The sequence below is a fragment of the Nelumbo nucifera genome, chromosome 2 (genome assembly GCF_055504915.1).
Source record: "Nelumbo nucifera cultivar China Antique chromosome 2, China Antique-T2T, whole genome shotgun sequence".
Taxonomy (NCBI): Eukaryota; Viridiplantae; Streptophyta; class Magnoliopsida; order Proteales; family Nelumbonaceae; genus Nelumbo; species Nelumbo nucifera.
This window is the reverse complement of record NC_142650.1, coordinates 50,858,799-51,002,977: the sequence shown is the minus strand read 5'-3', so window position 1 is coordinate 51,002,977 and position 144,179 is coordinate 50,858,799. Positions and strand designations below refer to the sequence as shown.

General features: G+C 38.4%; 4 protein-coding genes and 1 pseudogene across 10 annotated transcripts; 1 reads left to right on the top strand and 4 right to left on the bottom strand.

Moving 5' to 3' along the window:
* Positions 1–2: 2 nt before the first annotated feature.
* On the bottom strand, positions 3–3,468 carry LOC104601119 (mannose-1-phosphate guanylyltransferase 1-like). Of its 4 annotated transcripts, XM_088898064.1 has the most exons (6): positions 3,285–3,441; positions 3,121–3,178; positions 1,948–2,079; positions 1,427–1,489; positions 1,079–1,318; positions 3–949 (listed from the first exon to the last, which is right to left on the bottom strand). In XM_088898064.1, exons 3-6 carry the CDS (start codon positions 2,056–2,058, stop codon positions 278–280), a joined length of 1,086 nt encoding a protein of 361 aa, XP_088754190.1. In that variant the 5' UTR covers positions 2,059–2,079; positions 3,121–3,178; positions 3,285–3,441; the 3' UTR covers positions 3–277. The 4 variants fall into 4 exon arrangements, with proteins under 4 accessions (XP_088754190.1, XP_010262630.1, XP_088754191.1 ...); XM_010264328.3 differs by lacking the exon at positions 3,121–3,178 and having other exon boundaries at positions 3,285–3,468; XM_088898065.1 differs by lacking the exon at positions 3,121–3,178 and having other exon boundaries at positions 1,948–2,070.
* A 17,733-nt stretch (positions 3,469–21,201) lies between these two features.
* On the bottom strand, positions 21,202–23,857 carry LOC104601117 (wall-associated receptor kinase-like 20). The gene is made up of 3 exons (XM_010264326.3): positions 22,937–23,857; positions 22,786–22,845; positions 21,202–22,660 (listed from the first exon to the last, which is right to left on the bottom strand). Exons 1-3 carry the CDS (start codon positions 23,718–23,720, stop codon positions 21,588–21,590), a joined length of 1,917 nt encoding a protein of 638 aa, XP_010262628.1. The 5' UTR covers positions 23,721–23,857; the 3' UTR covers positions 21,202–21,587.
* Positions 23,858–31,537: 7,680 nt separating this feature from the next.
* Positions 31,538–32,742, bottom strand: LOC104601118 (wall-associated receptor kinase-like 20 pseudogene; annotated as a pseudogene).
* A 40,675-nt stretch (positions 32,743–73,417) lies between these two features.
* On the top strand, positions 73,418–82,792 carry LOC104601114 (transcription factor EMB1444-like). Of its 4 annotated transcripts, none has more exons than XM_010264321.3 (11): positions 73,418–73,767; positions 73,880–74,109; positions 75,298–75,504; positions 76,251–76,338; positions 76,437–76,478; positions 76,872–76,928; positions 77,827–79,080; positions 79,222–79,323; positions 80,207–80,344; positions 82,386–82,511; positions 82,596–82,792. In XM_010264321.3, the coding sequence occupies exons 2-11, from the start codon at positions 74,087–74,089 to the stop codon at positions 82,683–82,685; spliced, it is 2,127 nt and encodes a 708-aa protein (XP_010262623.1). In that variant the 5' UTR covers positions 73,418–73,767; positions 73,880–74,086; the 3' UTR covers positions 82,686–82,792. The 4 variants fall into 4 exon arrangements, with proteins under 4 accessions (XP_010262623.1, XP_010262621.1, XP_088753868.1 ...); XM_010264319.2 differs by having other exon boundaries at positions 73,880–74,721; XM_088897742.1 differs by lacking the exon at positions 76,872–76,928 and having other exon boundaries at positions 73,880–74,721.
* Positions 82,793–82,818: 26 nt separating this feature from the next.
* LOC104601115 (ultraviolet-B receptor UVR8) lies at positions 82,819–116,572 on the bottom strand. Its single transcript, XM_010264323.3, is given in 11 exon segments — positions 82,819–83,122; positions 83,219–83,262; positions 84,338–84,428; positions 101,826–102,008; positions 113,623–113,666; positions 113,964–114,203; positions 114,384–114,620; positions 114,713–114,844; positions 115,031–115,115; positions 115,218–115,291; positions 115,984–116,572. Coding segments are annotated over 11 exon segments (1,464 nt in total). The 5' UTR covers positions 116,195–116,572; the 3' UTR covers positions 82,819–82,999.
* Between the last annotated feature and the right edge of the window lie 27,607 nt (positions 116,573–144,179).

Below are 144,179 nucleotides of genomic sequence, written 5' to 3'. Positions count from 1 at the left end.
GATAATAGAGAACTCCAGAGAAGCCATTGGCATTGATAATTTATATCTACAGATCTACAAACGCAAGCTTACAATTCACACCAATATACATATGTATCCTAGGAAAAAGGAAAACAGAACCATCCACCAATTTTGCTCAAACTAAAACTTAATTTTACATTTATGAAAGAAAGAAAGAAAGAAAGGAGAAAAAACAAAAGCTTTTCGCACACAACCTTAAAATCTAGACACATTCTAATTTAATTAAAGGCTTCAGTTTGTTCTCTGGTTCTCACTCTCACATAACAATTTCAGGCTTCAAAATGCTGCTCTTGATCTCTTTGTGGGGTAGGACAATACCCCCATTGCTGTATATTTCATCGCTTACATGAACATCTTCCCCAAGGATGGTCATGTTCTCAATACGAGCCCACTGCCCGACGGTGGAATGCCACCCAATGATGCTGCTCGAGATGCATGTATGCTTCTTAATGTGAGTTCCTTGCATTACAGTACAACGCGAAAGTCTAACCCCTGACTCAACTACACATCCTGGACCTATGGCAACATCTGGCCCAATCAGACAGCCATCTCCAATCACAGCAGTCTCATGAACCAGAACATTTCCAACAATGTGAGAACCACGTGCCAATTGGGATGAAGATTTCTTTCTCAAGGAGTCCAGATAGAGTCTGAGACCTGTGATATAATCCTTTGGCTGTCCAATGTCCATCCAAAATCCTGGTAGGGCCATAGCAAAAAGCTTTCCCTCTGCTGCAATCTTTGGGAACACCTCTTTCTCAATTGATGTTGGCCTTAATTCAATCCGATCAAGAACAGATGGGTTCAACAGGTAAATCCCAGCATTGATCTTGTTACCAACAAATATTTTTGGTTTCTCTACAAACTTCTCAACTTTCCCTGTTGCCTCTTCCATAACCACAACACCATACTTGGATGGCTCATCCACCTGTCAAACAAACAAGATGGTTCTCAGTCTTTCCATTTTAGTTTTGACTGAGAAAATAAAACTATGCCTCCTAGAAAGAAATATCAGACACCTTGGTAACAGAAACAAAGAAGATGAACTCAGAACTACCTTAGTAACCATTATGGAAGCCTCTCCTCCATGGGCTTTATGGAAATCTATCATTTCCTTCAATGGGTACTCACTGATAACATCACTATTGAGAACAAAAAATGGTTCACCAGAGTCATCAATCAGCTTGTCCCTTGCCAGAGCCAGAGGACCAGCAGTTCCAAGTGGCTCAGTTTCTCGTGAGCAGGTGATCTTGATTCCAAGCTTTGACTCAAAATCCTTCAAGAAACTAAGCATGACCTGAAAAAAACCCAAGCACACGCCACAAGCAATTAAGAAACAATGAAAGAGCACTCAGAGCATCTAAAGCGGTTCTATGGAATAAGGCAAATTGTCTAATACTTTTACCTCTGGTTGGTAATTGATTGCCAATACTACTTCAGTGACACCAATAGCCTTGAGAGCTTCTATCTGGTACAGATTTAGCAATGATAGTTAACAAAAAGGCTATGCTGAAGGTGATCCAAATAGTATAGATATGTCAAGTAGATTTAAATTATTTACTTTTTCTTCTAGGGAATACTGGGTTATTTCTTCATTGAACACAGTTATTGATTATTAAGGTCACCAACCCATACTAGAGGAAGGAGCTCTGGGCCTATGGAGAATTTCAACCCACTTAAGCACCAAGCAGTCAAAAGCACATTCACAGACACTTAAAAAACAGAGAACCATTAAAAACATTGATAACAAGAACTGAAACACAGAGGCAAAACATTATGAAACAACAATAAAAAATCAATCGAATCCATACATATTACAATTTGATGATTAATCTCTTCCACAAAATGTCAAGAAACCCACTTGCATATTAGAATAGGAAGAAAAGAGTTGAAAAAAAGAAAGATGCGAAATTTAGGAAGTAAAACCTGATGCAGAATCATGGGTTTATTAGCAAAGTCGACCAATGGCTTTGGGACACTGAGTGTCAATGGCCTCAACCGTGTTCCAAACCCTCCAACAAGAATAAGTGCCTTCATTTTGAAAATCCCCTGTATTTACTGCCAATAAATAAGTAGCTTTTACTCAGTAGACTGTCACAAACTAAATAGAAAGATAAGGTATGATCATTTACAGAATTCTTCATTGACATTTTTTGATCTTAAATTGTGATCAATGAGCTCATTCTCAGGGAAGAATTTTAGTCTAAAAAAGAATTAAGAAATAAAATGTGTGGAAAATTGAATCTAAACATACTGGGAAACTACCAAAAGATTCAAAGCATGTCTGAATAGATGAGTACTAATAATAAAACAGCGAGGAGGAATCTACATGTATCTTTTATACCGGAGAAACATACAAGTTCCAGATAAGCTACAGGCTGGGTTTGGCAAATGGAATCGGCAATTGCAGGTTAGCTAGGATTTGAAGTTAGAACTAGATAAGAACTCATTTACAATACCAATATACCAATTACAACAACGTCTGTAGTGAGAAAACAGAAGATAATCGATCTCTCATTGGGTCAGGAAACCAGAATATAAGCTATAGTAAAAGTTAAGTATATCAAAAAGCATCATATGAAGCAAAGATGGAAAGCTTGCAGCAATTTGTGCGCACCAAAAATTGAAAAAGACGGAGAAAATACAAATATAAGAACTTGTATAAACCGACAGGCAGATAAAGCCTAGACAACTAGCAGATCTGATGAAACAATCAAAATTCAAGGTATCTTTTTCTTTCTTTTTTTCTTCTACTGACAAGGAGCATAAAGATTGAAAAAAGAACCTTCGATAAACCCGACCCAGGCAACGAAATCAAAGCAAGTATTAAATTAAAGCACGACAGAAAAGACATAGAACAAAAGAATCATAAATAAGACTTGTTTGATTTGATAGAATGTTAGAAAGAAACGGCAAATTGAGGGAAAGTTCTTAAGGCATTTTGTTTGTGACCAGTAAGGCTATGTTTGCCAAATCTATTAAGAACTTCCCCTTAACTTTCTATTTCTCCCTAATTTACAATCAAACCAAACCACAGCCTAAGTGATCCCGCATCTCAATAAGGAAGATCAAATCCTATCTACATTGCCAAGTTCTTACCGAGATCTGGAACCAATCATTAAGAAAGAGATCAAGCGGTTTCAAATCCTCCAAATATCTTCAAGAAATAAGGATCAAACCATATATAGAGCGGAATTCAGAAACAAGACAAACACAAAATAGGCGTTGACAAAGAAAATTGCAGTGATTTCGCCGGTTCTTACCAGAAAGCAGTCGTATGCTAGCAACTGGGCAGAACTCCGGAAACTAATACTGGCGGGAATGCGAGAATTGTGGATTTGGCCCGTTGGTTTTCCCTCGCTTTTTCCCCCAACGGTTCGTTAGGGGGGGTGCTGTTCAAAGCGTTCGCTGTTCGGGAGCGAATCCTTGCAGGCATACCGCAGAGCTTTATATATACCGAAGGGAAGGGCTTTTAACTTTGTTTGGAACTTTGGACTCTGACTGCTTGTTCCTGTTTCCACGTTGGTAGCTTCAGGGATGCAATTTGGAATTATCTTTTCTGTCTGAAAAAAGTAATTAGAAAAAGAAAAAAAAAAAAACTCAGCAACGTGATCGTACAGCGAATTAATCTTAAATCAAAATTTGACCTTTTCTTTGAATTTTATTATTATATTAATTAGCCTCCTTCATTAATTGCATTACTTGTTGCATAATTATCTTAAACCACTATTTTAATATTGTTAAATTATTTATTGATTTATAATTTTATATTCGACACAAATTAATATTATTTGTTTATTTTGTTTCCAAACTGGCTTCATCCTTAATCCTCTATGTGGGGTGCCCTTGTGGGGCGCAGATGTGAACCCATTACACTATACTCGTTTCTACTTCTACACCATTGGAGGGCTATCAATGGGTTCGAGTTGATTATGCCGGTTTTAGTTTCAGTAGGTAGAATCGATGGGTCAGTTTTGGGTTTTGATATAGTGTTCTAATTATTATTGGTGTGTCCTGATTATTATTGATTTGGAATTGGTTCCATCTAATCCTAAACTGATTTAGACTCGACATGATTTATATACATAATATATATATATATATATAATATTAAATAAATTATATATATATATATATATATAATTGAGTCAGTAAAAATCTGACCCCATTGTCCTAAAAACCAATTGATTCGATTCTGGGTCTAAAAATTACAGATCCCATTGGATCCGATTTAGTTTCAAGTCTATAATATGTCATGTTGGGTCAGTTATGGTTCTAGCCGGTTCGGCCCAGACCCCATCCGCTAACAACCTATTTAAATGCTCATTTATAAAGGAAAATGAATCAGTGACAATGAAATGAACTTGCTTTCTAGAAATTGGGGTGTTCAGCAAAAAACGAAGAATCGTAAAACTAAATCGGACAGAGGAAATCAATAGAAGTAGAACTAGGTAGGCTTGGGTTGGGAAATTATGGGCCTGGGTTGATACAATGTAAACTCTTCAAAGTGCCCGACTTGCACTCCTAGTAACTAAACTAAAAGAATCCAATTAATACAACCGATCAGTTCAATTTTGATTATATTAAAAGAAAAGTTGATGGTTAATTCAACTGACCGGTTAACATATAATATATTATATATTATTTATTTATAACATATAATATATTTATAATAAATAATATACTTTTATATATTTATAGTATTTATATTTTATATTCATATATTTATTTATAATATATATCATAAAATATAAAAATAAAAAAATAGAACCAATCAATTAATTAACCAGTTGATTTTGGACCGATAGTTCTAGTTTGATCTCAAAAAAGAGCCAACAATTAAATTAATTGAACCGTGAGCACTCCTATCCAGAAAAAAAGCAAAAACACTCCTAATATAATTGAGTGGGTTAGGTTGGAACCCGTTTTTTGACATGTTATGAAACTGATCCGACCCATTTCCACCAAGCCTACAGGCCTTTTCTTAGTGTACATGCACATTCATAATTAAAGATCAAGCTATTCAATGAATCTTTAATTGGGAAAGTCAGAACTTAATCTCACAAACAAAAAACATCTGATACAAGTCTCCTTTTTCTTTTAATTTAATTTTAACTGTTTATCAAAGTTTCTTTTCTCAAAGCTCACCTCCCCCATATATAACCTTTCTGCAACCATGCTCTTGGGCAGGCAACGAAACGTTAGGGTTTCTAACTTTAAGCTTGATCTGTTATTCATGCAAAGTAACCTGACAACAATGTATGTTGACCTGATGACCTCAATACCTCGTTTGAACAAACCCTAAGCCCTAGTCAGGTTCAGTTTATGCTCATTTTATAAGATATGCAGGCAGGCTAAAAGTGGCAACCTTGGTGGTACATACCAGATCAAGGAGAAAGAGAGAGAGATTTAACAACTTGATCTAATACTGCTCACCATGAGATAGGAACCTACTGGTATCAGATTATGTTGGTAGGCTATTAGAATATATTTTGTTGGTAGATGATCTGGACACGGAGAGAGAGAGAGAGGAAAGGGCTACAAAGAAATCAAAGGCATTGATGAGAACAGAAATGAGGAGGGTTGAGAAGAAAAGTATATAAATATAGTATCACATGGTGATGAGATGAGGCTTGTCGGTGAAACTAGGACCTTGGAGTTGGGTGGGTAAATACTAAATAGGGTCAACGCGTCTAGTTATCTTCATTTAGGCTTTGTCAAATAAAACAATGGGTTGACGCCTGAATCTTGGTTCTGCAATCCATGGTTTTTCTTTTCTTCTTCTTTTTGAACCCTCTAATCTTATTTGGCCAATCTTATCCAATATTAAATTATGAATGCTTAAAACCTTCAAGCAGGAAAATAAGTGTTGGATATTAAACTTTAATGAATATCTAACATTTATTTTCATGCTTAAATTCTTATTATCAACACAAATAAACCAGTTTGGAATCAGGCCCTAGTTTTTTTTTTTTTTTTTTTAACCAGTCAAGCCCTAACTACTTATTTAGCATGTTTTTGGTCCGATTGTCTGCTTAATAGAAAATGTAACGTAGGATGTACTTAAGTACCTTTCCTATTTTCCACACAAAGATCAATAATATGTGCAAAGTGTTATAGAAATCTTACTTTTTAAATAAGATGTATTTTTGCACAGGATTCATTGCCATGTAACTGAAAGTCCAAGTTAGTGTTAATAAATGCCTTCACTTTTGTACCAGTAAGAGATCTGACTAATATAGAGTATAGACGTTGTTGTGAACTCAAAGGTTAGGCCAAACGTTGTCATTTGTACCATCCACGTTCATCAAAGTTTGCCCTCCAGTCCAGGCCTCCCCACTGGGCCAAGCCAAACTCAGGTTATTTCCTCTTTTGGGGAAAAAAGAAAAAAGCAGAGTTCATCGCTTCAGAAATCCTAAATTGACCTCACATTAGAATCTCATCTTTTGATTGAAAATGACTTTGATTTAGAAAGCAATACTTTATGTCATGAAATCCTACCAACCAAGGAATGTGAATTCATATATCACCCATCTCCTCAACCACATATCAGTATTAATCCATTTAGGTTACATTTGAAAGGTTCATTACATATCTAGAGGCAGACATTTGCTTCATGCAGATTGCCTCTCAAAGGGCATAAATAGATTGAAAGCAACCTTACAACTAAAATTGCAATTGGGCTGGACTATGCGGCACTGGGTTGAGCACTTTCGGTCTGGGCTGGATCTAGATCCAGTCATCCAAACCTTAAGGTAAATTGATAATCTAAAAGTATAATGCTTAAGATCCTAAAGGCAATAGAATTCCAAGTTCCAAGGTTCATCTGACTATCTGAGTGGTGGCTCGGTTGGTGCTTAGTTTCGGTAGTTCCATAAATGATGCTGTTTTGAGACCCGCTATTGGATCCCACCACCTTACCTTTGAGAAGAGTTGTCAGAATGTTGTTTAAAAAAAGTGATGTTCTATGCCAAGTAAAAATGAAATACAGCCCTATGGGGGCAAAAGGCAATGTACTGAAGGACCGGAGGTCTAGTTAGCATTTTTTTTTACAAAATGAAGCTAATTTGGATGAGCAATTTGGTGCAAAATTACCCTCCCCAAACCTTCTTGAATAATGTTTGTAAATACATTCATGAAACAGAATTTTGAGGTGCCATGCACTTCTATTTGTCCTTCAAGCATTTCTATGGTGGTTTGGGAGTGGTTCTTTACATTGGGAGGTCAATCTATAATACCCCCCCCCCCCCCCCCCCCCCCAAAAAAAAAAAAAGAAAAAAAAAAAAACCCACTAAGGTTAATAATGGGAGAGTGGGTGTTGTAGGAGGGGCTGTTCGGAATTTATTTGTAAGGGAGGACTTTTTAGCAAAAAGGAAAAATGCATTTAAAAAAGAAATCTAATTTCTTTAGCTAATGCAAGAACTCTTTCCTCCTTTTTTTTCAGAGCTAAGAGAAGGAGAAGACAATATATCATTAGCGAATCAGTGAGTTTTTGCATCAAATCACTCTTTAGGTAAGTCTTTTTCTCCCTTAGATTTTTGTTTTTTGTTTTCTTCTATATTAAATTTAAAATTAGAATTTTTGCCAGATGATCATTTTCTAAACAATCTCCAACAATAAAAATAGTTCTAATAGATACTTATTGACATTAGGAATCCAACGAATTCAACCTTGTGTCTTTTGGATTTATAGATGGAAAGCTAGGTTAAATTTTGGATTGAAACACAAGGGATCAGCTGACTTTAGGCCGCAGAAAATTGGCATTCTGGTGACATTTTTTACTAGATTTTGGTTCTAAATTGCATTTCTCGATGAGATCTTTAAAATGGTGCTTAGATTTCATTGTTTGGATTTTTGTACTAAAAGTTATGAATTTTTAAAGTTGGTATCTTAAATCTGCCCAAATCTAGGAACCCGAGAAAATTCTAATGACCAGACGATTTTAGGCTACCAAAAAGGGTCCATCTGGTGATCTCTTTAGACGAAAGTAATGTTTAAATTGTAACGGGCTATGAGACTTTCATGATGATATATCATACTTGTGAAATGAACTTTTGAATCAGAAGTTATGAGTCTTAAGATTTGGATCCTTGAACATAGCAAATATGGTGATCTAGGAGTCTCAGAACCTAAGCTAGTAAACTACCAAAGATTTAGGTAGACTGATACAATAAGTTTACAGCTTTCACACCACAAATTTATCAATATAACTTTTGAAGTTAGTGGTGATAACTATTCATTGATTTATAGGCTTTTGGATATACCATGACTCACTTGTATTGGTACTTTGGACTCAGCGTGTGACTTGTATAGGTAAGTGACTTTTTATTTTCTAGTTATATATGTTTTTTCCCTCTTTTCTTCTTTCATCAACTACCATGTGCATATTATGAATTCAGAATCTAGATCATGATTTTTTGTTATTGTGAATCATCTATATTTGACACAATGTTATTCCTTAAAAGAAATAGCGACTTTTTTTCTTTTTTGAAGTTGTTATTCTTTATTTAGCTATGTAGATATTCCTATAACAAATTCTTTTGTGAGACTTATGTGTAGATTGATGTATCTGTTACATTCTAATAATATAGGATTACGCTTTGGACCCTACCATTGGGGATGAATACGATGACATCTTGGACTAGTCCATTTTGAATTTGGTCCTCGCCACGGGGCATATATGTGGTCCCTTATTACTAGGGTTAAAGTGGTTGTAGTTTAATATATGACTACACTCTGGACCCTGCCATTGGGAATGAATATGGTGGCATCTTGAACTAAATCATTTTGAATTTAGGCCCTCACCACAAGGCATATATGTGGTCTTTTATCACTAGGGTGAAAGCGGTCGTAGTCTACCCTTGTGAAATTACTATGTGACTCTAAATTTAAATTTGAATTTGAATTTGAATATATTTACATAAGTCCACGACATATGTTTTATTCAACTTGTTCTTATGATTTTGTGAACTATTAGAAAGTTTGATACTTTTTTTGAGTATGTGAATTTCTCTTCTCCAAGACAGATTAAGTGGTTTGAAACTTATCTTGTGAATAATATGGGGATTTTATGAATTATTTATTGTTATTAGTATTATTAACTTCTTCTACATGCTTGATCCAACTAGGGGGATGAAATGTTATTTATTGAGAGTCATACTCATCATTCTTACTTCTCTTCATTTTCAGATGTTGAAACAAAATAGCTACTGTTTGGAATTGCTTGGAAGAGAGAGCTAGTACAAATTTTCTTTACATTAGAACTTGTAGTAGACTTTATTTTTTAGATTTATTTAATATTTTTTTTTTTTGTAGACAAAAGTTTTCACTAAAATCTTAAACATCTAATGGAATTCAAGTTGTTAGAGATTATGTGATCTTACATTTAGTTTATAATTTGTTTTGATTTAAAGTTATTGTCAGAATTTTGATTTTGATTGTAAACAAGTAAAGCCTTACATGCTAGTAAGCATGTGGCGTTGTCTCATGCCTAACCTTGATTAGGGGCGTCACACAATCCCCTTGAAATTTTAATAACTAAAATACTGTTCAAACAGCCTAGAGTTTTTCCATTGTATTGGGAGGGCTTCCTGGGTATTTTGCAAAGCAAGTAGTGAATCCTCCTGCTGTTCTGGTTTGCTGATGACTCCTGTGCCTGTATGAGTTGAATTTCAAATGAAGAAACCTTAAGCATTCAATTCATTCCACTGGTTTGGTTAAATTAAGCAATGAGTTAAAACATCCTGCATGGGCCTACAACAATTGCTAGTATCAACAGGTTCTATGTTCTTCTGCTCAAATCAGCACTTTGTGAATAAGCATTTCTATTATTTGTTGTTCTCATATTCTAATATATATTTGGTTTTGGTGATTCGCTATCTCCATTTAATATGTGAGCTTAACGCTTTACAACATTGTTAGCATTTTCAGTTAAAGTTTGAAAAGAAGTCCATTTGAAAGTCCACCTCAGGATTGCTATTAAACTGCTTTAGCAAGAATTTGTACTTGCAAGATTAGTTAGAGTAGTGGAATACTATATGTTATGTACAAAGACATTTGTCAATGAGAGCCATCCTAAGTGGTATTTCTAATACATAAAGAAACCAAATTGAAGATCAAACCTTTGGCCATAAAGCTTCCATTTATTTTCTATTATTGTGCTTATTGTTCCATTTATGGTCAGAAACTTGTATGGACCGGTTTTCAATTGGATTCTGTGTAGACCAAAATCAATTGGACGCATTTGGTGGATTAACAAGATATATTGAATTAGATTAGTCCAGACTTAATAGTCCAAAGCATTTATTGGATTGGATTGGATCTGACTCATATATAATGAATTTATATTGGATTAGGTTGAATTGAGCCAATATCTGATCCATTGATAGAAAATAAAATATAGGTTTGGGTTAGAATTAATTTAAATTAAAACAAATTTGAATAAATTGGGCAATGAAGACATTGAATAGGACCAGTCCAAAATGGTTCAAAATATTCATTGGACCGGATTGGACCTGATCCATTTGTAATGAACTCACATTAGACTGGATTGGATTGGACCAAATCCAGTCCAATTATCACCCCTATCCATATGCTAATTCTACAGTATGTTCTTTCAAAGAGCAATAAGGCTGGATTTACTTCTCTAAATAATTTTTTCTGATTTCTCATACTGGGATAACTTCTATATTCTGGTATTTTCAGCTTGTATTCAATGATATAATCTCCTATCCCTTGATTCCCTCATTCCCTGCTTGATCATTTCCTTAACACATAGGTTGTGACCATCCTCACACGAACAGCGATAACATAAAGGTCCTTTCAAAACCTTAGTTCCTTTTCCACATGCCACTATAAATACAAATAGGCATCCCTTCTTCTCCATTTGCCTTTCCCACACCATAATGAATTTCCTTTCTTTTCTCAGATTTTTTCCTTTATGATTTTTCTATCTACAGAAGTTCCGCATTCTTTAATTCTAGTAAACAAGTTAATGCAACTCTTCTATGCTCTGCCGTATAGACATGGTGGGATTCATGAAAAGATATACTATAAAACCAACGCAGATGTCTTCATGGAGACAGCATTAGCTGAATGCAACCATTCAACCTCTCAGTGTAGGTCCCATATATTTTATCCCTGGTATGGGGTATTATCATTGGTCCCACAACCTACTACATAGTTAAAGCGTTCAACTAGTCCCGATGCTCTGCCCTTGTCCATAGGGCAAAGAAAATTAGGAGTTGCATAAACTCTACACGGTGTTTCTCTTCTTTTTATAGTACATATCTTCTAAACATTTTAACAAGAATCAATGGGGATAGATTTTCCATGTCACCATGCTTAGGGTTTAGGAAGGCTTCATATTTTTGGACCTACCATCATTCATACTGATTACTATTTACATTTAAATAGTTGCAGATACAAGAAGTCATTAGAATATTGTAGAAGTGAAGTATTGGACATCATCCACTTATTCACATGTTCACTAGGTCAATATGAACAGTTTGCACATTAATTTCTAAATTATATCAGACAAGTTTTTAGCCCACCAATATAAGAATATGGAGCAGGGATCTACTACCAACCCTGTCCCAACATCCACGGCAACGTCACATTGGGAACATGTCCTTTGTCATTTATGGAGAGATGTTCCATGTACGGCTGCAATGGCCGGTTGGGACATTATTGACACTGTATTGGTAGATGATAAGATTTCAAGAATATGAAGACCATTCTGTGACGTCTTACGGACAGCAATTATAACCCAAAAGAGATCTGCTTTAGTCGATGCAAAGCCAGTTCGAATACCGTTCAAACAGCGAGAACATCTCTGTACTTCTATACTTTATTTTATGGGGAGATATTTGCAATGCAAGGCTATATTAACTATTGGAATGAATTCTGTACTGACTGAATCTGATTTCAACCCAAAGGGCCAAAACTGATATAGCTTAAGATTAAAGGGGGATCTATCATGATTAATATTTATTATCAAGTTTGAACCGGAGAAAAATGAATTCCTCTATATAATGAAAAATAATTAACATCATCACATAATTTATAGCCTCGAAAAGAAAATGGTAATTTAAGTGATATTCTTCAAACATATTTGATAGCTCCAAAGTTAATAGAACATAATTCTTTAAAACCTTAGAAGCCTACTCAATTAATTTTGTCTCGTGCTAAGTAATGGTCCTGGCGGAGTTGAGAAGATCAACAGGCGAAGTGAAGTATCTGGCAGAGTTTCATATAAACTTTAATTAAAGTAGAGGCATAAGATTAGTTAAAAAAATGAAACTATACAACATATAGAATATAAAGAGATAACATAATAACACCTTTTTCCAGCTTTCCATAAATGGGACAGAGAAGAAGTTGAAGTCCTAATTTTGACAAAATAACCCTCTCTATCGACACTTTGATTTGAGCTCATTCTTCTTGTACATGACTTAGGAAGATCAAAATACTCTAAAGATACTAAATGAAAAGAAACCATAAACTAGTGGCATTAAATCATTGTACCCACATGGTCTCTAGAAACCAAGAATCTTAGATTTGGGGCTTAAAACTAGTGGCTAAGGGTGTTCATATGTCAGATTGGGCCGGTTGTAGGTTTTTTTTTCTCAACCGAATTGACTTAGTCGGTTTGATAAACAAGTAACCCAAAACAGATCTATTATGAGAGAAAACAGACCCGAATATGAAGGATCGGTCTGAGTCGGTTCAATTTTGGAATGGTCAATTGGTCATCTTAAGTGATTTATTGATTTGCAATCTTTTTTTTCCTATTTTGTATATGATTCTTAATGGCTGATTTGGCTCATTGCGTGTTTGAGTCAAACATCTTTTTTTAAGTCATATAGGATGCTGAGCGTGTTGCATCTATACTACCCCAATCTTCTCCAACTTTAAGACTAATGTAAAAAAAGTAATAGCTAGTGGAGTCCAACTGTCTATATTTGTAAAAAGAAAAATATTATGTAAAGTCTTAAAAGTGGAGGAAGTCCCATTATTTCTATACCAAAATCCGTTTTACTATCTATGGTCATTTTGGTTCAGATTAGTTTCGATTTTCAGATTGAAAAACCACTCCCAAATAAATTTGAGACCGACGGAGTCCAGACCTAACGACAGTTTGGACTCAAAAAAAAAAAAAAAAAAAATTAAATTTTGCTAACCCGCCCTTACCCCTCTGGCCCTCTACCTCTTTTGTTTCTCCTTTTCCCACCCGCTCTCATTCCAATTTCCTCTTCCCTTTCTCTTTTCTGCAACCTGCCCCTCCATTTCTTCCCTCTCACCCGCAATCATTATCGTTGTAACCGGAGACTGTCTCCCCCTCCTTTCTCTCCCCTACCATAGCAACCGCAGACAACTCTGCTCCACTGGCGTTCTCACAGTACCAGCAACAATATCTGGGTTTCCCTGCTAGTGATTTGGTCTATTTGGGTCAATCAATCTCTCCCTTAATATATTATACATGTTCAGAGGGTGGACCTAGAAGAACGTGCCATTGGTGATCTTATTAGATGATGTGTTTTTTTCTTATGTTCCTAATAATCCAGAAGAATGCAGTAAATAAAACTCAGATGGTTTGGATCAAAAGTACACAAGTCAAACTTCGCCTTATAGATTTATGCTGCTTGCCTGATAAGTCCTTATAAAGGCTTAATCTCCATATTGACTAATCAACCTTGAGAGTGATTTAGGGCTAGAATTTTGTGGATATGAATTTAGGAATATATTCTATTTTTCTCTCTAAACAAAGCAAAGGTCTGAGTGAGTATGAGAGAAAAACGGTTTCAGTGTGGGTAATGAATGACGAGGGTATTATTTGCCTTTGTTTTCATTGAATCTTTGTTAGTATTTATTTGGATATTTGGCTGGGTGTGAATGAATGGCGATATGCTATTGTTTGTAGTCTTTTCCAAGGACATGTTTGAGGCTCCACCTACTAGAGCCATTACTGTTGTGTTGTGTTTTGGATTCGTTGGCACAGTCATGCTCAAAACTCCACCGAGCATAGTCATACTCGGTACTATATCTAGCGGAGACTTTACACTGGTCGTGTTCAAAGCTCCATCTGAGAATCCCATTTTCTTAAATGCCACTCTGTTTTAAATTAACAGTGGAACTGAACACGTGATAGCATGTTTGATTGGATGAGAGAGGGGAAAGGGGAGATGGTGGAGGAGAGAAATGAAAATGAATGAGGGGAAGGGGCTGGGCCGCATCTAATAAAAACAAAAAGAAGTTTGGAGTCTAAACATGTAGATTTCATTACCAAATAAAAAAAGGAAATTGTCTAAAACTCACCATGAATTTTCACCATTTCTCTTAAACTCACCACAACTTTTCAAAACGTCCAAGGAACCCCATGTCAGTGAATTTTATTTTTCAAATCTCACCTTCCATTAGTGCACCATTAATGTTTCTTAACAGAAATGGCCATGTCAGCATAAATAACAATTTTCATGACCAAATTACTCTTGAATGGCGACTTCGGGGAAAAGGGTCATTTAGGTTAGGGTTAAACCGAAATTCTCTCCCTCTCTCTGCTCTATTCTGCTTTAATTTGCCTCTCTTGCTCAGATCTGGCCGTTGCACCACCTTCTATCACTCAGATCTTGAAGGTAGTCACTGCATCATCCTCTCTCTTGCTCAAATCTTGTTGCCACCGTAGCACCTTCTCTCTTGTTCTTGAAGGTAGCCACACCACCCTCTCTCTATCTCAGATCTTGTCGCCACACCACCCTCTTTAGATATTGTCGTCGCACCACCTTCTCTCTCGCTTAGATCTTGAAGGTAGCCACCGCACCACCCTCTCTCTTGCTCAAATCTTGTCACCATTGCACCACCCTCTTCGGATCTTGTCCCCACCGTAACACCTCTCTCGCTCAGATCTTGAAGATAGCCACTACACCACTCTCTCTCTCTCTTTCTCTCTTGAAGGTTGTTGCTGCACAGATCTATTGGTTTGAAGATTTGAAAGAAGACGATCAGAAATTTCAAAAATTTTTTATGCTTTGAAACATTTGCAATGTATTCTTTTGAATTTGGAATGTAAATCCCCATCGAGAGTTCTACAAATTTATGCAAAAAAAAAATTGTAAATTTTTATCTGATTGTATGAAAATTTTTTTGAAATTTTGTTGCAATAATCTTTGGATTCAATGTCTAATTTTTGTTTATTTTTTAAAAACTTTATCATTTTATTAGTTTTTTTGTAATTTTTGATTTTTTTTAAAATATATAATTTAAAAATATCATTTTTTTATTTTTTCTTTTTGAGTTGAGAGTTTTAAATGTTTATCATTTTATGTACTTTTGTGCAGGTTTTTATTATCTTTTTGAAAACTTTATCACTTTCTTGTATTTTTCACAATTTTTTTACTTTTTTCTATAATATATAATTTGTGAAATTTTATCATTTTATGTATACTTGCAATTTCTGTTTTTATCCAATATGTATAATTTTTTAGTATTTTTTGTCTTTTTCAGATTTTAGTTTTCTTTTTTTCTTTGCATTTTTAGTATTTTGTCATAATTTCCAATTTTTTAGAATGTCTATTTTTTTACATTTTTCTATTTTCTATAATCTATAATTTTTTACTATATATTTTGTTATTTATTTGCAATTTTTGTGTTTTTCTATAATTATAGGTGCTTTTTCTACAATTTTTCTTTTCTGATTTTGTTTTTCAATTTCTATGTTTTTTATTTTTTATTTTTGTAATTTTTGTGTTTTTATGTATTTTATATTTGAAAATATTTTTTGAACATTTTCATTTTGTTCATGTTTTTGTAGTTAAAATATTAAAATATATAGGTATATATTTTATATTTTTCTATGAAGGGTAAAATCATAATATATTAACTCCCATTAGTCTGTTTAAAGTCAAGTTAGTGACATGGTGAGTTTTAGACATTTTAAAAAGTTATGGTTTATTTAAGAGAAATGCTGAAAACTCATGGTGAAATTTTAGACAATTTCCCAAATAAAAGACATTTAGACTCCAGACTCTATCAATTTGAAATGGTAAGTGGGATGAGTAATGTGTTCGATTTCCATTAGAGGGGACAAAATATTTTCAGTCCCTAGGGCTCAGTTTGGAAGGAGTACAAATACAAATTTGTAGAGTGCAAAGCCTTATATTTTGTATTATTTTCCATGTATTTGCATAGTACATATTTGTATTTGTACTCCTTTCAAAGAATACAAATACAAATATGTACAGTGCAAATGCATACAAAACAATATAAAATACTAGGTTTTGTATGCTACATATTTGTATTTGTACTCCTTCCAATTTGAGCCTAGGGCTTAGCTTGGGAAGAGTACAAATACAAATATGTACAATGCAAATACATACAAAATAATATAAAATACTAGGTTTTGTACTTTACATATTTGTATTTGTACTCCTTCCAAACTGGGCCTAGGGGACAGTTGATATGAGCTCAAAATTTGTATTCTTTTCATTTGCACTCCCATGCATTTATACTAGTGTGAATAAATTGCAACCAAATGCAGCTTTAAGATTTTAAAAGCATTTTGAATTTTAATACCTTGTGTATATAGTTGATTATTTTGGTGTTTAATCGACCAATTTTTAAGAAATCAACAAATTGATCAAAAAATGACTATTAAAATCAGCATTAAATATAACTTTTTAGTTAAATTCTTATTATTTATCAAAAAATTATGGAACCGTTCTGGCCACCGATTTTTGGGTCAATAGTTCGATCGTCCGGTTTGAACGGACGATCCATTCTAAATACAAACCTTATAAGCAAAAAATTGAGTGTGTGAGGTCCATTAAGTAGTATCATACGTGTTATGTCATTCGAGCGTGTGACATACGACCCAAAAACGGAACCATTATGGCCACCGGTTTTCAGGTCGATGGTCCGACCGTCCGATTTGAATGGACGGCCCATTTTGACAACAAAAATAAAAAAAAAAACAGCCAAAAACCATTGAATGGGTTAACAGGTCAACAGTTCGACTACTCGTGTCAATGGGCCGTTGACTTATTCAACGATTTTGGCTAGGGACTAGGATTGGGGTAAAACGGAACCGGTTTCCTGGACAGATCCCATTAAAAAAATAAAAAACAGCATTTCGATCGTCCAGAACGAACGGGTGATCCGTTCTGACAACAAAAATTACTAGCAAAAAATTGAGTGTGTGAGATCCATTAAGTAGTATCATACATGTTATGTCATTCGAGCATGTGACTTATACAACCCAAAAACGAAACCATTCTGTCCACCGTTTTTGGATTGATGGCTCAACCGTCTAGTTCGAACAGACAGCCCGTTCTGACAACAAAAATTTTAAATATAAAAAAATGGCCAAAAACCATTGAACGAGTCAACGGGTCAACCGCGCAGGTCAATGGGTCATTGGTCGATTCAACATTTTTTTGCCAGGGACTAGGATTTGGATAAAATGAAACAAGTTGCCTGGATGGTTCCCAATAAAAAAAAGGCCAAAAACCATTGAACAAGTCAATGGATCAACCACCTGGGTCAATGGGTCATTGACCAATTCAACGGTTTTGGGCCAGGGATAGGGATTAGGGTAAAACGGAACCGGTTGCCTAGATAGTACCTAGGCCGAAATGTTTGTCCGTCCGGGTCAACAACTATTCGAAAACCATGGTTTTTTATGCTTTTGGATTTTCACCATTCAAATGTTTCTTCTACTGTGGGCTTTATTTGAGCATGTGCATATATTTCTTTTTTTTTATTTTTTGCTTTTGTTTTTTTTTTGTGTTTGGTCTTCTTCAAGATCCTCCAAAACGGTTTAGGGTTTACCACCATTTTATTTCTTCCCTTTTTGTTTTTTCTTTGGGTTTTCTTGTGCAATGTTTTTTTTTTCTTACAAAACGATCTGTTTTGTCTCTTTCTTTGATTGCATGTATGTTTAGCTCCATTTCAAAGCGGAACTTTGGACTCAAATTTTTCATTTTTTTTCTTGGTTTTTCTAGTTTGGTGAATTTACCACCAATTTTTTGTTCTGTGTTTAATGTCACTTTGAATTTATCTTTCAAGGTTTTGGAATCCCTTGCAATGTCCATCATTCCCATGACTATGATTACAAAGTTATTTCGTCTAATTATTGACATCTAGAAAAAACGACCCGGAAACGGAACCATTCTGGCCATCGATTTCCAAGTTGATGGTTTGACCATTTGGTTCGAATGGATTACCCGTTTTGACAACATAAATTAAAAAATTAAAAAATAATTAAAAGTAAAAATGACCAAAACCATTGAACGGGTCGACGATTTGACCACTCGGGTCAACAGGTCATTGACTGATTCAACAATTTTTTGCCAAGGACCGAGTTTGGGGTAAAATAGAACTGGTTGCCTGGACGGTTCTCAGGCCGAACAGTCCTACCATCCAGGTCAATTGGGAGTTCTCGATATAAAACAAAAGACAATTATGAAGTAGAATTCAGAACTATCACTATATGATCGTGTTCTTTTATATGAGATGCTTTGCTGAAACAATATTTAAAAAATGAGCACATGATGATCTCTTTTAAGTCTTTATATGAGTTTCAAGACTTGAATACTTATAATTGCAAGTTTCTTATTAAGAAACCAGTGTTAATGTAGCAAATAGTAATGTTACAATTCCAATCCAGCCCTTACTTGGTAGAGTTCCTCCGAAACAAAAGATAATTATGAAGTAAAACTCAAAACTATCACTATAAGATCACGTTCTTTTATATGAGATGCTTTGTTAAAACAATATTTAAAAAACGAACATATAATGATCCCTTTTAGATCTTTATATGAGTTTCAAGACTTGAATATTTATAATTATAAATTTCTTATTAAAAAATCATTATCTTAATATAAAAAATAATAATATTATAATTTCAATCCAGTCCCTACTAAACATAGCCCGTCCACCAGAATTATACCAATTTAAGAATCAGATGAATCTAATAATAACCAACATAGAAAAATGTCTCTGGACAAAATTAGTTGCATAAGACATTTGCTTAGTCTTGGAATTTAGGGGGCCTATAGACAAAAGATGGGCAAATTTCAGATGGCAATGAGAATCCATTGTAGACAGTTCTGATTCCCCCTCTTAACCAAATAGATGGGGAATAGATCATTCTAATTCTGATTCTGAATGATTTTAATTCCGATTCCATTCCGATTGCAAATCAAACGGACCTTAGTATTCAGTTCCCTGCTACCTTTTGGTGAACCATCCGTTACCCAAATTCAAACGTACTACATAAAAATGTGTATTTTGATTTTCCCATGAGACTAGCTATATTCCAAATATCTGGTATATGTGTGTGGTCTGTCTCGCTACATCTCTCTATTTTTTTTCTTCTTCACTTATTTGCTTTGCTTTCAATTTCATTCTTCTCGTTTAAGTATTAGGTCCCAAATCCATGGTTGCCTTTATTTTTTACTTCGCTTTCGACTTTTTCTATCGTCTGATTTGTCTATTTTTATTCTCTCAAAATTGATTTAGAATGTACATGGGATACCGTTGGGCTCTCTCCAGGTATGGTGGAGAATCAGCATGCAAAATGAGCTAGAGCTTAGAAAACTGGTAACGAGAGTACGAGACGAGTTAGAGAACACAGCGTCTGTAGCACTTATACTGTTGACTCCGATCAGCACTTATACTGAAAAACACCTACACTAGTCTCGAATTCCCAAGTTCCTAATATTTAATCATATTTTAGTAGAGGATTAAGTTGAATGGGTAAAAACGAGTCATTAGATGATTTGTTAAAACACTATCAATTTGTATCACATTTCAGATGCCGAGGTAAGATAGTGCTCACTACAGTTTAAGGAAGTTGAGCATAAGACTCTTAATCAGTTAAGAATAGTGTATGCGCATGCTAATAACTGACCTAAGCCAGTGATAAAGCGTGGCCACTTCTAAGAGAAATATAGGATTAACTCTCTAAAACACTCATGATTCCAAGAGGGAAATAAGGCCGAGATGTTCCAAAACAAAAGAGCCACTAAAGAACTAGTGAGTTGAGTTGGTTGGCTGGTTAACTAGTTACAACAAAGAGGAAAAGTTGAAGGACTCTGACTCCACCCACACTATATAACCTGTCATACCTAAGTGTTTATTGAACTCCAAAAGACATCACCATGAATACTTTTCTCAGATGCTCAGATTGTCCGATATTCTTGTAATTTTGAATCTTGTGGGGGGTTGTTGGAGGAAGATTCAAATTTTCAAGAATCTCTCTCCTCCCTCTCTCGTGTTTGACTTTTTCTCTTCTTAGTCTTGAGTGCATGGGAAGACTCCTTGTCTCACATTGCTTAGGCAGGGAGTGGAAGTAGAGTATATTTGTAGTTTTGCTCTTTATGGGTAAAGACCTTGGGGAGGAGAGTACTATAGATATTCTATGCATGTGAGGGGGGGTTGGGGGTGCTTTTCACACGCGTACGCCGCGCCAAACCGGGCCAAGGCATGGGTGTAGGCGCGCACGTGTCTTATATCGAATCGTTTTTTGCTTTTAACCAAATTTGATGAATTAAACGGTTTTGTGTCCATTCGAACAAGTGTCTGTTCGAATTTCAAATTTAATGTTTTAAAGCATTTTCTCTTTCCTTGTTTGTGTCTCTTCCTTTCTATGCCTTTTCGAACAGGTGCACTGTTTTGAAGAGGTTCTTGTTTGAAAGGACACATTTGTTTCCATTTAGATTTGAGAACACTCTATAAAAGGAGTGTTGGACGACTCAATTTTCAATCAATCACATTTTTTACTCCCTGTCTTCTCTGCATATCTGAGCATCAGTCTCCTGTGGTTCGCAGAGGTCTGTTAAGCGAGTACATGCCTACTAATGGCCTGTGGGCTGTTTTATCTTAGCAACCGATATAGTATCACCCGGCTGCACCGTAGGGGACAAATACGGTTTTAAGGAAAATGACCAAGTGGCACAACTCAGCCCTCCTCCATGCAATTCCCAGTTTTGAGATTATGCAACATTACATCATTGCAACTTCGGATTGCAAAGCGATTACTGATAAGTTATTTTACAACAATCAGTGAAACAGAGAAGCCAAAAGCTTCAGTTTCAAGCCTAATTGATGATAGTTCAGCCCGTCGCCGGGCACGTGCATTGCTGGAAAAGGAATAGGAGCTGCATTTTGCCCTCATCTTCTCAAGGCCTTAAGCCAAATTTGCATCTCCTTTTCTCATTACATCAACACAGATGAAGGCAACAATCTTCAGTCTCTAGACTCTAGTGGAATATGGAACCACCAAATATACAACAGTCAGAGTCTCTGCTCTCTGGTGTCTATAACAAACAACATAAGATAGGGGACTCTGCTCTCTGGTGTCTATAACCACCAAATATACAACAGTCACAGTCTCTGCTCTCTAGTCTCTATAACAACCTAATTAAAATGTGAAAATCCTCCACTTATATTCCTGCTATCATCATCTTCTGAGTCTCTATCTAATCCGCCAAAGTAAAATACAGAAAATATGCCACATGGGTTTGCCTAGCCCAGTACTCTGAACTGGGCAAGTATGACAGTCCCTTCTACTAATCCTTCTTGGCCTCTGAAACCTCTGCTGCCACAATACTCATAATATATTCTATCTCCTCTGTAACTTCTTTCATTGAAGGCCGATTCTGTCGTCGTTCCTCCAAGCACCCTACTGCTAGAAACCCCAATGCCTTTATGGTGTCCAATTCGAGGTCGCTGGCTCCTTCCTTTAGCATTGGATCGATGGTATCCATCAGCTTCTCTTCATCCACCATCTGCTTCACATAAATTGCCAAGTTCACATTATCGCTCCCTCTATCGAAGTCAATGGCCTTCTGTGCTGTCAATAACTCCAACAAAACAACCCCAAAGCTGTAAACATCGCTCTTGTCCGTTAACTGGTAGTTCCGGTAGTATTCGGGGTCAAGATAGCCAAGAGTCCCTTGGGCACAGGTGGAGATGTGGCTGAGGTCAGTCTCTGCAAGCCTGGAGAGTCCAAAATCCGAGACCTTGGCGTTAAGCTTTTCATCTAGTAAGATGTTGCTGGACTTAACGTCTCGGTGGTAGATGGGCGGCACGGCGGAAGAATGGAGGTAGGCAAGACCCTCAGCTGTCTGGTGAGCAATGCTGAGCCGCCGGCGCCAGGTGAGATTTGACCACCCGCCGGGATGAAGACCATGTAGATGCTCGTAAAGGGTCCCGTTGGGGATGTATTCGTAGACCATGAGGGGCTGTTCTAGCTCAACACAGCATCCAAGCAGTCGAACCAGGCTACGATGGTTCACCTGACAGAGGATTCTGACCTCGTTGAGGACCTGATCTGTACCCTTGGTGTTCCCGAGCTTGGCGCACTTGACGGCAATGATGGTGCCATCCTCGAGGACGCCCTTGTAGACCTCTCCGTAGCCACCGGCGCCAAGCAACCGGTCCTTAGAGAAGTTATTAGTTGCCTTCTTCATTTCTTTGCCGGTGAAGTTCTTGGCAGATTTGCCACCACTGTTGGCGTTTAGTATCTCCTCTCGCTCCTTGGCCAAGCGTTCTTGAGCCTCTTTGATGCGCCGGTGTCGCTTGTACACGAGAGCGCCAACGACAGCCACGAGAAGCGCCGCACCCAGGGCCGACGTCAAACCTGTTCAAGTGCATTCCGTGTCAGATATCGTCATACAAGCAAAATTTACGACCGCCATCTCCGGTTCATCTCCCATCTCCATGCTTCTTGTTCAGTTGGGATGATGTAAACAGACAAGGAATTACCTGCTATCAGTGGGGTCCGATCAATACCATCACAACCTCCGGAATCTTGACACGTCACATCTGCAAAAAGATGTTTACTGCGTTAGATATTTAGAACTCCATGAGGAAGATGAAGAGGAAAAGGATGGAATCAAGGAATGGGAATTCTCACTGTTAGCACAGAATCCGTTGATGGGGTCCCACTGGAGCCCGGCCGTGCAGAAGCACCGGCTGAACCGGGGATCGGCTAGGTCCGACGAACACGTGGAATTCGAGCCCTCGTCACAATCTGCCTGCGACTGGCAAATGGGTTCCTTGGGTAACGCCCACTGCATTTCCAACCCCGGCTGGGGCCAACTACTCACGGGCAAGGAAGCATCTAAATTGACAAAGCTCCGGTAGGCCCTGCAACCTCCATCCCGAACCTTGATCATGTAAGAGTTGGTGGACCCACCGGTCTTGAAAGTGCAGCAGATCGGAGCGTTCTCACAGGGCGCCGCCTCTGCAGTATTGTTCATGTAGGTGTGGCAGAGGCTCGCGGAAGAACAATTCAACGGCGACCGCAACAAAGTGTCGGAGCAGTTGAGGTACATAATGGTGTTGCTGCTGGTGACGTTGAAAGGAAGGCTGCTGTTGAGCTGAAGGCCTTCGCTTGCGATATCGGTAGTCACGCAAGTATTACCAGCGAAGCTGGCCGGGCTGATCACTAACCGTTGGTTCCCCGGGGAGATGGATGTGATGGTGTAGGAAGATCCGTTGAGGGCGTCGAATCGAAGCGTGCTAGATGCACACCGGATCTTGTACGATTGATCGCCGCAGTCGGTTCCGGTGCTGAGTGGGTACGGCACGGGGGTGGCGCCACAGTCTGGGCAGCGCTTCGCGGCCATGGAAAAGGGGAACCCGGCGCATAATAGCATAGCCACTGCGAAGAGCAGAAGAGACGTGTTTTTGTCCATCGGACTATCGGAGGAGAGAAATGAGGTTGAAGAAGAGGAGATCTGAAGGGTCGGTCAGACGGAGAGGAAGAGGGAGGCTGAAAGAGTACTTCTCCGTAGATATTTTGAGATGTTCGAGTTGGACTGGTGACTCGTGACAGGTGAGGTGAGGGAGGTTTCATTGGTACTTTGAAAAGTTGCGGTTGGCCTGGGTTGGGTGAGTGGTTTCTGAGTGTTTTGGTCAACTTTCTCTCTTACATAGGAACTATGAAGAGGGATTCTTTGTTTTGGTAAGTTCCTGAAACAGAGGGATTTATGTAGCGGTCCCCACAAACGACACGAACAGATGCTCTTTATTCTTAAACCACTGGATTGGTGGTGTCAACTGAAGCCCAGGACAATACGAGTGCAGGATGTAGTGATGTACTGTTCATAGATTCCGATCAGACGGAGAAAAAAGTGGTCTCCTCGTTGTAAAGGGTGGCTCAAAGAAGGAAAATGCGTAAACATTTGGTTGACTTTTTGACGTCTGTCCTTTTCACCCTTTATTTTGCTTTGTCGAACCTGGCTTTACCTACCTAATCTACCTTATTACGCGGACAGCAAGTTTCACTGGTTTTTCCGTGGAATCTCGATTCATGAAAGAAATGGAATCACGATCAACCACCCACTTTTTTAATTTTGCTGCCAGATCAGCCACCCAACTGAGCATTGGCAAATTTGCAATTGTATCATACCGGACATTTCATCAATCTACGATCCAATTGTTATTTGGTTGGAAATGCATATAAGAAAGATACGAAACATTTTAGATATGTTAGGAAATGCATACAAAATCATATAAATATATTAATAATATTAAATTTAAAACTGAATTACCCATTAACAAGTTATAAATACGTAATAAATGTATACTTTAATATTTTATATACGGAAAAATATTGTACATGTACAATCATTATAGGGGTCGATTCAGATTGAGTTCAATTAAACTTGTATGTTTACTCAGCTGTAAGTCAAGTTTTCTATAAAAATAAAAAACTATACATATAAAATTTAGTTATATATAATTTCTATTAGGCTCTCGAATCTTACAAGCCAAGTGTTATTGGGCTTTAGCTTTAGCTTCGCTCGATTAGCAAATGACCTATATATTGGGCTCGAAGCTTAGTTTAAATTGAGTCCAAGCGAGATTTTCACATGTCAAGTTTGAATAGTTTGTAAAAAGCTCAATTCGTATTTACCCCTATACATCATGCAATAATTTTTATAATTATAGTTTTTAATTTATATTAATTTTATTGGAAAAAAAATTATTATTTAGTATTTTTGTATAAATGATAACTCTACCTTTTTAAATAATAAATATATTTTCATTTTTAACATATAATATATATATAATAAAACATATAAATCATTTAAGATAAGATAAAAATTAAATCTTAAATTATTTATTTCAGATTTTATAATTATAACTTTTAAGTTTTTATTAAAGTTCAAAGACTATCCAAAATTAGTGAATATATAATTTGTTAAATTAGACACATACATTTTTTGTATGGATGCACACCATATCTATCTATAAATACAGCGTGATACAACCCAAACATACGGCTCATGTAGTATGTAACTAATTGTCTAATATTACCACATCTTTTTTTAAGGCTAAAATCATATTTCATTCATTCAAGAAATTGATACAAGTATATAGAATTGCCAAAAGGCCAATCAGAACCCAAATACAATTTCTCAAGAAGAACAAAATATATAAATGGATGTAGGAGAACAAATGAACTTTTGCAATCCAAAAAAGTGAAAAAATCACCAACATAAGTAGAAAATCACAACTCTAATCCACCACAAATGGCGAGAGAAAAGATATGAGAGTTTTCCAAAAGAGATTGCAAAGAGTCGGTAATAGCATGGTTGGAGTAGATCCACAGAATAGGATAGAGCCCCAAAAATTACAACAGATACCAGATACTGTAACTGCTTTCCAAAACGGCATTCGTTGGAGAATTGCGAATGGAACTGACCATGAATTGCTTCTGCCAGAGAACCACGAAAGACTTAACCATGGACGGCAAAAACATAAAGCAACACCCACCGGTATCGAAAGCCTAATACAGGATCCAAGAGCAAGTAATCCCTTTGTCAAAACACCTACAAAAAGAAGAAGAAGAAAAAAAACGAGAAGAGAAATGAGAGAATAAAGGAAAAAGGGGGACTCCTCATAGAGAATATTACCACATCTTGCATCAATAGCCATGATGAATACTGATATGATCCACTACGCCTCACACTGACCTTGCAGCATGTTTTAGCCGTGAAATATCTCTTCATGAATAAAAATTTACAAACGCGAAGATGTTCTAAAACCACGGCCAAAATGTGTTGTGAGGTCAGTGTGAGCCGGCTCTGTGAAGAATAGATCAGAACTCAAAAATGATACCCATCGTGGTGCGTATTGAAAGTTTTTTCGTTAGGTGGATATCAGAATTCTATTGGATTTGACGTGCAATGTTTTCAAAATCAGACCAGACCAAACGGTTAGACCGAAAAAATTAGGAACCAGTCACTGTTTTATCCCAGAACTGCCTTTTGATAAAAAACTATTGATTTGGTCAGTAAACCGTTGACCTAGGCAGTCAAACCGTCCAATAGGTTTTGACTGCTTTTTATTTTTTTTAATTTCTTTTATTTTTTATCAGAATGAACCATCCATTCGTTCAAACAATTGGATCATTCGACTTGGGAACTGGATCCATGAACAGTTCTTTGTCCGATTCAATTTTAAAAACCTTGTTGACGAGGGTGATGTGAAATTGGCAGTGTGACACAAACCGATTTATTCGCAAGAAAAACTGATTAATTAAATCATTCACACCAACGTTTTGAAACCGCTGTTAATCTGGGCAATCAAATCATTGAACCCAGAACCGATTCCATTTTACTGCGGAAGGCTTGTTTCTACTTTAGCTTTTAAAAAAATGTGATTGATCCACTGTGTCTGTGTGTGTGAAGCTTCCTTGCTGTTTCAACCGTCAAACCACTCAGCTTTTCTTTTACTCTTTGGATAAGAATTATTCAAAGTAGGAAGTGTTTTGAATGTTGTGCATGTTGCTTATGTTTCTGAGGTATAATAAATAAATCTCATGGCTTATAGGTAATGTTTCCTTTCCTCTTATTTTAAGGGATCAAAAATTCAAAATTGGCCGATTTTCTACCCTTCTAGAATGTGGAACCGGATGGAGGAAGGTGTGTTGGACCTGTTGGTCGTCTACATCTTGTTCTATATCAACCTTTTTCCTGTTGATTCTTTCTTTGTCTATATTATTGTTGTGGCTGCTGTTCGAAGGGCTGATAAAGTTTGGCGTTTGTTGATCAGTTTGACTTGCATTACCAAACAGCTACTATTAATCTACATGCATACTCCGCACATGCGAAGATGCCCAACCCGGATCCTTCACGGGGTCGTCGGCCTCCGAGGCAGGGAACATCATCGGTTCTGTCACCTTGCTTTAAATCCTTGACCTACAAATGAATGTGCAAGCTTTTCGCAGATGGGCAGTTCTACTGCTATAAACAAATTTAAATAAAGTTTTATCCATCGGATCCAGATCGACTTTGATTATATTTGGATATTAAATAACATCACATAACTAAATTAAACATGTTTATTTACAAATAAACATAAAGCTCCGTTTAGGAACGATGCAAACAAAGTGTGAATATAAATATGTAGTGTAAAACGGTTCATGTAGGCTTTCAAATATAATATGTAAAGCATAAAACCTTTTATTTTATATTATTTTGTATGTATTTGTACTGTGTATATTTGAATTTGTATTTCATTTAAATTGAGCCGTAAATGTAAAGTTGGGTTAGTTTTCTATTGACAAACTTACCTTATCAAACAGGCTTTTAGCTGTAATGGATGCAAACATGAATCCCAATAAAATATATGCCTTTTTTAACAAAAGCCCATGCAAATTTACTACATTTACATCTCATTTTGAATGTAAATATACATTGGAAAATGTGTTTTCTGTCATTTGTCAATACATAATTGTATTCTTGCCAAGCATCGCCAAAACTCAACCACAATACATATTTACCCTGAACCAGGCTTTGCATTCCATTTGCAACATTTCCAAACAGAGCCTGAAAAAAATGTAGCAAATAGTAGTGATGAAGGGTGATTTGGCGCAACTTAGCAAGAAGGGGACACATGGACACGACCTAACTAAGGGATGATAGCTCAGCTTAGCAAGCTTGGTTCCCAACGTTTGAGCTCGAGTGCTCGGTCACCCCAGCATAGAGACACCTCGGCATTCAATCCACTTCGGAGCTCAAGAACCAAAGTATCAGCTCAGGACTAACAACCAGAACCACCACATAATGACTCCGGATGTTTCTCCAGTAGATTCCGAACCTCACGGGATCACGTCGCGTAACGACTGGCCTTATCTTCTCCCCGCCCGGATCGGGCAGAAACGACAGACTTTATTGACTGATATGTTACTCCCCGACTAAAGCGGAAACGGATCTCATCCCCTCAGGTCGAAGATTCTGGAACCGTTTTGTGAAACCCGCAAGAGCTCAGCTATATAAGAGCAACAACCCCTCCAGGGCCCAGGTATGCGTGATTACTCTACTCTCTAGCTCTCAAGCTCTCAAATTCTCAAAGCATTTATCTCGTAGATACTAACTTAAGCACCGGAGCGACCTCGTTGGATTAGCCACCTCGGGTTCTTTGATCCATCATCTTGCAGATTGATCCAACTCGTTGCTCGATTGGAAACCAGATCACCCTCTAAGTGAGAATAGTCAGATCGTGCAACATCGTGCAACACCAAGTGAGAATAGTCATATAATCCATTGAGATTAAAGTTCAATTATTACTATTGGTTATATTTTTTTTTTTGTTCTTAGGGTGTAATTGAATTGAGCATTAGGACGTGAAACTCTGTCAGTGTAAATTCCGTCATATTCTTGTTTCAAATTTTAGCTTATTTTTACATTACAAATGAAGTAAATTAAGATATTAGACATGGAGCAGAATAAAGTACAACCGAAAATAAAATTAAACAAAAATTTGCATTTTTTTCATTTGCACTCCAACCAAACCAGAAAATATAATTAGGGTAGATTTTTTATTCAATTCTACTTGATTTATTATTTCGATCAAACCAGAAAATAGAATTCGAAACTTCGAATCAACATTATTTAGTTAAATCAAGCCAAACCAAGGCTCAATTAGACTAAAATAGTATTATGTTAAAGTTAGAGTTGAATTCTCGATCAAACTCAAACATAAAATATTTTAGTCAACTCTGAATTTTGTGTAAAGTCACTAGGAATGATTACAGGCATAAGAATTGATAACGGATATTCGAAGACATTAAGGTAGATAGAGATGCTGGGATCTTAACCAAAAGGTTCGGTCTACTAGTATTTTTTTTTTTTTTTTGGTTTTTTGTTTTTGTGCATTTCCTTGGGTCCTGGGCTGCGCTTAATGTATGAATATGAATCAAGTGGTTCAAGTTGGGCTTAATTTAAAAATCAGCTTGGTTAGGGCAGCTGTGCTTTAATGTATTTTATTCTTCCCCTTCTTGATCATGATTAAAATTAATGTTTTAAAAATAGATTTGTAATCGGAACCATTTTGGCCATCGGTTTTTGGATTAGTGGTTAAATTATTTAATTTAAATTATTTTAAATTAAAAATAAATAAATAAAAAGGCCAAATTTTGTTATTGGGGTCAAACGATTCAATGGTTCGATCACTTGGATCAATGGATTATTGATTAAGTCAATAATTTTTTTTCAAATAAATGGTTAAAGATGAAATAGAACCAATTGTTTGAACAGTTGATGGGCCAAATGATCTAACGGTCCGGATCAACAACAATTCAAAAACACTGGTTAAAATCAGTTTTTGCTGAGAGGAAAAGGATATTGGCTAAAACGTGCCTTGCAGAAATATAAGGATCCTTTCCTGTGCACCTCATGCCTCTAAATTGGATCCTTTTCTTTTTCATGATTTCAAGTTGTTAAATTGTTATTTGCCATTTTTTGTATGCTACAGTATTTGGTAACCACATGTTTTAAGGCCTGTTTGTTTTTTGGTAAATTAATTATTTGGGTAAGTGTTTTCTAGGAAAATGTATTTATCTATATTCTTTTATTTGTCAGATAAATAAGATAATAGCAATTTTATCCATAAAAATCCATTATTAAAAGAGGCATTTTTGTCTCATCCAAATATTGGGAACTTTCCCTCAGGTGGGAAAGTTATTTACCCAGGAAAAAAAAATTTCTCTATTCCCCACATAAATCTTAAAAAAAAAAAACATAAATTTTTTGTTCAATAAAAACCAAAATCCCTTTAACCAACTTTTCCCACTCTCAAAATTCAAAAAATAAATGCCCCTTAAAAGTAATGTTGAAATATAATAATTGTATTCCTATTTAAATAATCATCCTAATTTAAAACTAATTAAATCTATACCATATAAACTAAATACTTGCCGTAGATTCCGTGCATGTCATAAAAATTATATATAAATACCATATAACATATGTGATTAATATACTTACTTGCATACATGCCTAATTGCCTAGCACATTCGCTTATACTAATATGGCTTTCACTAATTGCATAGAAAATTACATATAGGTGGTACCTTGTACTTTAAGGGCAGTGGCACTTAAAAGCCTCAACTTTCACCTGCAACAACTAATTGACTAAGTACCATCAACACTTATAGTCCAACACCATTAACCAATATTACAATGAGTGATAAAACTACCAAACTGCACATTTATAAATTGTCATGCCCTACATGACTAATGAAGCTAGACTTTTTTAATATATATATATATATATATATATATATATATATATATATATATATAATTAAGGCTAAGCACTAACAAAAAGAAATAAGATGTTAGGGCCGCCCACTCTCCTCTTATTTATTTATTATCGGCATGATTGGAGTAATAAATAAGAAATGCAAGCACAACGCATTAACCCAAACACAGGTGCTGTAGGACAAGCTTTCGTTCTTCAAGACACCGGCAGAAGTTGTTGGGCCGTAGAAAGTTATGATGCGGAGCTTCGTGCCTTAACTAGTGGTCTAGAAGCAGCCTCAACAGCGAATGTAGTTGATATAACAATATACTCTGATTGCCAAAAACTGGTTAATCTCTTCACAATTCACACCAGACCAAGTTCACGGGTAGAACAGATGCACTGGGCTCACATCCGCAAGCCGCTGCTTAGTTTCCAATCCTTCTCGCTTATTCATGTGGATAGACAGTTAAATCCAATGGCCCATCTTTTTGCTTATTTTGCTTGTAAGGGTAAAGTCACTCTAGCAAAATCCACATCTAAATATTTTGAGACCTGATTTAATTCATGGGCAGACCCAATGAACAAAACCCACATCTAATCACTTTGAGACCTCAGCTAATTCATGGGCAGTTCATTCAAAGACCTACGAACATGGTTAAACTTCACAAAGGAAAACCATTGGGAAATGGATTTCATACCATCAGTCCAAGCAGAGGCATCCCAGGATAGAGAAGGGGAAGCCGTATTCAAAAACTCTATGACAAGTTTAGTATCAGACACTAATCCGCTTCCAGTGCCTTTTTTTAGCCAAAACCAAAGCAGATCGAATAGATTACAATTTGCAAAGAGCTCTGCCATGGCCAGATTTATTTTGTAAATAGATTTTTGCAAGTTCAGTAGTTGATTGTGGCACTTAAAAAAAAGTTAAGGCCGATTAGTGTACGTTACTACCCCCAAAGTGGTAACCTATACGAAATTTAATAAATACTATCTAATTTATTTAATGTTTTAGATAGACAGGTTTACTCTTTTCATGATGCTACATAATCCAATACTCTGATTATGAAAAGGGAAAAGTTGGAATCACGGAATGCTCAAATATTAGCACAGAATCCGTTGATGGGGTCCCACTGGAGCCCGGCCCTGCAGAAGCACCTGCTGAGCCGGGGATCAGCAGGGTCCGACGAACATGTGGAATTCGATCCCTCGTCACAATCTGCCTGCGACCGGCAAATGGGTTCTTTCGGTAACGCCCACTCCATCTCCAACCCCGGTTGCGGCCACCTACTCACGGGCAAGGAAGGATCTAAATTCACAAAGCTCCGGTAGGCCCTGCACCCTGCATCCCGAACCCTGATCATATAAGAGGTGGTGGATCCACCGGTCCTGAAACTACAGCAGATTGGAGCGTTCTCACATGGCGCTGCCTCAGCAGTATTGTTTATGTAGGTGTGGCAGAGGCTAGTGGAAGAACAATCCAACGGTGATCGCAACAAAATATCGGTGCAGTTGAGGTACATAATGGTGTTGCTGCTGGTGATGTTGAAAGGAAGGCTGCTATTGAGGTGCAGGCCTTCGCTTACGATATCGGTAGTCACGCAAGTATTGCCGGCGAAGCTAGCCGGGCTGATCACTAACCGTTGGTTCTCCGGGGAGATGGATGTGATGGTGTAGGAAGATCCGTTGAGGGCGTCGAATAGAAGCGTGCCGGATACACACCGGATCTTGTACGATTGATCGCCGCAGTCGGTTTCGGTGCTGAGTGGGTACGGCACGGGGGTGGTGCCACAGTCTGGGCAACGCTTTGTGGCCATGGAAAAGGGGAACTCCGCGCATAATAGCATAGCCGCTGCGAAGAGCAGAAGAGACGTGTTTTTGTCCATCGGAGACTGAGAGAAGATCTGCGGGGAACAGGCGGAGAGACGGAGAGAGCGAGAGGCTGAAAGAGTAGGGATTTGAGGTGTTGGAGTTGGACTGGTGATGGGTGAGTAGGTGAGGAAGGTTTGAGGTTTCATGCTTTCATTGACGCTCCTTTGAAACAATGCGCTTGGCGCTTGGGTTGGCACTTTGTTACGGTTCAGCACATGCTTAGCCTTGCCTACGCTTGGCAGGCTTACGTTAGGGACATGCCCGTCATTTTCGCCTGTAAGATTTTTGGGAGAACTGATGTCATCTTCAGGCAGACCACCAGAAGCTTAACGTACTCTTTGAGGAGGGGTGGTCGACCTCCTTGGGTGCCTAACCTTGGCACGACTAGACCTTCATCCCCTTGCGGGGCGGCCCTGGTTAACGGCTAGCATGGCTACTAGGGTTCCTCATGGGCGCGCACTTGCTCATGGGGACAGTGTTGGACCGGCACTGCGCTACCGATACTCAAGGGAGGCTTGGCATGCGGGCCTGGCTCAAGCACGTCCCTTCACTTCGCCAGCCCCTTGCCCAAGCTGATTGAGCTATCCCGTTGCCCTTAGCGCACGGGTGTGTTCCGGCCCAAGCGGTTGCCTATCATCATGGCACACAGGTGCCTGTCATCATCGGCATACAGGAGACCCTTCACAACGGTGCCAAGTCACCTCATCGGCGCATGGTCGCCTTCCATGATGGTTGTCCCCCTTTAGCACGTAAGCGGCGCCTCCCATGGACCGGTCTGAGCCAGGAGAGTGCCCCGGCCATTGGACTTGAGGTCATGATCCAGTGCTACTGACGTTGGTGGAGCCATCCCATCGGGCAACTCCTAGCCTCTAAGCACAGAAAGGCTTGTCCTGGCCTGCCTTGGCCAGAACGCCGCACGGGTTTCTTCCGCTGTAGAACTACCCCCGTGACAACTTGGCAGGGGGTGGTTTTTGCCATTTGGTGAGCTTTTCCTACGTAGGAAGAGGGATTCTTTTTGGCAGGTTCCTAAACCAGAGGGATTTGCGCGCTCGAATTTAAGTAACGGATGGTTAAGAAAGGAATTTAAGTGGCTGCTCGTAAACCAATGGATTGGTGTGAAATGGAGACCAGGATATACGAGGGTGGGATGTACCGTCATATAGATTCCGATCAGAAGGAGAATGTTCTCCACGCTCTACAAATTGAATTTCTTTTGTATGGAATTAAAGTTCTTTTTCCCTTTCCAAAAATTCGCAGATATTAATTTCGTGTCGTTTTTTTTGACATATGTCCCTTCTTGTCCGTTTTGTGGGGATACGAGATATCTTACCCAAAACTCTGCATGCAACCTGAAATAAGAATGGCCTCAACAACTCCTCACGAATTTACACACGAAAAATATGCCCAATGTTCGGGTGGATGTCAGTACTTTTTAGGGTACGTGTAGAGTTTCGTGGGAAGAGAATCCGGGCTTGAGTCAGAATCTTTGCATGTCAAAACAAATGAGACAGCAACACCAAACCACAGAAATCAGCAACTCGACTCGGAAGCCAACCAACGAGGCCCCACCCACAAAAAAAAAAATAAATAAAGCCCAACTCTCCGAGGTGCAAAGACCTCTTTGAACAGCAACATGAGCAGACCTATTGGCACTTGCGGGTTATAAAAGGGAAGGAAACATTTAACCCAGTTGCCATCTTCAAAGTTCAAACAGTCCCTAATCAAAAAAACCAATTAAGCAATGCACACCACATTCAGTACATTGAAAACATCTCCCTATGAAAAAATACGTGATGCCTGATCTGAAAGACATGTTGCCGGAAACCGAAAACCCACCTCATTGATTATCACTTTTATGATGCCCACTGATAGGTATTATATATTTTCAGTTCCCGGCATCATAGTTAAACCTCTCTATTTAATGCATGCTAAATTACACTCGGGATCTCCTACCCACAAAATTTTCAGACATCACTACCCTTAAAGTCACAATTCACAACCAACATGTAGGGGTGTCAATTCGACTGGATTTAGTTCAATATAAAGGTATAAATTGGGCCAGCTTGACCCAGCATGATTTTGAACTGGTTTGGTCGGGCCCGACACGACGGTTAACTGGTTGTGCCGTGCTGGGCTGGGGGTTTGAGGCCCATGGGTCAGCACAGCCCGCCAGGCATGTAACAAGTTACGCTCGGCCCGCCCCCCCAAAGGGGCTCAATGGCTAGTTTCAGCTTTTGGGGGGTATTTGTGTGTTTTGCTTATGGGGGGTTGAAAAAATAACATAAATGCCCCCCCCCCCCCCCAATAGCTATATAACAACTAATTTATGGGGTATTTTGGGTAAAGTTATAAGTAACTTTACAATGACCAAAATACCCCTCCCAACAATTAAATAACAGATAGTTTTTTGGAAATTTTAGGCAATTGAATTATGTTCAATTCCTATAAATAGCCCTATCCTCCACCATTCTCATCACACCAATTCAACAATTCTCCTATTAAGTTATTCTCTTAATCTCTTCAATCTTTCCTCTCTTACTCTCTTTCAATCTCTCATACATTCCCTGCCATCTGAGTGAACTCTGATAGTCTCATAGTCCGATTTGCTGATTGCTTAATTCTCCAAGTTGACAATTTGAGAGGCTTGGAGCCTTGGACGTTGTCACGTTGAAAGGCTTTAACCGTTGAAATCAAGTTGGAATCCTGAACCGACAATCCGGGATTTCGAGGTAAGTCCAATTAAATTAATTTTATTTTTTTTGAATTTACAAAAAATGGTCGGCTCTTCCCAAAACCCCAAGTTTAATAGCCTGATTTGGAGAATATTTAAAATAGAGGATGTTGAGGGGAAGGGGAAAAGAGCAGTTTGCCAAAAATGTAGAAAAGGCTTTATCTATTGTAGCAAGGGTGGTACTAGCCATTTGACCAAACATTTTCTCACACATGAGAAGGAAGAAAAATAACCCACAATTTAAATGAATTTTTGAAATAATGGAACATAAATTTTAAAAATATTGGGAGAAGTCGGAGTCTCGGAGAACATTTCTCGCCGCCAATCCCACCATGGCACGTGATCCGTGATCTACTAACCCCTCCGGTGTCTACAATCTATAGTTCCATTGGAGTCTTGTTTAGTTGTTTTAGTGCAGGACCTGCAGGTACCACATTACGACATTACCACTGTACCAGCCTACCAAGGTTGGCTAGATATAGTTATGAATCATGATGCAGAATATAGATTACAACTTTATAATTACAAGACAAAGGAGGGCATGATACTACAGACTACTACAATACTATAGTACTACATACACCGGATATTTAGTTTTTCACCTGAAGGAGATGATGAAAGTGTGTGTGAACGCTTTCATCATAATGCATTATGTAAATTTTGTTTAAATTATAAATTTTAACACAAAATTATTATAAATTTTGTTTTAATTTTATTTAATTTATTTGCTATTAATTTAATTTTATATTTTCAATTTGTAACTATATAGTCTATATAGTCTATAATTCTATATTGTATTTTTTATATTTTATTAATTTATTCCATTTTCATATTTCATTCATCTAACTATCCAAGTATGAAGTTTATGAAGTATCCAACCATTGTATATTTCATGATTTTAATATTTGTATAATTATATGCTTTGTAATTTGTATCATTATTCATTCAAATTTAAATGAAATAAATTTTTTAAATTCCTATTTGAATTGCTTTATACTTTTATTTATTTATTCTTTGGGTTATTGGGTAATCATAAATTTATTATTTGTTTCCAGTCTTGATTCCTGAATCTTGATCCAGTGATCTTGAATCCCTAATATGACATTTGATTTGACAATAATCCTTAATCCATTCAATGAGTCTATCCCAGTTCGGCCTAGGCCCAAGGCCCGCACTGTGGCCCAGCCCGGCATGGCTTGCAGCCCAGCTTGGCCCAGGCCCGCGTGCTGGCACAGCGCGGCACGGGCCCACTTGGGCCTGGGGCGTGGGCCATGCCGATCTAACCCCCAAAATTTCCACCGGGGAGGATGGCATGGCCCACTTTAGACCTCCAGTTCAATCCAATCTAGTCAAATGTGAGTCCATTATAAATGGAATAGGTCCAATCCAGTCCAATGAATATTTTGGACCATTCTGGACCAGTCCAATTTAATGTCTGGACCATCCAATTTGTTTAGATTTGCTTTGGTTTAGATTGGTTTCAACTTAAACCTGGTCCATTGACACCTATATTCTTATCTTATATCAATGGACCAGATATTGGCTTAATCCAACCCAACCCAGTATAAATTTATTACGGATGGACCAAATCCAATCCAATCTAATAAATATTTTGGACTGGATTGGTCCAATCCAATATGTTGTTGGTCCATCCAATTCATCAAAATTGATTTTAGATTGAACGGGACCAATCCAAAACCGGTCCATTGACACCCTTACCAACATGTATACAAATTGGGAAACATCTCCCCATGAATGATAGGGAAAATATTCCGAACGCACGGTTGTAGTGCCTTGTAGGTAGGATTGTGGAAAGGGTTTATGAATAGGGGATATGAGCTTTTTTTGGTAAATAAGCTTGTTTAATTTATAGGAAGATGTTTCCAATATGCAATTTACTGCCCTGTTTTTTAAAACGTGTACAGAGTTTTTACTTGTAGCGGATCCCATCGCCCACTTGGCTTTGGCTTTATCCCATTTCTCACCACAAATAGGTTGTAATCCACTTACCAAAAATTAATGTTTTTAAAATTGGACCGGACCGAAAAAACTAAACCGATCACCTGATTGGTTCCATTTTACCCCAGAATCGCTTTTTGGCCAAAAATTATTGATTTGGTCAGCAAACCATTGACCAGTTTTTATTTTTTTTGTCAGAATGATCCATCTGTTTGATGGACCGGATGATTGGACCGTTTGACCTAAGAACCAGCCCCAGAACAGTTCCCTGAGTTCCCTGTCCAGTCCAATTTTAAAAACCTTGCCAAAAATAAATTTGATGGAAGTCTAGCTGTTGCTATTTGTTATATCTTTTATTCCCTATCAAGTTGAGTTTGTCCAACTTGTTCATGTGATGGGCTTGCTTAACTTTTGCCAAAATCTGAATGAATCCGGTTCGAAGCCCTCGAAACAGTGTAAAATATTCCTGGCCCAAATTTGAAGCCCATCCCGTAACAGGACTTGTGTTGCGCAAAGTTTGGTAAATAGTTTGAATGATTATAGATCTAGGAATTGATGTTTGAGCAAAAGACATATTCGTAGGACCTGTATCTACCTTATTGTTTCCTTGGCCCTGGGCTGCGCTTAAATCTTAATATATAAAATCCAGTGGTTCTGGCTTGGGCTTAATCTAAAAACCCTCTGGGGTAGGGCAGCTGGGCTTTAATGTATTTAATTCTTCCCCTTCAAATAATAACCCTTATTTTTGTTGAGTTTTTCTCGATAAACCAAGACGAAAATCACTTTTTGCTACGTGGAGAAGGGCTATTGGTTAAAACTTACCTTGCAAAATTACAAGGATACTTTTGAGCTTCAGATGGACGTTAAGTTGCAATCTTAGTTGGTAGATCTCCTAATTGTGGGAGAAATTAGGTCCCTCCAAATGAGAATTGGATCAATTAATCAATAGCCGAAGAATGGATGAATTAAGCAGGAGTTGACAAATTTCTTTTGGGCTGCACGTATGAAATAGGCCCACCTTGGACAGCATGCCAGCATCCGTTGGGCCTTCAAGGTTCAAAGCTTCTTCCCAAATATTATGAATATGGTTTGGGTAGATATCTAGATGGTCCATTAATTCTAAGTATTTTCTATGTTTTCAAGTTAACTTGTTATTTCATTGTTTGTATGCTACAACATTTGGTAACCATTTGTTTTAAGGGTAATGTTGACATGTAATAATTGTGTTTCTATTAAAATAAAAACCCTAATTTAGAAACAATTAAGGACCTGTTTGGTTTGTAGGAATAGGGTTTGGATTTTAGAATTAAAATTGAAATGGGTCATTCCAATTTCAACTGTTTGATTGGGAGGAATCAGAACCCCATTCCTATTCCTATTGGAATGGCATTCCCCATTTGAGAGAATGACCATTTCCTCCCCCTTGGGAATGAAATCCCATTCTGTTTTATTTTAATTCTGATTCTGATTTTGAGTCTTTTTTGAACCAGAATAATCATTCCTATTCCCATTCCAAAGAATTTTAATTCTGATTCCAATTACTATTTCAACTGAGAATCAAATAGATCCTAAATATATGCATACAAAAAACACAATAAATAAACATCAGGGCCATTATTTTTTTCATCCCTCAAAACACCAGATCCTAACCCATATATTGTCAGTTAGTCCACATGACACCAAGCCCTAAACTCAATAGACCAGACGGTTGTGCTTCGTTGCCATAGCTCATGAGTGCTATTAGAAAACGAATTAAAATGAATCTCAAGCCATCGTCACACAGAAAACATAAAATCTTGAATTCGACTAGCTAACTCGGGTCTAGCAGATAAATAATAGAATAGATCGGATCGACTAAGAAAATCCAGTTTTCTAGACCCCAGTATTCCCCACCTAGCCGGAGCAGCAGGGCCGGTTCTAGGGTTTGTCCAGGTCGTACAAAGGGAGCTGGAGTGTGGGATCAGGAACCACCCGTTAAGAGGTTACCTGTACCGAACATCGACATAATCATATGATTTTGACCTTATTTATCAAAAAATATAAATAAATTATTTTTGAGTTTCTAATATAATATTTTAACCATTTAAATGAATTACTTAAGAAGCGGAACTCTTATGAGTATTTTATTTTCGTGTTTAAAATGAACTTTTTTGCTTCTTCCCTTGCGCTTTCTCTTCAGGATAAGAGAAAACTCAAAATGTCATTCTTTACGTCAGATTCCGTTTAAATTTGAACTTTGAAATGTATAGAAGATAAATTTCTAAACAAACACTATCCCTAAATACATGAGCTTACTGGAGAAGGAAACCTCATAAACAAGTTGTGTGTGCAGAAAATCACTTCGCCACTCCTTCACCTTGATTTGGATTTATTGTGTCTAATGCTGCACTGATGTTGTGGGGAATCCTTGTACACATGATAGATACCCGGGTGCAACTTAAAAGAGCACAAGGTGCGATACAGTGGAGCTAGCGCACAGGTAGTGCGTTGCGTGCGCACGCGGCAGATAGACTTATATCAGAGTGGAACTAACGTAAATGGCAGCCTTATCCTCCTACCAACTGCCCACTTTCTGGGGGCTTGGCTTTTCATACTGAAAAATGAGTCAGCTTTTGGTTAATGTCTGACTTTCTCTCAATCTGCGCCCGGCCCATCACGGTACCAACAATCTGTAAAGTAGAAATCCTTTTTCTAAGAGAACCTGGGAAAGTATTCTCCCTGTGAAGTCTGTATTCCATTACCAATTCATGGCAGAAATGAGAGAAAATCTCTAAAAAGCAAAAACTTTCTCACAATTTTTTTTGTACAAATTCAGATATTATTATTTCCCAGATTGCATTTACAGGAGAGCCCCTCTGGTATTTGTACATGTAGAGACCAACATCCATATATGCACCGCACCCCTTTACCAGTGGAGAGTTAGGCCCCTTAAGTTGCCAAGTTGCCCTACTCATTTTATTCATCTTATAAAGTACTGGGAAAAGGAAATTAAAAGGAAAATTATCATACACCAGTTCTCTAGATACAATTACCAATCCAAACGGTACCAGTTCTTAACAAGCTTCCCATGTTGATGTTCCCTCCGGCGCTCCTTCCCAGTTGGGAACTCAACCACGACGCGCGACACCATGAAGATGTTATGACCGATCATGCGACGAGTCGGCGAGAAGCCGAACGAGAAAGAGGAGACTGAGCTGTGGTAGAGGCGATTAGCTGAGACGTGGACGGAGCCATGGAAGAGGTGGTGACACGATCTGGCCGTAAGAGTTGGATTTCTGATGCCTGGAACCGTCCCGAGTCGCCTGGAAGTCTCATGTAAGAAGCCGAAGGCGATTCGTCGAACCATGTACCCGCTATGGATGCTTGCCCACCAGTTCTGTATTGCACTATGGCTCTGTAGACGTAGGGTATAAGACCCTCCATTTTAGAATTTAGATATAGCAGAGAGAGAGAGAGAGAGAGAGAAGACTAGTAGAAGAGATGTCTTCAGACCAGACTACAATGAAGAAAAACGGGGTTGGGTCTGCTTAAAAGAGGAGAGAAGAGGGGTGGATGACGTGGAGTGTGGAGTTGGAATCCAGCTCTAGCTCCACGCGACGCCACGCGGAGAGGGCGATGGAGACTCGAGAGGGACTTCAACGTAATCCAGTGATCCAACCAAACCCAGTCTTTGAAAGGTGAGTGAAAGCTCCATTCAAACCGTATCCACTGCCTTCAAACATCTCACCAAATCCCAGTATAAACTACTGTTAATTGTCTTCTTTTTATTAATTAAAATTTATTTTGGTAAATATCTGTCCATAATATCGCTTCTGGACGGTCCTCCCCAGGCTAAACTCATTTGAAATGCAATATTTATTTATATTGTGTAGTTATGTATGCGTAGACAACAGCTAGGATTATAGGAAAAAACGTTGCATGGATTTGATATCTTAACTTTATCACTACAAGAAACGATCACCTTCCTGGCTTACTAATTCCATCCCAAGGATGATAGCCTGAGTGGTACAGGTATAACACAGGATGCAATACCCCAGTAGCTGTTGAGACTTGTTAATTTCATTTCATTGTCTTCCTTTGTCTCCTCTTACTTTCTTATATTTACTCATTGATTATACTGATACATGCCATTGTGTTTGATTTGTGGGTAAGTTGGGTTTCTTAATTGGAAATTGGAAATTGATGAGAAAAGAAAAGTTGTAAGAAAATCCTTGAATAAATTAATCAATTCATTAAATGCCTTAAAAGATTTTCTCACAATCTCATCCCCTTCTATCTGATCAATAATTTCCTGATAAACCAAGCACAGCCTTAAAGTAACAATAAGTGGATAGATTTAACCAGATTATGTTGTCAATATGATAATAAATTATGGTTGTTGTTAGAGTACCATAATCCCATCACTTGTAACTTTCACCTTGAGTCACAAGAAACCGACGAATTAATAAATGAAAAACTACTATCTGCAATCTGCATCAATGGCTAACTACTGAGACTAGCACCATGATTCAAAGAAAAAGAAGTAACAAATTGGATGTGAATTGTGAAATCCATAGGACTCATGCATGGTAGTACACGGTTGGTACGGTGTGATTCAAATTGAGCAACCAATTATATCGGCATTAATATATAAATCCTTTCTGGTAATCAGCCCACTGATTTAAAATGAGTAAGCTAGTGACCCAATCGAGTATTCAAGCGGAAGGGGTGGAATCACAGGCTGAAACCATATTTATGTGACTTAAAATGCAAGTTAAAAGAGAGAATAATTGTTTGGTAAATATATACAAACCAAGATAACGTAGGATACAAAATAATTAACCTTATATTCAACTTTTATTTTTGTTTATTCTTGTTTTGGAAGGTAAGCTTGATTATCTTGAAAAAAGGTGAAGTTTATGCTTTCAACAGTGTTTCTAAAAATTATCTAGAAGGCTAAGAAAGATCAGTGGGCCACTGATCCACACACAAAGAATCAGATAGAGAAAGCTAGAAAGCTGGCGTAGCTTAATAAGCTTCATATATCCTTCACGTTTGAAGGTCAATTCTTAAACTTTAATCCTGATTACTAAGAGTCCCTTCAACACAAATCATCCAACTAGTATTACCACTAACCTCATATATATAATCGGATCATCATGAGGGGAATTTTGAATTTATGCTACATTTTAAATCAAAATTTCAAGTAATTACTGCTGTGTTTGGAAATTATGCAAATAAATGTGAATGCAAATATTTAGAGTGTAAAACGGTTCATATAAATTTCAAAGTTGGGTTAGTTTTGCACTGGCAAATTTACCTTCATACCAAAGACTTTTAGCTGTAATGCATGTAAATACGAATTCTAATAAAACATGTCTTTTTTCATCAAAAACCCACTTGAATGCAAATTTAATTCATTTTTATTGATATATTTTTACATCTTATTATCAATACAAATATGCATTGAAAAATGTGTTTTTTGTTTTTTGTCAATGCATAAATATAATATTGTCAAACACAAGCAAAAGTGAACCAGAATGCAAATTTATCCTAAACCTGGATGATTTACACTCCATTTACATCATTTCCAAATGAAGCCTGCATGATTTATTTATTTTTCATTGATTCATGTTTTATAAGATATATTTATTATTAAAGACTTCAGCAGTTAAATATTCAACTTTGATATATCATTTTATCACTTGTAATCAAGATTTTTTACTTCACAGTGAAGTTCATGCATCATTGGTGTTAAAATCCCCAATTCAAATGTGACCTAAAGCAAGTAGAAAAGCATGCTTTTGGAGATTATAATACTGTATTTACCATTTTATATACAGTACCTCTATTGAAAAATGTCTTTCTAATCTAAGATATAAAATATCCCATGCCAATTAAATGTCAACGGCAACTTGGAGCTTATTTTATATATAAAAGTTCATTCAGATATTATCTATATTAGTCTTCATGAAGATAGTTACAAAATGGGTTAATTAATAACATCTTTTTTGCTAATTTTTTTTGGTAGAAGTTACTTAAAAACTTGAATTGCGTAAACTCCTTGGCTACCGGAATTTTGTTTTCTCCGGCCGTTAGGAGTACTACTATAGGGAGCTCGTTCCTTTGCTTCTTATGTTTCAATCCATCTGCCTTCATTCGGTCTGTCGTCCTGCTTTGTAGATGAAGTCATTATTTGCGTCATCTCATCATCAACGATTGTTATGTGTTTGTCCATTTTTCTAATCCTTTCTGTCTTTGGAGGTCGTCCGTCCCATGTATTTGCCGCCAGCAGGACGAATCAACAAAAGGCCAAAAGCAGAAGAAGAATAGTCATCGGGCGCGGGGTGTTTTGTGGGCGTTGGTTGACAACTGGTGTCACCCGGCCGCATTTTCATTCTGTCTGTAGTCCCATTTCATGGAGTCGGGTTCATCTTAATTTGCTCCTCACATGAGGCATCTCACACCGATCTCACAACACATCACATGGTGTATTAAAACATGTCCCACCAATAAAAACACATATGACAAAAGGAAGATGCTTTTGGACTGTGTTGTGAGTTTGGTGCGAGAAGTGCTATAGCAGATATGGACTCTATTGCATGTACATATTTGTTAGTGGCTTTTTTAAGGTAGTTTAACAAAAAGGTAGGGGTGAATTCGAGTTGAGCCGAGTCAAATATTTGATTATTTGAGCTTGGCTAGATAAAATTGTGTTAGGTTTGAGTTCGGCTCGATTTAAAGCTTACAAGTTTGAGCTCAGCTCGGTTCAAAGCTCGTAAGTTTGAGCTTGGCTCAGCTCAAGCTCAACTGCAAGACAAGTTTTTTTTTTTAAATAAAAAATAAAAATATTATATATAATAAAAATTATTTATTATATATTTATATATGTCTGTATGTATGTATGTATGTATGTATGTATATAATAAAAATTTATTTATTTATTTATTACACTAGGCTCGATTAACAAATGAGTCTATATATTAGACTTGAGCTCAACTCGAAACTCGATTAAGACCGAGCTGAACCGAACTTGAATAACTTGTGAGAAGCTCAACTCGTGGCCACCCCTACCCACATGCCCTTATCTTCATGAAGTTATGGAACCAATTCAGAGGGCTGAGATGAAGATTAAGTTAAACTTGTTCATCTGTTTTGAAGCACTTTGGATAAGCTATTTAAAGTAACTGAAGGAGATAGCCCTTCAAATAACTAAATGATAGTTGATTTGGGCTCTCCTAATTTTAATAAAGCTTATAGGTTGTTTCTGTAGAGCTTGGATATGCTTACCACAAAATGCTGGCCACATCATGTACACAATAACATAGCTGCAAATGGAGAACATCTCCCATGAATGAAAGTCAATGGTATAAGATGCTCCCCATGTGTGACTATGGGATGTTGTGTACAATATTGTGGTTTGGGGTGTCAATTGGACCGGATTTGGTCCAATCCAATTAGGTTCAATATGAGTTCATCACAGAAAGATCAGGTCCAATCTAATCTGATGAATATTCTAGACCATTTTGAACCAATGCAAATCAATGTTTGGATTGTCTAAGATGTTCAAATTGGTTTCAATCCAAACCTAATCTATTGACACATATATTCTTATCTTTTAGAAATAGACCGGATATTTGATTCAATCCAATATAATTCAATATAAATCCATTACAGATGGATCAGGTCCAATCCAACCCAATAAATATTGTGGACCATTAAGTCTGGACTGGTTCAATTCAATGTCTTATTGGTTTGTCCATTCTGTCCAAATTGATTTTGATTTGGATGGTGTTCAACCCAAAATTGGTCCATTGACACCCCTAGTTGTGGTCTGTAAATCCAGACTCATTTGTGTGAGACCCTGCACAAAATGCCATAAGCTGCTGCACTTTTGCCCTCCCAAATGAGCACTTAGTATTTACATGTAATGCAAATCTGTCACAGGCAGAATTAAAGTGTAGGTAGAAGTGCGGGAGATCTGGGCTCCTCACAAACATCCCAACTATCACCCGGCCACGATTCCAGGTCTGTTTGGCTAAAATTCAGTATTTGGTCAAAATGCGTTGATTTGGTCAAAAATGTCCAACCTAGGCGGTTGAACCAATGACCCATTTGATCCAACCACCAGGTCATAGGTTGCACACTCAAGGTATGTGCAAACTTCCGAAGGTCGTAACTTTGCCTTTTTATTTTTGCCAAAAAAAACCTTTTTTTGGATACAAATTATAATTGTTAGCACTTTTTTATAAATAAAAAATTAAAGATTGAATTAAACATATAAAATAATATTAAATAAAGAATATAATTATACATTATTTATTATAAAATATATATTTAATACATACATTAAATATATGATACAGAGACAAAAATGGTCGGGCCTCTAGATTTATTTTTAAAACATTATAACAAACCAAACAAATAGGGGAGATCATTCTTAGCCTGACACGGCTAACCCATAAATTTCCAAGCCCGGGCCCAGGTGTTTGTGTGCAGGCCCGGCCCATGATCACCCCTACAAACAAAGCCAAAAAACCAACAGCGTGTGCATAACGAAATACACAGGGGTGCCCATCATTACTACCAAGTAAATGAAGCACAATAGAAAAAGAGGCTTAAACAAAGTCTTCGCTTTTGCAACTTGTAGCTGCTGCTTATGGATGCTTTAAAATTTAATCATTGTTGAGTAAACTAAATGACCAATTGACATATGTTTATTTATGATTTTACTGTGCTATTCCGAATACCGGATGCATCGGGTTTTTCATTCTCCCTTTTTTCTATAAGAATGTATTAGATTAGATCATTTAATATGCATCGCTTTCATCTATGCAAACAACAACACTTACAACATCCCATAGAATATTCTTGCCGTGTATTATAAATATTTTGTTGATGATAATATCAGGAATGATGATGTCATCATTGAGAAATGTTCTTAATATATGGCAGAGATGTGATGTAAGACGTTATAGGGGGTTGATTCAAGGAAAAAATAGGGAAAAGATTACAAAGTTAAAAAAACCTATACAAGTTTGTAAAAGTTTTCTTATCTTTCTCTTTCTTTTCCTACTTTTTCTTTCAAATCAAACACAGCCTAAAATTAAAAATCAGCATTTAGTTTGATGCGTGTGCGGGTTAAGGAAGCTATTTGATGAAGTCCTCTTTGAACCCCACTCTAACTGGTCATAAATTTATACACAGACCCAATTATAGGTCGGTTACCAGATTTGAAGAATTTCAACTCCATCTGTTTCAGGTTAAGGTTGAATCATCACTCATCAGTTCAGGGAATTGAAGAAGTTCAACTAAATAAGTCTCAGGTTTGGGTTTGGATACCCTAACGGGTCGCGTGTCCAGGTAATTGGGGGATCCACTGCGTGCTTTGTTTGATTTCTTCCTTAAAAAAAAAAAAAAAAAAAAAAAATTAGAACTTTGCAGGCTATACTTGTTAAATGGAGAGGATATTAAATCCATATCTGTGGTTTTCAATTTAGTCACCAAAAATACCCATTTGGCGAGTTCTTATCCCCTTGATTAGACTTTTACTTACTTCGACATTGACTACAAACCTGCCAAAAGCATGCATCATCCACTCAAAAGGCTAAATTCCATTTATCAAATAAAAATTAATTACATCTCAAAAAGGATCAAAGAATCAATGACCTTAGAAAATCAGGCGTATTAGACAAAGTCATTCATTCTATGTTGATTAATATAATTATCTATTATAACATTATTGTTTCTAAAAATTTATATAAAAATGAGTACTGGAACCTAGCTGACTTATAAATACAATCCTTTACCGTGTCTGTGTCTATGCAAGACGAGTTCAAAAAGAATTTCGTCAAACATCTTCAAATTCTCTAGGAAGATTTTTTTTGAGCCTAATCTAGAGCTATATTATAATAAGAAATTTGTCCAGTTCAAGACTTAGAACCCAAAACGTTAAGGCATTCATGAGAGTGCAAGCGAAAAAAAATGTAAATTCTGATTGATTTTAAATTTGGGTTTCACTTATTTTGCTTCCGGTTTTATTTTACTTCATTTGAACAGACAAAATAATTAGTCAAAGCTAAAACAAAAATAAATTGGAATATGCACTCAAAGAATTTTTACTCCCATGCTTTTGCACCAGAGCAAATGAAATTGTACTGCAATTTTTTTTTTTTTTTTGGTTTTACATTTGGGCCTCATTTGAGAACCCATAGGACCTAGATCCATAAGAATTTACATCTCCGAGAGATGTTTTCAATACATATTGAGATGTGCATGTAGGGTGCCCATACGTCCGAATTCCTCTGAAATACCAGGAGAAAACGTTATATTGATATAGCAGGGTTAATTACCACAAAAAAAAAAAAAAAAAAGATACATTAGGGTTTCTTCGATCATATGGCGTAGAACAGAGAGAGGCAAGAACGCAAATGCTCTATGTCGCACTCTCTCCACCAGGAGTGACAAAGGCTGGCTTGACCAATGTGTAATGAATCTTAGTCCACCATAATTGAGGTTTGGCCCTGAAACTTTAATTACTCATGTTTCACAGGAGAAGCTGGATCCAGAAGTTGAAGATCTTCGTTGGGAGCAACTTGGGCGGGCTTGGGTCAGGTTTTTGTCAAAATTTGAATGGGCCCAAGTCTAAAACAGTGTAAAATGCTACAATTGCCTACATTATTCATGTTTTTTTGAAAGATTTTAATAATTAAAAAATGAAAATATACAGGATTGTTTATCTTTCTATCTATATATATATCGTAAGACAGTCCATGTCACCATCCCTCTCCTTTCTCCAAAGCCCCCCTTCCTAATTTCCTGGTCTTTTGAATTTTTTGAATTTTTAATTTTACATAATTATCTATTAAACCAATAAGGAAATAACATAAGCTTAACTATTTCTAACAAGCATAAAGAAAGAGGGATTAGCTTTTTTAATGTTTATCCAAGTCCCATCACTTTCCTCTACTTTCTCCTAAATTGTCCCCAATTCCTATTTATCTCATAAATTATCTCCAACTCCTAAACATCACTTTAATTATCTCTAATTTAGTAGAGAGAATCTCTCATAAACTATCTCTAATTCCTATTTATCCTCTCCCCCACTTTTTATCAACATCTATCTAACAAAAGTTTCAATTAAAAATTTTCAGAATTATTTAAATATTATAACGAAATTATATACTAACATTAAAATATTTATTCAAAACACAAAAATTAATTATAATAGATTTAAAAATATTCATATTTTTATATTTTTATAAAATTCATCAAGAAATTATGTAGTAACAATATAAATTATAAGTTTACGAATAATTCAATTTAAATGTTATTCAAATAATAAAAATTTAACATCAAAAAATAAAATATTATTTAAATATCTTAAATAAAAAAATATTAAAAATAGATAAATAATTATGTAGAAAAATATTTAATATTATGTAATAACATTACAATAAATAAAATTCAAATAATGAAAAAAAGTAGGGTAAAATACAAAAACCTTCCCTATAGTTTTATTTTAGCAAAAATCTCCCCTCTATTTTTAATAAAATTAACAAGCACCTCCCTTCCGTCAATGACCAAGATGGAAAACGTTAAAAAGATTATCATTTTTTCAAAATACCTATTTTACCCTTTCTCGAACACTATCCATCTTCTTCCCCGTTTGAACCCAGAAGTAGAGGCAGCGGTGGCACCCCTCTAAATATTTCTATACCAACATATAGATATGTCAGTTCAACCTTCTAGTTACGTGATTCATTCCACAGTCCTCATCTAAAGCTGATTGCCTTTCCGAAAATCTTTTCTTTGCTCTGTTATATTTTCCTTGGGTTGAGAAGAGGAGAGAGAAGCAAGCAACTCTCAACATGGACTTGATCTTCTCCGGCTTTCCCTTGAGCCCATTGAAGATTCTGGCTTTCGAAAGAATAGTCGTCATCCAAGCTCCCTTTGCTACTCAAATTAGTGCTGCTAACGATGAGGTTCAGTTCTTCTCCGACCCAACAACCCAATCGGATTCTTTAATAGAGACGACCCCTTTGGCCAGGGCAACTATGGAGTTCTAACCGCGACTGATGGTCTTTGCAATGGCCTATCGGAGAACCTGAGTTAGAGACCCCTTTTTGGATCTTGATCTAAACGCATAACCCCCATGAGAGAAGCTCCTCTGAAACTAATCAGACCCTTTATCCAAAGGACCTAAAAACAAGCCACACTCAAGAGGTCCAGACACGAAGCCTCTCTCAATCGGACCAGATAAAAATCCCCTGTCAAGGGGATCAAAACACATAACTCCCCCGAAATTTCCGGATAATGGATCAGAATTCATGAGATAGCAAGGAATAGGTTGCAGGGGAATGGAAGCAAAGGAGGTAGAGCTTTCAAAAGCGAGAGCTCGATCAAGACTATTATAGGAATAGAGATCAACAAAAGTTGTAGACAAAGGGGTAGACGTGTTATCACTTACAGAAGCGCCAAATATGGATTGAAAGGTGGTGGTCTCCTCTGAGTAAACCCTAGAGAGGAGAGATGAGAGGGATCAGGGCAAACGTAGCAGAAGGAATGGCCAAGACCTTCATTGATAGGCTCAGATATAATGACAGCTATGTCATGATGGCACCGAACTCCACCGACGCCAAGGAAGCAGGAGGTGCCAAGCTTCCCACAACCGTTACCCATGGAAGATAACCGAGAGGAAGAGAATTCCATGCATTACAATCCCCAGAATCGATATATCAATGTCGATATTTAGTGTCCGCTTTTTCTTGATGTACCTTTTATCTTTTATCGTTTGAGAAGAGGAGAGAGAAGCAAGCAGCTCTCAACTCAAGTAATAACTAATTAGAGGGATGTCGCAGCTGCCTTGCTTCTGCATTCGAACGGGAAGAAGATAGTGTTCGAGAAAGGGTAAAATAGGTATTTTGAAAAAAATGACCATCTCTTTAACGTTTTCCGTCTTGGTCATTGACGAAAGGGAGGTATTTGTTAATTTTATCAAAAATAGAGGAGAGGTTTTTGCTAAAATGAAACTATAGGGGAGGTTTTTATGATTATTAGAAACTTCAGGGGAGGTTTTGTATTTTACCCAAAAACTAAAAATTTTACATATTATTTAAATATTTAAATAAAGAAATATTTAACATAACTAACTTTTAAATAGTTAAAATAATGAAATTACGTAATAAATTTAAAAAATTTCTTAAAAGTAGACAAATAATTATAATATATTTCATAATATTCATATTAATAATAATTTAATATTTTACAAAATTAATAATGAATTATGTAATAATAGTACTAAATATGATTTTATGGACTACTAAATTCAATAAATAATTAATATTTAAAAAAATTAAATGAAAATATTATTTAAATAACTAAATAATTTTGCCAATAATGATTATAGAAAATAACTTTCAAAAAACTAATATTTATTAGTAATAATTTTACAATAATAGTGTATATTCATTATATATTTTATATATATATACTAAAATTAATATTTATTTTATTTTTGATAAATATGTTTCAAATAATTATTTATAAATCTATTTTTGATTTATTATTTAACAAAAGAATATCAATAATTATTATGGATTAAACAACTTTTATTTAACTTTTGAAATTTATTTTAAAGTATTTTTGTTATAAATTTATTTTTAGTAATTATGTACTGGTTAAAATTTAATAATTTATTGATTAATATTTATTAGAGATTACACTATTTGTTGACTAATTTAATTTATTTTTCAGTATTCATTATATTTTTATTAGATATCTATTGTATTTTCCTTATAAATTTATTTTTAATAATTATTGGAGATTAAATTATTGTTATTCATTAGATATTAGACTATTAATTTAATTGAAATTAGGAATCTTCAATGATTGGTTCAGTTCGGTTGCAAGTTGTTTCGCCAACCAAATCAACCTAGTCAGGTTGGGAGTTTGTCACCCGAAAACCAACTCACCATTAGTGAAAACTTGCCAACTTGGGTGGATCAATTTTTTATTTGGTTTGTTTGTTCAAACGATTTAAACTTATAAATTAAATTTAAATTGAATAAATTATAGTGGTATATTTAAAAAATAAACTAAAAAATTAAATTTATGATATAAAATATGGTTGGGTTAGAAAATTGTTGAACAAAAGTCGATCGAAAATACTAAAAATCAAACCAACTTGGGTCGAGTTTGATCAGATTGATTATTAAAAAGTTAAAACATAGAACAATTATATACTCTTATGTTTAGCTTTCGCTTAAGAAAGCCCGTGCATCGCACGTGTCCCCGCTAGTATATATATATAGCAAGACGGTCCACGTCACCATGCCTCTCCTTGCTCCAAACCCCCATTCCTAATTTTTTGTTTTTTTTTTATTTTTTATTTTTTATTTCCACATAATTACCCATTAAATCAATAAAAAATAATATAGGCTTAACTCTTTCTAACAACCATAAAGAAAGTGGGATTTGCTTTTCTATTTCTAACAACCATAAAGAAAATAATATAGCCAAGTGGCACCACATTCCCTCCACTGTCTCCTAAATTGACTCTATTTCCTATTTATCTCCTAAATTATCTCTAACTCTTATTTATCTTTTAAATTATCTCTAATTTAGTAGAGAGATTCTCTCCTAAACTATCTCTAATTCCTATTTATCATCTCCCCCATTTTTTATCTACACCTATATAAAGAAAGTTTCAATTAAAAAAGTTCAGAATTATTTAAATATTATAACAAAATTATATACTAACTTTAAAATATGCATTCAAAACACAAAAATTAATTGTAATATATTTAATAACATTTATATTATTAATAATTCTTTATTTTTATAAAATTCATCAAGAAATTATGTAGTAACAATATAAATTATAATTTTATAAATTATTCAATTGAAATGTTATTCAAATAATAAAAATTTAACATTAAAAAACAAAACATTATTTAAATATTTCAATAAGTAAATATCTTAAATAACAAACATTAAAATTAGCTCAATAGTTATATCAAAAAATATTTAATATTATTTAATAACGTTAAAATAAACAAAACTCAAATAATGAAAAGTTTTTAATATTTTAAATATTCAACATGACAAATTTTTAAATGTTAAAATAACAAAATTATGTAATAAATTTAAAAATTAAAAGTAGAAAAATAATTATAATACATTTAATAATATTCATAATAATAATAATTTAATATTTTACAAAATTAATAACAAATTATGTAATAATAGTACTAATTATAATTTTATTGATTATTAAATTCGATAAATATTAATATTTTAAAATTTTAAATAACAATATTATTTAAATTACTAAAAAATATTATAAATAAATAATTTCATTTATATCAATTAATAATTATAGAAAATAATTTTCAAAAAAATTAATGTTTACTAGTAATGATTTTACAAGAATAGTGTATATTCATTATATATTTATATATACTAAAATTAATATTTATTTTATTTTCAGTAATTATTTATTGTATTTTTTTGATAAATATGTTTTCAGTAATTATTTATAAATCTACTTTTGTTTTGTTATAATTATTGGAGATTAAACAACTGTTATTTAACTTTTGAAATTTAATTTATTGTATTTATGTTATAAACTTATTTTTAGTAATTATATATTTTTCATAATTTATTGATTAATATTTGTTAGAGATTAAACTATTATTTGAGATTACACTATTTATCGACTAATTTAATATATTTTCGGTATTTATTGTATTTTTGTAATTATTGTATTTTTATTAGATATTTATTTACTGTTATATTTTCATTACAAATTTATTTTTAATAATTGTGTATTTTTTCTATAAATTTTCAATAATTATTGAACATTAAACTATTGTTATTTATTAGAGATTAGACTACTAATTTAGCTGAAATTAGGAGTGTTTATGGATTGATTCAGTTTGGTTGCAAGTTGTTTCGCCAACCAAATTGACATGGTTAGGTAGGGAGTTTGTCACTCAAAACCGACTGACCATTAGTGAAAACCCGCCAACTTGGCTTTTATCAATTTTTGTCTATTTTTGGTTTGGTTTCTTTGTTCAAAAGATTTAAACTTAAAAATTAAATTTAAATTTGGTAAATTACAGTGGTAATATTAAAAAATAAATTTATGATATAAAATATTTTTGACTAATAAATATGAAAATTCTCCCACTTTAACGTATTAATATATATCTATGGTTGGGTTGGAAACTTATTGAACCAAAGCCAATCGAAAATACCAGAAAACTGACTAATTTGGGTCAAGTTCGATCTGATTGATTATTAAAAAGTTAAAATATAAAACAATTATATATTCTTCTGTATTTCAATTTTTTATTTTTTTCTTAACAAAGCCCGTTCATCGCACTAATGTATAAAGGTAAACACTTTTTAATTACAAAGCACTAGCATAATGCTGACCCTTGCTCCAGAAAGTGCTCCCTTCCTACATGCAATTCTGCATTAAACTAGTGGATATTCTTCCCACCACAATTCCTTTATACCTACACCTTCCCAGGTAAGGGAATCTGCTCTAGGACTATGTCTTCTTCTTCTTCTTTTCTGTTTTTTTTACCAACAACTGATTATTACCTCCAAAAACATAAATAATGTTAACTCAGCATCCCCATGATTCTATTAGAGTCTTTTTTCATACAAAGTGTTCAGTTACTGCAAAGGGTGTGCCGCAGAGTTAGTCCCTGAGTCCCTGCTGCTAACTCTCCTCTTTAGGGTAGGGAATCAGCAAGAAAATTGGCAGATCATGGTATCCATGTACATACTGCTTCCATGATAGCACCCAATTATCTTGCTTCCCTAATTTGGTGACTTAAAAACCATGGTCCCTTTCATTTCTCCACCTAGCAATCCTATGATAGTTTGTGAATTCCCTTTTACATTCAGATTTCTGATTCTAAACGTATTAATTTGTGGGTCTAAGTCTTTGAAGCACTGCCTCAAGTTCTGCCCTTATCGAGTTTCGAATTCCTGTTCGACCCAAGAAATCCAAAATAATGTCCCCCCTATAATCTCTAAAGCTGTGTTTGGTTTGAAGGAAAAAGTAGGGAAAGGAAGGGAAAGGTAAGAAAATCTTTACAAAACTTGTATAGGTTTTCCTACTTTTCTCTTTCTTTCCCTACCTTTTCCTTCAAACTAAACATAGCCAATGCTCCACCTATACCTGAATCTCCTGGGTTTCTAACGCTGCGTCCATCAAAATTCATTTTGATTCTGTTCCAAGTGACCATGCAACGCTAACTCTAGATCTATTGGTGGATATTTTTGCCACCAGTGTTAACTCTGGATCTATGACTATGTCTTCTGATAAAGATCTGAGTTATGCAATTTTTCCATACTGCCAATAAGTAGTTCTTTTCTGGCCTTTTGCCTCTTTCAACTTTACCAACTCACTCCTTACTGGTGCATTTTATGATCTTCGTGATATTTTATCCATGTAGAACCAAATAGTTTTAGCCAATTGGTACAGTTCTAATCCTTCTGATAAAGATTTCCCCATTCCTTTAGTCCTTTTCTTAAGCCCTAGCTCATTGTTTTTTTTTTTTTTATATATATTTGAAACCCTGATTGCCTAACCAAGCCCATATAGCCATAAGTGACCCTATATACTTTTCATCTTGAATTGATAATGAACTGCCTCCACATTATTACTTTTGGCATCCAAGAGTTTTATTATGATAATTTATTCTGTTTCTTGCCAATCAAGATTTATTGTTGGCCACAGCACATGCTAAGGGATCTAATGTTGGATAGGTAGGGATGCCTTTAAAATGAGCTGGTGGTGGGTGAAACTTTGGTATTTCTGAGATTGTGGGAGGTAAAGGACAATGAAAGAGAATGTCTGGAAAGCAAATACAAGTCCTCTGGCAGACAAAGAGTGAGTTGAGAGAGCTGGCTCTCAGATTGTAGTAGGGTATCAGTAAGAAAAGATGTTTAACAGGTTAGTGAAAATGGAGAGTTTGATATTAGGGTCTAGAAATGAAAAGGGAATTCAATAGGAATGCTATGGGACAGGTTGAATTAGTTTAGGATTGAAAATTTAGGTAAGGGGGATTCTGTTGAGTTTATAGGTGTGGTCTTTCAGGTCGGAGAATAGCCTATCTTCGAATTAAGAAACTAGGGTTTGGAGGGGAATTTGGACAAGCATCTGAAAATAAATGAAGGGGACAGAAGAAGTGTTTTGAAGGTTGCCAATTGCTGTGAAGGTGTTTATAGGCTGGGAGTTTCTGTTGTACATGTCCCTTAGTGCATAGATGGGCTAGGCACTTAGGCAGGCCAGAAAGGACATGGGCTGAAGAAGTGAGAAATGATTTGGTGGCCCATAGTTTAACAATGGATAAATCAGAGTGGTGGAACTGGATTCATGTAGTTGATCCTATGTGGTTGGGGAAACTTTGTTGGGTTGAGTTGAGCATATAAGTAATTAAATATACATAGGGCCATTTGATTTGTTTGTTCATACAGAAATCGGAATGAGATTTCATTCTTAAATGAGAGAGAGGGAATGGTCATTCGCTCAAATAAGAATGCCATTCTACTAAAAATGAAAATGAGATTTCAATTCTACCCAACCAAACAGTTGGAATCGAAATGATTCCAATTCCAAACCCCTATTCTAGCGAACCCTTCTATTTATCTTGTTTTGTCCAAACTTTAGAGCCCTACAATAGATCCCTTCAATTAAGGAGTCTGTATTATTAATGGGATCAGCACAAAAAAGTCTGTATTATTCCATAGGTTGCATCTCTTACTGGTTTTTTGTTTCCCAGTGAAAATGTGGGTTACTAATTAAGGTCTGAAAAACAAGCATGGTTATATGAGGCTTAGGGAGGAAAATGATAAATCATGGATACGGTCCATGTAGCATGGTCAATAAGGCAGCAAGGGATCGAAGACTAGCTAGGTGACAGGGTACTGTCTTTGTTGCCTAACTTTTTTAGGCTATATGAGCACCGCCTAGCTGTTTGATAGATGGGAGCTTTTGGACAAATTAGACCTATAAATTATTGGCCTGCCACGATCCATGTTATGTGTGTTCTATTTTTTATTTTTTATTATTTTGTATTCAAAATACTAAATATAGCCAATAATATTGAATTTTGCACCTCAATTTTAATCATAATTTCACTATTCCATACGAAATATTTCCATTCAATAGAATAGCAATGGATGAATTATCATAAACAAGAACCCAAGTAAATGAGTATGTATAACAACATATTGACTCCACGCAAATAAGCAAAACAATAGTGATGGAGGGTGATTTGACCCGACCTCCTAAGAAGGCAACACGTGGATGTGATTCAGCATAAGCAACAGCTCAGCATGACAATCTAGTTACAACTGAGTAATGAGCTCGTTAAGGTCCTCGTGGAACAAGCTCGCTACAGCACGAGCTCGAGGACCCTAGTATACTAAAAGGGAATACTCCAAGTCAAGTCTATCCTAGCTCGCGAGCTCGGATAACCAGCTCGCTCCAATACTTAGGCAAGAGGACTGCCCCAAAGGCAACCTCAGGCGGAACCACCTCGGGATACCTCCAGGAGCTCGCTACAAGGCAGCTTGCTATGGGATAGCTCGCTACTAAGCGACATGGCATTTTTAGGAAGCTTCTCATCTGACGAGACCGTACCCGTCAGACTGCACCACGTCTCCTGACTGACGGCGCAGTCCCTGGCAGCCCAGTAGACTGCGCCCACGTCTCTCGACAGGTGGTGGCGTGTTTGTCCTTTCCGGGTCGTGTCTCTCATCCGATTGGGCAGTACTCTGCAACGGTTACCTACGTAGCCCTGGCAAATAACGACTGCGCCAGAGGGCCAGTGGTGGTTACGCCCGATTTGACAAAGACATCTGTATTTAAAGGCCCCAGTGTCGAAGGGGCAAAGGTATCTGGAATGAATCTTGAATTAATCTTGAACTTTAACTGATCTAGCGTTATCTGCACTCTCAGCTCTCTTTGCATTCTTTACAGCTCTCTCAAGTGTTCTAAATTAAGCATTGGAGTATTCCCACCGGGCGAGCTCCCCGAGAATCCTTCACCTTCCTCTTCTCAGGTACCATCTGTCGCCAACTACGAGCCAGACGCCTGCCAGCTAGGAATGCCCGGATTGCGCTGCATCAAATAACACGTTGAATCCAAACAAAAAAGTATTGCAGTAAGGTGGTAAGCATGATTTTCAGAATGGGACCGGATCGGAAAACGGGGAATCGGTCAAGTGATCAGTTTTATTTTTCATCAAAATTGAATTTTTGCCAAAAAATGTTGATTTGGTCAATAAATCGCTGATTCGGGTGGTTGAATTGTTCGAACTGTTCAACGATTTTGACCGATTTTTTATTTTTGTCAGAACGGGCTGACTGTTCGACCCATGAACCAGACCCTAACCGGTTCGTTATCCGGATCAATTTTAAAAACCTTGGTTCTAAGCAAATAAGAATTGCAGGTGTGGTTGTCAAACCTTGCGATTTGCTCATTAATGTAGAAGATGAGAGAAAAGGTCCCTCACGGGCAGAATGACTTGACGATAAACCAAGTTCACTTTGTCTCTCCATATCAATACATGTCGATACGTGGTTACACTTTGAACATTTATTCTGTGTTTGGTTGGGATGCAAATAAATTTACACTAATGTAAAATTATGGCAGTTTAAATTGTTTGAGTATAAATTCTGACCTATTTTTATTTCAAATTTTAGGTTTTTTTTGTTTGATTGCACTATAAATAAGGTAAATTAAGACATGAAGCAGAATAAAGTAAAATCCAAAACAAAATTAATCAAGAATTTACATTTTTTACATTTGCATTCTTAGGCATTTGTATTAGTGCAAACTGCAACCAAACACAGCCTTATTTTTTTTTTTTGAACCTTCACCGGTATGAAAAATTAAACTTTGTGCCAACAGGGTATTCAGTAAAAGGACCAACCATTCTATTTTCATGTTCACAAAAAAGAATAAAAAGAAAAAGAGAAGAAAAGAAAGATCAAAGAACAGAATGACTATAAGATCTGTTGCTGCCGCGTCGGGTGGTGGGAAAATCCTTCATCATCAAAGAAACAAACATTGATATGTCCCACAACCACTCCATTACTCCAATCTGTCAGTTCACGGCATGGCTAGCTGATGATGTAGGCCTTATCATTGGTTAACAGCTAATCTGAATTCATACATAGTTCAAACACAATTAAGATCAAATGCTAAGGTTCCATTTGGGTCGGTAGGAATCAAAATCAAAGTCCTTTGAAATCAGCATGGTTTATTCTTAAAGTTTGTCTAGTTTAGAAAGGAATCAGAGTGGAAATTGGAATTAATTGGAATGGGAATTTATTCTCAATGAGGAAGAGGGAATTATCATTCCCTCAAATGAGGGAAAAGGAATTTATACAGGACCAGGAACTACACTGTTAATACATTTGGTGCACATATTTTTAGACCTCCCATTTATTATCCCTTTCTACTGAAACTTGTTCGCATTGAGGAGCTGGCCGACCCTCTAGCTCTTCCCCTTATCAAAGAAAGCTCTAGCCTTCTTCTTAAAGAGAGCTCCAGCACTCTTACCAAAGAGAGCCTCAAATCTCCTACTAAAGAAGGCTCTAGTCTTCTTGCCAAAGAAAGACCAGCTACTGAAGACCTACCAAAGAAAGACCAGCTACTAAAGAAGACTCTAGTCTTCCTACGTCAGATCTCTTACCAAAGAGAAATCAATCAGAGCAAAAAGGAAATTCTCTTCTTAGCAAGTTTCCTACTGAAGACCTTTCCTTATTTCTCTATTTCTATTCTTGTAATTGTTTATAATTTATTTTTTATTATTTCTATATAAATATTCCGCCATGTACAATTATTCATCATAGTGAAAATCGACCCATTCTTTTAATCTTGTCTTTCAAGCTTTAACTTGGTATTAGAGCCATGGCCTACAACACCCCCCATTGTTTCTGAGATAATGAGCTCGAGCTCAACCTCTTCCCAGAATTCTTCCTACCAATGAACATTAGTTCTATTCCTATTATTTCACATTATCTAACAATCAAATTCAATGGCGAAAATTTTCTTCTCTGGAAAGCTCAATTGCTTCCATTACTTCAAGCCCACAAGTTGATGGGGGTCATTGATGGATCAGCCAAACCTCCCTCAGAAGTGATTCCAGATCCTGTTGATAGCAGTAAGAGAATTCTGAACCTAGAATTTTTCACCTAGGTGCAGTTAGATCAGCTGGTCCTAAGCTAGCTTGTAGCTTCTTTAACTGAAGGAGTCCTAGTACAAGTCGTTGGACTCTCTACAACCGCTGAAGTCTAGAATGCTCTAGAGAAATCTTTCTCTTCTCATTCTCGATCCAAGGTACTTCAACTCAGACGTCAACTTCAAAACCTCAAGAAAGGGAACTTGTCCATCAATGGTTATGTTCAAAAAGCCAAAACAATTGCAAATAATATTTTTGCAGTTTCAAAACCAGTAGAAAAAGCATATATGGTTTTATACATCCTATTTGGCTTGGGCAGTGAGTATGAATCCCTTATTACAGCTATTACAAATCGAGTTGATGCAGATCAACTCAATATTAGTGATGTTCTTGGGTTACTTCTGAGTCATGAAGTCTGGCTTTTGCAACACAATTTTTCTAGTGAAAATCCTAATGCAAATCTTGCAATGAATAATAATAAAAATTCGACTAATAGTTTTTCGCCCAAATAGAGTTCTTACAATCAAGGCAGAGGTGGCAACAATCGTGGCAGAGGCAAGGGGCGTGGTGGTCAGCCCTCAGGCCGTGGAAAATGAAATAGTATTATTTGTCAGTTTTGTAACAAACCAGGCCATGGAGCACTGAAGTGTTACAAAAGATTTGATCTCTCATATCAGGGAGAAAACACTATGCATCTGGCAAATCCTACAGCCTTTCATAGTGACATCTCACATAACGGCTCTGTGTCTGGAACCGGATTTGATCTAATCTGGTATCCAGATAGTGGCGCCACTCATCACATGACACCAAATGCTGATAATCTACAAGTTCGGACTGAATACCAAGGTTCTGATCAAGTCAAGATCGGTAATGGAACAGGTTTGACTATAAATAATACAGGGTTGGCATCTCTAGTTTGCAAACATAATCAGTTTGCCTTGAAGAATACCTTTCATGTCCCTTCTCTTACTAAAAATTTGCTATCTATAAGTAGATTTACCAAGGATAATAATCTGATTTTTAAATTTCATCCGGATTTCTTTGTCTTAAAGGACCATACGGGGAGATTTTTACTCTGAGGACCCAGTAAAGATGGACTTTATCAGTTTCCAGGAGCAGTTTAACACAAGATAAAGAACTTGGCAACTCTTGTAGGCAAGAAAACTTTTGTGGCAGAATGGCATCAACGACTTGGTCATGCATCTCTCTGAATTGTGAAAAATATTATTTCTAAGTTTGGTTTACCTTATTCTGGATCCTTCAGATGTCATTTTGTGTGTGAAGCTTGCCAAATGGGTAAAGCCCATCGTTTAAGTCTACCATCTTCAACTATTACTTTTTCTGCACCTCTTGAACTAGTTTTTTCTAATATATGGGGGACCTACCCCAACTTTGTCCAATAAGGGCTTCAAATACTATGTTCTATTTATGGATGCATATTCTCAATTTTCTTGGATTTTTCCTCTTGAAAGGAAGTCAAATGTGTTTAATGCCTTTATTACCTTTAAGAACCATGTGGAAAATCTTTTCTCTACAAAAATTAAGATGTTTCAGAGTGATTGGGGTGGCGAATTTTGCAATCTCTCTCGTTATCTTGATAATCCTGGTATTCTTCACCGCCTTAGTTGTCCTCATATGCATGAGCAAAATGGTAGTATTGAGCGAAAACATCGGCACATTATTGAGTCCACATTGTCTCTACTAGCATCCTCCTCTCTCCCCCAGTCCTTCTAGGCAGATGCTGCTGAAACTGCCATCTTCCTCATTAATCGACTACCAACCCTGGGCCTTGGTAATCTCTCTTCTTATGAGAAACTATTTGGAAAGCCTCTTGATTATTCAATGCTAAAGGTTTTTGGTTGTAAGTGTTACCCTCTTCTTCAACCTTATAATGCACACAAGATGGATTACCGTTCTACTCCCTGTATCTTTGTTGGCTATAGCAACAGTCATAAAGGGTAGCGTTGTTATAATCATGCTACTAGCAAAGAGTTAATTGCGAGACATGTTGTATTCAATGAGCACTCCTTTCTCGGATCAGCACAACCATCGCAACCTTCCGTCCCCGTTACCCCTACTGGAGTTCTTCTTCCTTCTTTGGGCACCATTAGTAGTGACGCGTGTCCAACTCCCGAGGTATCCTCTTCTCCCCTGCCATCTATATCTGTTACTAATGAGGCATCTACTACTTCCTCCTCTGAGCTAGAATAGGAAGTTTCTCTCAGTGTTGATTCCCTACCAGTTCTGCCCACCCGCCCTTAGGGGTGGCAATTTTTCACCCAACTCGTTGAACCTACTCAACCCACCCAGTATCTAATCCGCCCATTTACTTGGCGGATTGTGTGATCAACCCATCGCCCAACCCGCCCATTTCAATGGGTTGGGTTGGGTTGGGTTGTGGATAACCGTTGGGTTAACCATTACAAACATTAGTATTGATTCCTTAGCCTTTTTTTTTTATTTTCTTCATTTGAATTAAATAATTTATAATTAATGAATTAATTTTCTATTAATTGTTGACTAAATTTAGTTTTGTCTTGAATAATACACTTCACCCAACATAAATCCAAATCAATTTGACCCAAGTCCGGATCAGTTCAACACAGTCTGACCCGATCCAACATATATCGATCCGGGTTAACCCAAATTCGAAATAGACCTCGGACGGGATGGCTCAATACCACTTGCTTTGCCCAATTTGGGTCGTCCGGTCCAACCATTATTCACACAGCCTAGTTCGACCCAGTATAAGCTGGTATGGGTCGACCCAATCCGAAACGGGTCGGACCAGGTGGGTTCGAACCCTAAACCACCCCGCTTGCTTTGCCCAGTTTGGATTGTCCTGTTTGGTTCATATCCGTACAAGTCGACCCAAATCCGGCCCGGTCCGATTTACTTCTTTTGACCCACTTCGGGCCAATCGGTTCGGCCCCAAACCCATGCACAAACCTGATATGAGCCGACCCAAGTAAATCCACCATTGACTGAACCGGTCCTGCCTGGTCCGACTGAATTGAACTGGCCCGGTCGGGGTCTGGTCCGAGCGAACTAGACCACCGGTCCAATCGGGTTCGGTCTGGTCTAACCGGACTGAATCCGGTCTGAACGGTTTTGTCCAACTAGACTGAACCGATTTGGGCGAGGTCTAGTCCGACCGAACTTATCCGGATCTAAATGGTTCAACCACTCTTGAACTTGATGTGATTACCTCGAAGACAATCCAATTAGATAGTTCAAGTTGGTTGACCGGTTTGAACCTATGTGGTTCATCAAATCCAAAACCCGAACATAGTTAAATGGCTTTGTTGCTTGTATAAAAATAACATGCATGTAATGTGATTTGAACCTTGACCATTTGTGTAAATAGCAACTACTATTACCACTAAGCTATGGCTAACTTATTTGTTAAAAAGGAGTTAGTTTTTTATTTTAAGTACATAAATATAAGATTAATGGGTTTAGGCAGATTGGATTGAGTTAAAGCGGGTTTGGGTTGAACCCAACCCATTTAATTTTATATAACTGGGTCATTAACGGGTTGGCGGGTTAAATGGGTTAGGTTAAAACTCAACCCAAACCAAACCCAACCCAACCCGCCCAATTGCCACCACTACCCTCCCTATTCAGGAACTGTTGGACACAACTCCTGTTGTAGACCCTCCAGTGCGCACTCATACAATGATGACAAGGCCTATGACGTCTAGGTTGGCTCAGGCATTAATTGTCACTCGCCATCCTCTCCTAGTTGCTTTACTACATGATGTTCATACTCATGAGGAGGAATCCTCCTCCTACGGATAGGCTTCTGAGTCTCCTCACTAGTGGGCTGCCATGGTTGTCGAATTTCATGCCTTGCTTCATAATGGTACTTGGGAACTGGTTCCCTATGATGCTTCTATGAATGTGGTTGGCTCCAAGTGGGTTTTCAAAATCAAATGGCACCTTGACGGTTCCATTGATCGCTACAAAGCCCGTCTTATTGCACAAGGCTTCACTCAGGTTCCGGGCGTCGACTTCACTAAGACTTTCAATCCTATAGTCAAACCTGCTACTGTGCACACTGTTCTTGCTCTTGCAATTTCCCGTGGTTGGGACGTCCGGCAGTTGGATGTTCATAATGCCTTTCTTAATGGCTTCATTATCGAGACTATTTTTATGCATCAACCGAAAGGCTTTGAGGACAGCAATTATCCCCATCATTTCTGCAAACTTCATAAGCTCCTCAATGGGCTCAAACAGGCTCCTCGAGCTTGGTTTTCCCGGTTGAGTAACCATCTATATGACCTCGGTTTTCAGGGTTCCCAGTGTGACCCCTCTTTGTTCATTTACAGCTGAGAACAAATTACCATTTACATTCTTGTTTATGTTGATGATATTATTATTATTGGATCCTCCTCTGCTCATGTCTCTCAGCTTATCAGTAATTTATCTTAGACCTTTACTCTGAAAGACTTGGGGCCATTGCACTACTTCCTTGGTATTGAATCTCATCGTGGTGCAACCAGATTGTTCCTCAGCGTAAGTATATTTTGGATCTTCTGTTGAAGGCTAACCTTGTTGCGGCCAAACCTATTTCTAGTCCAATGGCCACCTCATCCCAGCTCTCTCAGTTTGTTGGTGAACCGCTATCTGATCTCACTCAGTACCGGAGCATTGTAGGTGCTCTTCAATACGTCACTCTGACAAGACCTGATGTTGCCTTCGTAGTGAACAAAGTTTATCAGTTTTTACAAGTTCCCACTGATGAACATTGGGGTGTAGTAAAGAGGATTCAAAGGTATCTCAAAGGAACCATTGACTCCGGTTTGTTTTTCTCGACACAATCGTCAGACACGTTGACAACATACTCCGATGCTGATTGGGCTGGTTGCCCCGATAATAGACATTCTACTGGCGGATATGGCATTTTTCTTGGTTCTCATTTGATTTCGTGGAGCGCTAAGAAGCAACCTACAATAGCTCGATCTAGCATGAAGGCTGAATTCCGAGCTCTAGCTTATGCCACCATCGAACTTTTGTGGTTAAATTCTCTTCTCTCCGATTTGGGGGTCAAACTTAAGTCTCCACCGGTTCTCTATTGTGATAGTATTGGGGCCAGGTATCTTGCAGCTCATCCCATTTTCTGGGCCTGTACTAAACATATTGAGGTTGATTTTCATTTCCTTCGGGATCTCATCGTTAAGAAATGTCTGATTGTGCGATTCCTTCCCACACAGGATCAACTTGCTGATATTTTCACTAAGCCACTTTTGTCTTAACGATTTGAATGGCTTCGGTCCAAGCTTCAAGTGCTCCCAGCCCACTTTCGCTTGAGGGGACGTATTGAGGTCGGCCAGCTCTAGCTCTTCTCCTCTTACCAAATAAAGCTCTAACCTTCCTGCTAAAGAGAGCTCCAGCACTCTTACCAAAGAGAGCCTCACATCTCCTACCAAAGAAGGCTCTAGTCTTCCTACCAAAGAAAGACCAGCTACTATACAGATGACTCTTACCAAAGATAAATCAATCAGAGCAAAAAAGAAATTCTCTTCTTAGCAAGTTTCCTATTGAAGACCTTTCCTCATTTCTATGTTTCTATTTTTGTAATTATTTCTAATTTATTCTTTATTATTTTTGTATAAATATTCAGCCATGTACAGTTATTCATCATAGTGAAACTCGACTCATTCTTTTAATCTTGTCTTTCAAGCTTTAACTGTCCGGGAACCTTCATTGTTTCCTAATTCAAATGTAATTATCCTCTCTTATAAACATCTATAAAATAAAAACAAGAAAGAATACATAGGGAAAACCAACTGCGAGCGTGGTGGGGGACCTCCTTGCATGCCTAGAAGCTAGAGTTCAATTCAAAATTTTTGTTTTCCTTCAGCCATACTGCATCTACCATGCATGCATAAGAACTGACTCCTAGTTTCCTTTTTAAAATATCTTTACCCAATAAAAAGAGTTTCTTTTCCAAAGTAAAGGACTTGTTTGCCTACCCAGATATAGTTTAATGCAACTCAATTTTAATTCTAATGCCTACACCTGAACTACACATATAACTCATTGATTGAATTAAATAAATCAGTTTATCAAGCTTCTTGCTTGGTGGGAAACTGGAAACTTCACTAGATTCTAGACTTTCACTTTTATCCTTGTTGAGGGTGCGTTGGATTGACCTAATTAAGGCAAGCCTTGTTTGAATGATAGAAGTGGGCTCTTGCAGAACTTAAGTAGAGATATTGCTGAATCAGTTAATAGAGGCTTGTAGGCTGTAGCAGACATAGTACACAAACAAATACACTAATTAGTGATATACTTAACATGGGATTCATTTGTCATTATAGACACTTTATTTAATCCATTTTTTCTTCACAATGTGGTCCGTAAAGAATGCAATGCAGCCTTATTGTGTAAAGAAAAGAAAAGAGAGTTGCTGCAAAAGCTGGTTGATAGAAACGATCGATATATGTAAAGAAAAAAAAAATGATCCAAGAAACTATTTTTGGGCTTATTCTACAAGTTGCATGCAGCGCATTCCTTCATGTTAGCTGACCGGTGTTGTTTGTGTGTAAACAGTACACAAATACAAAGAAAAAGAAGAAAAAGGGAAAAGAGCTGGCTTTACTTTATTTGCACTTTGATGCATGGGAGTAATGTTTTTGCCTTGAACTACACTCCTCGTCTTTCATCTTCTTGGATCGTAGTTCTGTGACTTTTGTCGTCGCTCCTCTCCTGGGGATCTTATTCTGAATGGTGGGAGTAAGACTACTGTCTACCGACTACACATTCACCACTCCCAATGACTAGCAAGTAGCAATCAGTGTTGAGTGTCGTCAACCTTGGGCGTATCGTCTAGGGTAGCATCGCGCCCATCGCCCCTGTCTGTACGTTCTGGTGCTGCAATGGAGTACGTGTACGTTGGCAAAAGCGTTCGTGTTCACGTTGGGGATGGCAATGGGGCTTTTGGGGGGAATTCTGCTCTTCGCAGTTCATACGCCCTGGGCTGGGCCTTCAGCTTCAGCTTTCTGTTCTGTCCCTATCATCACACGTGTGTACTTAATTGGGCCTCGCCTGGTGGCAGACCCGACATTCACCACCTGGTTTCTTCATTGTGTCGGAAGTGAGCCCACTAAAGTATTCAGCCTTCCTCACGTATCCCTTGTATAATAATGTCATCTATTTTGTTTTTTGGAGCCGTTTGTCACGGGTGTCCGGTGGACTTCCCGGTTTATTGATGCCGGAAGGCCAAATGGTGGACGTGTTTCAGCTTCATCTGTAATCCAAACCCATATCTCTCATCATACATGGAAGCATTTTCTCATGGTTTACCTGCAATAACTTAAATTTGATGAAAATTCATTGATTGGTTACTGTTTTTATGATGCCGGTTGATTGGTTGTAACTTGTTTTAGTTTTTAGTATCATGCAATTGAATTCATATATAATATTTAATAAAAATAAGGGATAAATATTAAGTGTTTTAAGGAGAGAATAAGAGAATTAACTGACCTAAAGACATGCAATAAAACAGGCATCAAGCGTTTTATATACCTAACAGATTTATGAGAATTCTTTTCTCTATAAGGGCAGTATTTAGGTTGAGTTCTGTTTTTTGATTTTAAGAGAGGGGGGACCAAGAATCCTGTAAAGTTTATTTTCTTGAGTATCACTTACCTAGGAAAGTGGTATTCATCTTTAAATGTAAGTAACTTTCCCACATAGAAGGAAAGTTGCCAACACTTAAATGGAACGAAAATGCCCCTTCTAATAATGGATTTCTATGGCTAAAATTGTCATTGCCTTATTTACCCGGGAAATAAAAAAGTATAGATAAATGTATTTACATAGATAAATATTTCCTAGGAAAAAATTATTCAGGAAATTTCATTCCAGGTAAATAACTTACTAAAAAATGAACAGGGCCTTAAATTTTTTTCAATACACTGTTGAAATAGAACACGGAAGCACTTTTTTCATTTTGAGGGCTTTTAGTCACCAAAAATAAATTAAGAAGGAAATGTTAAGGCAGAGATTGAATCAGCTACCAACACAGGGTTTCAACTAGAATAATGTTCCATCAACCCAGGAGATGTTTCCAATGCATAGTTGAAGTGCCATGTTGGGATAGTATTGGAAATGTTTTGTTGATAATAAATCCCCACCCATTAAGGTACGAGTACCTCCATCACCCACTGATCGTAAACCCTAGCTAGTTGGTATATTTATCATTATCGATTAGGGGTGCAAGTTGGGTTGGTCCAAATCAATACTTTACACTGTTTTAACAAAATCCCAGTCCTAACCCACAAAAGTTACACCCCTATTCTCGATGAATGATGAGAATTGAGAAGCCTAATGCGGCCATCTCTCCCTAATCTTTCAAATGGAAGATTTGTCGATGCTGCAGGTGGAATTGGCATAGAAATCAACTGATGAGAGTTGAATTTGGCTTTCAGGCTTCCCTAGTTCATTGCCGTACCCACAAATTATCTGTGATAGGTAAAGAAGAGAAAGAATTAATCCATTGTATTGATAAGGTCACAAATTAATGAAGGGCTTTCACGTACGTGACTTTTCATTATTTGATGGGGCTATGAAATATATGAACAATAAAAGCACAAGCTGAGATGGGGTGTCCAGTAGATTCTAATTCAAGATCATAGAAGTTCCTATGTAAGGGAACCTTTGTCAGGTTGCAACCAACGTACATATCCACTCAAATTAAAACTTTCATGCAAACATGTACCAAAATATTTAATTGTCACAGGATATAGGATATAAGAATAATCTTAGGGGCCGTTTTATAATTTCTGAAATCGCTGAACTGAATGACTTATTGTTTTATCTTATGACGAATAAGTTTTTAATTAAGGAGGTAAGCTCCTTAATTGGATTGACAAGTGTATTCTCTGATACTTAATTATTTAAAAATTGTATATAAAAAGAACAAAATAATAAGCCATTCAATTCAACAACTTAATTAAGCTATTATGCATCTTAATTTTCAAAGTAGATAATCCTCTGAATTTACTTTAGAAGTGATAAGTTTTGTCTTTTTGAATTTTTTTTAAAGGAGTTTTATTAATGAAATCTGGGAGGGAGATATGACCTGACCCCTCAAAAAATACACCATAGAAAACAAGCTTAATTAAAAAATAACAAAAAATAATAATTATACTGAGTGTAGAAACCTACTTTGGCTGGTCTCAAAGATCTATAAATTGAGTTCAGATCAGCTACCAACAACGTCCTAACCATCCATTGCCAACAACCTTGCAAGAGGAAATGTTACTTGTTTTACATTAGATTTTTATATCTGTTTCTTGTTTTCCATTGTAATTCAACCTTGGTTCTGCGTTTCCTTTTCAATGTTTACTATCTAAAAATTTAAGCTATTGGATTATAGGTCATTCTTGTATATAAATCCCTTGCATTTCTCATTCATTTTGAATATGAAACTTTTACTGTACATCATTCACATAAATCCTAACAGAGATCTCTTTTATATATAATCCTTTGTCTCAGCACTAACCAATTGAATGAAGTTCACTCGGTTATGATGATAAATGAACTCCTAAGCCCAAATGAAAAATTTTCATAAGCATTAGGGAAATTCTTTAAATTAAGACAGTGCAAACACGTACTAATCATGTGAGCCTTACATCATAATTTATCTTGATAAATTGACGTTCATATCAGACATATATAACTTATCAGAACAAACAAAGTCATGATCTTACATAGTTAGGTGGAATTTGTTTTTGTTTGTTTGACGGCAGCGCTTGGGGCATTGAAGTGACCCCTTACCAAGTCTGATGCAACTGCAAACGTTTCCTCAGGAAATAAAATGCAAAAGATTATCACAAGAAGCAATAACAAATATAGCCTTATTATATTACCTTTGCCTTAAATATTTTAAGTTATTAAACTCTTCTTTATTTGCTTTGGTCGGTGTTTTAAGTTTATTTTAGTAAAAGTCAATTTAATTTGGGAAAAAACAAAACAAAACAAATAAACACAAGTGGTTCCAAATAGATTTTTTATGCAGCCTTTCTTATCTTGTTCAAGTAAAATTACAAAATATTATTCAGGGCCCGTTTGATTCATAATTGGAATTGAAGTTCATCTGAATCAGAATTAGAATGGTCTATTTCCATAGTCTATTTGGTTCAGACAGGAATCGGAATGGGAATTGAAATCAGCTGGAATGGAATTTTTCATTCTCAAAGGAGAGGGTGGGAATGGCCATTTCCTCAAATGCGAAATGGCCATTTTCTGAAATAGAAAAATAACATTCTACCAGAAATGAAAATGGGATTCTAATTACGTTCAACCAAATAGTTGAAATTAAAATGGTCAATTCCAAACCCTTATTCCCGTGAATCAAACAATCACTCATTTTATTTATATTAGTTCAATTAGATTCATCCACAAATATTGACTGCATGTTAAATTCAATTCTCAACTAATCATGTTAAAATTTATTTACTTATATTATTAATTCACGTTTCATAATATATGGTTTCAAATTAATAAGATCTAATTATCATTACATTCAACCAATGATGTCTTTTATGACACAACGTGGTGAATGCATCATAGATTTTGCCTTATATTTGAAGGTGTTTTAATTCTAATTTTATTATTATTATTATTATTATTTGGGAGGGAGACAGGATGTTGCTTTTCTGATTAATTAATGAGTGATGAACCCAGGCACGAAGCTGCTTATCAAGTTTACAAACAAAAAATGTCGCTTTCTGTAGTCAGCTTTCTAGTTTCTAAGCGTATCTTTCAAGCTTCTTTGTGGGTGGAAGTGTTTAAACTTTAAAATTCTTGATTGGTGAAGTTTGTCGGGAAAAAAAAAATCAACATTAATTGCTTTTTGCCTCTCTATCTTGTATGCATGTAATTTCAACTTCCAGTGGTGAGTGGTGACATGTGCATCTGTGATGCGTGGACGACTAAATTTGGTTAGGAGAAGAATTATGATTTCATCAATTTGATGGTTATTTAATCATCCACAGAAAAGCTTAATCCAATCACCAGGTCTATTCCGCGGTTAATAAAAATGTAGATTGGTCTGCGATGGATCAGGTCTGCTCGATAGAATCGAATCGGCCATATTGATTATCTTTGTGGTTTAATTTGTATTTTATTAAAACATTCCACAGTTTGCAATTAATTTATTTAGTATGAAAATAAAAAATAATAGTTTTAATCAAGGTTATAAATATCGATATGCCTGATATGTATATCAGGCAGTACCGGATTTTTTTTTTTTTACTTTTTTTTTAAACAGGCTTCTCCACCCCCTGAATTGGTCAGAACCCCGAATCCAGATACACCCTCTGTAAGGGTACATCGGGATGCTCCCAATACGATATGTATCAGCCAATACATGTTGATACTTTGAACCTTGGTTTTAATCATAATATCCATTCAAATAAATTTAATCAAAATAAACTAAAAATAAAAATATTTTCTTGCCCCTAATAAAACACGGGCAACCATGGGTCCATGCCCTTGAACATTTTTCACTCAGTTTAGGGGTGTTTTTGAAATAAACAATCATGAGTCTATGTCCTTGAACATCCAATTACTTTAGGTGATGGTGATACTATTTTCAGATGATAAAACAAATAGTTCTTAATGAAAGGTCAATTAAATAAACAGCTTACAAATTATAAGGGATGTTATAGTAAAATGCAAACTATAAGATAAATTTACATAAATCTATAAAACTATAGGGAATGTTCTAATAAATGACCCTAATTAATTCGATTTAGGACTATTTTATAGAACTGATTTAAAATCGGTTTGGAATTGGTCCACTCGTTCCCTAACCAGACCCGGTCCATTAACAGCTTTAAAGCAGATGGAATATCGTCACAAGGCTTAATCCAATCACCTCACTTTACCCGAGAGCAGGTTAATTAACGTGAACCTAAGTCACACATCTGAATGAATCCACGGTGATCTGACTTGCTACTTACATTCAAATGTGCCACTTAGTCCACAGTGCACCTGCCACCCTAGATTACATATTTTTATTTCTTCATGATGTTATATTACATTATTCTAATTTTTATTTGATCGCAATTTGAGCAATCATTTGAAACCAAGTCAACTTTGAATTTTCTGCAGTTGATTTGATCTATATAAACTGCTTGAAAATGTTAAGAAAAGAAGCCTGCATATTCTTCACAAATCGTGATCAGTGATCACATGAGAATACTCTCACCACGGAATCATTTTCATCCTACATCAATAACTGTTGACATTTTCAATTTTCTGGTGAGAGAATTCTCATCTCATAGCCAATCTATTTTTTTTAGGTTTATGAACAATTTTTGGCTCAGAACAAGGAAAAGAAAGTAGATATAGTTACTACCATCGAATCTCGTCTTCACCCTCTCCACTCTTTTTTTTTTCCAAGTTTTCATGGTCTAAAAATAAAACAATGGATAAGCGTTTTATCTACTCATTATATGTTGAATTGAAATTTTCTATTTAAAATGTTTTCCATCTTTTTACTTAGCCCTTTATTCTATTTTTTAATAAAATAGAAGGAGAAGAAAAGAAGAAGAATATATACTTGATAGCAAGGCCTTGTTTGTTTGATAGTATTTAACAGATAAGTTGGTCAATTGGTAAATTGACCATAATACCTACGTTCATTTGCCACTATATTGGGTCCTAAGAGTATGTACCTGCCTAATCAATACCTTCTTCCCAGGTGGTTGAACAATTTACCCACTCGCTTGTTGAAGCTGATAAACACTCTCCCTCTCATCTCTCTTTACCTGAGTAATTGATAGTGTACAAAAACACTTGAAACTTGTTTATCCAGATAAGTTTTTACTTGAGAAACATTTACCTAAATAAATAAATTATATAACATTTGAACATAATTGGTTTTTTTCTTTGGCTGCGTTTGGAAACGATACAAATAAGTGTTAATGTAAATACGTAGAGTGTAAAAAGGTCCATATAAATTATAAAATTGGGTTAATTTTGCACTGATAAATTTATTTTCTTATTAGACGGACTTTTAGTTGTAATGGATGTAAATACGAATTCTAATAAAGCATATGCCTTTTTTTATCAAAAGCCCACTTCAATACAAATTTACTTTTTTTTTATTGATATATTTTTACATCTTTTTATCAATGTAAATATGCATTGAAAAATATATATTTTATCATTTATCAAATATAATGTCGCCAAATACAGACAAAAATAAACTAGAATACAAATTCACCCTGAATCAAGATTTATACTCCATTTGCATAGTTTTCAAACACAGCTTTATTATCATACAGCTTTTACCCGTTCAGTTTTACTAAAACATGGTTTTAATGAAGAGTTAGTATCAAGAATAATCAGGGCATTTGATTTATAGGTGTGTCCCACCATAACATCACTTCATCTAGTTCATGGTGGCGCCACAACAATACATGGAAGGAAAACCTTGATCTCGTTTGTTAGCGAGCTAAAACTATGATATTATTTATAATTTGGTTAGTGTAGAAAAAGAAAATAATATTTATACAAGGCCAAGAATACTAACAAAATTATAATTTGGTTAATTTCGGTTTAACCATTAAAAATCATGTCGGTAATGATATAAATTTGGAAAAGCAATCACCAATTACGAAAGGCATTACGACATGGATTACAGAAGAAACTTGTTTGGTGCTTTTTTGTGTTTGTCTTTGGGTGATGAAAGCAAGGCAAACGCAACGCAAAGCTAATTCTATTTAAAAAAAAAAAAAAAAAAGTCAATAGCAGGTGGGTCATCCACCCGGTTGGTTATTTACGTTTGTCGAAGCGCTTACGCCTTACTATTTCATAATGTGGGAGGTTCTTTTGTAATTAAATATTTTCTATTCCGTTTAAAGTACAAAATTACCCTTTTACTACCTACGCGTGTTTATCCCTTAAGCCGACCGCAAAAGCGACTATCCATACGCAAACTCCAAAGTCCACAGGCCCACATCAATATTTGTCGATGTGGGCCCGGAACCCCACTTGGGGTTCTTTAATTCAGTTCTTGACAAATTTCAAATCCGGAAAGAGAACGAGTGTGTGGCGGGGGCGGCTATTTAGTATTTAAATAGACGCTCGATGGTCTGGTCTCTGCAGAAACACTTGTAGCAGTGGGGATTGAAAGAGACATGTTTTGCATCTCCTGATCTCCTCCTAGTCCTAGTCGCCACAGAAAGAGCGGCTTGATCCCTTCTTCTTCTTTTTCTTCGAATATCTTCAGATTTCTAGGGCAAATCTTTGATAGCTTTAATTTGCATAGATTTACGAATCCATAATGCTTGGGTTTTTGTTTTGACTTCTGTCTGTGATAATTTGGTGGAAGAACTCTTGAGATCGACGAGATTTTGGTTTCTCCGAAGATGAAGTCGAACGAGAAGCATAGCTCGTGAATACTTTTCCATTCGTGACAGCCGAAAAAAGGTACTAGCGATAATCACGGTGGTTTTGGTTGGTCGGTGTTTAGTTTTTGTCTCAGATTTTAATTTGGTATTGGTAGCTAATTCCAGGAGGTTTTGGTGATTTCTTTGAGCAGAACATTTGCACACAGACTGAAGTCGGTGAAGTTATCTCGTCGAGCTAGCCAGCTGGGTTCAGTAGAATCTGACCTTCTCTCAATATCAGATAAGAGGAAGAGAAGATTACTCCGTGCGGTCTTAGTGGAGCTTTAAGCAATTCGACTTTTGTTTCGATTCAGAAGAATTACGAAAACAGAAAGAATTTTGCCTCTTAAAACGATCTGATGGAATTACTCAAGTTTCTATTGTGAGTAGTGATGTCTAGTCGCTGAAGAAAATTGAAGTTTACGTAAATTCTGTTTGATTAGAAGAAATATAGCATTGGAATCACGGAACTTGATACCTTCTCCTTTGCCTTCTTCCTTCAAAAACTTGTGTTTCTCTGACTGTGTACTGTGTCTTAGAGAACTTTGAAGATATCGAAATATTCCATTCTAAGCTTTGATTTAATGGCAAAGCTTCTCCTTCAAGAGATTTTGCAAGCCATGGAGCTGAATATTGCTTACAATGTTGATTAAATTGTATATAACCTTCGAACAAATTAGTAGCTTTTCTTGAGAGTTGTCTGTAATGGACTTTTTGCTGCTTGGTTCGAAAGTGCCACCGATAAAACGACGAGCTGGTTTACGCAGAAAACAGGCTGGACGAGGCTCGTATAGAGGTAGTTAGGGAAGGGTAAGGTGTTAATTAATTTAGCTAGTTTGTGTTCGTAAACCTATTCTCCCCCCCCCCCCCCCCCCCCCCCGCCCGATAGTCAACAGATGGGGACTAATGTACTGAGGCAGTTGCTGAGGAGTCTGTGCGCTAATTCACAGTGGAAATATGCAGTTTTTTGGAAGCTTAAGCACCAGAGTCGAATGTAAGTTGTTTCCGGGACATTGTTCAGTTAGGGAAAGAGCTGTTAGCTATATTATTGTTTGTTTCGTTCTTTTTGCTGTCTTTTTTTATTCCTTAAAAATCTAAATCAACTGCTTATAAGCTATTTAACCGATAAGTGGTGCCCTAATTAGTGGACCAGGTTCTATTAATTTGAACTAAGCAAATAGCAAGTTCCTAACAACAGAGTCAATCAAGCCCTTGAATCACAAGAGAACAAACTACCCCACTATTCTTCATCATTTGCATTACAATGGCATTCCTCTTACATGGATTATATTTCTGAGACTGTTGGCGGCATTAGAACATGCAAAGTGATTATTTTACCATAACACAACTTGTATCTCTAAGAGGATAATTTGAATTGAATGATAAACGCCATTATCTTCCTAGTTGACAAAATTTTTAGATGCTTAGACTGTTGAATATTGGTTGTTAAAGGTGTAGAGAGTAGAAAAATCAATTGTCAGGACGAGGGGCAATTACAAAAGATTAAACAACTCTAATAACTCTACTTCCTTATTGTCAATTTTCTAATCAGTTTTCTTCTTTTTTTCAGGCTTTTGACCCTGGAAGATGGATATTGTGATTATCCAAAGTCAGTAGAGCCAATTGAAAGTATATCAGACGATGTCTGCTTAAAGGAGATAAATGGGTTTAAATCTTTCCAATGTGAAACAAGCACATCAGATGGAACTTCTGTGGAATGTCCAATTGGTTTAGCAGTAGCAAATATGTCATGCCAAGTTTACTCACTTGGAGAAGGGTATGTTTATTTTCTTAGCTACTAAAATTGCAAATTTTTTGTCCCTCTGTACTGCTTATAAAATGAATTTCATGCAATCAAATGATTAAGGCTATTATATATCCATCAAATTACAAATTATATGGGTGTTTGTTCTGTATTCTTCATCATCATTATATTACTGAGTCTTTCTAATGCTTCAGCTTTGATTTTCCATGAAAAAAAGGTGCACGACCAACTCAGAAATGAAAGTGTTTGCTTTTAACTATTGCTAACATGTTCGTCACAGGATAACATATGTACATTTTTTAAGCTTCTATGGTTATCTTGCAATATTGATTTGAGAGGCAACAGTTAATAAATCATAAATTAGAATTATTCAGAGCCTGATGCTAATTAATGTAGTTATATCATCATTCAAGGTCAAATGATTTAAAGATATATTGAATAAACAACAAATGGGTAGTAAAATAACTGTCTTTCCAATCCCTCAGCTTTCCTGTTGTTGACCACATGACCCTGGTTCTCAGCCTTGAACTGGGTGCCTAGGTATTTACATAGTTGATCAGCAATGGACCTTGGCAACAGCGTATCCAATGTTATATAATTACAAGCTGATATTTATTTCCATGGAAGCTTTATAAACTCAAGCTATGAAATATAATTTCGACATCTCTCAAAGATTTTGCAACAGTACCACTCCAATTTCAGTTGTTCCCAGGGTGATTATTATAATTGCATAATTAATTAATATGTTACTCAATCAGGACTGTTGGTAAAGTTGCATCTTCAGCAAAGCATTGTTGGATTTTTTCTGACAAGGTCTACAGTGGTATCAACTCTAAGTTGGTTGAGGTGAGTCTTCAAGCAAAGTTCCTTCTGTCAAGATAATTGATACTTATATTGCAAGTGCTAGTCAGAGACCAAACTGATTCAGTTCATTCCATATATAGTATCCAGATGAATGGGCACTTCAGTTTGCAGCTGGTATCAAGGTAATTTCTTCCCAGAAAAAGGGAGTTGTATCTGTTTCTGTTATTTGGCACCATAACATAGATATGTCTCAAAGAACCATCCAACCTAAAAGCTTAAGCTGTTAGGTGAGATCCTTGAATAGGTTGATATTCTCTAACATGCCCCCTCACACGAAAGCCCATTGGGCTTGAAGTGTGTGTACAAGCACAGGCTCACCCATACCTTGTGCTGAAACTTAATTAATTATATAATGGGGGTAATGAGGATCGAACACTAGACCACTTGGTCAAAGTGACTCTAGTACCATCTCAAAGAACCATCCAATCTAAAAGCTTAAGCTGTTAGGTGAGATCCTTGAATAGGTTGATATTCTCTAACAATATGATTATCATAGGTGAAGTATGATTTTGCAGACGATTTTACTTGTACCTGTTACACATGGCGTTGTGCAACTTGGCTCTCTGGAAATGGTACGTGAATGTTGTCAGCTTAACACATTGACTATAAAACATGTCTTAGATCATATACACATAGTCTGAGAACTCTCTGGTTGAGTTATTAAGTTCCAATGCTATGACTTTGTAAGGGTCTTACAAGTCATGTAGTATTATCTAGTTGAGAAAATGGACTCTGATTTTTGGTCTTTAGACAGTTCCAGTGACATCAAGTTTGGTCTGCATGGTGTTGGACCCAGAAGACCCCTTGGTTAAGTGGCTCAAAGATCACTTGATCTTTTTCCCTTTATGCAAACATAACATGGGCATCTCAATCCCCATATTCCTGCACCCTCCATGCATAGCAGAATTGGTTTTGCCTTGCTCCAAATTGTTCAGAGTGTTTTAGTGTGTGTTACAATTCTTTCATCGGTTGCTCATCTGCTGAAACTGGGATCACCATCCTTAGATATAACATTTATTAAGTATGACATTCGGTTTTTCTTTCCATGAAGGTTCTTTTTTTTTCCATGACATTATGCTCAAAGATTCTGTTTTCCTTGATTGTTTTACAAGTCTTAATCTTATAAAAAAGGTACTTAGTATACCAAGATCTAATGATCTATCATTCCAGGAGGCATGGTATCTAAATCACAAATTTTATTTATTTATTTATTTATTTATTTTTGGCATTTTGTTATAGCTTGATACGGCTTCAAGGCAGTTTTACATATGATAGAAGTATTTCCTATGTTCAACAAGACCTGTACTTAAGTTTGTATTGGTCACTATGCTATAACAGTATAACCAACTGATATTAGAATAGTACAAGGTTGATGATGGCCTATTTGATTTTTTTTACAGTAGTATGTGTTTATTTGTGATCTTTGATCGTAAGTGCCTTGTCTCATAGTCTTTCCACTTGTCATGCCAGGTTGATGAAGATCTTATGCTGGTTGCTCGTATCAAGGATATGTTCAACACCCTTCAGTATATTGGAGGAACTCCCCTGCCTTTAACTTTAAGAAAGGACCTCCTAGCTCTTCAACCATCCTCACTGGCATCTCTCTTCTTGGAGAACTTAGCTGATCCATTTGCTATTCCCAGTAACATGCTAAATCCAATCCAAACAGAAGCATTAATGAAGAATCCATTTTTTTGGGATGATTCTCAGACAACAGAAATCAAACTGTCAAATATAAGTCACCAGTTTATGCCACTATCATTTGTTCAAGACAGCTTTCAGGTCCTCAGAAGCACAAAGGATGCTGAGTTTGATGTTCTGTCAATGGACTCTTCTGAAGAAGCATCAGTGATTCAAAATCAGTTTTTGAATGCTAACCATTCGGAGATAATGGAAGGAAACATGCTTAGTTTTCCTTCTCTTGAGGAAGGTTTGCAGGCCTCTTATCAATGTGATGGTCCTAACATAGGAGACACAAATTTGAACATGGATTTTTATCCGGTTGGAGATATGATGGATCAACCATTCAGATATGAGACTATTGATGAGATGGATCAGATTGACATCAGTGGCTTTTCAAATTTTTCCATAGAATCTGAGCTATACAAAGCACTTGGCCCAGATTTTCAGAGAGGAACCAATGAATTCCTATTTGACTCAACTATTCCATGCCAGGATATATGTGGGAGATCAAATCCAACCTGGCATAGAGATCTCACCGGGAGAATTGAGCAAGCAGATGTGGAATCTAATTCATGTTTTAAGAAAGGAAGTGATGCTGAACATCTCTTGGGTGCCATGGTTGCCAACTTATATGGTTCTTCAGATGATACTGCATCTTACAGATCTAACAATGTCTCACTAACTACTTCCTCAGGGCAGCTAGGTGCTTCTTACCAAACACAGTGTCCATCTGAAGGTAGGCTGTTGGTAGGAGATGATTCTGTTCCATGGTACAAATTGAGGTCTTCATTTGTGTCAGGAGGAAAACAGGTTACTAGTACCACTCAACCTGGGGCATCTTCATTGACAAGCATGATGAGCAAAGTGATTGACAAAGAACAAAGAAAAAAGGAGTTTGGATCTAAGAGGGGCTCAAAGTCGTCTCATGTTAATCAAAGAAAGTCCAAATCCATTGATATTCAGAGGCCAAGGCCTAGGGACAGACAGATGATTCAAGATCGCGTTAAGGAATTACGAGAACTTGTCCCAAATGGTGCAAAGGTGGTGATTTTGTACCATCTCTTTCCCCTGGTTTTCTTTTTATTTTTTGGTGGGAAAAATATCCACTTATTTTTACTTGTTGCAGTTTTAATACTCTGGGTTAGCTTCTCATTTTTCCTTTTTTATGTTCTGTAACAACAGTTTAGCATTGATGCGCTATTAGACCAAACTATTAAGCACATGCTGTTCTTAAGAAGTGTTGCAAATCAAGCCAAGAAATTGGGGCAGTGCATGCGTCCAAAGGTATCAGATCTTTCATATGCTTCTTTTATTTGGTTTGCACTTCCAACCATTGGATTTTATAGAATGCAATCTTAACAAACTCAAATTATCTTTCTCCAATTGAAACTGTTGATCAGGTAAAGGATTCTCTTTGAGATGCTTATTTTGTAAACGGACTTGAAGCATATTTCAAGATGTAAATCTCACACTCCACATGAAACACTATATTTTAAAAAAAAAATTAATTAGATTCATATCTTTGGAACCACTGATCTAGTTTATCATGTAGTTTGTATTGGTTATCATATTCCAGCAGTAGCAGCCATATCTTAACAGGGAAACACTGTACATGTATTTATTTTTTGATCAGTCACTGTATCTGTATTTATGTTCATAGTTAAAGACCAATAGACCATGCTTTCTCTTGACCGGATCTGTAGATCACCATGAACTTTTACTCTTATACATAGATCTTGGAGATGACAAAATCACCTATATGATGGTTTTGTTCATAGCAATTGTTACATGCACAAAACATATAATTCTTACCCCATAAAATTAAAATGAATAAGAGTGGGCATCTTAAAATCATGGAACATCTGCTTGTAAAACCTAAAAATCATTGCTGTTGGGTGTTGCAGAGGTTAGGGTTGAACCCATGCAAGCAAGGTCGTTTTAAGTTTTACTTTTCTTTTTTTCTTTTTTTTTTTTTTAGTTTTGCTTTTGAAAATCAATTAAGGGGGTTCTCAACAATGTGTATGATATTTTTACATACCGGAAAACACCCCCTAAGAGTACGACTAACTGTTACTGATTCTGATTAACCAAAATTAACCACCACCATTATTTAGAGGTTCCTAGCACTATAGCATAATTGTATAACTTTTTCTTTTTTCCTTTTCAGAACATTGGTTGTAAGAACTGGAAATCTGGAAGCCAGAGTCACCAGAATGGCACCAGGCCCTTTCAAATGGGAACTCAACTAGGAGCGTGCCCTATAGTGGTGGAAGATCTGGACTACCCAGGACACATGCTCATTGAGGTATTTTCTAATAATTTCAGTTTCAACCTACCAGAGTCTATTTTTCATAAGAACGTAATGCTTCAACTTTAATAGTATTGTAATCATAATGATGCAAACTAAACTGGCGAACCCATTTCCAGAACTGTTTGGTGTTGGATTCTAGCATCAACATCTTGATTTGGACTAGAATTGATGATCACCTTATGATGCAAAATAAAAAAAATCCTAATTTGGCCAAGCCAAAACGTCTATACCTGGGTGTTTGTACTTATTACTGTTTTCTCATATGACCCACAAACCGGTTTTGATTCTTATGGTTATAAATAGCAACCTGTCCTTGAACTAAGATTTTTCATATAGATTTACTAAAAGAGGCATAAGCTACTTACAAGTATGAATTTTGTTTAACATTTTTAATATATTTTATTTTTATTATTATTGTTTTTTTCTTGTATTAGAGGTTAAACGGTCAATAGTATCTGACCTAGCATAACCATAGACACAACACCCAACTCAGGTGGCGTTTGATAAATCTGAAATCTGAAATCTGGAAAGTTAAAAAGATATTAAGTGTCTGAAATCTGAAAAGGAATAATGTTTTTCTACTTTGTAGAGGCTCTGAATATATAAGGCTGTTTGTGTTGGACCGAACCTTCGTCATCTGAAATTCCTTGATTTTACTATTTTAGCCTTAAAACAAACTATTTGATAATTTTGAGTTCAATTTGCACTATTTCATAAAAAATAAATTATTAAATTCAAAAGTAATATTAAAAATATGAATAATATATAAAAATAAAAAATAATTTATTAAAATAATAATAAAATTGAAAAATATGTATAAACTTATAAATTAAAAATAAATAATTAAAAGTTAAAATAATAATGAAAATATTAATAAAGTCCATGAAGCAATGAGAAAATATTTAATAATTAGCAAATTAATATCTTAAAACTATTAAAATATTTAATAATTAATAAAATTTAAAATAATTAATAATTAATACAAATAAAATTTAAAAAAAATTAATAAAATAAGAATAGAATTGGAAAATATGTATAAATTTATAAATCAAAAATAAATTATTAAGAATTAAAATAATAATAAAGTCTAGGAAAACAATTAAAAAAATATTTAATAATTAGCAAATTAATATCTTAAAAACTATTAAAATATTTAATAATTAATTTTACCACTTGCAACAATATTCTATTTTACATTAGTTGTAGAGAAAGTGAATGGAACGGAGATGACAATGATTGGGAGTGGAGAAGAGATGGAGAGAGAGTGTCGTAACCAGTCTGTGGTGCCTTCGCCATCAGGGAGAAACCCTGCCAGTAGTTTTCTTGGTTTCGAACCTAGATAGAACTACAGAAGAATGAGTTGATGAATCCTAGTCCCCAAACAACAAAATCTTATACCCAATCCCAACTCCAAAGCTTTATGGTGGTTGATCTCAAAGAGAGGGAGAGAGAGGGGGGGATGGGATTTGAGAGATTTTCAGTCCAGTGAGATCTCCATCGTAGGGTTTCTTCGAGTTCTCCATCGCAGTCTCCCTTCCCATTCGATGGCAACAAATCGAATAGGCTTTGATCAAGTTTAAATGAGAGTATAATGTCATTATTAAAAATATCAAGGAAATTTTAGACTTTCGGCCAGGTCGAAGTGCATCTGACGGCATTCAATGCCTGGCCTGGGTCTCAAGGTTTAAGATCTAAAAATGCATTTTAGGTCTTTTTTCTATATTCAACCCAAACATAGGTGGCGTTTGAAAAGCAACATTTTCAGAGTTAAGAGGTCTGGAAAATGTTATCAAACGCCACCTCAAGTGATTATCACACACTGAATCTTTGATAAATACCACCCCAAGTGATTATCTTTTTGGAATTTGCTGCAATCCAGACTTGGTCGCCCCAAGTCAATGGATGGAGAATATCCGACACGGCATCTAATAAGCGGATTGGATTCCTATGGTTCGTTTGATAGGGCAAACCAATCCAGAGGATAGTTATTGCTTTTAATATTATATAACTATGGTTTTTTTCTCATTCGTTGTAGATGTTATGTGACGAACATGGACTATTCCTCGAAATTGCTCAAGTTATCCGACACCTAGAGCTGACCATCATAAAAGGCGTGATGGAGAGCCGGTCGAACAAAATCTGGGCCCATTTTATTGTCGAGGTAATTAGCTATAGACGTGGTTAGATACTAAAGATATGTTTTACTTTGCATAGAAATTACACTAATCAATTTGTACTAATGCAGGCTTCGAGTGGTTTTCAAAGAACGGATGTATTCTGGCCCTTGATGCAGTTATTACAGCGGAGCGGCAATCCCATCGCAAGCAAGTTTTGATGCTTTTTCGCTCTTAATGATATGGAAACTCTCCAAGATTGTATCGGACTAAAGATATACATAATGATTATTTATGTTGCACAACACGAGCGATTATTTTCTTGCAAGCGACAGAGAAGAAAAAGTCGTGGTCTTCTCGACCATGAAAGAATCATGATTCACGCATGCATATATGTATATATGTATACATTAAATTTATATTTTATATGTACATATAATGTAGATAACATACAGATGACCTACATTAGTCAAGAAAGGGGAAAAAAAAAACTAACGTCCTAACAAAACTGCATCAGCCTCTGAATAAGTTTGTCTCAAATTGGTGACTCAGCCAGCACCAGCGTGTGCCACCAGCCACAGGCTACTTTTTTTGGGAGGCAACCATCCAGGGGAACCTGACAAGGTAGTTTGCGATCGCTGACATCACCCAAACCAAGCTGCCATTCAACCAGCAGTACATACAATTAGAATCTGTGATGCCGAGTAGATCCAGTTTATGTTTGGTCAAATCAATCAAATCGCTAAAACCATACCTGGCCATACTTGTTCCATCCCCAGCAGAATACTTTTCCATCATCTTCAATTCAGAGCCACAAACATAAAAGTTAAAAGGAGTCAGGTTGACTCATCCGCACAAGGCCTACCTTTAGCAACATGCTACTTTAACTACAATTATGATCCTACCTTTCAATAAATCCCCAGGAATTCTATCATCCCGGCGTGCCTCTTCTCACATGTACGATATACCTCTTTTATTAGTATTTCCTTGAGTTGGAGATGACACAGTAGAAAAATGTCAGACCAAGCGAATGGAGGAGCAAGCAAGTTGACTGTCCTCCACTCGTATGGAAGGTGTGACAACAAAACTTAAGCATATCTTAAGATTGACCCATTTACATTTTAAAATAGCACTTACGCTGAAATGCTGTTGACAACACTTCCTCTGCTTTGCCTTTTTGTTTTTCTTTTCAAGTTCCAAGTATGTGTGCATTATGTCAAATGCTTATGTTACAAAAGCAAAAAGAACACAGGAATATCTTCCCAAGCATACTTATCAAAAAAATCTTCCCAAGCATTGGTAAATCACCATACCATCATATCAATCACTTGAAGTTTGTTTCTGGTTTTTATAGTTGCATGACTAATGACAGTTTCCACTAATAAGGTTTTGAAGTGAATGGATTCATCAAGGATGTTGATTTATAAATAAGAGACTTTCCTTTTTTCATCCTTAGTAAATAATACACGAGTGGCTGGATGAATGGCCATAATTTCCTAAAAGAGAAGAAAACAAAAACAAAATACTGGACCATAGCTTCCCTTGAGGCTATGTTTGGTTTGAAGGAAAAAGTAGGGAAAAGAAAGGAAAGGTAGGGAAACTTATAGAAGATTTGTGAAGGTTTCCCTAACTTTCCTTTCCTTTCCCTACTTTTTCCTTCAAACCAAACATAGCTTGAAGGTTTGATGAATCCAGGAGAGTGGTACAATGTGATGTCAGACCACCAGGACACGAGGGTCACACCCAATAAATTGGAACTATCAAGTTTTATGTAATATGAATCCAAAGGTTAAAGGGTGATGATGCTCACAGTTACTAGCAAGGCCAAATAGTAGTCTATATCAAGGAAATTGCCTGTACTTTGAAGGCATACCTGTGATCACAGAACTGTGCCGAGCTCCACAAGAAACAAATTTTGCACTCCTATTCTCCAAACTTGGGGCATCCAAGAGCTTTGGAAGAACCTGAATCATAAACCCATTAAGTGCTTAATTCCGGTATCAAATACCTCCAATGGACAGAACACTGTTTCTAACAGGAGGAAATCAGTGGTACTAGTAACCTTGGTTTAGACTGCAGGGTCAGTACAAAATGGAATAGTAAGACTTACAACAAATACACAAATGGGTAGGAGGGAGATTGCATGGGACATCCAGGTGATACCAAATATCCCTTATATTCATTTTCACTATACAGCATATAATCCAATTCACAGAACAACAAACTAAGCTGATAAACTGGATAGTTAGGATTCCTACCAAAAAAAAGATAGTTAGGATCATCTAAATTGGATGCAAATTCAAATCTATTTTATTGGTACCGGCAAGAGTGTCAAAATTTGACATGTGTACTAGGTGTTGGACTCGGCAAGCCCAAGATAAAAATAAGATTTGGGGAGTTGGCTGTTATACTTTAGTTTTAATTTATATTTTTAAAGATATATCTTTAATGTTATATAAATAATGATGATAATTACTGAAAAAAGATTAAATATAGATAAATAAGTGAATGGAAATAGTACTAAGCAAACAAGGATTAAAAAGTACCATTACCCAATGGCCAATGTTGGTCCAGCCATATGGGTCCTGAGAGGGATGGACTGTATGCAGTCCAAACCTTTGGCATTTTCTTGCATAAAGTGAGCCATACTACGCAAAATAAAGAGCAATTATATTAAACTAAATAATGAACTATTAATCTTATCAAAAAAATGATATTGAACTATTAAGAATTAAAACTCTCATGTCCAATTTTTTTACTTAGGAGTTTGAGGTTCCTTGATCACATATTACATGTGTCAACAAGTAGAGTCCCCCTGAAGTGTTGTGTGGGTAGTCACATGTTTGACATAGGTACAGTGCCCCTTTATGAGAAGAACAGAACCTGTTTTGATGTATTCATGTGACAAAAATTCAAATTTGGCCTAGATGTCATGGGTGGGAAGCACAGATTGGACAAAAGCTAATCAGCTACATGCTATTCAATAACAGTTTTTAGTAAAGTAGCAAGGATACAAACTAGCTATTTGTAACTAAATAATGGAATTAATTGGCATAACTGCTGCCCAATAATCTAAATCAATCTAAGAGCTAATTTAGTAGTTTTTTACGTACTCCATTTCCATGAACTGACTAATTAGCTCTTCCATTTGCCCTTGACTTACGTAATCTGGTTTTCATTTTACATGCCCAGGACTCCAGCACAATGAGTTTCCTAAGCCCTGCGGTCCAGCTAACTCCCAAAAATGAGCTTTTAGTTGTTGACGGGTTCTACCATGCTAATACATGGTAAGGTGGAAAATATTTTCTTTCTAGGGATTCATGTTGGACAGAATGCATGCTAATACATTGCTGCATAGTCATGTTTTATTTCCATCCTAAACTGCTGATAGAGCATTAGTCTTCATTAAATCCTACAGTCCATGATTTGATAGAGCTGTTGCAATGGTCAATTTGTTTTCATAGTTTCCTAGACAAGAAAAAATATTGACTCCAAAAAGCATTTCATGCATTAGAAAATAGCAGGAAAAGGAGAAATACCGTTACCCACAAAACCAAATGAAATAACCTGTAAAGATTGAGAAGACCATATTGGGACTCTCTTACCTCATATTTTCCTTCTTTGCAAGGCAAGTTGTCAAACCAATACCCACCTGATTTTTGTGACAGATATTTGCTAACAGTTTTCACTATCTTTATTACCAAGGGGACCAACCATTAGGATATAGATACTTTATTTTGGCCTTTCTCCTCCCTACTTAGAAGAAGGGGAAGATATCATGGAGGTGCAGAAGAACAGCCATTCTTAGACAATTTGGGGAAAAAATGCCAGGATTTTTTCAAACAAGTATCAACCCAAAGACTATAGTAATAGAGATCAGTCAACCGTTAGATAAAGAATTTGGAGGAACTTTCTTGTTAATCCACATGATATCTTTAGGAGATGGCAAGTACTTGCATCAACTTTAATGGGTGTAGCTTGGGTAAGCCTAATGTATCAGGAGTAAGAGGCGCAACAAAAAATCATGAATAGATTTTATTGCCATTAGGGCTGTCAATGGGTCGGGTCCTCCTAGCCAACGGACCTGATGGGCCCAAACTAATTGGGCCAGTTCTGGTTCCAGGAACTGGAACCAACGGGTCAGTTCTGGGTCCTAAACTCCTAATATAGTGTCCTAATTATTATCAGTTTGGAACCGGTTCTACCCAGTCCCGATCTGATTCAGACCCGACCTGAGCTATATACATAATATATATAATGCATAATATATAATGTTTAATATATATTAAACATTTATTTATTTATTTATTTATTTATTTATTATAATTGGGTCTGTTGGGTCAGACAACTCAGACCCAATTATCCCAAGAATTGATCGGTTCAGTTCTGGGTCTGAAAGTTACAGACCTGGGTTGGTTCCAGATCCTCAATATTTTATGTCGGGCCAGTTGTCATTTTCTAGTCCAGTGAACATTGGAAATTCTACAATTGCAGAAAAAAATTGCTTCTCCATGGGCTTTAATTACCAAAGGAGACAATGGGCCTATTTGGAAGGGCTGACCTGAAGATTCAGCCAAACTGGTTTAGTTGCTTTAAAGCACTCCCAATAAGCCATTCAAAAAGGCTGAAGCAGACATCCCTTCAAATGACTGACTGACAGTTCATTTGGGCTCCCTGGATTTTTCACCGAACATAACTTACATGTGGGGCCCACCTCAGAAAGCCAGAAGCCACTGCACTGTAGTCCTCCCAAATGGGCACAAATTATAGAAATTTGATTATCAAAGAGGGCCCACACATAGTAATAGAGCAACTAAAAGTGAACCTGGCAGGAGTATGACAATTGCTTCAGATTGGAGAAGCAAGGCAACTAGCAAAAACTTGTGAACTTCTTTTACATGGCTCCAAGGTCTGCCAACAAACTTGCTGACTCCTTGGCCCATGGAGTTAACAATCATGATTTGATTCGGGGAGAATACCCTCTAGGATTGAAGTGTGCATGTATATAGATGAACTCTTTATGAAGTTATGTGCAAGGCATGGTCTGAAGCTGTTGAACATTGTAGAGAAGATGGGCTGAATGGCCCATAGGCTGTTTATCCTTTTTATTTTTTATGTTCTTTGCTGTAATGGGCCTTAATCTGGGCCTATTCTTTCTTATGTTATGTCTTTTTAATTTCCTGCCCAACTAAAGGCTTCTCTGTAAATTACCAAAGTTTAACTTAATAAAATAGAATTAAGGGTGTAACAGAAGAGATTATGTTCGAAAATCTCTCTCTGAACTCAAGTTGCCACCACCTTCTTCTTCATCTTCTCCCCTCTTGAACTCTGATTTCTGCTACTTTCTTTTGATTTTGCATCCTTCTAAACAGTCCTTTCTTCTCAAAAGGCTGTTTTTCTTCTTGGTATCAGAGCAGGCTCGTTTTTCCCCTTTTTTCACTTTTTTGTTCCCATACAATGTGTAGGGAGAACTGAATTGTATGAATAGTTAAAAACACCTTTTTCAGCCCAGTTGTTAGTGGTTTCTGGAGAGAAGAGGACCGACTTTGTCGCCCCCTTGACAAATTCAAGTGTGTTGCCCGAAACCCTAATTTTCTGGAGAAATCTGATTGCAGGCCCCACAGGGAGTTTGACCTGGGCGCTCAGTGACTGAAGGCTTTCTCATTCTCCTTGAAGATCGAATCAAGTGGATTGGTGTTCTGTGAAGTCTACAAGGAGCGGCTGAATTTTCTCCGTTTCTCCCAGCTTCCAGGTGTGACGCAAATTATTGGTACGGCTGCATAAGGGTTGGCTCACAACACAGTTTTGTTCTGTCTTCATTTGGTGTTTTTCGAAGTTGTTTGAAATCATTTTTGAGGTGTTTAAGAAGATGAACTCCTCAGACATTGAAAACAAGCATGTTGCTGAATCCGGACAGGTTCCGGGAGCCTCTGTAGACTCTTTACTGGTTGTTACCATAGTCAAGCTGGATGGAACTAATTATCTGGCTTGGTCACAATCAGTAAAGATTCATATTTGTAGTAGAGGCAAGTGGGGTTTTATCTCCGAGAGCAAAAAGGCTCCTTCGGAAGATGATCCATCATATGAAAAGTGGATGCAAGAAAATTATACTGTTATTGGGTGGCTTGTGAACTCAATGCAACCTCAGATTAATCAGCACTATTTGTGGATGAATTCAGCAAAGGAAATTTGGGATAGTATTGCTGAAACCTATTCCCAAAAATTAAATGTGGCTAGAGCTTACAAGTTGAGAAGTGATGTGAAGAATTTAAGACAGGGGGAGAAACCATTAGTTGTATACTTCTCAACACTGAAGTCTTTATGGCAAGAAATAGATTTGATAGAAGTTGTAACCTGGGACACCACAAATAATGCTGAGACCTACAAAAAACTGGTTGAGAGAAACAGGATATTTGAGTTCTTGGCAGGACTAAATCCAGAGTATGATATTACAAAACAAAATATTTTATCCAAGGATAGTGCCTCACTGTCTCAGGCATATGCCTTGGTAAGTAGTGAAGAAAGCAGGAGACTTGTCCAAGTTCAAGGGGCTGATCTAAATGATCACTTTGCTAATATGGGAGTAAAACCCAAGGGGGTTGCAGAGACTCCAAGTAGCTCAGGGAAGAAAAAGAGATTGTCTGTGAGTACTGTAAAAAGCCAAAACACACTAAAGACAAGTGTTAGAAATTGCATCCTAAGCTCCTACCACTTCGGTTTCAGAAGAAGCCTGATAATAAAAGGGCAGGGAGTGCTAATGTTGCTACTGGTCCAGATAATGATAGATACCAAACTGAAGAGATGACGGCTAGTGTGCAATTAGCAGCTATGAAGGCAGAATATGAGAAGTTTGGGAGGATGATCAGTCACCTAGAGGGTGTGACCTCTTATTCCAACCCTTTAGAAAATTCAACCTCTTTTGCATTTGCTAATTCAGGTATACGGGCTTCTGTCAATCATGCAACCATTTCAGGTAATCGTAGGATCCCTTGGATTATTGATTCTGGTACTTCTGATCATATGACCAGCCTTTCTACATTGTTTGTTTCATATGATTTACTTCCGGACGTGACAAAATCACCCTAGCCGATGGCTCTCTTACCCCTATCTCCGGCAAGGGAATCATCAAGGTTACAGACTCCTTGGTTCTTCCTTCTGCTCTTCATGTACCTAAACTAAATACAAACTTGTTATCTGTAAGTACCCTAACTAAGTCATTAAACTGTTGTGTAACCTTCTTCCCTTCCTATAGTGTTTTTCAGGATCTGGAGTCTCAAAAGGTGATTGGGAGTGGTTGTGAGGCGAATGGAATATATCTGCTAGATACTCCTGGACAGTGCCACAAACAACCTGGAAAAGCTGCTTTTGGGTCTACATCTACAGAGTCCATCAGTCGAGTCATGTTATGTCATTTTTGTTTGGGTCATCTTTCTTTTTCTGCATTAAGTCATTCCAGAACTGTTTAAGGGAATTAGTTTGTCCAGTCTTCATTGTGAGTCTTGTGAATTGTCAAAACATTGTAGAAACAATTATCCTTTGAGTAATAAAAGATCTTTTTCTCCTTTTAATATTGTGCACTATGATGTGTGGGGGCCTTACCACTTACCCCCTATGGGTGGCTACAAATATTTTATCTTGTTCATTGATAACTTTTCTCGATTCACTTGGATATTTTTTATGAAGTCCCGTGATGAAGTTCCCAGACTTGTGAGGCAATTCCATGAATTTGTCCTAACCCATTTTGGTACCAAGATTAAAATTTTCAGATCCGATATTGCAAAAGAATATTTTGAGAAAAACATGACTTGCTATCTCACTGATTTAGGGGTTATTCATCAAAGCTCCTGTCTTAGGACCCCAGAACATAATGGAGTTGCTGAAAGAAAAAATAGAAATATTGTTGAAGTTGCAAAAAGTATTCTATTTGCCTCACATGTCCCTACAAAGTTTTGGGGTAATGTTGTTCTCACTGAAGGGATGAGAGATCCATCCTATGGACGCCCAAAAGATTGCGGAATAAGGGGCGAATTTCAAAAATTTTTCTCTCCCTTCAACTGGGAATCGTATTCCCCATTTAGAAAATCATATTTTCAATGATCAATTCTGAACCATAAACTGAACCAGATCTGAACCAAAAAGAAGTGGGAAGGATTATACCTGATACGGAGAAGTAATATCTCCCAACGAAGGTGTTCACGCCCAAGGAAGGATCCAAAGACTGCTCCCACTGAAGATGGCGCAGTGCAGGTGGAGCAGAATCAGCAGTGTTCTTCTCCAAGAACTCAGTCCTTCGCAAGAATCAGCAAGATGGCACGTGAGCACAGCTTCCTTTCAATCCTTTCTCAAAGGACTGATGTCAAGATCCAATCTTGACTTCTCCCACCAGTGGAGATCGAACTGGAAAGCAGGGCGGCAAGAACAGGGAGGCGACAAGAGAGTATTTGCAGGGAGCAGAATTCTCTCTTCTAGATTTCAGCACCAAAGAAACCTGATGATCTGTGTGTATTGTGTCTCTAAAGGCTGCCGCCCCCTTCTTCTTTTATAGTCTTAAAGGGATCAGCTCCTAATCAGATTAGGAGTTGCTAATCCAAATCATATTTGGTTTAGAAGTCCCTTTAAGTGATAAGGGATAATCCTTATCTTATCTGGAGATCAGATCAGCCATCTCCTAATCTGATTAGGAGGTTTCCAGATCTAAATCTTATTTAGATCTTGGACTCTCTAAGTGGATAGGGTCTAAGCCCAATCCTATTAGCTGATCCACTTCAGATTTCGCCCCTTCATTAACTAAATAAGCAGCCCAGTTCGAAATGGGCTTTAGGCCCATTAAGCCTATGTGCTCACTTAACCCTCTTAACTGCTGTCCAGTTGGGCTTCCTTGTATGGCGTGGGACCCAAGCATTGATCTACACATCAGCTACATGGGTTCGGCCCAGCCTTTGTTACAAGGCCTGGCCGAATACACTATTAAAGACAGTGCACCCCCTGAAACCCATCAAATGGGCTCTACGGGCCCAACACTTACCCTAAGAGGTCCCTGGGCCAAGCCACCTTGTAACACCCAGGGACTGTGGGCAGATGCAAGATTAGCCCATCAGGTATTAACCTCAATGGTCTTACACTTAACCTCTCAGCCCATAATGATCATACACTGCCCGACAAGAGAGGACCTCTCCCTCGGCTGCAAGGAACAGTGTTGCACTCTCCACTTATATGGATCCCGGGAATTAAAACCTTCTTGCAAACAATTCAGAAACCATACATATATACTTTTATATCTTATATAAAATATATTTTGCAAAACAAATCTCAACGGTTGAAATCGGCTGCCGGCAGTCTTGGTTTCCATCAGTGAGAGTGCATCCCCGATCATTACCTTTGTCCGACAAAGGGGCTGATCCTGTCACTATGATCACCCACTCAGATGAATTCTCGGACTGTCCCAACATACCCAGGTTTTGACCCCTGCTAAGGATCTCACTGATTGGTACATCAAAGATAGCCCAATCCGACACCTAGTGCAGTATCATAATCGAGTCTAGGGGTCGGGTGTAACTTTCCAGTTTTGCCCATCAATCTCCAAAGTCCAGGGCAATACTGGAAATCTGGTCCAGTTCAAAGATTCAATTAATCCTACACTGTATGTGCCTAGGGTCTCACCCTGGCAGCTGAGACAGGCCACCCCAACCGACTTGGTGGCACCACAGTGTCAGCCTTGTCAGGATAGGTCTCCCCAGACCGACCCACTGGTTGTGAACATTCTAAACTAACACGAGTCTCATTAAGTGTCCAGTTTAAGGGTATTACATAGAAACATACCAAGGGAACATGAATCAAATATGTATCTTTATTCATTTACAATAAACTCATAAAGTACATCATTCTGATTGAAGCTAAGGGCATACAAAACTGTCTAACACTCACTGCTACCTACCTTATAAACCGTATGCCATCCAGGGTTTTAGGGTTTAAGTCTCCATTCAGTCTCCTTCATCCAGACAAGGATCTTTTTCCTATTCCTCTTTGTCTTTGGCTGCACCTGTTATGTACATATCCCAAGTGTCCAAAGACATAAATTTGAACCAAAAGCCCACAAGTGTATCTTCCTTGGTTATTCCCCCACACAGAAGGGTTACTGTTGTTTTGATTCGAAGACTGACACTCGATATGTCTCAATGGATGTCACCTTTGATGAGCTTTCTTCCTTTTATGGTTCCTCTCTGGAGAGACATTGTCCAAAGGGGGAGGATTTGTCACAGGTGTTTGCTCTTCCTCTTCCTGTCCCAGTTGAGTCTTTTGCTGAGTCTCTTCCTCCTTCAAATGAATCAAGGGAGGATCAGTCACTTCATTCTCATTCCAATGTTCCTATTCCTCCCCCTTTACCTCATCGCCCTCTTTTTAATCCCAGGATGTATCAAAGGCAAAGAACCAGAAATGAGCAGGTTGTTTCCCCTACAACACGAGCCTCATGCACTTCCAGTTACAGATGAGACAACAGATACTGTTACAACCCCTTTGGAGCCATCCTTCCCAGACCTTGATATCCCCATTGCTATTAGGAAAGGAAAAAGGAAGTGTACTGCACATTGCATTTCCAAACACATTTCTTATAGTTTGCTCTCTCCTTCATATTTTGCCTACCTTTCTTCTGTTGCCTCTAACCCAATTCCCAAGTCTGTGTCAGAAGTTCTTAATATTCCAAAATGGAGGGGTGCTATGAGAACAGAAATTGATGCCCTGCACAAGAATGACACTTGGGAAGTGGTTGATTTGCCTGAAGGGAAGGATCCAGTAGGTTGTAAGTGGGTTTTTACTATCAAATATCATGTTGATGGCACCATTGAAAGGTACAAAGCTAGGCTAGTTGCAAAAGGCTATACACGGACATATGGGATTGATTATCTGGAGACCTTTGCCCCTATTGCTAAGATGACTTATGTGAGAGTTCTATCTTTGGCTGCACACTCAGACTAGCCACTTTATTAACTGGATGTAAAGAATGCATTTCTGAATGGAGAATTACATGAGGAGGTTTATATGTCTCTTCCTCCAGGGATGTATGAAACATATATGAAAGGAAAGGTCTATAGGCCGAAGAGATCTCTTTATGGACTCAAGCAGTCCCCTAGAGCATGGTTTGAAAGGTTTAGGGCTGCCCTTGTTAGCTTTGGCTATGTACAAACACAGTCTGATCATACACTATTTGTGAAGAGGAGAGGATTCTTGGTTGTTTACCTGATTATGTATGTTGATGATATTGTTGTGACTGGTAATGATGTCTCAAGAATTAATGATCTGAAATCTTTCCTTCATACAGAGTTTGAGATCAAAAATCTAAGGGAATTGAGATATTTTCTTGGCATAGAAGTTGCTAGATCCAAGGATGGGATTCTAATCTCTCAAAGGAAGTATATTCTTGATTTGCTCTCTGAAACAGGGAAGATGGGTGCTAAACCAGTTGCTACTCCTATTGATATGAGCCATAAACTCTCTGCTTCAGATGGAATATTGTTAGAAGACAAGGGAGTCTTCCAGAGACTACTTGGAAAACTTCTTTATCTATGCATGACTCGGCCAGACATTGCATACGTTGTCTGCATTAGTCAGTTCATGCATGCTCTCAGGGATACTCATATGGCAGTAGTAGAGCGGATTCTGTGTTATTTGAAGGGCTCCCCTGGAAAGGGAATTCTATTTGACTGGGTTGGAAACATTGATGACAGAAGATCTACCTCTGGGTACTGTAGCTTGGTGGCAGGTAAAATTGTCTCTTGGAGAAGCAAGAAACAATCAGTTGTTGCTCGATCTTCGGCCGAAGCAGAATACAGAGCCATGGCACATGGAGTTTCTGAACTATTGTGGCTTAAATCATTGATGAAGGAACTGAGTATTGAGCATGATAAGCCAATGATGTTATACTGTGATAATCAGGCCACCATCAACATTGCTCACAACCTAGTGCAATATGACAAAACTAAGCATATTGAAGTTGACAGACACTTCATTCGAGAAAGAGTGGCTTCTGGCGAAGTGTGTCTACCTTTCATCACCTCTAAAGAACAGTTAGCAAATTTCCTCACCAAGGGCATTCCCAAGGCTAAACTTCAGCATGATACTGGCAAGCTTGGCATGATTGACATCTATGCTCAGCTTGAGGGGGAGTGTAGAGAAGATGGGCCGAATGGCCTATAGGCTGTTTATCCTTTTTATCTTTTATGTTCTTTACTATAATGGGCCTTAATCTGGGCCTATTCTTTCTTATGTTATGTCTTTAATTTTCTGCCCAACTAAGGGCTTCTCTGTAAATTACCAAAGTTTAACTTAATAAAATAGAATTAAGGGTGTAAGAGAAGAGACTATGTTCGAAAATCACTCTCTGAACTCAAGTTGCCGCCACCTTCTTCTTCATCTTCTCCCCTCTTGAACTCTGATTTCTGCTACTTTCTTTTGATTTTGCATCTTTCTAAACAATCATTTCTTCTCAAAAGGTTATTTTTCTTCTTACATATATATTGACTATACTGTCTGTATAGCCTTTTTATATATCCCTTTTCATCAATAAAATTTCACCAGTGAATCAATCAGAAAAAAAAAAAAAAAAAAAAACATTTATTTTATTCTTCATAAGCAATGAATTGACAAAATAGTTAAAAACATATTACACAAACTAGAGTTTTTTCTAGATTTAATACCAGCATCTTGACTAAAAAACCAGTACCACCATACTTAATGGCAATACCCATCCAATATAAGGTAGTGGCACACATTCATTCTCCTTGGAATTGTACAATGAATTGAGCCCTTAGAGACCTCTTCATATGATCATATTTTGATTAAAAAGACCCAGTACCACCACACTTAATGGCAATACCCATCCAATATTAGACAGTGGCAAATATTCATTCTCCTATTGGTAATGTACAATGAATTGAGCCCTTAGAGACCTCTTCAATAAAAGGTCATGTATTCAGGGTGGACTTTTACCTCTAGATTCTTTCCTAACATATCTTTGAGAAAGGTCCAAAAATTTGATATCCTAGATTGAAAATAAAAAGTACCTCCTTAGACATCAGATATCCTCGAATATGTACATACTTTTTCCTATATAAATGTAAATTATATTTGCATTTCTGGTGGAAGTTACACCAATGATGAACTACAGAGGGTGCACCAATACTGCAATCCCCATATACATAGTAGAAATCTGCTGAATTAAAAAATGTAAAAGAAAAGTAGCTTCTTGAAGAGAGAAGGAAGAGAGAAGGAGAAGAAGAGAAGAAGAGAAGTTGGAAAGAAAAGAGAGCAATAATCTGGCCGCCCCCTTCACTTATTATTTATACTAAAATAATAGAACAGTACAAAGACAACTATGCCCTTATAGGGCGGCAAAACATAAAACAGCATATATAACACTCAAAAACATAATAAAATTTGGACTCACATAACTACTGTGGTCCCTACCTCCTATCTAACAACTAACATAAAACATCTACTCAGAAAAACATCATAAAACTAATTAATCTTCAACACATCAAGTTGGGAGTAAATGTCATACATTCCCCACTTGCATTGATCATGTTCAAGCTTGTTCTTTGCCACCATTTTAGTGAGAACATCAGCCAGCTGCAACTCTGAAGAGACATAAGGCAAACAAACTTCTCTGGTTGTTACCCTTTCTCTTATAAAGTGTCTACCAACTTCAATGTGCTTTGTCCTATCATGCTGAATTGGATTATGGACAATATTGATTGCAACCTAATTGTCACAGTATAACATCATAGGTTCCTCTGCTTTTACCCCAATGTCACTCAAAAGAGATCTAACCCAAAGAAGTTTTGAGACACCATGAGCCATGGATCTATACTCAGCCTCTGCACTTGGCCTTACCACAACCGCTTGCTTCTTACTCTTCCAGGAGATCAAGTTTCCACCTACAAAGGTACACACTCCTGATGTAGACCTCCTGTCATCTAAGCATCCTACCCAGTCTGCATCTATATAGGATTCTAGCTTCAGATTCTCATGATTTGAGAAAAGAATGCCTCTATCAGGGTGCTTTTTCAGATATGCAAGTATTCTCTCAATAGTTTCCAGTGTTCAACCCGAGGTACATGCATGTACTGACTCACAACACTAACAGCATAAGAAATATCTGGTTGTGTCATACACAAATACAGCAGTTGGCCCACCATTCTTTGATATCTCCCCACATCCTTTACCAACTCACCATCCGCACCATTAATTCTGTGATTTGAATCAATAGGAGTGTTTGCTGGCTTGGTCCCCAGCTTCCTAGTCTCCCGCAGTAGGCCAAGTACATACTTTTTCTATGAAATGAAGATCCCATGCTTGGATCTTGCAACTTCAATCCCTAAGAAGTATTTGAACTCACCAAAATCTTTGATCTCAAATTCTTGCTAAAATGATTTTTTGAGATCATTAATCTCCTCTAGATCGTTTTTTGTCACCACTATATCATCCACATACACAATCAGAATTGACACTAAAGCATCTCTCCTCTTTACAAAGAGGGTGTGATCAGACTGTGTCTGTGTATATCCAAAATGGATGAGTGCCCCTCTGAACCTGTCAAACCAAGCCCTAGGTGACTGTTTCGGTCCATACAGAGATTTTCCAAGTCTGCACACCTTTCCTTTACCAACATTTCCATAAAATCCTGCTAGAGTGTCCTTGTATACCTCCTCCTGTAAATCACCATTAAGGAATGCATTTTTGACATCAAGCTAGAACAAGGGCCACGAATAGGTGGCTGCTAGAGATAAAAGGATACGAACTGAACTCATCTTAGCTACTAGTGCAAAGGTTTCCAGATAATCAACACCATAGGTTTGAATATACCATTTTGCTACCAACCTTGCCTTGTACCTCTCTATCTTGCCATCAGCCTTATACTTCACTGTGAATACCCATCTACATCCGACTGTCTACTTGTCTAGGGGGAGATCAACTATTTCCCAAGTTTGGTTTTTGACCAAAGCATCCATCTCATCTTGCATGGTTGTTTTCCACTCGGGTTTGGAGAAAGCCTCATTAACATTACTGAGTATAGACACAATCCAGGGAAGAAAGAAAAGCATGGTAGAAGGGTGATAAGGCACTGTAGGAAAGATGGTGTGAAATGCAGTGGGTTGTACACTTTCTCTTCCCCTTACGAAGTGCAATGGGAAGATCAAGGTCAGTGGGATCAGCTGCAACAATGATGTTAGAGACAAAAATATTATTATCAGAAAACATAACAGGCTCAGGCTCAAGCTCAAGAGGAATACCTGGAACTAGACCTGTTCATGGGCCGGGTTCGAGCCGAGCTCGGGCTTTGCCAAAATAGCCCGACCCGAGCCCGGCCCGGCCCGACCTATAGTTAAACCTAAGTAAAAACCCTATGTGATGTCTATTTGAATAAATTTTTTGATTTGAGGTCATTGATTCACTTGTAGATCCATTGTTCATTTAAATAGGGGAAAAAAAACATTTAAATTAAAATAGAAAAATGTCATAAAATTTTGAATTTCTTTTCTTAGGTCGGGCTTCGGGCTCGGCTCGGGCTTCAGGCTTTTTATCAGGGCCGGGCTCGGGCTCGGGCCTAACAGTTTTCTGTTAATAAAGAGTCAAAGCCCGGCCCATGAACAGGTCTACCTAGAACTATATCTGCCAAATTTGGAGTTTCAGAAGGGCTGACAGAGAGTGGTGTGGGTTGAGGATGTGTGGAGTTAACCATCATCTGCAGACGCTGATATTTCTGTGAGGCTACCCGTAGTAGCTCAAGTAATGAAACTGGAGGTGCAGGTGCTGGTTGAACTAATGTAGATGTTGGCTAAACAGATGGAGGCACCACAGAAACAGGAAGAGGAACAGATTGTGAGTTCTCCTCCCCAAAACTCTCCCCGTGAGGAGAATCACTCGAGAAGAAGAATGTGGATTCAAAAAAGGTAACATCCATAGTGACAAATCTGCTTTCAACACTGGGTCATAACAGCAATACCCCTTTTGGTTATGAGCATACCCAAGAAAAACACATTTCTTGGCCTTAAGATCCAATTTCTTGCGATGAGGGCCAAGAATGTGAACAAAAGAAACACAACCAAAAACCCTCAAAGGTATATGAAATATCTCTCCATCTAGAAAAAGAAGGCAAAATGGCACCTTAAACCCCAAAGTCCGTGAAGGAACACGGTTAATCAAATACACGGCTGTAAGAACTGCACAGGAACTGAAGCACACACCATAAGACTCCTTGCCACCTCTACAATGTGTCTGTTTTTCCTCTCAGCGGCTCCATTCTGTTGCGGTGTATATGCATAAATGCTCTGATGAACAACACCATGTTCTAAGAGATACGTGGTCAGGTCCTTCTAAAAATACTCTATAGCATAATTTGATCTAAAAGCCTTAGTTTTCACTCCAAATTGTGTGAGAACCATCTGGTGGAACTGTCGTACCAAGTTAGGAACCTCATCACGTGATCTCATCAAATATATCCAAAAATATCGTGTATAGTCATCCAAAAACAAGAGAAAGTAATGGAATCCTCCCATGGAAGGCATATGATATGCTCCCATACATCAGTGTGAACAATATCAAAAGCAGAAGTACTTCTTTTATTACTTGGTTTAAAAGACTGTCCATAATGCTTTCCTAACTGACAACTCTCACACCCCAAAGTAGATAACTGAACAAACTCAAACAACTTTAGGAAAAGACATTTCAAAGAACTAAAAGAATAATGTCCCAAGCGATTGCGCCAAAGCATAATCTGGTTCACTATGACCCACTACTACTACTGCTGCTAACATGATGGCCCTGATGTCTCGGAATCTCATCCAAAAGGTAGACTCCATTCACCTCACGACCACTCCCAATCATATTTTTTGACTCCAGATCCTGCAAAACACGATTACCAAGAAGAAAGGTCACAGAACAATTCAAATTTTTTGTCAAAGAACTAACAAACAATAGGTTGGTATGAAGTCTAGGGACATGTAAAACAAAAGACAGAGTTATATCATTGGTCACTCTAACTGTTCCCTTCCCAGCAATGGGCATATGTGAACCATCTGTTGTAGAGACTCTGATAGGAGCTGAAAATGGTAGGGGCATTAGTCGTATGCTCAGATGCTCCCAAGTCTATAATCCAAAGAGGTCCCTCCTTACCTGAAGTGGATGCAAGAATTGCAGTTGCATATGAACTACTTGTATGTGCAAAGGAAGTGGTGTAATTGGCTCCTGCATTCTGCTATCCATCTGGAAGGCTAGAGCTAGGTGAATCTTTCTTACTCATAAGTTGTCCAAACCTCTCCAATTCTGTTCTCACTGCTACTACTGCAACGGATTCCCAATCAGTTTGGGAGAGAAGGGCTAAAGAGTCTCCTGTAGTGGCTACATTTGCATTTCCCTTCTTGTTTCTTATTCAAGCAGGCATAAGATTTGGATGAAACTTCCAACAAGTGTCCCTAGTATGCTTAGGCTTCTTGCAATAATCACACATCAAGTCCTTCTTATCTTCCCTCATAGTCTCATTACTCCCCCTGTCTCCATTCGGCTTAGGTTTTGTTGTACCAATCATATCCGACTGGTTAATCTCAGGCTGTCTCAACATTACATTCCTCCTACTCTCCTCTCCAGAGACAAAGGCATAGGCCTGAGAGAGTGTCACACCCTCCCTAAAAAGAATATGCTGCCTAGCAATGTCAAATTCAGGGTTCAGCCCTGCCAAGAACTCAAAAACCCTATCCTCTCTACCAATCTGTGATAAGTTGTTGCATCATTTACACTTTCCTATACCACAGTTTTTAAGCGATCTATTTCCTGCCATAGGGTTTTCAGCATGGAGAAATACATAGCAAGTTTTTCTCCCTGTTTCATACTTATCACCTGATTTCTTAATTGATAGGCTCTGGCCTCATTTTGCTTCTGAGAGTAGGTTTCAGTCACTCCATCCCAAATCTCCTTAGCAGTATTAGCCCAAAGAAATTTTTTTGCAATATGAGGTAACATAGAATTACACAGCCAAGACATTACCATGTAATTCTCAGGCACCCATCGGGAAGAGTTTGTATCAGGTTTCTTCTCCTCCCCAATGAGATACCCTAATTTTCCACAAGCACCAATAGCCATCTTAATTAATTGTGCCCACTCCAAATAATTTGTACCATCAAGTTTTATTGTATTAATGATCCCAGACCCAAAAATATCACTACTACCTCCAACACCCAGTCCCAAAATACCAGTAGATTTCATCTCAGTATTCCAATTCTCCATCTTACTTCAAACAGTTCAACAGTAACAAAAAAAATAAATTGGAGACCTTCAAAAAATAATTTAATATCACACACATAGAAACCAACCCTTCCGAAAGAAGAAAACCCTAGATGGAGGGAAATCTCTCTCCTCCCCACGCCTCCCAATAGAGAGAAAAATGAATCGATCACTCGAGAGGCCCAGAAAATTTCAAAAACTAAACCGCCCTCTTCAGAAAATCAAAAGAAAACTAACAATACCTGGGTGCCCAAGATCAGATCAAAAACAAACAGTCCAACTTTTCTGGGACTCTTCCCCGTACTCTAGTTCTTCCTGATTTTGATGCCAAACAGTAGATCACCTTCCTAATGACTAGATCCCACCAAAAACTCCAAGAACTAAGCAATATATAGCAAATTGATCAGCCCTTGATTACTTCATGTAGTCAGCTGATCTAGGGCTGCATGAGAATGCTTCAAGAAACCCTAGCCGATGCTCTGATACCAAGTAGAAATTTGTTGAATTAAAAAATATAAAAGAAAAGTAGTTTCTTGAAGAGAGAAAGAGGAGAGAAGGAGAAGAGAAGTTGGAAAGAAAAGAGAGCAATAATAAAATTTGGATGGCAAAACATAAAACAGCATATGTAACACCCAAAAACATAATAAAATTTGGATTCACATAACTACTGTGGCCACCACCTCCTATCTAACAACTAACATAAAACATCTACCCAGAAAAACATCATAAAACTAATTAATCTTCAACATACATCATTGCAGAACTGGGCCAGAGTAGCCCATCCTTGTAGCTACTCAATGGAAATCATGCCTATCTGGTGGAAGTTACACCAATGATGAACTGTAGAGGGTGCACCAATACTGCAATCCCCATATACATCATTGCAGAACTGGACCAGAGTAGCCTATCCTTGTAGCTACTCAATGGAAATCATGCCTATAATAACACAGAACTGGGCCAGAGTAGCCCATCCTTGTAGCTATTCAATGGAAATCATGCCTATGATAACAACTGTTTTTTGTTGTTTCACTTGGATAAAAGAAAATAAAAGCAAGTCACCAGTCAGAGATGGGTAATATTCTGTGTACCTCAGCCTGGTCAGCACCAGTACCCAACTGCCCAAACTGATTTCCTCCAAAGCCATACACATCACCTTGAATTGAAATGCAAATCGTATGCCATAGTCCAGCAGCAACTCCCTCTATCTGGATACCCGAGAGAGATAATACACAAGCTGGACTCAACTCATCATCTGTACTTCCCTGCCCACACTGGATCAAAAACAACCATAAGAAACCAAAACCTTGCTTTCTTGTACCATATACCTCAAAGTCCTAACAGAAAATAACATAACCTAAAACAATGAGAAAAATGTAAATAGAAATCTATAATCATGATGTTTGCCCCATTTCAATGAACATCCTATTGAGTATTTTATCATGTCTTTTTACCAGCTCTGTATGATTTCTTCATCTTATACTGAAGAGCAGTTAGTAGTATGAAAAACATCAAGACAAGTCTAAGTGAAACAGTTTGGAAATAAGTTGAACAAATCTTGAAATAACTCACTGAAACTACCACACCCATGTAATTTGACCCATAGCACTAATACCATCTCGACTTTTGCCAAACTGGACCAGATTTCTTGGTGTGAATTTAAGATCTAGGTAGCCAAATTTCAACTTAATTGAACACTCAATCGTTTATCAGAGAGGGGTTTGTCAACATTCTTCGAATTTAGAAATAAAACCTTACCCAAACACTTATCATAATTATTGATTATACAATTCTACATCGCTACTGTAACTTCCCAAATTTCATCCAATTGAATTAGCATTTACTTTTTATGTATGTATGTAATGTATCATCATCCATGCCTTATCCCAACTATGTGGGGTTGGCTATATATATAACTCCTGATCAAAACTCATACAAACTTAAGATTCTGATTATTCTAGAACATTTGAAATTTTCTTTTCTTGGAAACAGTAACGTTCAATTATTTTTTATCAGCAACTCTCGATTAATAATTAAAATTTAAAAATGTTGCAACAGTCAAAATACAGAGTGCTGAAATTGATTACAAAGCAGCACAACACCCACCGCCCCCCCAATCCCTTGTTTAGCTAAACCGTTAGCCATCGCATTGGCTGATCTTCTACTCCACATGAAGTTGACACCAGTCTCCTTTGATAGATAAAAAATCTCCCTCATGACCTGCCTATGGGTATACGCCCCCAAATTCTTTGTTTGCATCCACCCTATCACTAGCTTAGAATCACCGTCCACTTCAATCTATTAGCACCCCACTATTTCGCTAATTCCAGTCCTTGGATGAGGGCAAAAGCTTGTGCTCTAAGTGAGTTTCCCACTTCTACCAAAAAAAAAAGTCTCCCACCACTATTGGACCAGAATAGAGAGCCATCACCTTTCATTCTGCATCTCTAAAAAACTTCCCCAATACCGGATGGTCCTGCATTGCCAAAAGAGCTCCTAGCAAAGTTAAGCTTAATTCTTTTAGCTGCTGAAGGGACTCAACTGTCCTAAACAAAATCCTTGATAGAAGATGAGTTAGCTACTGCATTCCACCCTTGAACAGTTCATTTAAACTGAAAACTCCTTGAACAGTATGCTTGTTTTTACCCAATGTACTACTTTGATGGTGAGGCTCTCTATTAGTTCCTCCTTAGATTTAGTTGAACCTTGAAAGATATGATCATTGCTTTCTTCTGACACTTTCAATAAAATTGCTGCTCTAGTGGCTCTCCACATACATCTCACCCCCCCCAACTCTTCTTTGGTTGTCTAAGGAAACTTGCCTCAAAGAAAGTAGCTAATAGAAAGAGGATACAACCACCTGCAACCAAAGAGAGGAAAACCAATCTGAAATGTATGAAACAAAAAACAAGAGATTAGCAAGTATGCAGCCATCTCACCACAATTATTGAGACATGAGGAGAGAGGCACCAATTTGGCTTTCTTTCCTAAAGTACATCACAAGTGTTAACCATGTTAAGAACTGCTTCCCAACAAAAACCCGATCTTTGGAGACATTGGATTACACCACACTTCTTTAGTTGGAAACGACAAAGCTGTGGAGGGCGAAGAAAAGAGAAGCATAAGAGAAAAATCTAGGAGAGGTCGTCCAGATCCAACTGTCCAAACAAAGACTGATCCAGGAAACATTGCTTAGAAGAGAAAGAAATTCATCAACAACCCATTTCAGCTTCCCTAAGCCCTCTCCTTAGACTCAAATCCCAAGAATCCCAACACCACAAACAAAAGAGATGGATTTCAATTTATGTAAGAAAAAAGAGTAAAGAGAAGATAAGTGATCCTTAAGAGGGGTTTCCTCGAGCCAAATATCTTCCTAGAAAAAAGCACTTTATTACCAAAACAGGCATCATGCCTATTGAACAGAAGGAAATCCTTGTTGCTAATGAATGTGTGTAGTTCAGAAAGGAAGGGAATAGATCCAAGATTCATTTTTATAACAATAATATCACTTCCCAAGGATTGAATTCTAGACAGCATTTTCTATACTTGTCGAATTCTAAATTAATCCATCATATACGTACTATACCCACCAAAGAAATCTCCCTCTAGTCATGATTTAATATATGAATAAAAAAAAAAACTTTGAAAAGGTCAAAATCCATTGTAAGGTTCAAGATAGTTGATTAACCCAAATGCATGCCATCATGAACCCTATAAAACAAGTTAGAGTTGGCCTTCATTCAGTTAGCTATTATTATTACTTCCAATTAGTTGGCTATTATAATTGTTCTCATTTGTAGGTTTTGTTTTTGTATGTTAATCCTCAACGTCATCATTATGGGGTGCCTAGTGCATGTACAACCCTTGGGAGCTTTACTACTTTGTGTAGAGAGACTGGGCCGAATGGGCCCTAGTCCATTAGTGTCATTCTCATTAGTTCCTTCTTGTTATGTTTTCTTATTGGGCCTTCCTTCTTTATGGGCCTTTAACTTTCGTTTTGTTTTTTAAGTGTATTGCTGATGTGGACACCTACTTAAGGGCAGTCTTGTAAATTATGTAACTTAAGTAAGTCTAATAAAAGATTAGTGTGGAGGAAATAGGAGATTATCAAACTCCTCCTTCCTTCTCCAATCTTCCTTCTTCTTCTTGCAGTCTTCCTCTTCTTCCTTGCTTCTTTTTTGCTTTAATCTAAAATATTCTGCTAATTTTATTGGTCTGAATCACATCTTGCTATTAGAGCAGGTCTCCCTTCGCTTTTCTCCTTTTCCCTTTTTTTCTAATCAAAAGGCGTATGGAGAGATAAATTGCTGATCATTCAAAGATCTTGTTTGCCTAGTTAGTAGAGGGTTTGGAGAGCCAGAAATCTGGCCGCCAAGAAAGTAGGACTGTAGATTTTTTCCCAAAACCCTAGCCGACTAGAGAATTTCTAGTTACAAGTTGAAGAGGCTGTTTGGGTGTGGCGCTCAAGGCTTGGAGGGTTCCTTTTTATCTCCAAAAGTGGGTGGCTGCAATTGAAAGTGGTTTGGATAACTCTCGTTTGAACAGTTACCTCTTCTCTCTTTCTCCCCGAAGGCCAAGTACGGTGAAACCCTAGTTTTGGGACTTTTGAGTGCTTGACTGACCTTAGTTAGGTCTACAAAGGTTGAAAACATTGTTCTTTGATTTTCATTTGATTGATGGAGCACTCTAGAAGTGACGTGAAGCAGATCCCAGTGTCAGGGGTTGGTCCCCTAGATTCCATTCTGACAGGAGTGACTACAATTAAACTTGATGGAACAAATTACTTTGCTTGGGCACAATCTATTAAGATCCATGTCTGTAGTAGAGGTCAACTAGGGTTTCTCACGAGTAGTAAGGTGATGCTAGAAGAGTTTGATCCTACATATGTGAAATGGATGCAGGATAACTACATAGTTATTGAGTGGTTGGTAAATTCTATGTAGCCCCACAAAAGTCAACACTATATGTGGATGACTGTAGGAGATTTGGGATAGTGTTACAGAAACATACTCTCAGAAATTAAATGTTGCAAGGGCATACAAACTAAAGAATGATGTGAAAATTTTAAAACAAGGGGAGAAAAGTGTGGTTGTCTATTCGATGTTGAAGTCACTATGGCAGGAGATGTATGTTATGGAAGCAATCGTATGGGAAAGCACCAAAAATGCAAAAACTTTCAGGAAATTTGTGGAAAGAAACAAAGTGTTTGAATTCCTTACTGGACTCAATCCTGAATTTGATAATACAAGGCAAAATATTCTAGCCAAGGATTAAGTGTCACTTGCTCAGGCATACTCTATGGTGAGTAGTGAAGAGAGCAGGCGACAGGTACAGCCACAGGCCCCACCTCCCCCATAACATTTTGCACATTCTAGAATAAAACCAAAGGGGGTAAATGAAAAAAATGTGATATGTGAATATTGCAAGAAGCCGAAACATACAAAGGATTCTTGTTGAAAGCTTCATCCAAATCTTCTTCTAGAGAGGTTTTGGAAAAACAACTTTAAGAAGGGTGGTCAGTCTAGAAAGCCTAAGAATGCAAATGTTGCTACAGTATTTGAAAGTGAAGAAAAATCTGTTGTGGAACAGTTGGCAACAGTGAAGGTAGAATTTGAGAGATATGGGAAGTTGATAAACCACTTGGAGTCTATTGTTGCATCTTCCTCCTCAAGCACCCCCTCTACATTCGCTTTTTCCCATTCAAGTATTCGTGCTTCTACAAATCATGATACAACCTCAAGTAATCGTAGAAATCCTTGGATCATAGATTCTAGTGCATCAGACTTTATGACTAGCATACCCAACCTTTTTTGTTCATGCCAGCTCCTCTCGAGTAGAGAGAAGAGCTGATGGGTCTCTTGCTCCCATCTCTAGCAAGGGGGATATTAAAGCCTCTGACTCACTTGTATTATCCACTATCCTTCATGTTCCCAAACTTAGTACTAACCTTTTATCTGTTAATTGTTTAACAAAATCATCAAGACCTGGATGAGGATCTGAATGCTGAGCTAGGGGCAGATTAGGTGCCGAGTTAACTAGGCCGAGCTAGGCAGGTAAAGTGCCGAACTAACTGGGCCGAGCTAGGCAGGTTAGGTGACGAGCTGGCTGGGCCGAGCTAGGCAGGTTAGGTGACGAGCTGACCATAGTGTCGAGCTGCCTATTAGGTGTCAGGCTTACTAGAGGGACGAACTGCCTATTAAGTGTCGAGCTGACCAGAGGGCCGAGTTGCTTGGTGGCGAGCTGGATTGATTGTTTTGCTTCGTAGTTCTTTAGAGACCTGCGAGGAATCAATGTTAGAGGACTCGGGGTGGATAACCCAGCGAGGTCGCTCCGATGCTTAAGTCAGTACTCTCATATTAGACTACGAGCTAAAAATCACAAAGTATGAGAGCTAGAATATGCTTACTTGCCCCCCTATGCCATTGGGGTTGGTGCCTTTAAATAGGCATTGTTTGCCCCCCTACTTATTGTGTTTTTCAAGACCTGAAGTCTTAGAGGACGATTGGGAGTGGCCATGAGGCGAATGGTATATACTTGTTGGATGTCTTTGATCAAAGTCCTAGATTACCTAGTGGAGTAGCTTTGGAGTTTGTTTTATCAAAGTCAGTTAATAGAGTCATGATATGTCATTTTAGATTTGATCATTTGTCCTTTTCAGCTGAGTCATTTGTTTCCAGAAATGTTTAAGGGAATATCCCTATCAAGTCTTCATTGTGAGTCATGTGAACTTGTAAAACATTGTAAACAATCTTATTCAGTGAGTAATAAAAGATTTGTTTCTCCTTTCCATATTGTGCACTCTAATGTGTGGGGGCCATATCATTTACCTACTATAGGGGGTTACAAATATTTCATTCTTTTCATTGATGATTTCTCTCGTTACACCTGAATTTACCTTATGAAATACTAGGATGAAGTACCAAATATTGTACAAAAAAAAATTTTTTTTGATAAATAACATCAATTCCATTAAAATAATGAATAGATACAAGAAGATCCCCTTAGAGGCACGAGGAGCAACCTCTCCAAACAGCAAATACACAAACTACAATAGAGAAAACATGAATGTTGAAATTAAAACAATAGTTACAATTGTGCCCAGAACAATGTTTCCCTATTTATCCCTTGTTTTGCCAAGACATCAGCAAAAGCATTAGCTGATCTCCCAACCCATTGTACTATTATAGACATATTTCTTGTCAGCCATTTGAATTTCTTTAACTCATTTTTGTAGCCCAAGTGACATCCTCCGAATTATTTAACCAGTCCACCACTATCTTAGAGTCTCCTTCAATCAGAATTTGCTCCACACCCACTTCTTTTGCAAGAAGTATTCCTTGTATTGCAGCTAGCAGTTCTTCCCGGATAGAGTTCCCAACTCCTAAAAGGCCAAAGTAGATTAAGACAACCTCTCCAACCTCATTCCTCAGTACACCTCCCATCCCAGAGGGACCCGGGTTACCCTGGCTACTCCCATCAAAATTCAGCTTCAAAGAACCAAGAGGGGGGGGGACCCAGCTAGTTACTACCCTTCCCTTGTAGGAGGAACAGCTTGCCACCAACTTCCAATCCTTCCAACAATCAATAAAAGTAAAATGGTTAAATAATTCTAGAATCTTTAACCAATGTAAAGACCTGGACAAAATGCAGTCCTTTAAAGTTTGACTGCTTCTTCCTTTTTCTTAGAAGATTCTAGCATTCCTTTCTTCCCATATTGTCTATAACAATGCTCCTCGTGAGCATCTCCACATTTTCCTTCCTCTTTTATGGGGCCAAGAGAAGAAAGAAGGGTTAAAGATTGTGCTTACTTCTGCTGGCATATCCCAACTAGACCCAAACAAAGATAGAAGCCAAGCCCAGAGCTTTGTAGTGACACTACAAGATAAAAATAGATGATTACAATCCTCGCCATGAGATCTACAAAGAATGCACCAGTTTGGTGAAATACAAAGGACGGATCTTCTCTTTTGTAGGTTGTCCATCGTGTTTACTTTACCATGCCACACTTCCCAACACAAAGCCATAACCTTGGGGGGACCGGCCTACACCAGACTTCTTTGAAAGGGAAACTCTGATGAGAGGGAGATTGGCAAAGGAACTAATATTGTACAAAAATTTCATGAACTTATACTCACCCAGTTTAACACTCGGATCAAAATATTCCGATCTGATAATGCAAAGGAATATTTTGAGAAGAGTCTTTCCTCCTACTTTGATACCTTAGGAGTTATTCATCAGAGTTCCTGTTCCTACACTCCTCAACAAAATGGAGTGGAGGAAATGAACAAACAAGTGGTTGAGGTTGCGAGGAGCCTCCTTTTTGCTTCCCATGTTCCTATTAAGTTTTAGAGTGATGTTGTCCTTACAGCTACATACTTGATAAACCGAATTCCTTCTTGGGTTCTGGGGTTTAAAACTCCCTTTAGCTTGCTTTTCCCAAATGAGGATCTCTTCTCTCTTCCTCTCAGGGTGTTTGGGTGCACTTGCTATGTTCATGTTCACCGTCATCAAAGACATAAGTTTGAGCCTAAAGCACACAAGTGTGTCTTTTTGTGATATGCCTCCACACAGAAGAGATACTGTTGTTTTGATCTGGTTCGTGGCACTCACTTTGTTTCTAGAGATATCACATTGCAGAGTTTGTTCCTTTTTTGGTACTTCTCCTGAAGGGGAGCATTTAGAGGAGTTGTTTTCTTTGTCACCATCTGTCTCTTCCAATTCCCATTGAATCTTCTATAGAGTCTCCTCCGATCGAGTCCTCTATTGGCTCTTCTTCTCATGTTCCTGCTCCCCATCCTCCTCCTGTTCATCCCTCCACATTTCCTTCCCATCCTACTATCCAAAAATGGTACTAAAGACAAAGACTCAAAAACATGCAAGTTGTTTCCACGCCTTCACCTGTCCTACAGCTTTCTTTCCCCTTCCTACTATTCCTTCATTGCCTTTATTTCCACATGTGACTCCCAGATCTGTCCCAAATGCCTTGTCCAAACCAGAATGGAGGGATGCTATTATGACTGAAGTAATTCTTTGCATAAGAACAATACCTAGGAAATTGTGGAATGCCTGAGGGAAAGGAATCAGCTGTAAGAGGGTGTTCACTATTAAGTATCATTCTGATGGTACTGTTGAGAGATATAAGGCCGGTTCAGTTGCTAAAGGGTATACTCAGATGTATGGTATTGACTACCTAGAAACTTTTGCCTCAGTCGCCAAGATGGCTTCAGTTAGAGTTTTGCTATCTTTAGCTACTGCTTTTGATTGGCCTCTTCATCAATTTGATGTAAAGAATGCTTTTTTGAATGGGGACCTACATGAAGAGGTCTATATGTCTTTAGCTCCATGGGCGTATGGGAAGGAGATGCAAGGAAAGGTTTATAAACTGAAGAAGTCCCTTTATGGCCTTAAGCAATCTTCTAGAGCCTAGTTTGACAGATTTCGAACTGCTCTTGTTGCTTTTGGGTACACACAGACTCAGTCGGATCATACCTTGTTTGTTAAGAGGAGAGATTCCTTAGTGACCCTTCTGATTGTCTATGTTGATGATATTGTGGTTACTGGCAATGATACTCAAGAAGTTGTTAGTCTCAAAAGTTTTCTTAACACTGAATTTGAAATTAAAGACTTTGGAGAACTTAGATATTTCTTGGGAATTGAAGTTGCTAGATCTAAGGATGGTATCTTCATTTCTCAATGAAAGTATGTTCTTGATCTCTTTGCAGAGACTGGCAAACTGGGTGCTCGACCTGCTTCTACTCATATAGACCTAAATCATAAGTTGCCAGCTACTGAATGTGAACTGTTGCCTGATAAGGGAGTATTCCAAAGATTGGTCGAGAAGTTATTATAACTTTGCATGACTCGGCCAAGTATTTCCTATGCAATTAATGTAATTAACCAGTTTATGCATTCTCCCAGAGATACACATTTAGCAGCTACTGAAAGGGTTCTGTGCTATCTAAAATGGACTCCAAGGAAAGATATCTTGTTTGATAAGCATGGACACATGAAGCTTGAAGCATACACTGATGTTGACTGGGCCGAATGTATTGATGATAGGAGGTCCACTTCAGGTTATTGTGCTATGATAGCAGGGAACATTATATCATGGAGTAAGCAGTCTGTAGTGGCAAAATCCGCAACTGAAGCAGAGTACAGGGCAATGGCACATGGAGTTTCTGAACTTTTGTGGTTGAGATCACTTTTAGAAGAATTGGGTATAGACTGTGAGAAACCAATGATGTTATATTGTGACAACCAGGCTACTATCAACATTGCACATAATCCAGTTCAACAAGACAGAATTAAACACATTGAAATTGACAGCATTTTATACAAGAGAGAGTTGCCTCAAGAGAAGTATGTCTACCATTTGTTGCTTCTCAAGAACAGTTGATTGATGTTTTAACAAAAGGTGTTCTTAAAGGAAAGATAGTTCACAATATAAGCAAGCTAGGCATGATGGATATCTATGCTCAGCTTGAGGGGGAGTGTAGAGGGACTAGGTCGAATGGGCCCTAGTCCATTAGTGCCATTCTTATTAGCTCCTTCTTGTTATGTTTTCTTATTGGGCCTTCTTTCTTTATGGGCCTTTAGCTTTTGTTTTGTTTTCTAAGTGTATTGCTGATGTGGATGCCTACTTAAGGGAAGTCTTGTAAATTATGTAACTTAAGTAAGTCTAATAAAATATGTGTGGAGGAAAGAGGAGATTATCGAACTCCTCATTTCTTTCTCCTTTCTTCTCCAATCTTCCTTCTTCTTCTTCTTGTCTTCCTCTTCTCCCTTACTTCTTTTTTGCTTTAATCTAAATTATTCTGCTAATTTTATTGGTCTAAATCACATCTCTTTGCAAGGCTCAACAATTTCATATCACAATCTCTTGTAATTTGTGGATCAACAACACTCAAAGAAGCTGGAATTTGGTCTTTTGATTTATCCCTAACTCCATGTGCCTTCAATTATCTTGGCTTCAGCTCCTTTTAAGAAGAGCCAATAGTTATAATACCAGCATTACTATATGGCACAGAGTGTTGGGCAATCAAAAAATAACATGTTCAAAAATGATTTTAACTGAGATAAGGATGTTGAAATGGATGAGTGGCAAGACTGAAGGACAGAATCAGAATTAGTGTATTGGATGGGACTTATTAAGACTAACCCAATTACTAACAAGATGAGTGAGAGTCAACTGAGGCCAATGACTCTCCTGCAACTTGTTACTTGTCACCTCATGCCTTGAGGTGCTTTGGATGTTTGCAACCTCAAGACAAAGGCCACCCTTGACAAAACCAAGATATAGAGATTCAAGGCTTGAGTCCTTGAGAAATACCAAGCTATAGAAGGCTTCAAAGTAGGAGCTGATGCTCCCACAATACATTCGTTACAATTTGTTTACAACATATTATTTCTCCCTTTCTCTTCTTTTTTATTTTCTTCCCTTTTCTGCAAACCACCATTAAAATAGCTTTCGGTTATTGTATGTCTTACCACCTACACAGCAAAACCATCTTGAAGTTCATGCCTGTATGATCCACAACCCAACCAAACAACCCATGGCCTTAGGACTAGGCCTTCTTTTTAGCCCATTTCTTCAGAAAAACTTTGGCTGTTGGGGGCCAAAAGCCTATGCTGTTGAGAGCATTTCTGTGAATGCCACGTTACCATGAGAGTGGGTAAATTAGTAATTGCCACCTATTTTATTTTGACCAAAATGAAAGACATAGTGTGAATAGGTGAATGTGCCCACCCTAAAAACGCTCCCACCAATGCAGGGTCTGGGGAGGGACAGATGTACGCAGCCTTACCCCTGCACATACAGGGAGGCTGTTTCCAAGATTTGAATATATATATATAAAATATTGTATACTTATATCCTACATGTAATATATGTACATATACGTATTATTTTATATTTAATTTATATTTTGATTTCAATTTTTTATTTCTTATTTATAAAAATGTTAAAAATTGGAATTTAAGGCCAAAAAGGGGGTTTTGGCAAAAATAGTGGGGCAAAGTGCAAGGTTACCCAAAATCAACATAAAGATCACTCTAATTGGACAACCAAGCACGAATATGGGCTCCGGAAGTTTGCATATACATATAGTGGTTAACCTATGACCAGGTAAACGGGTCAACAGTTCAACCACCCAAGCCGAATGGGTTTTGACCAAGTCAATGGTTTTTGGTCAAATCCTGAGTTTTAGGAAAATTGGTCCCAGAATCAGGTCCAGGTAACAGTTCAACCATCTGGGTCAATGGCGGGTTGAAAACACAGGTCACAATTCCGATTCCTTTGAATCTCTAACCCACCTAGTTACCAAAAAAACACTGACCTGTTTGACCTGTTCAGTGGATTACCAGATTTTTGTAATATTTTAATTTTTTTATTTTTACATTGTAATTATGAAAACACAAGGAGACCGGTTGACCTGAACAACTGAACTGCTGGAGGGAAAGTTCAGTCTCCATGTTGGGTTTTAAAACATAGCTTCATGGTGAATAAAAAAGAAGCATTACACAAACGAACACCAATAATAAATTGCTTGCCATCCATGTGAAAGACAAAGTTCATTAAAAAAATCCCCTCATTGTTGAAGGGCAATTGTCCATTGTCCAATAATAAATTGATTTTTTGATATGTTGATTGCTAAATGGTAAGTAGCACAAAAGTTGAGGTACAGTGAAACAGAACACCACAAACTGGTAAAAAACACAAGTATAACTAAGTTCTACCCAGAAACAGACCATCTAAGCTATCAAACAAATTAGACCATTGTAGCTTTCTCCACTGGGGCAAAGGGAAAAGAAGAAGAAGAATGGAGATCATAAACAACCCTTGCAAGAAACTGCATTACCACAACAAACTAACTGGAAATAAGAACTCACCTGTCCATAAAGTCCCCAACCAAAAGTAAGTAGTGCTCCAGCATCTGTTGATGCATTAAATGACAAAAGCGAAGACACACTCAGTATGATCAACAGCTCAAAGGATAAAAACAAATCAGGCATGCAATAAAATGGTCATTGAATCAAATCCAATGCTATCTCAGTTAAAAGCAGTTCCTTTTGACTCCAGTAACAATTCAATGTCCCAGCAAGTGATGATACAGATATAAGTAACTGAAGCATATCTATATCACAAAACCCATGACTAATGCTTCAAATAAAGAACCAAAGTACTAAATTACACTTTAACAAGCTAGATATCAAGCCATCAAAATGCAGACCTGTTATTACAGCACTATGACGACCTCCGCAGGCAATGGCTTTCACATAATTTCCAGGAACTTTACAAACCTGCCCCTCCAAACTCATGCTTCCCTGAGGAACTGCTGAAGATTTGTCCTTTCCATATGCAGAAGGTTCAAGGCAAGGTACAGGATGAGAAGAAGAGACCATGCGGATACGAGAACCCAACCCTAGCTGTCCTTCACCTCCATAGCCCCAACCCCACACCTGTCCTATATCTGAAACTTTGGGGAAAATTGGATCCATCAGGTGTCTTGCCTAACATAATATATCTTCCATAGCTTCGTACTTCTTAGAACCTACAAAACTATATATTGTAACTGTAAAACAGAGACACCTGCACCGTTACAGCTATAGCTTTCAAGTGGTAGTAGCAACTTATGCGAAAATGGATTTACCTGACAATGCTAAAGTGTGACGCCCACCTGCAGCAACAGTTGTAATCCTCACCCCTGGACTTAAAGTGACCAGACATGGCAAAGCTGAAAGGGTTTCATCACCAGATGTTGAGCTTTCTGGTGCTTGTTTAGATGATGATATTCTTCTTCACTTTGTACCTTCCTCACCACTTCCTCTACTGTCAAAACCAGAAACTGTTCCACTAGCTGATCTTGAACCATGAGATCTTGGGCTGACTATAAGAGTTATTTTTCATTGCATTAGTCCACAACAAATCAAAAAGCAGCTTTTGGTTGTCACCCATAAGAAACAGGTAAATTGGAACCACCTTGTTCGGTCAATAACGAACTCTGCCTTTCAAGTACATCCTTTTCTATGCTTCCACCAATAGCTGCATCTCCAATGACCTTCCCTGAGGGAACACACTCTTTCCAGCCCCATGTATAGATTTCTCCCTTCTCTGCATTTCAAGAAATTAACTTACTTATGCCACAGCTCTAGGCTGCATGAATAACCAGTAGCATGAGAGAATATAAACTGAAATGTATATGCTAGCAAGGAATGAAAACTAGAGGTATTTCCTTCCAATAATTCTTCTAACATTACGTTTCTATATTAGTATATCACGAATAACTGGAGTTAGCACCTGTAACTGCAACACAATGGGCCCAACCTGCTGCAGCCTTCACTATTGAAGCTTCTGTTGGAAGAGGAAATGGCTCTGGAGTTTCCTTTCAAAAATTAAATGGAGGGAGACGAAGGTTCAGTTTAAAGCAAAAAAAAAAAAAGGAAGAAAGTTGTGTAATGAGAGTATTATCAAGCAACGCACTAACCCCATGCTTCCCCGAAGTTACATAGCTTTGGCCAGGATCGTCTGCTGAACCCCAGGTAATAAGCTTTCCAGATTCTGTTGAAGACTGAAGTGTAAGTGCATGCGCAACTTAACGGAGAAGCATTAACACATTGAGAGGGGAGTACGGACTCAAACACTTCTTCGAGAAAACAGATTATAAAAGAAATTAAATTCATGCAAAATACAAATCAATAATGTAGCGGCTTGTATACAAAATAAAGAATGAACCAAATAAGCCAAATAAGTTATTTCAGTGCAGGGCAACGAGTAATCTAGGAACTCTGACAGTTATGGTAATCTAACAAAATTCACTAAAACAGTAAAACTTGAAGAACTGCAACAAAGTATACTTGAAACCCGCGGTTATTACACACAAAGACAAGCAACCGAAGGAGAACTAACTCAACGGATCTTCAGAACCGCGGAATATTCTCAAAATTGAGATCTTCAAAGTTCAAACTAAACTGATAGTTTGTCGAGAAAAAGTAGAAAATGGAGAGCAGTAATTGAAATAACAACAGAAAGACGAAAAAAAATCTCCAAATCCGAGCAAACAATCGAGAAGTGATAAACGGTTCGTAACCAGTAACTTCTACAATAAATATTCCCCAAAACAATTGAACCAAAGAAAACAATTCCCCTCAGTACTTGAGGGTTACATTTACTCGAATCAATAGCATTTTTCATTTCAATGCCGAAAAGACGAATCTATCTAATGGAGATGAATCGAGGATCGAAGAAACCACCAGAAATAGCCATGGCAAATCCACATCCACCACCACAAACATCTTTCCAAGAATCTCCAACGCCGATTGAGACCGGAAGCCGAACAACAAGCGGCGAAAGAAGAGGCGAGAGCTGTGGCGAGGCTCCGGGAAGATAACCCCACATGAACACTAAAGCTTCTTTCGTTTTCTCAGTTTTAACTGCTTCACCTCCTCCACTATCGCCATTCATGGCGGTAATAATACAACAAGCTGTATCTCCGTGTCTATCTCCCGCCCCGTTATTCTTGTCTTTTCTCTTTTTCTTTGTTCTTTGTTCCTTTACTTCTTCCTGTTTTTTTTTCTATTTTTCTATTATTTTCCCTATCTTGCTTCCTCGCTTCAGAGCTTGGATGGACTCTTCTTCTGTATCTGCTGGACTCTGCGCAATTGTGCCCAGAATAGAAAGTGCCCTAATTTGCTTCACAGGATAGGGGATGGCCGGATGGGACGTATCATTTTCAAGCGAATGGAGGTGCCAAGTCGGATGACGACGTGGAGTAGGTGGACACGTGGCTACTTCGAGGCCAGTAGATGCGTTGTCCATTCCTAGCCAGGAGTTTCCCAGAAGTTTCTGGAGGCCGGGGCTTTCTCCTCTTCTCTCTTTATAAAAGTTTGGGATAACTTGTAAAAAAAGCCATCCAAAGTCGACTCTGAGAGGCCACGCGCCGGCCCATGAGGTGGTACTGGCTACCGTGCCTACCTTTGGACCCTACTTTGTTTCACCTAATCATTACGAAAGCTCACGTTTCAGCGTCCTGTTTGCCTATCGTGTAAATATTTCTTTTTGGCAGAATTTAAGGCAAATGCTAGTATGTGAAAAACACTGCAGATGCAATGCCACGACAATGAATTGTAACCACATAAAATTCCTGTAATGGAATGTGTGGTCCCACTCGATGACCTCACCTATCATTTCGAGAGGCTGAGATTTTTGAATACCCTATTATTTTCACACGTTAGTATAACCCATTTTATAGTATTTAATAGAATTTTAAAAGAAAATTATTTAACACTCTATTTTCTCTAATAATAATTGTTTAGACTTAGTTTAGAAGGATTATAAACAGATATATAGATTGTAAAATTTTGTATTTTATATTATTTTGTATATATTTTTACTATATATTTATATTTATATTCCTTCCAAACTGAATCCAAATACAATGTGATGCAGCGCGATCCAGGCACTCCTAGCTGACGACTGGCTATTTCCTTGTCGGCAACACGCGGCACCTGAGAAGATAAAAAGAAGGATTCCCGGGGACTTGCCCGGTGGGAATACTCCGATGCTTAAGTTAGTACTGTGTATGGGGAGTAAAGAGAGAAAACGAGAGCTAAGAGTGGATGTCGCACTTTATCACTATATTTTAGAGGTTAGAGGTCTCTAGAGCCTTTCTCCTTTGCCCTGAGGGCTTTTATAGGAGCGCTCTTGCGAGATCGGGCATAACCGCCACTGGGTCCCTGCCACAGCCGTTACCTGTCAGGACTGAACAGGTGGCCGTTGGGACGTACTCCTTACTCGGACGAGTGACACATCCCCAGAGTGATAGGCACACCTCCGCCTACTGAGAGGCGTAGGCGCAGACTGTCGAAAGGACAGGGACTGCGCCGTCAGTTAGGGACGTGGCCCAGTCTGACGGGTACGGCTTATTAAATAGAAGCTTCCTGAGGAATGCTCGTGCGTCCCACGTGAGCTACTTTGCAACGAGTTTCGAATACTTCAGAAATACCCTTGGTAGAATTGGTCCTCGGATGACTTGCCTCGTTCGGGAGCTCAGGCGAGCTGGCTTTCTTAGCTCGCAAGTTAAAGTTTTCCTCGGAATATCCCTTGAGGTAGCTCGGGGGATCCGTAGCCCGCATTGTGGCGAGCCCCTCCTTTACCTCGCTACCATGTAGCGAGCTGCTTTATGGGCCCATCACTTAGCCGTACTGGACCACGGTACCGAGCTGTCGCTTACGCTGAGTTAGCGTCCACGTGTCGTCGTTTCATGGGTCGGGTCAAATTATCCTTCATCAATTGCCCCCACTCCTCGGGCTAAGAGTGCCACCTTAGCGCAGGGAGTTTATGAAGCTCAATGGACTGATTTGACCGAAATTCAAACTTGATTGACTGTCTTCAATAAATGCATTTGCGGGAATCAAGAGATTTTCTGATTTCTCTGACTTTTCGGATTCCGAAAACGTGCTGAGGTGGCCTTTAACTCCGAATGTCGTGCGTCTGCGACTACCTTAATCGTGGAAGACATGCCGCCAATCGCCTTCGGTTTTCAGGAGGCATGCGGTCAAGGCGCCCGCGGACCGTTGGATCTGCTTTAATCCAGGCTATCGGTTTGAGAGGGCGAGGGCTATAAATGGGGGCCCTCATCGGCCCTATCTCCGTCCACGCCATCTTGCTTTGGGCTCTGAGGTCGCGTACTTCACTTAGTCTACTCGAGTTTCTCAATCCGCTCCGTTCCGTTTACTCTAGTGAGTCCCAATCGCCGTCAGCCATGTCTGGGTACCCACGCCATACTTACCACAGGGGCGATAGCCAAGATGACGATGCTCCCTCGAGCTCGGGGAGAGCCAGGGAGGCCTCTGGCGACATGGCGTCCACTTCTAGGGGGAGGGAGCTTGATACCTTTGGCCCTTCCTTAATGACAGCGGAGAGACTCAGGTCTCTGATCCGCTACTTTCGCCTTCCTGGGGACCTGGTTTACAGCTTCCCTATTGGCAATTTTCCTTGGGAGCAAGGTCTCAATGACAGAGTGATCTTCCAGGAACAGCTTGAGGCTGGTCTGCGTCTTCCCCTGCACCCCTTGATAGTGGAGGTGCTGAACCACTTCAACATCACTATTGACCAGCTTCACCCCAACGCTGTTCGAAACATGGTTGGGACTATATCCCTATGCCACGAGTGCTGCCTCCCTTTGGACCTTGACATTTTCGCCTCTATCCTTTGTATAAAGAATGTTGCTCCTGGGGTTCCCCCGGAGAGGCGCTTTTACTACCTCTCTCCCCGTCGCGGCTACAAGCTCTTGTACGAGCTACCGAATAAGATCCCCGCCTGGAAGCGGGACTACTTTGTGGTCCATAACCCCGAGGGGTGGCCCTTTCCCACGGCTTGGAGGGGCGCCATCTAGGACCCCGGTGCCGAGTTGACCCCTAAGATTTGGAAAACGATGCTATCCTGGGCGTCGATAGGCTTCCTTTGCTCAGACTACTTGGCCGAGGAGAAGCTCGTGCAGGCAGGCTTGAGCCCGGGTAGGTCGGCCTTTTAGGTCGCGTAGTGTCTTGTGACTTGTGTACACATGCATTTTGTTTCCTGTTGGACTAATATCTTGTGGTCTTTTGGCAGCCATCATGTCTAGCGTCGATTCGCGCCGCCTTCTCTCGGGTAGCCAGAGACGCTAGGTGAAGGGGATGCGCCCCGACCGAACCCCTCCTTCAGGAAGCACTGAGTTCGGGTCTGCCGAGTCGGTCCTGCCCTCTCCTCTGCCCGAGGTTCCGATGCCCCCTCCTGAGGGGACTAGTGGGGTCAACCCTGGGGGGAGCGAGCCCTCTCTGCCAGGGGAGGCCCCCTGTAACCCCCTTCAACCCCATCCTTACCCCCGGTTCCCAGTGGGAAACTGGGAAGGGGTAAACGATTACCTAGTAGCTCGCCGGAGGAGTCAGAAGGCAATCAGTAATGATGAGATCGCTCAGTGGGGAAACATGGAGCCTGGGGATCTCTCTGCGTTCGCCTCCGCCCACTGCATGGTGGTAAGTGGCCCTTTTCCCTTTTTCCCTTTTTCTTCGTTGTTTTCTGATCTTCTTTTTTCGTTGATAGGTAAATTCCACCATCCATGCCATGGATCTCCAGACGCGCATCCACCGCGTCGACGCCCTCGACCAACGTACTGCCAATTAGAAGCTCTAGGTCGAGCTCGATCGGATCCGGGGCGAGCTCCATCACACTCGCAAGGGGAGCGAGTCTCAGGAGCTACTCGTCCATGACCAGGAGGCTCAAATAGCTTGGCTTACCGAAGAGAGCGCACGCTATAGGGAGGAGGAGTCGAGGATGGCGGGGGAGAGGGAGCTCCTCAGGCAACAGGTGCGGGAGTTGGAGTCCACTCTTCTAAATCGGACCCGAAACTTCGATCAGATGGTGGAGGCTGAGCGAGAGAAAGTGGTCTAGGATTTCAAAGACTCCTAGGAATTTCATGACCCCCAGGCGGAGTATGGTTCGGGTTCGTACCGCTCAGGGTTCAAGCTCTGTCGGTAGCTGGTTCGGAAGAAGTTCTCCGAGCTCAACCTCGACGGCATTACTGTGAAGGGTCTGTCCCCTGAGACAGCAGACCAGGCGGATGAAGAGGAGCCTGACTCTCAGGAGGATGAGGAGGCGGATCCTTGAGGTGGCGTTTCTCTGGACTTCTGTGGCTTCCGGGTGCCGTAAACCCGGTCTTTCACCAGTTTTTTGGTTGGGCGGTCGTGCCCCATGATGATCAAACCTTTCCCGAGCTGTTTAGCTCGGTTGCTGCACCTGTTATTTTCTTTACTGTATCTGTTTTTTTTTTTTTTAACGACGAAAGTTTATCCCTTGAATATGATGAACTCCTTTCATTTTTGCTAAAGCGATCTCATTATTGGGGTTATTGAAGTAACCTACCCAAAGTAGGGCTCTTCGGTAGGCGTTCTCCCTATATCACGTTTAGGGCCTCCATGGCATACCGCAAAGTGATTACTATGCACGTCCGAACTAGGCATTAGTTGGTTATCCTTTAGTTCGACCAACGTATCGAGAAGAGCTGCGCTTCGTAGGGTTCGAACCCGAGCTGCTTACGCCTTTAATATTTCATACTTTGCCTTCGCCATTGAGGTAGTTGTCTTTCTTCACTCCGAGGTCTTCGTTAGCTCGGTGTTTTGGCCCTTAGGCTTACGGACCCGTAGTCCGTCCTTGGATTCTCCCAAGCCGAAGTGGCGATTAGGGTCTTCTTGTGCCGAGGTCATGTTAGCCCGGTATTCTGGCCCTTAGGCTTTGGGAGTGGTTCGTGGCCTACTCGATTCTTACGGGTAATACTGCCTCAAGTTGACAATATTCCATGCTCGAGGTACTGTTCCCTTCGAGGGTCTCGAGCTCGTATGTTCCTTCCCTGAGCACTCGTTTCACTCAGTAAGGACCTTCCCAGCTGGACCCGAGCTTGCTAGCACCGGGCTCAGGCACCATAACTTTACGAAGGGCCAGGTCACCAACGCGGAGGTTTCGCTTCTTGACCCTGGCGTTATAGTACCGAGCTACTCTCTGCTGGTAGGCTGTTGTTCTAATGTACGTGAGGTCCCTTACCTTGTCAAGTAGGTCGAGGCTGGTACGTAGCTCATCTTCGTTTGTTTGATCACTGTATGCTTCTAGGCGCAACGTAGGTACTTTGATCTCTGCGGGGATCACTGCTTCGGTGCCGTATGTGAGATTGAAGGGCGTTTCTCCCGTGGCGGTCTTTTCCATGGTCCGGTAGGCCCATAGGACACTGGATAGTTCATCTGCCCACAATCCTTTAGGTCGGTCTAGGCGTGCCTTTAGTCCGCGGAGGATGGCTTTGTTCGTGACTTCTGTCTGGCCGTTTGCTTGAGGGTGCGCGACTGAAATAAAATTTTGTCGGATCCCCATGTCTCGGCACCAATCTTGAAATTTGATGTCCTCAAACTGTTTGCCGTTGTCGGAGATCAATACCCGAGGTAATCTGAAGCGACATACGATGTTCTTCCAAAAGAAGTTTTGGACATTTCGGGTTGTTATTGTTACGAGGGGTTCAGCTTCTACTCACTTGGTAAAATAGTCCACTGCTACTATTAAGAACTTCCTTCCACCCGTTGCTGGCGGGAATGGCCCGAGTAGATCAATTCCACACTGTGCAAACGGGCCATGGACTGGTGAGATATTTGAGGTCGGCAGCGGGTTGGTGGTAAATATTGGCATGTCTCTGGCGTTTATCACATTTCCTAACGAGTTCAATGGCATCTGCCTTCATTGTTGGCCAGTAATACCCTTGTCGAAGTGCTTTATGGGCGAGGGCCCTGCCCCCCAAGTGTCCGCTGCACAGACCCTCATGAGTGTCACGGAGTACGAGCTCGACTTTGGTAGGTCACAAGCAACGCAGGTAGGGGAGCGTGTAGGATCTCCTGTACAGTCGCTCGTCTATCATGACGTATTTAGCTGCCTGGCGCTGCACTCTTCTAGTTGCATTGCAATCTGCAGGGAGGGTTCTGTATAACAAGTAGCTCACGAGTGGGTCAATCCAACTCAGCTCTGCTTGAATGACGGGAGCGACCTCCTCTGCCCCCCCCGAGAATGCTAGGCCGAAACAGGTCCTCTATGTACACGGTTCTCATGGTGATGTCGCTAGTGCTGGCTAACTTGGACAGGGCATCGGCCTCAGTGTTTTCCGACCTAGGGATCTATCTGATGAAGTGTGACTGGAAGTTTAGCAGGGCCTCTCTCACTTTGGCTAAATAGGCGACCATGGTTGGCTCGCGAGCTTCATATTCGCCAGTGACCTGGTTGACCACGAACTGGGAGTTGTTGCAGATAACGATATGCTTGGCTTTTACTTCCCTGGCTAAAGCTAGTCTGGCTATCAACGCCTCGAACTCGAAGCGTAGCGCGTATTCCAGTTTCGTGCTGCTTGGGCCGTGCAGAACTATTCCGGCACCGCTGCCCTACTGGTTTGAGGAGCCATCTACGTGAAGGATTCAAGGCTCCTCATACCAGCTCGCGGTCGGCCGAGGTAGGAGAGGTGCCACACTGGCTACTACTTCACGGGGTTCAGACTTGACCATCCTGGGATCTATGGGCTCACTTGAGGTGGGAGTCTCGCGCTCAACCGGCCTGGGAACTTCGGAGCTGAATGTGCATTCGGCTATGAAATCTGCTAAGGCTTGGGCCTTAATGGCAGTTTGCGGCTTGTACTAGAGGTCATACTCGCTAAGCTCGATGGCCCACTACGTCAACCGACCGGAGACCTCGGGCTTAAGCAATACTTGCCTCAGAGGTCTGTCGGTAGGGACGATAACAGTATGAGCTTGGAAGTATGGGCGGAGCTTCCGAGCTGCAATTATCAATGCGTATGCTAGTTTTTCCATCTCCGGGTATCTCGTTTCTGCTCCCTACAATACTTTGCTAACACAATAGATGAGTCGTTGAACCCGATCTGCTTCCTTTATTAGTACCGAACTAACCACCTCGTCGCTTGCCGATAGGTATAGTTCTAAAACATCGTCCTCATCGGGTTGGGTTAGGGTCGGCACGCTAGCAAGGTATTCCTTAAGCTCGTCGAACGCGAGCTGGCAATCTTGGGTCCATTCGAACCCTTTGTCCTTTATTGCCTTAAAGAACGGCAGACAGCGGTCTGTCGACTTAGACATGAAACGGCCTAGTGCGGCTATGCGGCCATTCAACCTTTGAACCTCCTTCGGCTTCTGGGGTGGTTTCATGTCTAAGATGGCCTTAACCTTATCTGGGTTGGCCTCAATGCCGCACCGGTTAACGATGTATCCCAGAAATTTACCCGAGGTCACGCCGAACACACACTTGTTCGGATTCAACCTCATATTGAACTTACACAAAATTCCAAAAACAGAATGCAAGTCTTGTATTAATTCATGTGAGGATTGGGTTTTGATGATCATGTCATCTACATAGCATTCTACTTTTCTGCCAATTAACGGCGCAAACAATTTATTTACAAGCCTTTGAAAGGTTGCCCCTGCGTTTTTCAACCCGAAGGGCTAACCTTGTAACAGTACAGGCCGAATTCAGTGATGAAGGCAGTCTTTTCTTCGTCCGCCGGGTCCATCTTGATCTGGTTATAGCCTCGAGTAGGCGTCCAAGAAACTTAGCAACTCATACCCTGAGGTCGCGTCCACCAAACGATCGATTATGGGGAGCGGGAAGCAATCTTTCGGGCAAGCCTGGTTCAGGTCGGTGTAGTCGACGCACATGCGCCACTTGCCATTGGCCTTCTTTACCAGGACGGGGTTGGCTACCCAGCTTGGGTAGTGGACTTCTCTTATGAAGTCCATCGCGAGGAGCTTCTAGACTTCCTCGCCGACCGCTTCCCACCGTTCCGGGGCTAGGTTGTGTTTCTTCTGTCTAACCGGCCTAACCACAGGATCAGTGTTCAACTTGTGAGTTATGAGTTCGGGGTCTATACCGGGCATTTCTACCGCGGACCATGCAAAAATATCTAAATTTTGTAGTAAAAAACTTACTAGTTCAAATCGTAGGGGCTCCTGGACGGAAGCGCCGATCTGGAGCGTCTGAGCTAGGTCTGCTGTTGAGGTTAGGACCGCGGCTGCTTCTTCCATGGGCGCAGCTCGCTCTCCGCCTTGCTCCGTGGGTCATTCCAGTTCAAGGTTATCGACCACCTTGGTTTTTCCCTTTAGGGCGGCGACGTAGCATTTGCGGGACTCGAGCTGATCGCCCCGCGCTACTCCCACACCGAAGTCTGTTGGGAACTTCATGGCCAAGTGGTAAGTGGAGACCACCGCCCGTAGGGCTTGGGTGATCGGTCGACCTACTATGGCATTGTAGGGAGAGGCGGTTGCCACCACTAGGAAGTTGTGTTCGAATCTGACCACACAAGGCCATATGCCGATCTCTACAGGTACTGTTATTTTTCCAAGGGGCTGGACTTCTTCTTCGCTGAAGCCTACCAAAGGAGTGTCTGCGGGCTTCAGGTCGCTTCTCTGTAACTGGAGCTGGTCAAACGCGACTTTGAAGAGTATGTCGGCCGAGCTGCCCGAGTCGACGAGTATGCGCTTAACCTCGAAGTCGCTGATTCTCAGCTTTATTACAAGCGCGTCGTTGTGGGGGTAATGGACCCCTCGCGCATTGTCTTCTGTAAAGAGAATTGGCTCTTCCATTTTCAGCCGCTTTGGGGGGTTCTATTCCTCCCGGGTGACCTCACGAACCGACGTCCGAGCTGCCTCTAAGGTGCACCCTGCAACGATCGAACCTCCCACTATCATGTGGATGGTTCCCCGAACTGGCCTCTCCTCTGGGGGTTGTCTCTGCGGTTGTTCGGCCGCTTTGCTACTGGACTCGGGAGTGTCTTTGCCATGCTCCCCTTGCCGACCTGTTCTATTACCATTATTAGTGTTATTATTATTTTGTACAAAGTCTCTCAAATATCCGCGACGGATGAGCTCCTCTATCTCGTCGCGGAGGTTTTTACAACTCTCGGTACTGTGACCGTGGTCCTTGTGAAAGTTGCAATACAGACTCTTGTTTCCTCCATTGAGATTCCCCCTCATACGGGGCGGCCACTTCACGTACGGGGCGTCCTTGATGGCCATCAGGATTTCGGCCCGCTTTGCGTTCAGTGGAGTGTAGTCAGCTCGGTCTGGCGCAGGAGCTTGGAAAAACTGACCCGCCTTTGCACCCCGAACTATTTCCTTTTTCCTTCGGGTGTCCTCTTGATTGGAAGGTTCCCCTTCTCTCTTTCTTTTTTCAGGTGCGCTTTCACCCTTCTGGTTGATCTCCTCCTCAGTGGCTATGAACTTATCCGCAAGCTTTAGAAAGTCGATTATGGTTGTGGGTTGGTCGACGACCATGTGCCACTTGAACTCTTTGTGCTTTACGCCCGTCTTGGCCGCTACTAGGCGTACGGCGGGGTCCAGGCGCGGTATCTGCATACAACCGTCGTTGAACCGCTTGATATAACTTCGGATGGACTCCCCTTCTCTCTGGGATACGTTGAAGATGCTTTCTTCAGTCCGCGAGCACCGTTTGCTGGTGACAAAGTGGGACGTGAAGGCTTGTGCGAACTACGCCCAACTTCTTATCGACCCGGGTGTCAAGTTCTGATACCACGTGCGGGCGGGTCCCCTGAAAGTAGTGGAGAAGGCCACACACATGCATGACTCACTGGCTTGCGCCAGGTGCATCTGTGACTGAAAAGCGTCTACATGGTCATTCGGGTCGAACGACCCGTCATACTTGTCAAGAGGGGGAAGTTTGAAATCTTTGGGCATCGGGACTGCCAAGAGTTCGGAGGATAGGGGGGACGGAACTGAGAGGAGGGGAGCCCTGGCTCTGGCTGAGCCTACCTCTTCTTTGCCCATGAACTCGGGCAAATCGCAGGTGACAGATCGACGAGCTCGGCGGCGGCGCCTCTGCTTCTTGGTGGGCTCGGCGTTCGTGCTGCTCACCTCTGCTCTGTCTAAAACGGTTTGCGCTGGGAGCAGCCTGGTCTGCTGGTGATGGCTGCGGACAGAAGGGGCCTGCTTAGAGTCTGTTGCCAGGATCTCGAACCGGTTTTCAAGGATCGGGGTTCTGAACTTCGACTGTCGAGGCGACGTTGATCTGTCGGGCCGGGGTCCTCCCGACCTGTCCACCTGTGGCGAGATCGGGGTAGCCGGTCTCTCCCGTCTGCCGTAAGGGGAGGCCTGGTTTTTTGGGAGATTTTGGGGGGCCTCTCCTCGGCCGGAGTGCTCGCTCTGGCGGCGAGATTTGGCTTGCTGCGAGGTCGGGTGCTGAAGCTATTGAAGTTGAGGTTGGGGCAACTGGGGGAACTGCTGCTGATACTAGTACTGGGAGACCTAGTGCAGCACATGCTGTTGATAGAGCTGAAGTTGTTGGAACTGTTGCATTTGGGCCTGCATGGCCTTCATGCACTGCATCAGGTCCTCCAGCTGGTTCGGGCTGGCCGCTGGGGGCACAACCGAGGGTTCGGTGAACGTCGTTCCGACTGTAGCGGGGAGTGGGGCGATGACAGGTGCCATTGTGAGAGGCACGTTCAAACTGGGGATTCCGTCCGCTAAGAGGGGGACGGTGAACTGTCCGATACAGACAGTAGGAGACTGGGGTTGCTCCTTGGAGTTACCCATTTCCGTGCCTCGTCCGACGTCGCTAGAGGAAGCCATGAGCGCTGGGTTGTTTCAAGGGAGAAGAAGTAACTGAAAGAATTTAAAGGGGAAGGCCTTTTGAAGCGTATTCCCACAGACGGCGCCAAATGATGCGGCGCGATCCGGGCACTCCTAGCTGGCGACTGGCTGGCTCCTTGTCGGCAAGACGCGGGACCTGAGAAGATGAAAGGAAGGATTCCCAGGGACTTGCTCGGTGGGAATACTCCGATGCTTAAGTTAGTACTGTGTATGGGGAGTAAAGAGAGAAAACGAGAGATAAGAGTGGAGGTCGCACTTTATCACTATATTTTAGAGGTTAGAGGTCTCTAGAGCCTTTCTCCTTTGCCCTGAGGGCTTTTATAGGAGCGCTCTTGCGAGATCGGGCATAACCGCCACTGGGTCCCTGCCACAGCCGTTACCTGTCAGGATTGAGCAGGTGGCCGTTGGGACGTACTTCTTACTCGGGCGAGTGACACATCCCCAGAGTGACAGGCACGCCTCCGCCTACTGAGAGACATGGGTGCAGACTGTTGAAAGGACAGGGACTGTGCCGTCAGTTAGGGATGTGGCCCAGTCTGACAGGTACGGCTTATTAAATAGAAGCTTCCTGAGGAATGCTCGTGTGGCCCACGTGAGCTACTTTGCAACGAGTTTCGAATACTTCAGAAGTACCCTTGGTTGAATTGGTCCTCGGATGACTTGCCTCGTTCGGGAGCTCAGGTGAGCCGGCTTTCTTAGCTCGCAAGTTAAAGTTTTCCTCGAAATATCCCTTGAGGTAGCTCGGGGGACCCGTAGCCCGTGTTGTGGCGAGCCCCTCCTTTACCCCACTACCATATAGCGAGCTGATTTATAGACCTATCACTTAGCCGTACTGGACCACGGTACTGAGCTGTCGCTTACGCCGAGTTAATGTCCACATGTCGTTGTTTCATGGGTCGGGTCAAATTATCCTTCGTCACAATGCATCTTGATTTTTGAATTTATAATTTAACTAATTGAGTAAATATATTATTATTGTTTCATTATTATCTAATACTACTCCAATTGTTTCAAAAAATAATTATTATCTTTAAACATTAATAGAAAGATTGAAATGTTAATTTTACCCTTCCATTAAATCTCTAATAAATTCTTTTTCTCTCTCTCCCTCTCTCTCTTTCTTCCATTAAATCCTTAGCCCTCATCGAGTCGATACTGCCACCGCAACTTCTAAGCAGCGGCGGCTCCTTTTTCCTACTTCCATTCTCTCCAATTTCTGTTCTTCCCCTCCCTCTCTCTTTCTCGTTCTTCCCCTCCACCTCCGGCCCCTCTCTCTACTTCTTCTCCCTCGTCACTGTTAGTCCGCCGCTGCAATCACGAAAATGGGACCGCCGGAACTGTAGATCGGGCAACAATAATCTCAGATCTTCTCTCACCAAATGGGAAAAGCATATATGAACAAACAAGAAGTCGAAATCATCGGAACTGCAGATTGGAACTGCTGAAATTGTAGATCAGTCAACAATAGTCTCAGATCTTCTCTCACTAGAGCGGAAAAAGGAGATTGGAAGAAACAGGAAGTCGAAACCGTTGGAACTGTCGGAATTACAAAGGTCGAAGGGGAGAAGGAAGTGTCGCTGCTCCACCACTGCGTCGAGATTGTGGGGGTACAGAGCACCAGAGCAAATCAAAACCAAGACGCTCGCGAACCTGGCTCTCTCTCTCTCCTGGTAGTCTGGAACTAACCAAGGAGCTTTGTTCGGTTCCTTCCTCTCTGTCTCCCTCTTTCTGTCGTCGACGACACGAGAGTGAAGAGGAGCTTTTCGTTGCCGACGGCGATTTTGACTGCTCCGAGGGTCTTCAATTTCTGTCGTCGGCGACCTTTACCATGAGAGTGAAGAGGAGCTTCTTGAAGACGATCCTAATCTTGAATAGCAATACTCTCTCTCTCCCCTTCTTCTCCCTCGTCACCGCCGGTCCGCCGCTGTTGCAACGGTGAAGAAACATTGAGATCAGGCTATCCGAGCTTACCTCTGGATCAAAGAGTACTGCTTTCAGATAACCACTTTATGTCTGGAAGCCTCTAAATTCTGAAATTCAAAGAAGAAAAACGAATCCTCTCCATTCTGAAATTGAAAGAAAAAATTAAAAAAAAAAAAAATAGATAACGAGTGACCCCTCGATGGAGACGGTCGAAGGAGATAGAAGAGAGGAGAGAAATGTGAAAGGATGAAGGGGTGGCCGGTCAAGAGGAATGTGATGAGGGTAACATTGGGTTTTAAAAAAAAGTTGAACTCTATGTAGATGGATTTTGAAGAAATGTTAATGATAACGGTAAAAATAGAATTAGTCAAAGAAATAGTAGGAATAATCTTAGATAATAGTCAAATATTAAGGGTATATTTAGTCAATTAGCTAATTCATAAGAATAATTTAAAAAATTTACCTTTTTCAATGTTTGTTGTAGTGTTGTATAATAAAACCAATACCAATGAGTACAGGTAGGGGTGATCATGAAAAACCAAAAAACTAAACTGAATTGATGAGATAGAACCAAATTTTTTGGTTAAACGAATTGATCAATTTGGTATTTAAAAAAAAAAATGAAGGTATCGATTTGGTTTTGGTTAACCAATACAAAATAACAACGGATTATGCATATATTTATATATGGCATTTTACAACAATACACTTTATAACTCGAATTCACATTTTCAAAATGTCAAAAAATAGACATCCACTGAAAAAAACGCTCGTGTAAAATCCTTTGAAACTCAGCCAAAAAACCCTTAGTCGAATCCATCCCAGCTCTGTTGGAGACCGCACCATTATCACACCGAATGTAGAGGAAAGCAATTGTCATCATCGCCAGAAAAGACTTATCGCTGTCGCCGGGGAAGAAGATCGCATAAATATTTATCAAGCATGCCCTTGATTTGTCCCAAGGTAATCACATGCCTTATGTGCGAGTTACAGTCCCAAGGCAGTGACTGTTCAAAATGGGAAAATGTTTTTGATAACATTTCAGTCCCAAGGCATGCCTTTCAAAAGAATAAGGCTGGATTTAAACAGTTTCGTCTGTTAGCATGGATGTTAGCAAGCATAAGGCATTATGCTTTTGAAATGTTGTCAATCCAGACTGTGACTGTCTGCAATGCCTTCTGCAATGTTATCACTTTTGAAAGGCATGCCTTCGGACTGTAATCCTAATAGAATTACAAATGAAGTGAAAACAGAAGTTAAGTGATAACACCTACTGTAACTCAGAAATTGCGACTGAAACAAATCCTGTGTGGTTGAAACTCGTGAGGAAGAAGAAATCCCTTGCTACTTTTACTCAGAAATTGCGACTGAAACAAATCTTGTGTGGCTGAAACTCATGAGGAAGAAGAAATCCCTTGCAACTGTAACTCAGAAATTGTGACTGAAATAAATTCTGTGGCTGAAACTCATGAGGAAGAAAAAATCCTTTGCTACTGTAACTAGGAGCTTGGTGAAGAAGAAGCTTGAAGAAAAAATCCTTTGCTACTGTAACTAGGAGCTTGGTGAAGAAGAAGCTTGGTCACAAAGGAGAAATCCTTTATTTGGAGAAACCGAATGCAAAAGAGAAACAAGGTGAGATATAACTAAAGAGGGTTAAAAGTGTCTGAATTATTTGATAGCAAGCTTTCATACTAGAAAGTTATATTTGGTTATGGATTTACTTTTCTGTTTTAATCCCAACTCTGTTTTGTGTGCAACCATAATGTGAGACATATCTATTTCTTTTAAAATGTATGTGTGTGTATTGTTGTGATAATGATTTTTTCCACTAATCAAAGGTCTTGGATCTCCCACTGAAAGGAGGCTTTAAATACATTTTGCTTGAAGGAGATTCCAGTGCTTGCAATTACTTCAATTACAAGGGGTTATACATGCCCATAGAATTTAAAGCTTGTTATCGAAGATATTCATTTCCCTAGCACAAGTGCACTTGTTGGATTTTGAAGTTCGACATATTTTTCATCAAGCAAATCAATCCATGCTGTTGCTAACGAGTTTTTTTTAGGGAGCTTATTATCATCTCCCCATACTTGGAACATTTTGAATTGATCAATACAAAATTGCGACTATAAACAACCTCAAATAACAATTATATGTCAATTTGTATTGTAAATTTGTAGCCAGTAATGGTACTAAACACATAGGATATGGATATGGTTAGTAGATTATGTAGCATGCCTTAAATTTGTGTGTGTTTTTTGAAGCCTGATATTGCTCAGCATACCATCTCTATGAAAACAATATTGTATGAATATAAGACAAACAACCCTAATCTAAATAGGAGAGATGAATAAACCAAGTTTGGGCTATACAAAGAGCCACTGAGTTTGCTGATCTTAGGACATAACAAAGTAACAAACTGAGCATCAGGCAATTTATGCATTGTACGCTCTGCAATTGGCGAGAAGATGACATCATCGACAAGGAGGAGAAGTAGCATTCTCCGACAAAACTTGAATGACTATTAAAGCATCGCCCTCAACTATAATGGAGTGAATTCTCAGTTCAAAAACAAATTTCAAACCTTCACAAGGTGCATATGCTTCTGTCTTGCTGTAATCATAGGTATTTGTGCGTGTTTTAATTATAGTTGTACTTTTCTTGGATGATGAAATTTCCATTTTTAAAAATAAGGTCATCATTGTAACTCAAGCCAAACTTGGGAAATTCAATTTCCAAAAGGCCTAACATTGTATCTCTTGATGTCTTGATGATTTAAGGCTATGTTATATTTGGTAGAAAATGAAAGGTAAGGAAGGTTGAGAGAGTTGAGAAGGAATTTCACAATTTTATTAAGAGAATTTTCTAACTCTCTATTGTACTTTTATTTTCTACCAAGACATTTCTTTTTTTTTTAAGAAAAAAAAAGAGAGTATCTCTTACCCACAACTACTCTATTCACACTTACCCACAAAATACTACAGCCGTGCATTAGGAACATGTCTCATGCATGATCACGTACAGGCACGTTCTCATGGGTAGGAAATCCAAGGTGAATTTGATGTTTTCTCAAATAGCGGCTTGTTGCTGCCAATGAGGACATGATGTGGCATTAGCGTGGACTTCCTACAATGGGTACCCGTGCTGAAAATAAACATGAAAATTTGGTACCAAACAGAAAGTGTTATTGGTGTTGCAGGAAACATCATATCTGGCAACAACATTGCCAAACAGAAAAAAAAAGACATCGTTTTCTAAAAAGCCAGTGCTTCCAACCCACACATTAATAGTACCCTTTTCTGAGAAAACGCTGCTACATATGCCAAAAATATACTAAATAATCTAATATCCTAAAATTTCTCCTAAACAAGCTCTCCCATTATCCCCAACTTTCTCCTAAATAATCTCTAATTTAGTAGAGAGTTTCTTTCCCAAACTAGTTCTTATTTATCTTCTCCCCCACTTTTTATCTACATCTATCTATTGAAAGTTTGAATTAAAAAAATTAAGAATTATTTAAATATTCTAACAAAATTATATAATAATTTTTAAATAATTATTAAAAAGACAAAAAACAATTAAAGTCGTTTTAATTTATATTCATATTATTAATAATTATATACTTTTACAAAATTCATCTTAAAATTATGTACAAACAATATAAACTATGGTTTTCTAGATTATTCAATATAAATGTTATTCAAATAACAATAACCAAACATTAAAAATGAAATATTATTAATATTTCAATAACAAAATATTTAAATTAATATTTTAAATCAATTAATAATATATTTTAAATAGTTACTAAATAACTTTTAATTATAATAGTTTAAGATTTTAAATATTTAGTTAAATAACTAAATATTTTAAATAACAAAATATTTAACATAACTAGATTTTAAATAGTTAAAATAACAAAATTATGTATTAATAGTACTATAATTTTATAGAATATTAAAGTCAACAAGTTATTAATATTTTAAAATTTAAATAATGATATTATTTCATTAAATAAATAATATTGTAAACAATTAATTTCATTTATACCAATTAATAACTCTAGAAAATAAATTTCAAAAAATATTGTTTATTAATATTAATTTAAAAAACTTAATCTTTAGTTATATATATATATATATAACTAAAATTATTATTTATTGTATTTCAGTAATTATTTATTATTTTTTGTAATAAATCTATTTTCAATAATTATGTATAAATCTATTTTTGTTTTGTTATTTAATAGAACTTTTTCAATAATAATTGGAGTTTAAACTACTATTTTTAGATTTTTAAATTTAATTTATTGTGTCCTTTAGCTATAAATTTTTAATAATTGTTGGAGATTAAACTATTGCTCACAGGTTGGTTTGGTTCAATTGTAGGTTATTTGGACAACCAAATCAACCTGGTCAGGTTGGGGGGTTGGTCACTCAAGTTATATTGGTTTGGGTCAATTTTCGACTTGGTCGGTCGGTTGAAAAGATTTAAACTTAAAAAAATTAAATTTATGATAAAATTTATTTTAGCCTAAGAAATATTGGAATTTTCTACCTTCCCGTATTAAAAATATATTTAAAATATAAAAATATTAATATATATCTATGGTTGGGTCATTCGATTTTAATCAATTTACAAATAGCCAAAGCCAAACTGATCCAATCTAGTTGAGTTGGTCAGTTTGATTAGTTTGATTCGGAATGACAACAGGGTTAGGTAGAGACGAGGAGCTTCTCCCCATCCCCGTCTTTGTCCCCATCCCCACTAATGGGGACAAAGTTATCCCCATCCCCATGGGGATCCCCACTCCCCATGATTCTTTATAATGTCAACCATTATGTTTTTTCTTTTTATTTTATTTAAAAAATAAAAATAAAATAATTAAAATTTACAATTCGATTAGAAAAGATTCAAACACATTTAACCATATTTTTAAAAATATTAACATATAGATGTATGTATATATTAGTGGCTGGGATTAGGGTCCCCGCAGAGCAGGGAGTGCTCTCCCCGTCCCTGCCAACAAGGATGAAAATTTCTCCATCTCCATCATCGAAGGGGACAAATCATCCCCATCCCCGCCCTGTTTAGGGCAAATACTCACGAAGATTGAGGAAATGGGGAAAATTATCATCCCTAAGTTTGATAAACAACTCTATCTAAAATTAATTATTATTATTTTTGTATTGTAAAAAAATTATTAAAAATAATCAATTATTATATAAAACAATTATATACTCTTACATGTTTTTATTATTTATCTTTAACTTAACAAATCTCATGCATCGCACAAATCCCCGCTAATTCAAATTTACATTAAATTGATACTTTTTCTCCTTAATGGAGATATTAATCCAAAGTAAGTCAAGTGGTTATTTTCCCGACCCAACCCAATCCCGCCTTCAACACAATTGCAAACATCAATCGTAAACATCCCTCAACACAATTGCAAAATCCAAAGTTAGAGATGATATCGATAAGGAAACTTTGATATGTTGTTCAAAGTGTTACTCGTTAAATGGATGGTCATAATCTCCATGTCAGCCCTCAAAGTAAAAGGGTAGTTTTAACACTCAAAAATTGGCATATGAAAAATAGGTCGAATATATTTTTTCTCAGCTCGAGCATATTTTCAGGTCTCAATTGCAAAATCCAAAATGATAGGGCATATTGAATTTGGACAGCCGACACATTGGTCCATATGCTTTACCACAATCATGAGGTTGGGCTCCAAATACATGTATATATGTGACTGATATATAACATTTTTTTTTCTGCAAAGAAAAATTATAACATAAGAACTTTGGTATTGTATTGCTTTCTCTTCCTTCTTTTCATGATTAAAATGGAAAAATGGAAAAACTTTAGGCTGCATTTAATTTTAGAGGAAAAATCATCGATGTAATCGATGTAAAATTCAATTGATGGTTTTAAAATTTTCATGGACCGTTGGAGTCTTTTTTATATGATAATTAATGTAAATAATACATTGAGTACCGATGAAAAATTTAGCCGATTAGATAGTTTACATCGATTTATGATATAAATTTTATACTGAAAACAAACGCATGAAAATACGAAGAGAATATAGAATTTACACCGGTCTATATTTACATTGAAAAACAAATGCGTATAAATACAAACTGGTGATGGAATTTTACGTCAATTCACATTTACATTGAAATTAAACACAGCCACTTGTGTTGCAATGGTATCTTATTTGAAGATTCAAGGGTACAAATATGCTATTTTAAATTTCAAACGAAGTGAAAACAAGTGGAGAAAGTTAGTGAAGCCACTTGTGTTGCAATGGTAAAAATATGTTACTTGAAGATTCAACGGAATGATATAGTGTTGGGTATTGTGGATGGCTGGTTTTTAGTTCTTGGATTGACCGTCTTGACGACCCACCATTAGATGCATGCAACAAGGATGTATTAGGGTCGGGAGTAGAAGTTAATGGCCATACCTGACTTGGCAACGACCACCCATCCTCCATAATAGCTTCACCTCGAACCCTAATAACAGCATATTTGACACCAAGTCTTCGCTTCAACCTGTCAGAAACCAGTTGGTATGAGATCGCATTATTTCACCATGAATGATAGATGATGAATTAATTTTTGGTAGTGTATCAATTTTTTTTTGTGATAAGTACTTCGTCATTTGGTCTGCTTTCAAGTGGTTGATGACTCAGAGGTCGAAGTAACATTTTACTGGATGAGGACCTAGATGCCGAGCTAGGGGCAGATTAGGTGTCGAGTTAATTAGGCTGAGCTGGGCAGGTTAGGTGCCGAACTAACTGGGCCAAGCTAGGCAGGTTAGGGGACGACTTGGCTGGGCCGAGCTAGGCAGGTTAGGTGACGAGCTCCAAAGTGTCGAGCTGCCTATTAGGTGTCAGGCTGACTAGAGGGCCGAACTGCCTATTAGGTGCCGAGCTGACCAGAGGATCGAGCTACCTGGTGGCGAGCTGGATTGATTGTTGAGCTTCGTAGTTCTTTAGAGACCTGCGATGAATCAATGTCAGAGGACCTGGGGTGGCTAACCCAGCGAGGTTGCTCTGATGCTTAGGTCAGTACTCTCATATTAGACTGCGAGCTAAAAATCACAAAGTACGAGAGCTAGAATATGCTTACTTGCCCCCCCCTATGCCATTGGGGTTGGTGCCTTTATATAGGCATTGTTTGGCGGGGGCTTCACGCACCGCATCCGAGATTTCCGAGAGGTCGCCTAAGTGGTCCGAGATTCCCGGAGGAAACCGCCATGCACATTGGCCACTCTCCGGATCATTCGGTATGTGGGCCAATTTCCAAGGATCGGGGGAGTGTTGGGATATGCATAACAAATTTTTCGACGAGCATGTCTCATAGGTCGCCACCTAGACCTTAGTAACGCTGGCACGCCCTCGAGGGAGGTCGCTCCTTGCGTCGAGGTCACTTTGGCCAGTGACGAGGTGCTGTAGGTTAGCCCTGGACGAGGTGCTTCTAGCCGACCTGAGTTGTCGTTGAGGTCGCTAGTTCGGCATAAAGGCTGGTCGCCAGGTCGGAGCCTATGCCAGGTCGCCAGTTCGGTGCTTGTGCCAGGTCGCCAGGTAGGCGTCTATGCCAGGTCGCCAGTTCGGCGCATATACCAGGTCGCCAGGTCAGGACACCATTAGCTTGGCTAAGGCAAGTTGTTTCCTAAGTGGTTATGGGTGTCACCTAGTTGTTCTAATGTGCCATGTGTCACAATATCATTGGAGGGCCAAATCCGCCCTCATCATTTAATTGATGAATCAATTTTTGATCGTGTAACAATTTTTTGTGTTAAGTACCTCGTCATTTGGTTTGTTTCCAAGTAGCCGATGACTCAGAGGCCGAAGTGAACTTTTGCTGGATAAGGACCTGGATGTTGAGCTGACCAAGCCGAGATGGGGGCATATTAGGTGCCGAGTTAACTGGGCCGAGGTGGGCAGGTTAGGTGTCGAACTGACTGGGCCGAGCTAGAAAGGTTAGGTGACCAGCTGACTAGGCCGAGGTAGGCAGGTTAGGTGACGAGTTGACCAAAGTATCGAGCTGCCTATTAGGTGTCGAGCTAACCAGAGGGCAGAGCTGTCTATTAGGTGCCGAGCTAACCAGAGGGCCGAGCTGCCTGGTGGCGAGTTGGATTGATTGTTGAGCTTCATAGTTCTTTAGAGATCTACAAGGAATCAATGTTAGAGGAACCGGGGTGGCTAACCCGGTGAGGTCGCTCAGATGCTTAAGTCAGTACTCTCATATTAGATTGCGAGCTAAAAATCACAAAGTATGAGAGATAGAATATGCTTACTTTCCCCCCTATGCCATTGGGGTTGGTACCTTTATATAGGCATTGTTTGGCGGGGGCTTCACGCACCACATCCGAGATTTCCGAAAGGTCGCCTAAGTGGTTTAAGATTCTCGGAGGCAACCGCCATGCACGTTGGCCACCCTCCGGATCATTCAGTACGTGGGCCAACTTCCATGGATCGTGGGAGTGTTGGGATATGCATAACGAATTTTCGGCGAGCATGTCTCATAGGTCGCCACCTAGACCTTAGTAACGCCGGCACGCCCTCGAGGGAGGTCGCTCCTTGCGTCGAGGTCACTTTGGCCAATGACGAGGTGCTGCAGGTCAGCCCTAGACAAGGTGCTTCTAGCCCACCTGAGTTGTGGTCAAGGTTGCTAGTTCCGCATAAAGGCCAGTCACCAGGTCGGCGCCTGTGCCAAGTCGCCTGTTCGGGACACCATCAGCTTGGCTAAGGCAAGTTGTTGCCTAAGTGGTTCCGGGTGTCACCAAGTTGTTCCGAAGTGCCATGTGTCACAATATCATTGGAGGGCCAAATCTGCCCTCATCATTTGCCCCCCACTCCCGAGCTGAAAGTAACTCGGCGAAGGGAGTAGATTGCTCCTTTTGGCCTGAAATGACTAATTCGATGAGTTTGTAAGCGTTGGTTCAATTCCTTAGGCTCTGGGAGCGACTCATAGTCCACTCTCCTTACCCTTGATTTTGCCCATGCCAAAGAGGCGACTGGGTCTTATGTGGTGCCGAAGTCTTTGCTAGTTCGGCACTTTAACCCTTAGGCTCTGGGAGTGACTCGTAGTCCACTCTCCTTGATCTTTGATTTTGCCCATGCCGAAGAGGCGACTAGGTCTTATGTGGTGTCGAGGTCTTTTATCAACTCGACACCTTTGAGCTACGACTGCGCTACATCAGCCTCGTTAGTGACGTCGGTTACCCACTCCTACAAGAAGCTACTAGGAGCTCGACCTACGGGGGCAACACTACTGACTTTAGGTCACCAGCTCGCGCGGAAGCCCTTGAAGGCTCGACCGGCAAGGGCGTCCATGCAGTCCGTTGGTTGCCAACTCCCACGGAAGCCACGAAGAGCTCATCTTGTAAAGGGTACCTCGCGAAGAGGACTGATGAGGCTTTATACGTGTTCAAATAAAGTCGGTAGAGATGCTTAGTCTGTTGGACACTTCCTGCTTAGTCTTTGAGTTCATAAAAAATGGAAACTAGAAAGTGAGAGCTTTTAGTTTCTAAAAGTTTAGAATTTAGCTTTCTGGAAGAAGATGACTTAGCCTTTTGGAGGATGAGAACTTAGCTTTTTATAGCATTTCCCACAGACGGCGCCAATTGATGAATCGATTTTTGGTCGTGTATCAATTTTTTGTGCTAAGTACCTCTACATTTGGTCTGCTTCCAAGTGGCCGATGACTCAGAGGCCGAAGTGAACTTTTGCTGGATGAGGACCTGGATGCCGAGTTGACCAGGCCGAGCTAGGGGCAGATTAGGTGCCGAGTTAATTGAGCCGAGCTGGGCAGGTTAGGTGCCGAACTGACTGGGCCGAGCTAGGCAGGTTAGGTGACGAACTGGTTGGGCCGAGCTAGGCAGGTTAGGTGACGAACTGGTTGGGCCGAGCTAGGCAGGTTAGGTGACGAGCTGACCAGAGTGTCGAACTGCCTATTAGGTGATGAGCTGACCAAAGGGCTGAGCTACCTATTAGGTGCCGAGCTGGATTGATTATTGAGCTTCGTAGTTCTTCAGAGACCTGCAAGGAATCAATGTCAAAGGACCCGAGGTGGCTAACCCGACAAAGTCGCTCTGATGCTTAAGTCAGTACTCTCATATTAGAATGCGAGCTAAAAATCACAAAGTATGAGAGCTAGAATATGCTTACTTGCCTCCCTATGTCATTGAGGTTGGTGCCTTTATATAGGCATTGTTTGGCGGGGGCGTCACGCACTGCATCCGAGATTTCTAAGAGGTCGCCTAAGTGGTCCGAGATTTTCGGAGGCAAGCGCTATGCACGTTGGCCACCCTCCGGATCGTTCGGTACATGGGCCAACTTACAAGGATCGTGGGAGTGTTGGGATATGCATGCCGAATTTGTCGGCGAGCACGTCTCATAGGTTGCCACCTGGACCTCAGTCACGCCAGCACGCCCTCGAGGGAGGTCGCTCCTTGCGTCGAGGTCACTTCAGCCAGTAACGAGGTGTTGCAAGTCAGTCCTAGACGAGGTGCTTCTAGCCAACCTAAGTTATGGTCGAGGTCGCTAGTTCGGCATAAAGGCTGGTCACCAGGTCGGCGTCGGTGCTAAGTCGCCAAGTCGGCGCCTATGCCAGGTCGCTAGTTCGGGACACCATCAACTTGACTAAGGCAAATTATTGCCTAAGTGGTTCTGGGTGTCACCTAATTGTTCTGAGGTGCCATGTGTCACAATATCATTGGGGGGACAAATCCACTCTCATCAATATATATAAACGATATTATCAATGTGTGGCTGCAAATTCTATGAAGTTTGTGTGTGTCACGCTCTTTGAAGAATAAATCCCAATTCAGTGAAATACGAATACACCACTCAATAAATTCACTATAGCATTTTAAATCATGGCATTCTCAAATTTTACTAGGGATCCTTGAATTGTCATGTGAATCACAGGCTGTCTTCTACAAAAATGTGAGTTTGAACTTAAAGCAATCACTTTATGAAAAAAAAAGTAAAGGTTATAACTATATCCAACCCACCCATCTCGAGACCTCAAATGGATAGCACCAACATGTGATAATGATATTCTTTAGTGTATCAATTATAATACTTTAAATTGGTTGTTTATCTATCTATATAAATATATTAAACTAAAATGTATAAGAAGGAAAGCGTGAGGATGCAATAAATGAAATCTAATAGTAAATTTTGCCTTTTTTTCTTTTGGAATTATAGGAATGCCACATAAAGACAAATTTCCTTGTGTTACTGACTTGTAATTGCCTTTATAGTATTTGGAAATTACAATATTTACCACATATAAGACAAACCTTCCAACTTATAATTGTCTTTATGGTATTCGAAAATTACAAGACTACCACATATAAGACAAATTTTCCAATTTAATTGATTCTATGATATTCAAAAATTACAAAAGTATCATATATAATTATTTATGATTTTTTCCATCCTATAAAATAAAACGCCATCCCTCTTCTTTCTCACCTAATTCTCTCTCTCTCCCCTCCCATTCTTTTTCTCAATTTTTATTTATTCATTTATTTATTTCTTTATTATTATCTAAGTATTTATTTATCTTGTCATTATTTATGATTATGCCATCCTATAAAATAAAATGGCATCCCTCTTCTATCTCACCTAATTCTCTCTCTCCTACTATTCTTTATCTCAACTTTTATTTATTCATTTATTTTTTTATTATCTAAACATGTATTTATTTAATAAAATTAAATAATATTTATAAATTAGTAAGATAAAGGAAATTTGACATTGAGAGAAAGACTTTAGTAGACATTTACTTATTTATTTTACTAAATTTTTTTTTAATTAATTAATTTAATTATTATTATCTAAGCATTTTTTTGTTTAATAAAAGTAAATAAATTATTTATAAATCAATAAAATAAAGGAGATTTAACAAATAAAAGAGATTTGACATTGAGAGGAAGATTTTAATATATATTTATTTATTTATTTTACTAAATTATTTATTTATTTCAAAATAATTTACTAACAAATTATTCTCTCCCCTTGAGCCCAATATTTATGGCTATCAATAGGTAGGTTTTAGCTCGATATTTATGAGGGGGGCAAAATGTAAGTGGAATGGGGGGTCATGGCTTCCCTATGTCCCCTCGGCTCCACCCCTGGGGTTGGTATTAAACCTATTCACAGGTCATGTTGAGCTTTGCCTTTATATCAATAGAACATATTCAAGTCCAAGTTTAAGCATGACCAGACCATCGAGCCTAGATCTTGAGCCCAGGCCTAACCCCCATATAAAGTCCAAAGACCGACCAAGAAATTGAGAAAGAAATATTTGTATTCTTTATTTAACAACAAAATTGATTTATCTATATTAAATTGACCTCAAAAGTGAACTTTTTAATTAATTAATTATTATTTTATTTTATTAAATTAAACATATTATCCATAAATTTTTATTTATTTAATTTAGCATGTCAACGAGTTAGGTTTGGTTCTAGATAACTTGGACTAGTCATGTCCCAATAATAAATGAATATTTAATTATTTATTTTATTAAATTAAATAATTGATTTATTTATTTTACAAAATTAAGTAAATTACTATCCATAGATTTCTACTTATTTAGTTTACTAGACTATTCAATTAATTAATAATTTATTTTACTAATAAATTATTTCTCTCTCTGCCCAAATCTAATAATTTAGGGCTATCAATAGGTTAGGTCTGGGTTGGGCAGGGGTCAAGCTAGGAATCTTTTTATAAGGGGGCCAAAATCTAAGTAGATTGGGGGTAGGGGAATAAATATGGATAGCCATTGGAGGGGAGGGGGGACCATTGGGGTGGGAAGTGGGGGAGGGGGAAAACATACCTGAAGAGTGAGGATTTGTTGGGCCATAGCTTAAGCCTAAGCATGACCGGGGACCATTGGGCCTAGATCTTGAGCCCGAGTCCGACCCCATATAAAGCCCGAAGCCTAACCAAGAAATTGAGAAAAAAGATTTGTATCCTTTATTTAACAACAAAATTGATTTATTTATATATTAAATTGACTTTAAAAGTGAAATTTTTATTTATTGTTTTATTTTATTAAATTAAATATATCATTATCCATAAATTTTTATTTATTTAATTCAACATGGCCCAATATTTAAGGTTGTTAATGGGTCGAGTTTGGTTCTAGATAACTTGGACCAATCATGTCCTAATAATAAATGAATATTTACTTATTTATTTTATTACATTAAACAATTGATTTATTTATTTTACAAAATTAAGTAAATTATTATCCACATTTATTTTTATTTAATTTACTAAATTATTCAATTAATTAATAATTTATTTTACTAACAAATTATTTCTCTTTCTCCTTGAGCCTAATAATTTAGGCAACGTTTCCAAACTGGACCGGACCGGACGATGACAATCGAACTGTAAAATCGAGAACCAGTTACTTGACTAGCTTCATTTAACCCCCAAACCACTTTTTGGCCAACAATCATTGATTTGGTCAATGAATCACTAATTCGGGTGGTCGAACTGTCGAACCATTCGATCCGAGAGCGGTTTTTGGTCATTTTTTGGGTGTTTTATTTTTTTTATTTTTTATTTTTTGTTGGAGTGGGCTATCCGTTCAAACTGAACAATCAGACCATTCGACTCGGGAACCAGACCCATAATGGTTTCCTGTTCGATCTGGTTTTAAAAAACATGAATTTAGGGCTATCAATAAGTTAGGTCTATGTTGGGTAGGGGCATAGCTAAGAGTTTTTTATGAGGAGCGCTAAAATCTAAGTGGATTGGGTGTAATTTAGTGCTATCAATAGGTTAGGTTTGGGTTGGGCAAGAAGAGTGCTAGGAATTTTTTATGAGGGGTGACAAAATCTAAGTGAATTGGGGGGTAGGGGGAATGAATATGGATGACCATTGGGGGCAACCATTAGTGTGGGGAGTGGGAGAGGGGGGAAATATAAATGAAGAGTGGGGATTTGTTGGGCCATAGCCATAGGGGGGCCATGGCTCCTTGGGGTCCCTTGTCTCTACCCCTAGGGTTAGGATTAAACATATTCATAGGCAACACTAGGCTTTGCCTTTAAATCAATAGAACATTGGGCCTAGATCTTGAGCCCAAGCCTGATCCCATATAAAGTCTAAAGCCCGACTAGGAAAATGAGAAAAAAAGTTTTGTATTCTTTATTTAACAACAAAATTGATTTATTTATATTAAATTGACTTCAAAACTGAAAATTTTATTTATTTATTGTTTTATTATATTAAATTAAATAATTATTATCCATAAATTTCTACTTATTTTAAGCAAATATTTTTTTCTTAAAAACTTTTAATTAAAAAATTTATCTTTTGCAAATTCATTTGTTCCTATACAATAATTTAGCTTTTGCAAGCCCTGCAACGTAGAGCCCCTCCGCTAGTTTGTACATTAAACCAAATAAATTAAGAGTGAATCATAATTTGCATTCTTATATATTTGCACTAATATGAATGGAATTGAATTACAAACAAATAAGACCTTGTTTTGTTTTGTTTTTCAATAACCAACTAGTCCCCAAATGGTTAAAAATATTTTTTTTCTTGGTTAAGGCCCAATTTGAAATATCTAAAAATCAATGATTAAATTATCGATATGATACACCTGATACAAGGTATATCATCTCGGTATTGGTGTACCTAGATACATTTGGATATATTATTACATGGATTTTTTAAAACAATTAAAACATCATAGGCCTATTCTCCAACCCCTTGATCATTATAAAATAACAAAAAAAAGAATAAAATAAAAAATGTGAGTATCAGCCGGATCAATACGCACCAATACTCATATTTGATTGCAGGACATATTGATATTTTAATTACTAAAAATAGTAAGGATGGATTGTGTTCCTTACCTTTGAAAGCATCAAATGTTTATTATTTTAATGAGGCTATGCAATCAAGGAGATCCCAAACCCAAAACCCCCAAACGTGGTGGGAATGGGGGTTTGATCCCAGGATTCTGCTACAAGCCTACAACTAGCTAAAGATCCTTACCAACTGAGCTACCATAATTGCTATTTCAGTTGGTAAAACATTAGATGCTCGTTAAATGGTACTTTTATGATAATGATTGGCAATTGAATTCTTTCTTGCAAAAACAATATATTCACCCTCTTATAAAACATGAAGTTGCTCTTGTATAGGTTTCCTTACTTTTTCTTTCAAACCAAACACAATCTAAACAAGAAAATTACGTATTTAATATTTTGTTAAAAAAATAATGCCATACCTTTTCTTTAAAACCAAGCACAACCTAAACGAAATTAGGTATTCATTATTTTATTAAAAAATGAAGCCA

Coding starts and splice junctions, on each gene's coding strand:
- LOC104601119 (XM_010264328.3), bottom strand. CDS start 2,058: ATGAAGGCACTTATTCTTGTTGGAGGGTTTGGAACACGGTTGAGGCCA. Junction 1,490..1,947: donor AACCCATGATTCTGCATCAG/GTTTTACTTCCT, acceptor AATCTGTACCAG/ATAGAAGCTCTCAAGGCTAT. Junction 950..1,078: donor CTTCCATAATGGTTACTAAG/GTAGTTCTGAGT, acceptor TTTGTTTGACAG/GTGGATGAGCCATCCAAGTA.
- LOC104601117 (XM_010264326.3), bottom strand. CDS start 23,720: ATGGACAAAAACACGTCTCTTCTGCTCTTCGCAGTGGCTATGCTATTA. Junction 22,846..22,936: donor CAACGGATTCTGTGCTAACA/GTGAGAATTCCC, acceptor ATCTTTTTGCAG/ATGTGACGTGTCAAGATTCC. Junction 22,661..22,785: donor TCGGACCCCACTGATAGCAG/GTAATTCCTTGT, acceptor GCACTTGAACAG/GTTTGACGTCGGCCCTGGGT.
- LOC104601114 (XM_010264319.2), top strand. CDS start 74,624: ATGGGGACTAATGTACTGAGGCAGTTGCTGAGGAGTCTGTGCGCTAAT. Junction 75,505..76,250: donor GTTTACTCACTTGGAGAAGG/GTATGTTTATTT, acceptor TTACTCAATCAG/GACTGTTGGTAAAGTTGCAT. Junction 79,324..80,206: donor GGCAGTGCATGCGTCCAAAG/GTATCAGATCTT, acceptor TTTCCTTTTCAG/AACATTGGTTGTAAGAACTG.